At 35.4% G+C, this 130543-nt stretch overlaps 10 protein-coding genes and 1 long non-coding RNA gene across 15 annotated transcripts; 3 read left to right on the forward strand and 8 right to left on the reverse strand.

Annotated features, from left to right (window-relative positions):
• Positions 1-16397: 16397 nt before the first annotated feature.
• On the forward strand, positions 16398-16835 carry LOC132314220 (blue copper protein-like). Its single transcript, XM_059813111.1, has one exon. It carries the CDS (start codon positions 16398-16400, stop codon positions 16833-16835), a length of 438 nt encoding a protein of 145 aa, XP_059669094.1.
• Positions 16836-19736: 2901 nt separating this feature from the next.
• On the reverse strand, positions 19737-20118 carry LOC132314894 (dnaJ protein homolog). Its single transcript, XM_059813668.1, has one exon. The coding sequence runs from the start codon at positions 20104-20106 to the stop codon at positions 19807-19809; it is 300 nt and encodes a 99-aa protein (XP_059669651.1). The 5' UTR covers positions 20107-20118; the 3' UTR covers positions 19737-19806.
• Positions 20119-22657: 2539 nt separating this feature from the next.
• Positions 22658-26127, reverse strand: LOC132311781 (dnaJ protein homolog). The gene is made up of 7 exons (XM_059809882.1): positions 25990-26127; positions 25699-25869; positions 24885-25053; positions 24648-24789; positions 24177-24453; positions 23889-24087; positions 22658-23199 (listed from the first exon to the last, which is right to left on the reverse strand). Exons 2-7 carry the CDS (start codon positions 25846-25848, stop codon positions 22880-22882), a joined length of 1257 nt encoding a protein of 418 aa, XP_059665865.1. The 5' UTR covers positions 25849-25869; positions 25990-26127; the 3' UTR covers positions 22658-22879.
• A 2322-nt stretch (positions 26128-28449) lies between these two features.
• LOC132311782 (alcohol dehydrogenase 3-like) lies at positions 28450-34059 on the reverse strand. Its single transcript, XM_059809883.1, has 9 exons — positions 32642-34059; positions 31654-31790; positions 31488-31534; positions 30909-31234; positions 30716-30798; positions 30537-30612; positions 30323-30384; positions 30142-30237; positions 28450-29162 (listed from the first exon to the last, which is right to left on the reverse strand). Exons 1-9 carry the CDS (start codon positions 32676-32678, stop codon positions 29046-29048), a joined length of 981 nt encoding a protein of 326 aa, XP_059665866.1. The 5' UTR covers positions 32679-34059; the 3' UTR covers positions 28450-29045.
• Positions 34060-34068: 9 nt separating this feature from the next.
• LOC132311780 (pentatricopeptide repeat-containing protein At2g26790, mitochondrial-like) lies at positions 34069-40142 on the reverse strand. 4 transcript variants are annotated; one of them, XM_059809881.1, is made up of 5 exons: positions 39546-40142; positions 35613-38200; positions 35440-35504; positions 34357-34418; positions 34069-34251 (listed from the first exon to the last, which is right to left on the reverse strand). In XM_059809881.1, the coding sequence occupies exons 1-2, from the start codon at positions 39647-39649 to the stop codon at positions 35683-35685; spliced, it is 2622 nt and encodes an 873-aa protein (XP_059665864.1). In that variant the 5' UTR covers positions 39650-40142; the 3' UTR covers positions 34069-34251; positions 34357-34418; positions 35440-35504; positions 35613-35682. The 4 variants fall into 4 exon arrangements, with proteins under 4 accessions (XP_059665864.1, XP_059665863.1, XP_059665861.1 ...); XM_059809880.1 differs by having other exon boundaries at positions 35440-35510; XM_059809878.1 differs by having other exon boundaries at positions 35440-35532.
• A 5486-nt stretch (positions 40143-45628) lies between these two features.
• Positions 45629-48441, forward strand: LOC132311784 (glycosyltransferase BC10-like). The gene is made up of 2 exons (XM_059809885.1): positions 45629-47045; positions 48028-48441. The coding sequence occupies exon 1, from the start codon at positions 45976-45978 to the stop codon at positions 47032-47034; it is 1059 nt and encodes a 352-aa protein (XP_059665868.1). The 5' UTR covers positions 45629-45975; the 3' UTR covers positions 47035-47045; positions 48028-48441.
• A 1359-nt stretch (positions 48442-49800) lies between these two features.
• Positions 49801-67839, reverse strand: LOC132311783 (exocyst complex component EXO70A1-like). Its single transcript, XM_059809884.1, has 12 exons — positions 67537-67839; positions 66923-67018; positions 59261-59466; positions 57932-58180; positions 56632-56770; positions 56348-56560; positions 55153-55358; positions 52694-52894; positions 52508-52607; positions 50988-51100; positions 50731-50877; positions 49801-50363 (listed from the first exon to the last, which is right to left on the reverse strand). Exons 1-12 carry the CDS (start codon positions 67705-67707, stop codon positions 50246-50248), a joined length of 1959 nt encoding a protein of 652 aa, XP_059665867.1. The 5' UTR covers positions 67708-67839; the 3' UTR covers positions 49801-50245.
• A 4336-nt stretch (positions 67840-72175) lies between these two features.
• LOC132311785 (uncharacterized) lies at positions 72176-74375 on the reverse strand. The gene has a single exon (XM_059809888.1). It carries the CDS (start codon positions 74034-74036, stop codon positions 72537-72539), a length of 1500 nt encoding a protein of 499 aa, XP_059665871.1. The 5' UTR covers positions 74037-74375; the 3' UTR covers positions 72176-72536.
• Positions 74376-75450: 1075 nt separating this feature from the next.
• On the reverse strand, positions 75451-82477 carry LOC132311786 (uricase-2). The gene is made up of 8 exons (XM_059809889.1): positions 82161-82477; positions 81280-81372; positions 80550-80625; positions 79803-79912; positions 77324-77415; positions 76956-77129; positions 76710-76803; positions 75451-75713 (listed from the first exon to the last, which is right to left on the reverse strand). Exons 1-8 carry the CDS (start codon positions 82362-82364, stop codon positions 75630-75632), a joined length of 927 nt encoding a protein of 308 aa, XP_059665872.1. The 5' UTR covers positions 82365-82477; the 3' UTR covers positions 75451-75629.
• A 41463-nt stretch (positions 82478-123940) lies between these two features.
• LOC132314221 (F-box protein At2g26160-like) lies at positions 123941-124579 on the reverse strand. The gene has a single exon (XM_059813112.1). It carries the CDS (start codon positions 124577-124579, stop codon positions 123941-123943), a length of 639 nt encoding a protein of 212 aa, XP_059669095.1.
• Positions 124580-125349: 770 nt separating this feature from the next.
• LOC132311789 (uncharacterized) lies at positions 125350-129721 on the forward strand. 2 transcript variants are annotated; one of them, XR_009483106.1, is made up of 4 exons: positions 125350-125580; positions 126188-126227; positions 127220-127430; positions 129342-129721. It is a non-coding gene; the product is annotated as an uncharacterized LOC132311789 (long non-coding RNA). The 2 variants fall into 2 exon arrangements; XR_009483105.1 differs by having other exon boundaries at positions 125353-125580; positions 127308-127430.
• Positions 129722-130543: the final 822 nt, after the last annotated feature.

Genomic DNA, 130543 nt, shown 5'->3' on the forward strand with positions numbered 1-130543 from the left:
CGCAAATCAGCCCCAAGCTTAATAGCCCCCTCTCCAACGAAATACTCACCATTACCATCACCCCTAATCAATCTCGACTGCCCATCCACACTAGATAAAGCAACCACAACATTATTCGATTTATCCCCCAGATTAAACCCCCGACCAAGAGCATGTAAACCAACATAACACATGAATCAGATGCCCAGTCAGGTATCGGCGTACACCAGGAGAAGATTTAGTCCTCCCAGGTCCATATTCACCATCCATATCACCTTCTTCCACATACAACCAATTTTTGCCATTCCCATCCCCCAAAAAATCCCCCACATCTCGATCCGTGTTCCAAAGGTCTTTCCTTGGAAAGCCTTCCACCCCCAACTAACTCCCATACACCTTTAGATCCCTAAGTGCCAAAGAAGCCCCAGTCGAGTAGGATTTCCAATCATTGCCTGTAATACCACAAGCATAGCAGAAAGATCGAAGACAACTTCTCATACCGAACCTGAACCCAAGACTCTACTCCCGTCGGACTTTTTAAAAGAATATGTCTCCAAAAAGGCTTCATGATATCCAGCTCCACTCGAAGACGAAACACCCGACTATCGGTGACCACCGTTTCCTTTTTGTCACCCAAACCCTTATCTCACAACTCCACTTTTAGACACTGGCTGAAGGAATTGGCAATTTTTTGCCTGACTTTCTCAGACAGAAGGTTTGTGTGCAAAACTAAGAGTTGGATCCAAAAGGGAGAGACTTGAAATGGTGTATCAGAACTCTTTAATAACTACCAAATGTCCATCAAAGAGCCATGGACAACCAGTAATAATACGCTGACGAATATTGGCGTCAGGAATAATCAGTTGAAACAAATTACTCGCCACTTTAAACACTGGTAATCGCTTTGCAAGAGACTCCTGTTGTTTTTCTTTGGACCAAAGTTTGTTAAAAAGCTTACCAAAGATAAACTTAGCCCCCACCAAAGTCGTCGTTTTAGAGGCCCGCACCTTCTCATATAGACTAGATTGGTGCGACCAAGCGTGTGTACAAAATAATGCACAACACTTTAGGTTTAGAAATAATGTCAAGTGGGCACCATATTTTAAAATTTATAAAACCACTAAACACTTATACTATGGAGTATGAAGTGAGCAGGAATCGTCCCAAGAGATCTAAACAATTATAAGTTTTTTAGAATTGAATTCTACTTTAGTGCTTATGTGATTGCTAAAAAGGTTTGGTTTTGTGATTAGACTAATTTTAAACTTAATAATGCAAATAAAGAGTAGAGTATAAAAGATTGGAAAGAGACTTATGGTGTAGGATTCACCACTAAGCACATTCCCTAACTCACTCACTTTCAACTAATTAGGGAAATAATTAAATGTAATTCTAATGTAGCTAATACTTGCAAAGAAAAGTATGAAGCATCAATTTCAAGCTTAAATTGCATACCTAATGACAAATAAACTACGTGTAGTGCAATTCACCAATCCAAAGAATGGTCCATCAATTCAAGTTACAATTCTAGCTTACATTAATCTAGAAGATAATGCAATTGTGACAAAAAGTATAGAATTCAAACATAAGTATGGATGGTCTACTTATCTAATAATTGAATTGCAATTAAATTAATTAATCTTAAATTAAACTAATTAAACATGAATTTAAAACTAATTAGACAATAGATTAACCTAAACATGTAGTGCCATCCATCAAATAGAAGTAATTTTTCATCAATTTGAACACGATTACAACTAATTAACCACATGCATAGACATCACAAGAATCAATTTACAAGGAATTCAAGTGTATAGCTTGTTTATTCATCAATAACGCATAAGACAACATGAGATTAATACGAATAAATAATTGAAAGAATTAAATCATGTTATTCAAGCCTATACATCAATTACATAAATAAATCCCCAAAAAGTATGAAAATAGAGAGAGAATATGTTACATGCTTAGGGTTTATCCAACCCTAAGTAGGAGAATTAGCCACTCATGGTTGATGGAGTTGAAGACAGAACAATCTCCATCCTTGGATTCATCATCTCTGAGCTTTTTTTCAAAACCCTAGCCTGTTCTTGCTTTTTCTCCTCTTTCCCTTGTTTTTCCAGAGAGAAAAAAAAATACGATACAGAATATCAAACTTAATAATAATTAATAATATTCACCTAAATAAAATAAATACTAACCCTAATCTAATGGCTCACTGGGCATTAAATAACAACCCTATTAAAGCCCAATAGTTCACAAAATAAGCCCAAACAATAAAAAAAATCTGTAATGTTGCCAAGTCCTGGGGGATCGATCCCCCCAGAGTTGGAAATTTCCTTTAAGCCTTATTTAGCTCTATTTTGGCTCCGGGCTAATTGGTTTGCTTCTTCATCTTTGGGAACATCATCAAAGGCTCGAGATTGACCGCTTTCGAAGAATAAACACACTATACGAGCAATGGGCTACGACCTCTTTTTGTCATTTTTTGAACTTTTTCTGAATATCTTTGCTTGACTCCAAAAAGGCTTTAATGGACATAAACATAAATTAGGACTAAAATATAAAATTAAGATAGATGCAAAGACTGAAATACCCTAGCTTAGGTACTGAAATGTGCAACATTTAAGCACTTATCATAGATCAACCAAGCTGGTCACTCTGGGCTGTATCTTCCACTGACAACAAGATGGGCCCTTTCTCTATCGGGGTCAGTGTCATACCTTGGAATTGAGCCAGAATATTGTGATCCATCTCCATCAACAAATCAGGATCTCAACAAAAAAATAAGAATAACACAAGAACCCACCACTAATATCTCCCAGCCCAACAAAAAATAAAATAAAACATTTCACAAAAGGGTCTAAAAAAGAAGAAGCGGTAAGTTACTACAGGAAGAAACCGAGAACAGAAAACTATTGAACCACAAATATCAGCAACATGGAATATAAAAAGACAACCTAATACATCATAGGAAAAAACGTATCCAATACGCCTTACATCCTTAGCCACACATGTCATAAAGATAATTAATTGAATGAAGTGAATGACATATAGAAGCGTACCTCTAAAGATATGAATCTGCACTGCCTTACATAGACTCCCAGCATACTCAATGACCTAGCCCACCAGCAACCAAAATTCAACTTTGAAAGTATCGTTCCTAAACGTCAGCCATGACGTCAAGATTTCACCAATCGAATAACCAAAAGCCGATCGCCGAAACCGACCCAACGAGGAACCTCCGAACATAACACCGCAAGCACCATAGACGTCGGACTCCGACATAGTGCTCAGATACGTCAGATCCACCCCCCATCGCAAAGTGCTCCATAAATATAAGCTCCATAATGGATCGAGCATAGAGATCCATCCCCGACGACCTGTAAAATGACCAGGAATCACCTTACCTCGCCAACCGACCACAACAGAGGACCGATGCAAAATAAAAATAAACCAGAGCATATAAAACCCCATTTGAGCATAAATCCATCCCCGGATCCCACAAAAGCAGAAAAAGAGAGAATGGCCAACAACCCCAAAAACCGTGGACACAGCAGCAAAGCAAAAAATCAAAGGGAAATTACACCACCAAAATTTTCAAAAAATAATCCATTTCACCAACTCAAATCAGAACCGAGAATAACCCCCAACAACAGACATAATACGACGTTCCGAATTTTCCCAAACTCGGATGTGTCAATGCGACCCGAAAGTTGACCCAATAACGGATCAGGAATACGGAAGCGGAAACAAAAATAAAGTCTATGGGGATGTTTGGTATCTCTAAGACGCCATGGTGACTTTCCATGAAGTCACGGAAATGAAAGAAACATATACGGAAACGAAAAGGTAAAATTAGACCAAGTATACCCCAAGAGCACAATGGTTATTTCAGATGCAAACAAAATCTCAAGAGATGTACGTCATCCCTAACACACAAACATGGCTTCCCATGAAGCCACGGAGTTTAAAAGAAAACAAAATACAAAAGTGACATTTTTAAAACGGATAAGTTTAGCCCTAGGGGCAAAATGGTAATTTTTTAAAAGTTATGGGTGCTACCGAGTGCACCATTGGATAGACGGCGAAAAATTAACAAATTTAGACTCAAAAATCACCTGATTCGAAAACCGAACGAAGAAGAACTGGCGAAAACAAAACCGGCGTCAACGCGATCAAGAGGGGGCACCAGGGCACCCCCCATGCATGCGCCCTTGCGCTCCCCTGTGCGCACGGGCACCAAATGCTGACCCCTGGGCATTTTTCTGAAAAATTTGAAAACAGTAAGCAAAACGGACCTCGAAACGACCTTTTTTGGAAAAATACGAAGAAGAAACCCCTCTTAAAATAATTTTTCCAAGTTGACCATGTCGAAAGAAAATTTTTTTGACCTGAAATGCCCAAAATACCCCTGAGATTAGTTTTGACAAAAAAATGCTAAAATGCAAGTTTGTTTCAAATGACCAAATATGAAGTTGTATGCTAAAACGATTGTGCACGCAAGCGTAATAAGTGTTTTAAAATGTGCGGGAATGGTTTGTGACCCCCAAATATGCTCGATACAAAATCCGACCTATTAAACCTTAAGAATACCTTAAAATGAAAAGTTTGAAGCCAACCATCAATCATATCATGCAATCGTGATATTTTGTGCAAAATGAACATTCTCACAAACATAATATACATAATAAAATGCATTTCAATGGTCCATGACCTCAAAATACTCCCAATTCAAAATATGACATGTACAAACCACAAAAGCATGAAAAATAGCCTATTTAAGCAAATTATGAAGTCAACCATCATAGATGCATTTAAGGAACCGTTTGGCTATTGGTCACACGTCACATATAATAAAAGAGCACTAGAAAAAGTGATCAAACGCAATTCCCACCATCCAAACTAAACTTGACATGCTAAAGTTTCGTATTTTTCAATTTTTCACACATTTAAGCATATAGTCAAATAACATAAAAGTAAAACATAAGGTCTTTGACCCTTGGCCTGATCACATACATGTCAAATAGGTCTCAAAGGGTGCATTTAAGCACTTTTTACATATTCCAAATATAAACTTCAAGTTTTGACATATTTAACCAAAAATAAAGCAAAATTATGCTAGTAAGTGCATGAAAGGAAATACGTCAAACTCATCAAGCCACAAGAAAGTTCAAGGATGTTATGTATCCCTAAAACACGATTCTTTACCTGAAAAAAATGTCCCAACAACGAGGGTGAGTAAACAAGTTACTCGTAGGAAATGAACATGTATATAACCTAAAGTTTTGCAAATTTTTATAAGTTAATATAAATCAATCCATGTGATTCATGCCACGTAACATCTATGTCCAAGGTGAGACTAAGGGATTATCCTAAACTACATTAGAACATCATCATCATAAACCACAATAAATAAGCAATTAAATAATATGAAATATCAAATACCAAATAACAAAATATAAATTCACAAAGTAAACAACTTGGAATTGAAATGCGAAATCAAACAAGTGGAAAGACTAAAACATGCGGTTACAAGACCGAGTAAGTTGTTTTGGGTAATTACGACCCTGAAGGAACTACCTAGTAAGCACTTATGACTAAGGAAGACTCTTGTCCCCGTACTAGTGCACAGCCCTAGTCATCACATAAATTTATATCCTTACAAGCTTTCCAAAATCAACAAGTTGTACACAACAAGTATATACACATATACTAAATGCACTTAATCAAATACCACACACAATCAAGATGTGGAAACACACAAGACATACCTAAGTTCTCAACTATCATGGCATGTAAAACAAATAAGTTTTGAAAATATCAAAGATGCAAATAAATTATAAATTAATTAAATGGAAACTAATTAAATAAAAATTAATTAATTTCTCTAGATTGCAAAATATCACCAAATGACATGAAATTAACACATATTAAGCAACATACCATGAATATCTCAAATATCAAATCAAAAGTCTAATTAAGCCACTAAAACACTTAATTAATTTTTAGTTAACTTAATTAATTAAAAATCTCTAGATTTCAAAAGTCATCCAAAAATTCCAAAAATAATATATGATAAACAACAAGTCATGGGCTATTTGAATATCACATTTTTAATCTAATCTAACCATATTACAACCATGAAATTAAATTATCATTTAATTAAAAATAAAACCCATTTCTAGATCTAAACTATAAACATGTATACAAGCTATATAAACCTCAAAACTATGTAAAACACTAAGATTATAAATATGAAACACCCCTTACACTTTGAGATTAAAATCTCAAATCACAACAAAATTCAAACTTTATTGAATGCGATGAAACTTCGGGAGCAAGAAATTCTCTTGTGACAACACCCAAATCCAAGCTTAAACTCACACCCCAAAAATCAAAGTGCTGTAAATCGAAATTCGATCGGATAGAAATCACCGCGTCTTCGATGACATCAAAAAAGTTTTCATCGGGAAGAGGAAAATCATAGAGGAAAAAGATGAAATGAGGAGAGAGAGATGGTAGCCCTCAAGCTCTTCTAATGGTGGCTGGCTGCTGCTACTATAGGAAGGAAAAAGATGAAATGACTTTTTCTCTCATCCACTTACCCCTAATTATGTCAAAAAGGTGTCCTGAACAGTCAGAACAGGCCTCGTCCAGGTCCAAAAAGTGAAAACTATTAAGACACACTCAAATGAAGATGGTCCTTGAACAAAAAAGTTTTGAAATGGAATTCTAAGATCAACGGAAGAAACGGGGTCAAAAACCGAGTCCCAAGCGAGAAGATATGCCCCGGACAAGTTTGATGACTAATGGGGTTCGAAAATTCAAAATAAATGAAATAAAAATCTGAAAAATACTCTGGAAGTGCCACAGTCAATAAAAAATGAAAATAAACCCCTCATAAAATTTTGAATCCAAAACGAGAAACTTTTTCAAAAACTTTTCAAATTACGCAAAGACCCCTTCACTAAATAACTCAAAAATTGAATTTTCCAAAAAGCCCAAAATGAAGTGCTATTCAAAAGATACATTTAAAAAAACCCTAAATACAAAATATCATCAAAAGATAATTATGAAAAACATCCCAAGTAAATAAAATAATTTTCAAGAATTTTTGCATTTATACTCCTAAGGGCAAAAACAAACATCTAGCATGCTTTTCTACAAAAGTAAAATGCTTATCACATGTAAATCAAGTAAAATGAATGCATGCAAGGCCGAAATCAAATCTGAGCACGACCCGATAGGTTACGCAAAATGAAAAGATAATGAAAAAGTGATAGAAAAAGAAAACTAGGAAAAAGAAATCAACGAAAAAAAAAAAAAATATCCTTAAAATTTGAGAGAACGGAATGGAAAGAAAATGACTAGGTCATTACACATAACCTCCGAGAAATCAACAGCACGAACACCCACCCCGTAAGAAAACCACCTACTAAAGAAACACAAACTATCCCACCAGTGATCCCACACACCGATTGATCACCAAAGCAACTTTAAGAAAGAGATCCAAACACCAACTTCCAACCACTCACACCCAGGCAACAACCAGCCACTGAAATGGCACAGAACAGAAGATTGGGTTTCACAAACTCTTGATGGGACGAGAAAGACTCTGCCCACAGATACCCTCAATGGTGGCGAGGTTTAAAGTGTAGCCTTCTGCGTACTTACATTTGATTGGATAAATATTAGTATACATTACTGATAATACTTTCCTCCTACCTATAAGAAGGAACTCCCTTCTGATGGCTACGTGGACTAATTAAAATAAAAGATGTGCCTAAAAAATTACTAAAAACAATTATAATCGAATCAAATCCATCTTTTCGGATTTAACAAACGGGTAACTATATATATTCTCTCTCACCCATGTTTCCTTTTTCTCATCTGTATTTGCGCAATCTCTCTCTTCTACAACTATATCAATGTCTCTCTCATTTTTCTTTTCTCATATGCAGAAAATCTCACTTATTTATATTTTCTCTTTGCAACCAGATCGTGTTTCTCTCTCTCTTTCTCATATGCACCAAATCTCTGTCCAAAACCCTAATCTCCATTTAATTGTCGCTACTACCCACTCTTTGCCACCACCACCGCTGCTCTCCACTTCCCATATCTTCTTCTTATTTTATACTTTATGTTACACACACACACACACACACACACACTAGTGTAAGGATATCCTTTATATGGCATGTATATATTATTGTTGGTTGAAACAAACCCTGATTCACCAAATCTATTTGGGGCCAAAGTTGGAGAGAAAGATTCAGAGGGAGAGAAACAATTTCATTGTGACCATTCCGCTTAAGACCAACTAGGGATTCGGAGAGAGATTCAAAAGTCGGATTTGTGTTGTGATTTTAATTTGAGCTCGGTAACCCATTAAAAATGGGTTGATCCATTTTTTTTGGATTAATTTTTAATTATTTAACTTTGGTTAGTTGTCAAAATATTGTTGGTCCACATCAGCTATAAGAAGTAAGTTCCTTCTTATGGAGTAGGAGGCAAGTATTATTTGTGAATTACCACTTTCTACAGAAGAACTTGTACCTTTTTTCTTCTTCTTCTTCATCATCATCTTCTTCTTCTTCTTCTTTTTCTTTTTTCGTGGATAAAGTACAATGACACCCTCCTTAAGGTTTGGCATAAGGACAATCATTTACAAGTTGCCTATTTTTTTACAATGACACCCCCTTTTCAGAAATTGAATTCAAACAGCTCCTTAAAATGTAATACCCTTAATTTTAAAAGGATATTTCTGATATTTACTTGAGTATTTATTTAATTATTTTGTTACTTGAATTAATTGATTGGCTTAATTGTTTCATTTGATTTAATTAATTATTTGAATTCTTTGGATTACTTGAATTAATTGATTGGTTTAATTATTTTTATTGGATTTAATTAAATTAGTTGAATTCTTTGACTTATTTAAATTAAATTAATTGCTTATTATTAGGTAACTTGTTTTAATTACTTTAATTAGTTAATTGAGTCTTTTAGTTAATTCACGGTTTCGTTATTTTGTTTATCTTAGATTAAGGTTTTAGGATTTAACTTGGCCGACTTATAGTTAGGGTTGGAATAGTGTTTTGATTAATTGAAGCCTATAAATACATACGCTTACTGGGGTTTACGGTTTTAGAAAAAAAAACATAAGCTTAAGTTTGTAAAGCAAAGAAAAAAACAGAGAGTAAACGAGGGGGATTAGCAAGGCAGAGCAAGGGAAAACTCAGAGACTTGGAATTAACGTTTCAAATCTGAGACTCAAAGGCAAGTCTCTGTTCTTCTCTTTCCCATGAATCTGTGTTCTGTGCATGCTTAGGTAGACTCCAGGAATTAAACTAAGTTTTAATTACGTCGTTTATACATGTTAAATCAGTTTCTAGCATCATTGAATTAAGTCTGTTGCTCAGTTGTTACAAGGGCAGTGTATATATGGCTGTTGTTTGCTTTAAACATTGATGTGTAACTAAATTCTTAGTTGTATAATCCTGTCTTGTGATCAATCTGGGATGAAGATGGAACCTTAAAACATATAATAAAACTGAATTCAAAGACTGGAAACCACCGGAGTCGAAGAAGACAACAGAAGAATAGACGCTATCCTTGAAGTGGAAAAGGCTCTCCTTAAAGTGGAGAAGGCCCTCCTTGAAATGGAGAGGGCTCTTTTGTTTTCAGAGCTTTCTCTTTCTCCTTTAATACGTAAAACTGATAAATTGAGGTCTGTTTGGTTAAACTGGATTTTTCTAAGGCTGTCTATGTGCTACTGAATAATGTAATTCACTGCTTAAGACTTATAAAATTGTTGGGAAGCAAGCCTACATTTAGATATTGAGGATGTGATTAATATAAGCTTAAACAAAGAGTTCGTAGGTGAAGGATTGGAGAATTAACTTCTGTTGCATACTGTTTTTGAAACTTTGATTTCTCTGCAAAATCTTAAATTGAGAATCATGTTTTCAGCTGTGATTTAGGCATATAGTAATTTAATTATGTGTATGCTTAAATGGAGTTAACAAGTGTTTAAATCGGTTACATATAGCGCCAGTATGGTACTGTTTGGAGAAGTAGATTGTGTAATCTTATTTTACAAATATAAAGGACTGGGATTTGGATTCTAACTCTGTTAGTGGATGCATGATTTAGTTTTACACATGTGAAATTGTATTTGTGCTTATTTTGGAATGTAGTTGATAACTATTTATATTGTTTTTGGTCAACTATGGTAAATGGAGGATTTAAATACTATGACTCATATTAGCAATTTAAATGGTTGGAATGTGATGTTTAGGTTCTGTAATGAATGCCTAATGTCATGTTATATGTATTAAACTATATTTATGCATATCCTGGATAATGGTTGATAGATAACAATTATTGCCTTTACAATTATATTGTTTGGAGGATTGTGTGCACCGGTATGGGACGGTGGCATGCTAGAGATGAATTAGTAAAACACTAAATCCTATCTATTTTGAAATGAGTTGGATTAACTATAAAAAGTTAAGTCCTATTTATATGGATGTCTATGCACCGGTATGGGACGGTGGTATATTAGGGACGGCAAAACACTGAGACTTACCTATATTGGGGATGGATTAGTTCAAACACTAAGTCCTACCTATATTGAAATAAGATGGATTAACTACAAAAGTTAAGTCCTACTTATAACTAAGTATCAGGTCAATAAACCTTTTGAATGACACACTTGGAATGGACTTTATATATTTATGTTATGGTATTATGGTATGAGCTTGACTCTCATGACCATGATTAGGGTGCGTATATCGCCTAGGATGGATAGTTGGACAATAGTGTTGTTCCCTGGTAGGTCTAGGTACACATGACCATGTAATGTGCGATTTGTATGGTATCTCTACTCAGTCTGATACAAACCTATTGGACTAGTGAGCGTCCTATAGTGTGTATTATATACATATATGGACTACTCTAGATATTGTTGAGTCTATCTAGGATGTATCTGCATAACGGATTCTTGTTTGAATCGTAGTGGATAGGACTTGCATGTGGGCCTGACCCACTCTTTTATTTTTCAGGTGCTCGTCAGTTCCAGGGTTAGAGCTTGATCGTGCAGAGCAGATACAGACTTTTATTCCACCGACTACGTATGATTGCTTACTTATTAGCTTTGGATCTTATTTCAGTTATTTCATTTACAGTTGGAATTTTTATTAGGGGTCCACTAAATAAATTCCCGTTAATTAGAGGTTTTGGAGTTTGGATTTTTATAATATTATTTTGAGGATTTTTTATTAGAGTTCTTTTCAGCCATTTATTATTTATTTCTTATTATTTCAATTTGTATTATGTGTTTATTAAATATTAATTGTTTTTGGATCTGGGCCTGATCAACTCGTGTCTCGAATCCGAAGAGTATCACATAAAATGTCAAGATTGCCCTTTGATATTTTATTAATATAAATTATAAAATATCAAAATCCTTAAATATTTACTCTTTTACACTCATTACACCTATATATATATATATATATTTATATTTAAATGCATTATGTATATATCTATATGTATATGTATTACTGTAAACCCCAAACCATTATACACCTAGACCCATAACATCCACCTCAACACCTACTAACCACCACCACCGCCTGAGTTGGATCACTCGGCCATCACCACTTCCACCTTCCTATTGCACCCAAAATGAGCCACTACCACATTTGCCTTCTTATTACTCCCAAAACGAACCCATTCACTGATTCCACGCTACTATAGCTCCCATGTAGGAGGCGAATCGGATTACTATGCTCCGCCATCACCATCACGGTAGCAACCATAGTTAGAGGAGTACAACTACTCCGAGAATGAACAGAACGCGCAGCGGCAATCGTCTTCCTCATCCAGATTGTCTTCCCTACATGCGTTGCACGCGCCACCGTGGAGCTTTCTACAACAAGGCCAGAGAATATGAAGCAGTGAGGGGTAGGGATTGATTCGTGGAGCTCTCTACAATTGGCAATTTTAGGAACATGACCAGAGGAATCAGAAGCGACCGCCACCACCGTCGATCAGAAGCGACCACTACCACTACCGACAAGTAAAAGCGACGTCGATGTCAAGGCCAGATCCAAGGGTTCAAGAACAGCCCCTCACTTCCAAGACATAGATATTAAAATGACACTGTTAGCGGATCCATTCTGACCTCACGCCGGTTAATACTGTCATCATTCCTCTCCGACGCCAACGTTACCGTTGTAGAACGCTCCGATTGCCTACGCTTCATTGCCCAAATCAACAACGCATTCGGCGACAACGTGAGGGCCCACACCGTCGATCACAAAAAGGATCTCTTCGTCGTTCCGTCCGAGTCCCTCTGGTTTAAACTCAGAGCTTGCCGGCTTCTTTGGACGATGCAACACATAGCTCACACTTCTATTGTATGAAGTGTCGCCAGTGTGATCTTGGGCTTGAAGCTTCTCTCTCTCAATCTGTTTGGGCTTAAGCCTCTCTCTCAATCTGTATTTATATATATAGAGAGAGAGAGATAAAGGGTTCTGTCATTCCTTTCATGTAACTTTGTTAGGCTTGTTTGGGTTAGGGTTTGGAGGGGAAAGAGGAGAAGAGAATGAGGAGAGAGAAAATTGGGTTTCCTATATGGGTTGTACCCGGACCCAAAGGTATTTAAGTTAATAAAAAATGATTGTATTTGTCAATTTTATATAAAAAGGTAATAAAGTCAACTCACTTTGTTTATTAAATTTGAGGGATCCTTGCGCCGTCATTGTACTTTATTCTTTATTCTTTTTCTTCTTCTTTTTTTTTCTAGTTTTTGACATATACAACTCTTTCAAATTTCAGGTGCATACGAGGCTTTAAATATGCATTATAACCCTCAAGTAGGCACGTCCACCACTTAAATTTCACACATAGCATGAAACTCATACAATTTTTAGGCCATAAAAAAAAGAAAAAAAACTTAGTGCACACACCCTCAGATTTAAAAACATTCCTCATTTTTTCTAGCAACAAATACTACTGGAATGGAGATGTGGTGTAAAATTATACAAAAACTACCTTATTTAAATAAATAATTAATTAAAGTAACAAATATATCGTCCTACCAGACACCATCGTCTTACAACATACCAACACACCCTTAACTGAATTCTTAATTACCAATTAATATAATAAAATAAAACAAAATATGTTCAACAGTGATTTATATATAATATATTACGTGTTTAAAAAAAATATAAATAAAAATTCTAATAATCAAACGGTTGAGAAGATAGACAAAAACGATCAGTCTTTTGAACTGACTCTATCTAGACTAGCTTGATCTCTCCATACATTCTTTTGAACTAACTCTATCTTGATCTCTCCATACAATCTTCTCATAATCATACAGGAGGACAGCCAACTGAGAGATACGTATGAATGGCATAGGAATAGGTGGAATTGATTCAGATTGTCATTTTCCCATCAATTCTATTCATTTAATTTCCTCCAATACTTCCAAATTTAATAATAAATTAGTAATAAAGAAAAAAAATGTATTGAATAGCTAATTTTAAAAAAATAAATATACTTTATCCTTCATGAATTTATAGGCAAAGGCTGCAAAGTTATTGAGGGTTTCATGATAATATGTGGTTGATGTTCATTCAAATGGAATGTTATGTCAGGAGGTAAACAAATTGTGACCAACAATGTCATGCAAAAATTGCTCATTTAAACATGGTAAAATTCGCCAATTTTTTTTTTTTTATTTATAAATAAACTAAAAACTAATATACAATAGGCAAATATCCTTCAAAATTTTAAATACCTGCATTTTAAAATTGGGCAAATAAATACATTCATATTGTTTTACTGTGAAATGCCTAAATTGCCTTTACAAGTTATTTGGCCTTGTTTAATGTCACGTGAAATTGGATCTTATGGAAACAAATCACCTTAGAAATGTTTCTATTTCATTTTTTGACATCTCAACATCGAATGGTGCCCCAAAGGCATAATGGTATTTGGTATGGATCTGAAAGTAAATTCTTGAAATCTTACTTTCGAATGGCATTCTTAACTTGAAAAAAAAAAACATGAAATCTTACTTTCGAATGGCATTCTTAACTTGAAAAAAAAAAAACATCGAATGACAAATGAAAGTCAACATCTTTGTTTAATTTTACGCCACCGTTCCAAAATTTTTGTTTATCTCTTATTTTATAATGCCCCAAAGTGTGTCATATTTCAAAAATAGATGTACATGCATCATCCTTATTCTATAGTGTCATAACTACTATTTATACAACTTTAATTTTTTTTACCTTCTTTACTTCCTTTCCATTTTTTTTTTTTTCTTCTGTGCTATACTTTTTTTTTTTTTTTTGAAGGTCCTCTCAAAGAAGATAATTTATTCTACATAGAATTTTATTTTTGGCAATCAAAAGAGAGAATTTATTCAATAGTGACTTCTTTTTGGTACAATCGAAAATAATTTATAAAAAAAATTATTCAACATAATTTTTTTTTGGGTCCTATAAAAAAATTTATTTAGTTTTTTTTTTTTTTAGGGGTGACAATTCGTATTCGTTGGTCGTAATTGTGTCGTGTCGACCTAAAGATATTCTACTAAATATCTTAACCCGAACACGACCAGTTTAATGTCCGTGTCAGGGACCCTCAATAATAACTCGACCTGTTTATTAAACGGGTTACAAGTGTAATCCGTTTAATGACCTATTTAGTAAAACAAAAAATTATATTATTTAAATTATTGATAATATTCAATTAAAAAATAAATACTATAAAAATATAAGTTTCAATCCACAAATATTACTAAATACTCTTTAGTCTACAAAAGAATAAATTATATGATATAAGTTTAAATGATTATTTTGAAACCTAAATATAAATTTATTAATGACATGTATAGTTAAACGGGTTATACGGGTTGACCCACTTCAACCCAAATACGATATGATTAACTAAACGAGTTAATTGTGTCAAACTTTTTACGATCCGAACACGTTTAAGGTCAACTCAAACCCATTTAACTCGCATGTGTTCGAGTCGTGTCAAACTTTGCTATCCCTATTTTATTTATATTTTTGTCTTGTCAAAAGATATTCAAAATATTAAAGATTATAGATAAAGAAAGGAAATTTAAAAGAGTAATTGTGTCATCTAAAAAAAACATTTACTTATAAAGTTAGGGTATAATTGTCATTTCTGTTAAGATTAAAGTGCAAACGTAGAAAAGTGGAGTGTTTACAATTATAAAATGGGCAAAGTACAATAAACCCCCCTCGACTATGAGCATTTTCCATTAAAACCCCTTATATAATTTTTACCAAAGAACCCCGTCCAACTATTCAAGAGGGTAAAAGAGTAGATGTTTGGACCAAAATGCCCATATTGCTATTTTATTTAAATTCTAATTCATGCAAACTTCAAAAATTCATATCTTACAAACCATACTTCCAAAAATTACAAATAATATGTGCATGGAAAGCTTATGAAATAAGGATTCCATAAATATATGATTTGTTTAATAAGCTATCATAACCAAAAGAGAAATAGGCAATCTAAAAATCCGCTCCAACAATTTATTTTATTTTTTAAAAAATAAATACTCGGAATATTTGTAAGAAATTTTTTAAAATTATTCATTTACATATGGAGTATAACATATAAAAAAATTAGCCCCAATAGAGACTGATTTTATGAGATATCATATTGTGAATCAAAGTATTTTCATTTCACCATTTAAAAAATATATATATCAAAATAAATTATCGGTCTCTGTTGGGGCTAAATTTTTTATATGTTATACATCATACTTAAATAAATAATTCTATAAATTTTCTAATAAATATCCCAAGTATTTTATTTTCGCTAGAAGAGATTTTTAGATTGCCTATTTCTCTCAGCTCAGTCCATATGTAATAAATTTAAAAATAAAAAATAATTCTATAAATTTTCTAATAAATATCCCAAGTATTTTATTTTCGCTAGAGGAGATTTTTAGATTGCCTATTTCTCTCCTCCCAGTCCATATGTAATCAATTTAAAAATAAAAAATAAAAAATTAATACTACTATTCTTATCAGCTAAATATATGTAATCAATTTTTAATATTAATCTGTCTTCCTATGAGCCCAATTTAACCCAATTCATAGTACTACTCTTCTTCTTTCTATCAGCTAAATTCATATCGTTAGTTCCCTACTTTGCAATCCTGGCTCCGCCTTTGGGATTAGTCTAACTAACAAACAATGTTTCATTTTCCCTTCCCATTTTATCCTATACTTATACTTGAATCCACGTGTCAATGTGTCATACATAATACACACTGGTGTGTATATGTATTGTTGAAGAAACATTATTTTCTGAAAATCTCTAAATTCTACAAAATTTCTCTCTTTCCTATGGAGTTTTCGACTTTGAACCCTAACTTCACGAATGTAATGCAAGTGTCAGCACGAGAGTATGAGAGTTGTACTGCAGATTATGCCTTCAGGACCTTCACAAGTGGTCCGGCGACCGTTCCTTTGATTGAGAAAGGTGTCTTTTATTTTGTATGCAGTGTCTCAAACTACTGTACCCTTGGACAGAAGGTAGCCATTACTGTCAGTAAATGGTCCCCTGGTTCTGCACCAACATCGCCTCCTTCGGTACCCTTTTCGGGGTCTTTAGGGCCGGATGAGTCTCAACCTTCAGAGGATGATGTTGCTTATTCCTCTAAGGCCCCAAATAGTGCGGACTTGGCTATGTCAAAGGTTGGTCTATTTGATAATGGAGTCCTTTTAGGCTGGCCTTATGTTTTGTGGTTCGTATTGGTTTTGGTCTTTGAATGGTTCTTTTAGAGAAAGTGGACTTGTATGCAAAGGTTGTGCTAACATTATTCTAATGCAGTGGATTCTGACAACAACCGTAGACTATTTTTGTATCAAGTTTTAGGGTTGGACTGCTTGAGCTGTGTGTCAATGCATCTGGAGTCCACTTTCTTGTCATTTTAATATTTCCCTTCTTGGTTTCCTTTAATATTTGCTTTTCCAATAACAGAAAATGAAAAATCTTAATGAATCTAAAAATAAAACCCTTGTATTGAGTAGTTGGTTTAACATTAACAATTCAATGCCAAGCAAGGTTTAAGAAGTCCTCTCATGATATACATTGTTTGAAACATAATTTTCAGTTGGTATGTGTTATTTGCATTGCACTAGGGTCCCCCAAAAAATGAGCACGTTTTTATTTTATTTTTTTATTTATTTATTTTTTTTTTTGCAGTAAATAAAATGAGCGGAGTTTGATGAGCCAGAAAAATAGTTTTTCTGACACATCATGTGAAGGAAGCATAACAGTCACCATTCAAGGTAAAGATCGGAGTTAGGATCCTTTGCGGTATAACACGCGTGTTGTACTGTATCAGACGAATTTTAATACTTCCACGTGTGAGTTGGGATCTATCGAATTTTGTGTGTTGTACGCACAAATTCTCAACTTATACAACATGTCGCGTGTTATATTGTATCAGACGAATTTTAATAATTACACATGTAAGTGGGGATCTGTCGAATGTTATACAACACACATGTTGTACGCAAAGATTCCCAACTTATACAACATGCCTGTTGTATTGTGTCAAACGAATTTAACAACATGCCTGTTGTATTGTGTCAAACGAATTTAGCACTTGCGTGAATATTAAAACGATAATGTTTGAGTGTCCAGCAGAACAACAATGGATGCGTGAGTAACTTGTCAATTGAAAAAGAAAAAGAAAAAAAAGGGTATTGCATACTTGTGTTGAGGCTGGATGGCTTATATTTTAGTTGTTACTAGACCAACCATATGATTAAATTTCAAGTGAACGAGAGTCCTAAATGGGGGAGTTCATTATCACCATCACTTAAAATTCAACAAACAACAAATTTAAGGGAACCCACAAAATTCTATTTAATACCGGACCCAAGGATCTCTTCTCCATTGGTCCAAATTTCCCATAAATAAGGCACGGAATTTTTTTTATTTACATTTTTAGTACGTTATATTTTTTATTCAAAATTTAAAAATACACCCACTCAATATTACACTTAAACATTCTTGGCCCACTAATTTCTTTTGGATCCAAAAAATAATTGTCTCTCCTTTTCACTCTATACAGTCCCATATTTGTGATAATTAATTCTCTCTCACACTCTCACATTCCCTTTCATTTTTTGAAAATACCGAATAATATTCAAGCATCCATTGATATTTGTTGTTAAAAAAGAAAGTAAAGTAAATCGATTTTCTTGTTGAACGGGTCTAAAAGGTCAAAATAAAAAAAAATATGAGTCTCACACCAACACAAGTTGGACATGGCCCCACACATGCGGACAAGCCCAAAAAAAAAAAAAAAAAGAATTAAATTCTCATATTTGTTACAACAAATATCAATGGATACTAAATTTTATTATTCTTCAACCGCGCCCCCTCAAAAAAAAAAATCTGGATCCGCATCCGGACGCCAACACCTGGGGCACTCCTGCGTCCAGAAGCCAACACCTGGGCACTCTCGCGTCTGGACGCTATCTTCATCCGCCCCACCAGCTGCACGCATGAATCAACCCGCACGCCCCATCTATCATTTCGCATCCGAACGCCAGCCTACGGGGCTCAACTTTGATTTGGTCAAAGTTTGTTCCCTTTATCTAGGAAATTTGAATTTGAACGGGTTAGGGTTGTTTGGCAGCCTATTTTGAGATTAAGAGAGGGAAAGAGGCTAGGATGAGCCATCATTATGATATTTTGAAAAATATATTGGAGAGAGAATAGTTTTCTAGGGTTGGATGCTAAGTTTTGTAACAATGGGGCTGTAAAGAAAATCTTCTTCTTCTTCAATCCTTGAAGCTACTGCCATGTCCATGAGAAACTAACTCCTTTTCTAGGGAGTTGATATCACATAAACCAAGTAAACATGTTGTAATTGTCTTTTTTAATTTGGGGATTCATCTTGTATATATTTGATTTCATAAATTAGAAGTTGTTTATATTGAATCGATGTGTTTTTACATTGATTCAATGTATGTGATCTTCATTTGAATATATAATTATGTTGATATGTTTATCTTGTCTTAGAAATCATATTGACACAATTATGCACTTGATATTCCTACAGTGATAATGGAATGAATTTATGAAATGGTTATAGTGGCATGTTAATTGAAAATTTGTATAAATTGTACTTAAGGAAGATGGACCATACTACACTTTTAGGTTAATTTATGTTAGGTAGATGATCCATACCAACTGAAAATAATTTATGATAGAAAATCGAATTTCATGTGTTTCAACATACAATTGAAGAACTTTGATAGGCCAAGCTTAGGGAAGATGGTTCATACCACAACTTAGTTTAGGTGAATGAACCATACCAACCAAAGATGGGTTATGCTTAGTTCTGAAATGTATGAATTTCTAGAAGATGTTGTGGTTGTTTCATACTTCTACACATCATTTTATATACATAATTGTTTATCCCCAAGTTGAATGCAAGTTAGCATGTTTATGAAATTTTGGTGAAGTCAATTCCCTAACCTTCTCTTTAAATTCGCAAATCAATTGAATCATTTTACTTTCTATTTTAAGTTTTAATTTCATGTTAAGTAACAAACAAATCAAATCATCATATCTCTAATCAAGTTTGAAGTGATTTTACAATTTTGGTTGCCATAAACTAGCAATCGTTGTGAACCCTTATAATAACCCTATTCTACGTTGTTAAATGTGCTATTGCAAGTAGTAATTTTTAGTGGTAACAAATTATACCCATCAATTTGTCACTGAATATCATCATTGCTGAGCACATTGCATTCTCTGGGCACCACCATGCATGTCTTCGTCTTCATCATATGATTCTTGGGCCTGCTGATGCTTCCGCCGCATATCCTCCTCCATGTTCACATCATGCAGAGTAGTCTCCTCACATTCATCCAACTCCATATCCGACATCTGCATTGAAGGCTTTGGAGGCAGCACAACCTCGAGAGCCTTGCACTGTTCTGGAGTCATGGAGTCTGGGAATTCCACAGTGTAGTGAATGTACAATTTCCCTCTCAAGAAAGGTCGAGTACATAGGCATTCCCTCGTCATTTATCGCCTTAAATTGGTCTGTAAGAGAAATAAAAATCAACTATAACCAAGGGCGAATCCAGAAATTGTTAATGGGTTGTGGTAATATTTCTTTAGATGGATTAATAATAGTGATAATTGGGTAGGCTTGAGTCCACCCAAACCCACTCCTAGATCCGCCAGTGACCATAAACAATACAAATATCTAAAAATAATAATAACATCCACAAAGTGAGACATAAATAGAATTCAAGTATCTTCACAACAAGATATTAGGATGATACGGTTGCAGTTAAAGACCGAAGAGATCCACAAAAAGAAAAATCATGCTAAATATGAAAGAAATAATAAGTATAAAATAAAATGTGTTGGGGTGGTATGGAAATGTGCAAAGAAGAACTAGGGGGAAGAGGAGAAAGACCGAAGTTAATATGGATAGAGTTAGTAAGGAATGATATGATAGCATGTAGATTGAGTGAGACTATAGCATAAATAAAAGGAAAAAGAACACAGGATTCATGTAGCGGATCCAAGTAATTGGGAAAAGAGGCTTGATTGTTGTTGTTGGGGGAGGATTTATAAAAGAAAGAAAAATTACAGAAAAGTCCTACTTTAAAAAATAACAATGAACAAAGGTAGTAGTATTTTATTCATTGATGGGACTTATTTTCTGAATCTCTAACTTGTACAATATTTCCCTCTTTCCCTGCAGTATTCGACTTTGAATCCGAGCTTCACAATGTAATGCAAGTGTCAAGACAAGAGTATGAGAGTTGCACTGCAGATTATGCCTTCAGACCTTCACAACTGGTCCCGCGACCGTTCCTTTGATTGAGGAAGGTGTCTTTCATTTTTCATGCAGTGTCTCAAACTAATGTGCCCTTGGCCAGAAGATAGCCATTACTGTCAATAAAGGGCCCCCTGGTTCTGCACCAACATCGCCGCCTTTTGATACCCTTTAATTTCGGGGTCTTTAGGGCCAGATGAGTCTCAACCTTCAGAGGATGATGTTGCTTATTCCTCTGAGGCCCCAGATAGTGTGGACTTGTCTATGTCAGTGGCTCCTAAGAGAAGGGTTGGTGTATTTGATAATGGAGTCCTTTTTGGCGGGCCTAAAGTGTTGTGGTTTGTTTTGGTTTTTGGTCTTTGAATGGTTCTTTTAAAGAAAGTGGACTTGTATGCAAAGGTTGTGCTTGAATATCATTGGTTCGAGTTCGAGTCTCAAGAGTAGCCACCATGTAAAATGTCAAAGTTAAGTTTGTCTCCAGTCCTTCCTCTTTGACTTTGCTAAAGCGAGACCAAAATTGGATAATGTTTCTTAATTCCCATGTATCTACAGTCTACTGCACTTACACTTGAATTGACATTCTCAGACTTGTCATTACAGTTTGAAAATTAATTTTGTGATCAACTAAAATCATAATGAATTTTAAGGTTTAAGAAGTAGTATTGGAATTCGCTGTCATTTTGCTTTGGTTGTGGATATATTATTCAATAGCAATTCCCGTGATATGCATTGTTGGAAACATAATTTTCAGTTGGTATGTGTTATTTGCATTCCACTAGGGTCCATACAATGAGCACAGTTTGATGAGCCAGAAAAGTACTCCGCATGTATTTTGACACGTTGAAGCTTAAGGTCACCATGAGGTAAAGACACGAGTTGGGACCCACGTGGATTCCAACACTTGCATATGGGAAGGTTCAAACATGTATGAGCTATGATCCGTTGAATGTGTTTGTCGTACAGACAAATCTAATACTTGCACATAAATAAGTTGGATTCGTCCTGTCAATAGAGATTATTTGAATATGGTATATACTATAATATTTTAGTGAATGTGACAGTTCTCATATCGTTGGATAAATCCGATCAGTGGAGATTATTTGGATATGGTATTTATAATATTATAGTGAATGTTAGAAAGTAAAGACATATCCGCTAAAAGAAGCTAGTCTTGTCAAATTGAAATTCTTAAAAACAAAATATAGATAATAAAATAATTACTATAATTTAAATTGTGTACTTATGATGAGGCTGGATGGCTTGAAGACCAACCGCTGAGTTATGGACCGATCACCAACAACACTAGAAGAGTTGGTAGTGTTGGTGATGGGTCATATTGTGTGATGATTCAATTCAATATTTAATTTGGAATATATTAATAGAAGTCATGTTGCTTGTAATAATTGATTGAATAGAGGCCCGTTGAGAATCATATATTTATATATATATATATATATATATATATAACAGAATTGCATTAGCCTTGTGGACTTCCTAGTCAATAGCAGCCAAAGACTAGCGCATATGACAATAGTCCTTTTTGTCCGGCTTTCCCTGTTGTGCTGAATATCATTTTTAGTCTTTGACTACTTAACAAGTAGCAATCCACATATGACTCGATTTTGGTCTTTGACCACTCAACAAGTAGTAATCCATATATGACACTCAACTTCTTAATTGTCTTAATTGGAATTCTTATAACAAGCACAATAAGACAACTACAATTAAGCCCCTAAGAATACCAATCCATTGAAAGAAACACAATTTTCAGCAATCACAAAAATATCGAGATAAAAGCACAAGATATTATAATAGTGCAAGAAATTAACAGTCAATGTGATTAGCAAGAAATCAATAATGATTAAACCTTGCTTGGAAATCCCAAATCAAAAATCACCAATCTAATGCCTAGATAAATCATCATATAGAATATCGAAACAAATTTATGGGAACCTACAAATCCAAGGATCTCTCTTCTCCATTGGTCCAAATTTCCCATAAAGATCATCATTGCTGAGCACATTGCACTCTCTGGGCACCACCGTGCATATCTTCGTCCTCATCATATGCTTCTTGGGCCTGCTGATGCTTCCGCCGCATCTCCTCCTCCATGTTCACATCATGCAGAGTAGTCTCCTCACATTCATCCAACTCCATATCCGAAATCTGCATTGAAGGCTTTGGAGGCAGCACAGCCTCGAGAGCCTTGCATTGCTCTGGAGTCATGGAGTCTGGGAATTCCACGGTGAAGTGAATATACAGTTTCCCTCTCATGAAAGGTCTAGAGTACATGGGCATTCCCTCATCATTTATGGCCTTAAATTGGTCTGTAAGAGAGATAACAATCAACCATAAACAATATACATCTAAAAATAATAAGAACATCCACCAAGAGAAGACGCAAATAGAATTCAAGAATCATCACAACAAGATATCAAGAATCATCACAACAAGATATCACGATGGTACAGTTGCAGTTAGAGAACGAAGAGATCCACAATAAGAAAAATCATACTAAATACCAAACAAACAATAAGTATAAAATAAAATGTGTTCGGGGGTGGCATGGACACGTGCAAAGAAAAACTAGGGAAAGAGGAAGATCAAAGTTAACATGGATAGAGTTAGTAAGGATATGATAGTATGTGGATTGAGTGAGGCTACGGCATAAATAGAACGGAAACACAGGGTTCATGTAGCGGATCCACGTAGCTGAGAAAAGAGGCTTGATTATTGTTGTTGTTGGGGGTGGATTTCATAAAAGAAAGAAAAATTACTTATAAAAATACAAGGTAGCAGTATTTTATTCATTGATGGGACTTTGCTGGTTTTGTATTTTTAAAAGTTTGGACTTAATTGCATTTGCTGCAATTCCCTGCAGCAAATTTTAGTTCAATCACAAGAAGATAGGATGGCCCCCAATATGAACAATTTATTAATTTTCATCCAACAAAAGTAGCTCTTTAAGTTATAAATTTCAATTAGTTCTACCACACTAGAATTAATCTGTACTCACCAGGCTTGACAACTTCTCCAGGTTGGGATTTAATTAGAAGCTGCCTATTATCCAGATGGGTCAGTATAAATTGGAAGCCACATAGTGCCTCGGTGAGGGACAAGGTGTGTTCAACGAAGAGGTCGTCACCCTTCCGCTTAAACCTGGGGTGATCTTTCTGGTGTAGAACAAAGACTATGTCCCCTGTAACTGTGTCAGGCTGCAGGAAAAAAAAAAAAAAATGATTTAACAAAGCATAGCACTTCAGTCATTTATAGTTAACAAATATCCAAAGAAATCCTTTCTTACCGCCTCATCAGCCTCCCCAGGGAATGTAATTTTTTGTCCATTTTGCATTCCCTTCTCCACATGTACTTCTAGAACTTTCTTCTCCTGTAAAACCTTCTCCCCCTTGCACTGTGGGCATCGATCCTTGTCATTTATGGTTTCACCGGTACCCTTACACTCATTGCAAGGATGCTGCATCTGCTGGATCATTGATGGACCGAGATGTCTTATAGAGACTTTCATTCCAGACCCTTGACAGCCCATGCATTTCGTTGAAGCACCTGACTTGGATCCTTTACTGCAAATCATTGCATAGCCACTCAATATGGAGCAAAAATAGTACCAAAACTAATACTAACAATAATAATAATCAACAGGCATGGAACATAAATGATGACACAATCAGTAGCAAAAATAGTACTAATACTAATGCTAATACTAATAATAATCATCAGGAATGGAACATAAATGATGACACAGTCAGGTACTCACCCCTTGCACTTGGAGCAGAGTACATTGCGTGAGAGGGAAAGTTTCTTTGATGTTCCGTTGTAGATATCCTCCAGAGAAACCTTGAGGGGATGCACCACATCCTCTCCCCTCCTCTGCCTTCGGCCCCTGCTGCTTCCGCCACCTGTAAACAGATATATTTCAATACCAAACTTTCACGACTGTTTGAATTCACTCACATTGAAAACAGTTTCAACTCGAAAAGTTACAATTTCTTACCACCAAAAGGGCTACCACCAAAGAAGGATTGGAAGATGTCAAAAGGGTCATGCCCACCAGCTCCACCAGATCCCATTCCTTCCTTGAGAGCATCCTCACCATACTGATCATAAATTTCACGCTTCTCCGGGTCACTCAGAACTTCATAAGCTTGGGCTAGCTCTTTAAACTAAAAAATAAAACTTACAAAATTTAGAACATTGAGTACTCAAAAAAGTATTAGTAAACAAGTTGCAGCATATCATACTCTGTTATAAAACTAGATAAAAACTTCCAGAATCAAAGTAATTAACTTAGGCATTAGGAATAATTCAACATGCACAAAAATAATTTACACATTCAGTCTATTCCGAAAACAACAGGGAATTGTAAAAGAAAAATCATGATAAACTTGCAATTATGGATGGTTTGCTAGAATTCTTTTATTTAATATGAAGTGCCATATACTCATAAACATTAGAGAACATCCCTAAAAATCCAAGGTTTAGTTACTGCAGCCAAATCAATTCACAAATATACAAATTGGGTATGCATTTGTGCACAAAAATTAACATAAAGCCCAGTTCTTGACAAGCTGTTGTACCAACACCTGAGCTCCGCATAGACCAAAGAGGGGCAGGTGGTGATAAATCTAATCACATATATCGCGAATTTCAGGTGAAACTGAACAAATCAAGACTACCCTTTTCTATGAATACATCTGATTACATGAACAATAACAAGAACCACCAATCAACACACACTTACACATATAATCACACACACACACACATAAATATAGCTGATCTATAGAATTGAATGGATGAGGAATTACCTTCTCTGGATCGCCTCCTTTGTCCGGATGATTTTTGATCGCGGCCTTTCTATAAGCCTTCTTCAGATCATCCTGCGAAGCGTTCTTCGAAACCCCTAGGATTTCATAGTACTTCGTGTTGTCGCTTTTCTTAGGTGCTCTCCCAAACATCTTCGATTATCAATCAAAAATCTACAGATACTCACACACAATAAATCAATCAGACGTTGTGAATCAGTACCATGAAAGAAGATCGATCAATATATATATATAGAGAGAGACATAGTTTCTATATAGAGAGAGAGAACGAACCGACGGCAACCCTAGTTAGAGAGATCGAAGGATTGGGTTGCGCTTGACCTTTGTGGTGTTCAGATAGGAAACTACGAAGCACAATCCGAAAGGAAAGAGGCCTTGTGGTGTGAATCCAACTGTGCTTTATTGGAGAAGTATTGGACGGTCCGGATTAATTTATGTTGACAATTTTGATCAACGAAGACTTGCAAGATGTTCTAGAATCGTCTACAAAACTATTTTTTTTCTTATTTATTTTTTCATTGTTTAATTATGACCTCCTCCAAAATCATGTCATTACAGATTTATTTAAAACGAGATGCCCTATAATGCTCTACAAATTTATTTTCTTTCTTATTTTTTTTATAGTTAATTATGATTTTCAAAATAAATTCCTTTACTTATAAAATACTCATATTACCACACAGCATTACTATACAGTCAAACAAAACAACAATATAGTAGTATCGAAACTAAATAAATATTATTTAACATGTATAAACCCATGCTTGCAAATTCTTTTTTGATTCACATTATTTTCCTAAAAATATTTTTATAAAAATAAAAAACGATTCTAGCATGTTTTGTTTGCTTTAATTCTCTCAAATCAATTTTCAAAAACTCCGTAAATAATTTTAAACAACTGAAAATAATAATAATAATAATAATTTTTTTTTTTCTTTTTCATATCTCAAAATGAAATATCATTCTTGAACCAAATAGATTCATTGCAAACAGGTTTAAAACTTCAAAAACACAATATAGTTTTCAAAGAACTCTAAAAGTTAATCTTTTTCTGAATTTTATTTTTATATAAAATTATAAAACATTATACGCTAAATAAAATTTTAATCTTTTATTTTTTAGTCTCTAAAAAGTATGATTTGCCAACTCTATTGAACTGAATTCGAATCGACATCTGACAAGTCTAAATCAACGATATAAAAAGAAGACTCGAACTCGCTCGAAACTTAGGAGTGATTTGGGATGAAAAAACAAAGTACCAAAATCACTGGAGCCAAGTCTATATGAAAAGAATTAAGGACTCAATTATTTTTACATCATTTGGTGCTATTTGATTACTTAAATCAGTAATTATTTTAAACTATTATTTAATTAAGCACATTATAAAACGCAATATAAATATTATTGAAAATTGTAAATGCCACTTGCAATGGAGAACATGAAGAACTTCGAAAAAAAATATCAAAAAAATATATTTATTTTTTAACTATCACTTAAAAACTTTTAGTATTTAAAATTCAGCTTTTAAATTTTCAATATTTATCCATTATTTTGACGTAAAATATATTCTTCTTTCAGATAAATAATTTTATTTTTATTTTTATTTTTATTTTTCAATGTTTGGCAAATGTCAAGATTGAGCTCTAGTTTATCAAGTGAGATGTGTAAGATAACTTGCCAAAAATAAATAAGTAAATTATTTTTGTTAGGTTTTAATATTTTATGACAACCAAACACGATAAAATAAAAAAGAAATATTTTTTGGAACTAATTTTCAATTTTATCAAACAATACTCTCTCTCTCTCTCTCTCTCTAAGCTCACACACAAATTAGAAATTTTTTTCTTTTTTCTTTTCAGTCACACAATACAGGTTTGAGCCTCAAATATAAAAATTAACAAGATTTAGCCTTAAAACTTGAATTAAATACACCCCAAACAAATTTAATCAATGAGATTTTTTTTTTTTCATATTTCTTTTAGATTTCTTCACCTAAATGGCTAAATCTAATGAATCAAATTCTTTTACATGCTAGATCTACGCAAGATCTACAAGTATTCTTCAAATCTATCTGGTTTTTAAAGTTTATTTATTTATTTATTATTATTAATTATATTTTGTAATTTGCTGTTAACTTCTGAATGTTTATACATATCTATATAATTTTTAGTATTTTGTATTATTTTCAGGGTAAAAATGTCTGTGTCCAAGTGCAGGTGGTGGATTGCGTGAGCAATGTGATGGAATTTATTAACGGCTCATTTACTTGCATGTTAAAAGTCTATTATTGTCATTAATTTAATAAAAAAACTCTAGACCATTAAGTCTAGTGTCAGATTCTTGTCACTTGTATTAACTGATCGGTAAAAAAATTTAAAAAGAACATTAAAATTTATTAAAATCTCATATTTATTGAATTATGTAGTAACAAAATCTGTGACGGTGAACCACGCTAAAACATTATATATTCCCAAACACTATTTTAACTCCAAGTCATAAAACTTCCCCTTGAGAATTTTAAAATTCACCAAATCTAATAGGGATATATTTGTGATCCAATCCAACAATTCAACAAATTTTATGTTGTTGAATTCACACCTAATTTAGTAGTTTATCGAATATCACTAAAATCTTCACATTTGGTGAAGTACCTGTGTAATTACATGCATTCATCATGTAATATCACCGTTGCAGGGAAGTTTTTCTCGTGCCCAAGAGAGAATTATTATTTTTATATAAAAAACCAGATCTGGAGAGAGCAGCAGCATAAAACACTACAACTATAAGACAATGCTAAGCATAGGAAAATACCACTACAGCCAAAGAAATACAATGACACAATACACAAAGTCATGCTTATAGCAATTTCATAACTACGCAAATTCCAAGTCAAAACACCAGTGTGCCACCACCAAAACATTTAGGAAAAGAAAAGAACATGATAAGAATAAAGCAATCCCCAATTTACATTCATCATCAAATCCTTCTACTGAGTAACTGGTAGTGAAAGTCAATGGAGTTTTCCAATCATCCACGGAATGCTTAATGAAACGTGAGACAGGTTTGAATTTTCGGGATATAATGGCATGCATTTCATTACAGCATAAAAGGATGGTGGATACAACACCGATTTCATCTAACGAATTATGTCCTAGCTTTCTTCAATTTTATGTACAATGAAGAGAGAGATGCTATAAGAGAACTCGGTCAGAAGGGGAAGGTCCTCTGGAGTTCCTAGTTCCAACACTTCTTAAGTTTTATAACTTAGTTCATTCAATCACAACAAGGATAAAACCGATTGGGAACCGTAACTACAACGAAAATACCTCCTAATAACATTTACAAGTACCTATTAGCCAAAGAGAAATCCCAGCATTGTTGGCCATTTGAGCCACATATTTGCTCACAGTTCCAGCTTTCATTGAAGGTTTCCTACCTGCAGTATTCTGGAAATCGTAATGAGCCTCAATGTTAAGAGTGACGAGGTACAGCTCTTCTTAAATCTCAAAAAGGACAAGAAATAACATATCTTCAAAAAAAAACACGAATATGATGATGTTCAAGATGCTACTGCAGTCAAATAACCATTTTTGCATCTGTTTCCTATCTCACTTAAACTTGTACTGTAGTGCTTTAGGTAGCATTTTTCAAGTTTTAAATTCAACCATTTTTTATCCTCTTCTTCGTTTTTTTTTTTTTAGATGATGGATTCATGCCTATTTCATGGAACACCCCACAATTCTGTTCCCGAGAGTAAGGGAGGGAGTTGTCCTGTGCTGCCTTGAGTCCCAAAAATTTGCATCTATTATCTCCCAAAATATCAAGCAGAAAGAACAACAAACAGCGATTAAGAAGAGAGTTTGATCTGTGAAAGTATAACTAACGTTTACATTCTAGAGGTAGTTACCATCACTTGGAAGAAAAAGAAGTATAAGGAAACAAATGAGTCCAGAAAACAGACACATAATATCCCACCCACAGAGATGGTTGCTAAATGCAAGAAAATTATGTCTAAAAAGGTTTGACGTGGAAATGCAGCGCATCAGCAGAAGCAAATATAGGTAGGTTTGGGAAAGAAAATAATAATAATAAGGTAGCATTGATTGATATTTTAAGTAAAGGGGAATGCAGGTTGTTCATGTACTTTTCGACGACAGAGGGAAGGTCCAAACGGGGTTTATAATTTGCCATAGAATGTACCCTTTAGAGTCCTTTCATTCAGGAAATTCACCGGGTGGGTCTTGAAGACAGCGTCTTTGTGGGGAACACCCATTACATTGTTTTAGTATTAATCAACATTTGGAATGAAATGGATACAGATAATAGATTCTTGCATTAGGTGAAAGTTTTTAGGACAATCTCGTGTTACATTTGACTGGCTTAGACAAGGCTTAAATGGAAGTTAACGTATAGATAGATACGTACATTGTGGACACATTCGAATGCTGAAATCATGGCATCGGTGTAGCCAGTACATTCAATGCTTCTGTCCACTCCTCCACCAGTCATCTCAGCAAGCACCTAAAGAACAATCAACCGAAAAATTCAATCACTTATGTGAATTACAAAGAAAGGGCTAGGACTGCCAACAAGTTAAGAAAAGTACCTCTTGAACTGGTTTGTTATGGTCTTTTGGATTGATGAACTCTGTCACGCCAAACTTCTTTGCTGTTTACAAATAGAAGCAGATCTCATCAACTAAATTTCATTTTTTTTCGAGTAGAAAATAAATAAAAGAGGAGTATCAACTAGCATTGTCACTCTGTAGTATGTTCTGGCAATGCATATATAGTTCTATTTATAGTAAGCACATTGCTTACCTAGTTCAAATCTGTTAGCATTCAGATCAACACCAATAATTCTTGAAGCCCCAGAAATTCTGGCGCCTTCTGCAGCCTATTAACATAGATTTACCATAACATAAACAACTGCGGCCTAATAACATAGATTTACCATAACATAAACAATGCACTAAATATTTAAAAGAGAAGTAACTCACAGCAAGGCCTACAGCTCCCAAACCAAATACTGCAACAGTTGAGCCCTTTTTTGGTTTGGCAACATTCAAAGTGGCACCAAGGCCTGTAAAACAAACACCCGAAAATTTGTTTAATACATTAGTTAAAAGCTTTAGCGTAAACCTTATGAAAATTGGGACTAGAATTAGATGACGAGTGACGCCCGTCCTGTACCTGTGGAGATTCCACAGCTGAGAATGCAAACTTCGTCGAGAGGGGCAAGGGGGTTTATCTTGGCAACACAACCAACATGGATCACAGTGTACTCGCTAAAGGTGGATGTTCCGACAAAATGGTAAATAGGCTTGCCATTGATCGAGAACCTCGATTTTCCATAATGAATAATCACTCCCCTGTCGGTGTTAATCCTGAGGAGATCACACATGTTGCTCTCTTCTGATTTGCAATGAGCACAATCTTTGCACTTACTGGTGAAGACAGGAAGCACATGGTCACCTGGTGCAAGATCGGTCACGCCCTCTCCCACACTCTCCACAATCCTATATACCCACCAAAATTAAATAAAATGACATCAAAAAATAGAGGTTTTGGATTCAACATAATCATAAAACTCACATTATATTGTAAGAATCACAAAGGAACATTCAACAAAAATTAAATAAAAGGATAAAATAGTGATTTTGGATTCAATATAATCAGAAAACTCTTTATATTGTAAGCATAACAAATGAACAAGCAAACACTATTATATTGAAGTAGAGTAAGACCATTTCTGGACTACAATTAACATACCCTCCTGCCTCATGCCCGAGAATCCGAGGAAACACGGAGTTCTGTCCCTGCAATAATCGAAAAATTCATGGAAATTAATGTGCAGTACAAGCATAATGGATATATATAGTCATGAGTCTTAACTAAGCTAACAATGGTTGAAATAGAAAATGAAGGTTAATTTTACCTTGGCTTCCCAGAAGTAGACATCAGTGTGGCAGAGAGAGGTACAGAGGATCTTCAGACGGACCTCCATTTTCTGTGGAGGAGCCACCTCCACTTCTTCAATCACTAATGGCTTCCCTGCTTCCCATGCCACAGCAGCTGCAACATGAAACATAAAACACCCATCATTTCACAAATTCCAGATGATAAAAGTCATGAATCAAAATTCTCTCCCGTCACGATTTTTTTCCGTGTTCCCAGCTGTTGGTGCATTTCACCACTATCAATGGTGAATTTAGCTTATGGGTTAAATTTTACCATTATAATAACGAAATTCACCATTGATTGTGGTAAAATTCACCAACTGCAGGGAACTAAAATCGTGTAGAGGATTGGGGTCCTAAAATCATAAGCAGTAATCAGTCAATCTGAATGGACAACAGGTCCAATGAAAGTACAATTCAATATATACATAGGGAGTATATGAATTAAAAACATCACCTTTTGTCCATCTAGAGAAATATCAAAAATTAAATATGGAGTATTAACATCCCAAGAACCAGCTTTTAAAAAAAAAAAAAAACAAACAAACCACCATAATCAAACCCTCCCCTAAAATATAATTAATTGAAAATGATGGAGTAGAGTGATTAAAAAAACAAATTTAATTCAAACAATAATATAAAATCTGACACACACACATTCATAAGAAGGGTACACAATGAAATAGGAAGAAGAAAGAAGTAAGCTTTTTGTCCCTAATGTCACTATTACACAATTTTATATATACCCAAAGTTCATCAAATATACTAAAATCCCAAATTTACATAGCAAGAAAGAAGAAACCAACACTCAAAATGATTGACTGAACCAGGAAACAATTCTGCAAAGAACTACTATAGTACCAAACCCTTGAATAAAAAAAAATAAAAAATGTTTGAACCCAAGAAAGAAATCACAAGGGAGAGCTGAAATTAAGGTGGAATAGAGAAATATATAGAACATCACACCTCTGCAACATATGACTTGACCAGCTGTATTCGACATTTCTTCTTTTTCTTCTTCACTCGCAACCCAAAAAACATAAAAAACAGAGAAAATATGATATAAATGAGAGTATATTATATATAAAGCTTTTCAATCTCTGAAGTCGGTGGTTTGAGATGAGACTATTGTATTGGATGGGTATATATATACTATGAATGGGAAAAGAAACAATATGAGAAAAGTTTACAATTTTAGTGAATCAATTACTTTAATCAGTTAATGGGCAGTCTGAATAAGCAGAGTTGTTTTTGTTGGTATTATAATAAAGTGTAATGCAAATTCAGTAGGCTATGACAAAACCATCCCTGGTTTTCATTCTAGGGGCTTTTGGACACTGGTTTTACCATCCGTTGTTTTGTCGTTCTTGACCTTCATTATGAGGGATGTAAAAACATTAATGAAAAGCCAATATGATCGAGGTACCAAGAATATAATATTCACAGACAATGATGAGTTGTTATTTCTTGTTTTCGATGAGGTGTTGCTTCTACTTTTCAAACAGAGTCCTACGGCTTCTTGCTAATATTTTGTCAGTAATTTTATATATTTATTTTTAGGATAACCTCCACTTACTTCCCCCAATTTGCACTTGATCACCTTAACATTTGAAATTAGATCAGCATGACCAATAAAATGGAGTCAATGGCCAAGATAAGATGATGTCTCCTCTACCTTTTAAAGTAGATGGTAATGATTCAAGTCTTTAGAGGAGTAAAATGATGCGTGTCAAGCAATGTTCAAGGGGAATGCGGGTAATACCATAGTCAAAAAGATGACTATAATTGAAGACACATGATGCAGGCCTAATTCTACAGTTATGTTGTACACCTTGAACATTATTATAAAGCATTTAAATATAACAAAACATGGTTAAATAAGAAGACATCAGTTCTTTTTTCTGAGTTTACAAAAAATATATATATATTTAAAGAAGTGATCGACCTCTTTTGAGTCAGGTCAAGAGTTTCGATTATGAGAATATGACCAGATATCACACCTTGCCTACAGCCATTCAGGCCCAAACTTTTAACTTCAAAGAAAGGACTGATGCATGCATCAGCTGCAACTTATGTCCGTGGAACAATCGATGGTTGGGGGCCTGAGGGTACCTTGCCCAAAATTAAAGGGCCCAAAGTATTTCAATTTGGTTATTTCAAATTGGCTGATGTCTGTGTAGCCTACTTCATATCTGCTTGTGTGGAAATCAAAGTATTCATTTCTCCAACGAAAAAGCAGTAAATAACAATTCATAAGCAACATAAGTAAGAAGCATATGATATAATTATGCATAAGGAATGAGTTGATATCACCCATTGCTTTTTTCACCACCTAGCAACAAAGCTAAATGAGTTGTAAAAAATTGTGGACTGTATAAAGGCGGAGAGCTTACATGATTTTATGAAGATCTGTCTAAGATAACTACTGGCAGCTCCATCTTCAAGCATCAAAAGGAGCACAATGCAGACTGTGCTTGCCATAGGGATATCAGGGTAACTTCAACATAACCACGGATCAAGGGTCAGGAGGCCATTAACCGATGTTACTTCAAATTGTTGACTGCGTGATAAGTTGTCTGCCAAGCATTCAGACCTAGAGGTATTTAAATCAGGTTCTTCTAACTCTAGGTATGCAAGACAAAGTCCCAATATAAAGAAAAAGACAAAAGTAGCACTTTTACCATGCCTGAGAACTGAGAAAATCTGTAGGAAGCACTGCATAAAGCTCACGAAGGAAGTTTTCCTGCAGAATCAGGTGCCAATTACCAACACCACACTTAAATGCTTTATCACATGAGACATTTTAAAATAAGGTAATAATATATATATATAATCATTTTTCTTGCTTCAAATACCATTATAAAATTAAATCGACCACAAAGTAAGTTTACATCCATTGAAATGAGCTTGACCTTCTGAAAAGAAACCTCCTGATTTGTATTTCTCTGTTCTCTAAATACTAAACATGAACATGATTAACTCCTCACAATATCCAAAAATACAAAAATTATATAGTCTTTTATGCTATAGTTGCACTAGTATTTCAAATTTCCTCCTCTCCAATCTTTTCTAATTCAGAAATACATTTCAAATTGTGCAGACTTAATTTGAGGAAGTTCCACCACCACCAACAGAAACCAAGCTTGGGAAGTTTGTCTGTTCAATAATAAACCCTTGTTCAGAGCCTACCACTGGAAAAAAAAATGCCTACAGTGTCCATCACATGTCAATTCTATCTCAGCAAATTCCATCCTGTATCCAACACATAACCAAGCTATATATTTTTAGTTATCCTGCTAGTCCAGTATAAACAACTTTCATTTTCATTCAGATATTGTCAATTCTATAAGAGTGTTTCTACTATGATTCCGACATTGATTCAAACAAAGGGCTTGAGTTGGTTTTCCAAACATGTCAGTTTTAAAAGACAAATCATGATAGCTTTAGTCAATCATCAAGAAATAGACAATTAATGGACAAGGGAAAACAATATAGTTCATCATTGGATATTCAAATATTGGACAAATATAGGTGGAAGACATGCTAGATGCATTCATAACTAAATATCTATAGAACAATAATTCTTCTTCTCTTTCACCAACTAAAAGGAAAAACTACAAGTAATATATACAATTTACCGGGGTAAAAAATACAAGTAAGATATACAAAATGAAATATAAATTGAGAATACATATGTAAACTATTTGAGTCAAAACATTTAAGTGCATAGATAGCTTCTTTGAGGCTAAAGAGTTGTTCAGTACCTTCAAATAAACAACTTCCAAGTGTCTCACTGCATGGGCCACGACACTTTTCTATTTCTTCAGGCCTGCAGCTACATCAAAGGCCATTGTTCACTGCAATGAAAGATGTTCTCTAAGTATTCCCAAATGAAAAAAAACAACGTGAATCCGTAGAATATTTTATCACACTCTACCTGAAAATATGTTTGATGGCACTAATATGCAGATTTGGGTTCATCTACCCTGTGAGAATCACTACAATCCTTAATGCCGAAACCGCACTTTCTTGGCCTTTAAAATACCATCGTGCAATACTGTCATGGTACATGTATCCGGCTGTATACCCTTAGAAGACATCTCATCAACAAGGGTTACAGCTATATCCACGTCTCCTTGGCTGCAATAACCGCAAATGAGAGCTGTGTACGTCACTGTATCAGGTTCTAGACCTCTATCAATCATTTCGTCAAAGAGGCCAATAGCATCCTGAAGGTTATCTGATTTACAGAAACTGTCAATCAAAACTGTGTAACAAATAACATCAGATTTTAGTTCCGCATCCTTCATTTCATTCCGAAAAGTCAAAATGTCCTTTATTACTTCCTTTTTCCCTTCTGCATTTGGACGGGATCTAGCCCTTTTCAAATTTACTTTAAAATGGCCATCAAGCAAAACCGTGTAAGTGATAACATCAGGTTTAATACCCCTCTCCCTCATATCATTGAAAAGATCACGGGCTTCCCGCAAACAATTCTCTCTGCAATAACCATTTATCATCATTGTGTAGGTAATGACATCAGGAGTCAACCCTCTCCCAACCATAGTATCAAAGACCCGCTGAGCCTTTATCATATCTCTGGCCCGACAAAGAGAAGATATAAGCTTACTGTACATTATATTACAAGGGGCATCATCTGAAGACAACACTGCCTCAAATAGCAAAAGGGCTTTGTCATTTTCACCTTCCATACATAAATTTGTCAGAAGTTTTAAACAAGAACTCTTTTTCATTATGATTCCTTGCCTAGAAAGCCTCTTAAAAATTTCATAGGCCTCTCTTGTGTAGTCTGCTTCACAATATCCATTAACCATTGCAGCATAATTGTCAAAACATTTTTCTTCCAAACTATTGAAAAACATCTCAGCTTCCTTCACCTTGCCCCCTTTGCATAAGCCTTCAATGATGATGTTGTGTGTAACAGTGCTGGGTTTCAAGCCTTCTGCCTCCATATTTTTAAGAAGGTAAAGTGCTTCTCGTGCAAGGCCATTTCTAGCAAACCCACCAGCAAGAACATTGTAAGAAACAATATCAGGTTTTAAACCCATTTCTTTCATTTCCTCAAATAAATCCAACGCATCAGCAAGTTTTCCATGAAGACAGTATCCATTCATCAAAGTTGTGTAATGCACAATATCTGGAACCATGTTCCTACCCTTCATCTCAGCAAGCATCCTCAATGCTTCTTCCATTCTCCCCAATTTGCAGAAAGCATCGACCACAATATTGTAACAGACTTCATCAAGGAAAATCCCCAAGTCCTTAAAGTTATTGAATTGGTCTACTGCCTCTGCAGCCAAACCCATTTGACACAAACATTGAAGGATTGGGCTAATGATCACGTAGTTGGTTTTGATACCCTTTGACTCCATTTCATTATGGATAGCCAGAGCTTTAATTATATTCCCGATCTTACAGTATCCTCGAACTAATTCAGTGTAACAGTATGCATCTGGGACCAGCCCCTGTTTTTCCATATCAAATAAGACACTCTCCGCTTTTTCCAATTTCAACTCCTTGACAAACCCACGAATCACAGCAGTATAAGCATATACATCGATTGGCACATTTACCTCACTCCATGCTTGGAGCACTTGATACCCCAAGTCAGACCTCCGATGTGTACAAAGCCCTTCAATATAAGCCGCATAAGTAAAGATATTGGGGGTTACTCCAGCTTCCTCCATCTCCTGAAAGATGTCAACAGCTTCTTCTAGATCGCCTTTCCTACAAAGTGCCTTAATCACAATACCATAGGTGTAGACATTAGGACTCAAACCCAGCCTCTTCATTTGTTGATAAATGGCCACAGACATATCCACTTTACCACTCACAATCAACCTATTCATAAGAAAATTACATGTCATTATATGCGGTATGAATCCACGCCTTCTTGTTCTAAACAAAGTATCAATGGCCTCATCAAACATGCCAAGACTAACATAAGCCTTAACCAATGCATCGAATGCTCGAACCAACTTATTGGGCCCCTCGGCCTTAAGCCCCTCCACAACTGCTTCAAACAAAGCCAAAACGTTGAAACCCAAATCCTCTTCTTCCGAACCAATAACCTCCAACCAAATCGAATCCAACCTCATATCCAAACCCCAATAACATAGTATCCTAATAATCATCATGTAAGTTCCAACGGTATGCCGAAACCCATTTTCCTTCAATTCACGAAAAAATGAAAATGCAAGACTAGGTTCTCTTCTTAAATTGTTCAGAATATCAATAACCCTAGATGAATCTAATTCCGCTATGTGATAACCTAAAGAACTATGGTTTTGGGTGCATACAGTTTGTTCATCAGAAACTGAGTCTGACAAGTAAGGACTCAACTGGGCAAGCGCTGAATCTGATTTAAATCGAATAAATTGAGAAAATTTGATCAATTTGCTAGAACATACCAACCTGGTAGTAGAAACCCACATGGAAAATCCAGGGCCGGCCATGAGATTCCAAATATTTTGAGAGGCCATAAGAACTTTCAAATGTAAGGTCCTTGAGTTTCACACACGCAAAAAAGAATTATAAGAGTGCGAAATTTTAACACGATGTTTTCAAATTCTATAGCTAATATAATTGTGCCCTTGTGCATTGTGCATAAGACAACTAACTAATAATTATAAATTTATCACCACCAACAAATAATTGTGCACCTATACAGTGTGCATAAGACAACTAACTAATAAGTATAAATCTATCACCACCAATAAATAATTGTGCGTCTGTGCGGTGTGCTTAAGACAACTAATTAATAATAACTAAAATTTTTTACCACCACCAACAAATAATTGTGCGCATGTGCAGTGTGCATAAGACAGCTAACTAATGACAATAAATTTATCAATTAAAGAGTGCGAAATTTTCACAGGCACAAAATAAAAATGAAGAGAACAGAAAACTGCAGCTTCTTTTACATTCATTGTTTATATAGCTACTAAAATTTGATGATTACAGATGACAAACATATGTGAAGATGAGGTGACTATATATATATATATATAAGAGGCTGAACTTGTACTACTGAAGAAGTAGTGGGACTTTTAGGTTATATGTGGCATCCACTATCATATATAGTTTTGTCTTTCACTCTTTATATTAACTACACTACAGTTTGTGTGTGTTTTTTTTGGGAGCCAAATACCCACAGTGATTGATTGATCATTGCTACAGAAGACCTGTGCAAATTAATAGAATAAAACCATTAACTTTTGTTTTGTTAAAGCCTGCTCTTGATTTCCATGTGTTCGTACATTCTGATGGCAATTGCTTTGACAGTATTATTAACTGAAATTCTAGCTGAGCCAACTTCAAATAACATCAATAATGGTGGTATGTGTCTTCAAAATAAAACCCTTAATTTGGCACTTTTAAGTATGAGCATAATTTAGAGATCGAAAAAGTTAATTATTACCTCAACCCACTAGAAGGGATCCTTAATTTTCGTGGGATTGAATGTGAAAATGCAAAAAATTATGAGGAAAAGGGGTATGGTTGCTGCTGTTGTGAGATTGGAGTGGAATTAGGGAGAGGAAAAAAAAAAAAGTACCTACCATAGATTATGTACTCGATCGCCATGAAAGACACATGTAGAAAGGCACACATTTATTAAAATACTAAGAAAACCATAATATATTCATTCAGCTCTTGAAAGCCATCACACACAGTGACACACACAAAACCCTAGCTACTTTTCACTATTGGAACAAAGGTAAAGGCCCGAATCAAACGAACCAAAGTTAGAACAAATCAAATGATGAGATTAACGAAAGAAACAAACATATATAAAAGATCGATTCATGCAAAAGGAGAGAAGAGAGAGAGAGAGAGAGGATGAACATACCTTGTCACCTTAGGCGATGGCGGAGCTGCGCCTTGCGGAGTGTCGAGGTAGATTGTGTCGTCTGAAACTTGCCCTAACTTTTTTTTATTTTTTATTTTTTCCATCCCCTATGGGCCTCTCTAAAATCTAAGACCCAAGGCGACCGCCTTGTTCGACTTAGGCCAGGGCCGGGCCATGAGAAAATCGGTATACGTCGACAAAATATTCCGTCTTCAGATTAATTTACAGCTTCAAAGCATTTTTAGAGAAAGAGTATCTAATAAGAGCAACAACTTCCATGGATGCTTTGTTTGCTTTCTGGAGAGAGAAACTGAACAGGGTTGCTGGAAATATTTGAGAGAGTGAGAGAACTAACTCTGAATGGCAGCGGAAGTTGAACCTTGTGACAGTTCGCGGTTGACACATCCTTGGCCAAAACCCTATTTTCCAGATATCCCTAAACCCATAAAACCACGAACTCGAGCAACAGGTTATTTTCTTTGAGGGTAAAGTACACCAATACTCCTAAATTTGGCTTAAGTACATGTAGATCCTTTTAAGTTTGATAAAATTCACAAAGATACATTGATAATAGGAATTAATTTTATTATTTTTTAATTTAAAATTGACTTAAATATCCTTAAATTAAATAAATTTAAATAAATTATTGAGTAAAACCCATACGAGAAACTCAAAATCCTTAACGCACTTTTTCTTTTTTCCCTCTTTCAGACCCTAACCCAAAGAACTAATATATATATATATATTGTTCGTATGTACACACGCGCACACATATATCATCAGCATCACAATTCACGTACACGTATATCACCAAGCAAGGCCTATTTCCCTGAAATTAACATGATGGAGGTGCTCTACGCTTTGATGCAGAATTCCTTTATACTGAACTATGGATTGACAGGGCCAATTTTGTTGTATTTCATCCATATGTCGATGTAAAGTTGTTTTTTTTCTGTTAAACATTCATGTTCTTGCTTAATTTTTTTCAGTTGATTTCTTGTGCAGTTGCAAAACAAATCAGAGATGAAATAACTGCCGAGATATCCAGGATGAAAGATGTAATAGGTGTTGTTCCAGGATTAGCAGTTATACTAGTTGGGGATAGGAAGGATTCTGTAACATATGTACGCACAAGAAAAAAACCTTGTCAATATGTAGGGATTAATTCATATGAAGTGCATTTGCCTGAGGACTCCACAGAGCAAGAAGTGCTCAAATATATCTGACTTCAATGATGATACCTCAGTTCATGGCATCCTTGTTCAGCTACCTCTGTCTTCTGTATGTTAATTTCAACAAAATAGGCCTTGCTTGATGATATGGGTGTGTGCGTGATTTGTCAATTTTATATTAAAGGGTAATAAAGTTAATTCATCATTGTCAGGGTGTCTTTGTCCATTTTATCAAATTTGAGGGGGTATAATTGTCCAAAAATAAGATAACTTTCATCTGCCTATACTTATTCCAAACCTCAGGAGTGTTGGTGTACTTTACCCTTTTTTTTAAAATGTGAAAAAAATAATAATAATAAAAAATAAATAAATAAAAACTCAAAGCTACTTTTTTATTTCTTTATGTTTAAATGAAAAAACTAAAATTAAAAATTAGGTGATTACAATTCCATAATTAATTACTAAATAGTAATACGCCCCTTTGTCACTCACTGAAAATTTTCCAATGGTGGCCCTTATGGTAATTAGACTCACCTTATTTAAAATGAAGCACAATAAAATAGATTTCTCTTGTTCAAAAATTACACTAAACTATCTATCTCCACCTTCCATTAATGATTAAAAATTCGAATAATATTATTTGTACATGTCAGCAAAATTAAAATTTCAGAATGAAAAGTCTGATGGCTGAATTCAATTCCCCCGTTATACAAAAATAAATTTGATTTTAAATGATATATATTTGATTTGCGAATTATTGCATATATTCAAGATTTATCTATTAGTTGAAAGGATTTTTTGTCTTTAAACAAATAATAATAATAATAATAATAATTACAAAACTCTAAATTTTCTTTTTTCTTTTATTTATTTTTTTTCAATTTCCAACTATAATATTATAAGGACAGAAAAATAAAATCGTACTCTTCATAATAATGCTGTCCAACCAAAATGTTAGACAAATAAGTTGTGCAATTCTTGAAATAAGAGGAAAGGCTCATGTTATAATATCTTAGACAAAGTGGGAGTAATTTACCTCTGAAAAAAAAAATCAATGCCTTAACAAACATACAAGTCTATGGGGGGGTCTATAGATTTAACATACAAGTCTATAGATTTTTGAGAGAGAAAAAAAAAGGGGGGGGGGGGGGGGGGGGGGGGGGGTCTATAGATTTTCATTTCCTGAAAGTCCATTTAGCTTGGGGCCCAATAAGCATAAACGTGGGCCTCCTCAACAAGGTCAATATAGCCCGAGTCTATAAAACAATACACATAGATTGAAGCCCATTACTCAGGCCCGTACGAAAGCAAGCAAAAGAGCCTGACCCATTAAGGAGACATTTATTAATTTTTTGGTAGGCTAAGAAGAGACATGCCCACTCTTACATTTGATCCCGAATTATTCTGTGCCAACCCAATAACTTAAATCACTTACGCAATAATTTCACACGTTACTTATGCTACAACCATATTAAATTGCTTACACAACAATTTTACTTTGTTGATTGTAAGCAATGTATGATGTATTGTGTTGCTTAAGCAGTGCATAATGCAAACACATGATCTTAATACAAGAAGTGATCCTCATTCCTTGCATACACTATAATGATTCGCGTGGGACTCGAGTTGTTCACCTCTGTCTTTAAAACAAAAAACAAAAAAAATTACTGTTACCATTGGTGGAATGGCCTTAAGGAAGGTCTGTGCAATTATGACAAACTCCCCTATAATTAAAATACTGAATCAAAATTCATCAAAAGACACTTTATCAATTTTTTATTTTCTTATCATTTGATGAGATTTTGACAATATGGGGACGATTAACCAGAAAAGATATTTTAAACTTCTCTCTCCACAAACTGAATCAATCCCTTTCTTCTCCCTTTATCAATACTTTGTAAATGAGGTTCATCCACTAGTATTTCATTATTAAATATCAAAGCTCAACAGAAATTATAAAATGGTCTAGAGTCATGTAATTCCATCCAATCATAAATTATTTCGTAATTAAAAAATTAAATAAATGACAACTTATAATTGACCATAACCAAATGATCCCAAATCATCTGATTATACAATTCATAAATTGTTATGAAAGCCACAAGATATGAATGGACAAAGTAATAGTCAAAAGGGTTTGAGATATCTCATTTAAATTATGAGTAGAGAAGTCCCACAAGCTAGGTATAATGTCATGCAATCATGATGACATCCAATTTAAATTTTATTTGAAAAACCATGAGATTTGGGCACTTGTTATCAAAGTAGTTGGGCAAACTATATCCTTAACATTAAATAATTTAGTCACAAGAGATCATCCACTTTCATGATCCCAAACAATTTATAGTATTATTAGGTGACACTCATCTTTTGATGCTAATAGTATCATAATTTATTGTCCACATGTCTTGTTCTAGTGTTTGACAACTATTGTTTTCTTTCATAAAAACTAATATAGACATACAAGCCATGCACCTATCTTGCAAATGTGTTTAAGCTCATACATTAAATAGTTTTGCAATAATATTTTTCAATTATTTTAACTGATTTTCATAAATTAAAATAAAATTTGATAATAAACTTACACACATTTTTATGCAAACTTGAACATTCAGTCCAATCTTCTATTTTAAAAATAAAAATTATACTAAAATTTGACTTTAAAAGGTAGATTTTAAATAAGGGTGTCAAATTTGACATGACACGTTAACACAACACGAAATAAATGGGTTTGAGTTTGACTTAATCGTGTTCGTGTGTTGTAATCTTGTCTACCCGAATAGACACGGTGATTAAACATATCGTGTTTGTTTAGACTTGTCAACCTGTTTAACTAAACGTGTTAGATAAACGTGTCGTGTTCGTGTTAAAAAATACCTGTTTAGCTAAACGTATTGTGTTCGTATAATAAAATAACTTAAATGTGTCTTAACATATCGTGTCAAGTCTTAACTCATTTATTAAATAAATTATACGTGTATAATAATCGTATCGTGTTCGTATCAATTCATATAACAAAATACTCATGTTCTGACAAGACCTGTTTACCCGAATTATTAGCCAACAAGGAGTCGCATGAATAAATACACACGAATTTAGATAGTGGATTGCGGGGTTTGGTTTGTCGGTGTCGGGCTTTGGTTTAGGAATGTGAGACCAAAACAAGGAGTCGCATGAATAAATAACATGTAACACGAATTTAGATAGTGGATTGCGGGGTTTGGTTTGTTGGTGTCGGGCTTTGGTTGAGGAGTCAACTACTGCCCATACCATTGCATAATTCGCGACTTCCCAACACAAACACTAGTCACTTTGTTTGGACCACTCACTTTGTGTCCATTGTCTTTGTTAGGATATTGTTTTTATTCAAGTGATGGATATCTACAAGCGTTGCTTTAAAGTTGGAATTGACTTCCGTGGCTAAGCAAATGTAGGGTTCAAATGAACCATTCGGTTTGGACTTTGCTCGTCTAGGGTTTGATTCGGACTCATTTATTAAATAAATGAGTTGTTACGGTTCCGAAATAGATTTCTACTTTGTCATTTTACAAAGTAACTGTTCTAATATTTGAATTCACATTTAATAGTTGAACAACATTTTCATATTCAAAAAAATAGAATAATTCAAAAGGGTCCAACAAAAAAAATAAAATAAAAATTTTACATGGATAATGTTTTAATTTCTCTAGAAAATCAAAATCAGAAAAAATTTACACAATGGCTACCCGTTAACTAAGTCGTCCTAAATTTGATGACAATAAATGCAAATACATATGTTTTCAACACTTTCCATTTAATTTGGTTAATTTAGTTTAAAATTTTTCCAATTGACTTTGAATCTCCTTAGGTTTGATTTTAAAATAATAAAAAAATTTATGCCATCTCTATACGTGTGAGTAATTATAGTTGTCCTTCTTATAACAACGTGCTATAATAGAATGAGATTTTTACTCATTGACTGAAAATCTCTTAATTATAACCAAAATGTTTTTGAGTGGAACAAGAATTTTCTAAATTGAATTTGTTTACCTTCTACTTATAGTAAGTTTAATTTCATGACACATTACAAATCATCTGAAATTTAACATACGATAATGTGAGCAATAGATAACGCAAATGATCTTAATCCTTGTGGTGTAACCGATGCAAAAATAAAAAAAATTTAAAAAAATAAAAATAAACAAATATTTTAAAAAGGAGTTATCTTAGTGACTAGAAATCTGTGAATTAGATTTGTAAGAACGTTAATTCATAGCTCATTTATTGAGTCATCTGGCGTTAAAGAAAAAATGGTGCTAAATTATTTTCTTATGATGTTTGCGAAATGATTCTCAAAGCAGCATTGATGGATCGTAATCATGTGTAATTTTTCTCATCAATAAAATTTTCTTTCTTGCCTTAAAAAAAAAAAACATTCTCAATTGTGGAAACTCAATCCAACCCTATTCATGTTTGAAAACTCCTTTACTTTTTAACCCCACCGTTACAAATTTATCCACATGTTAGAACTTAGGATGAATTTTGGCTAATTCAATCCGAATTGGATAAGAATTACTTGTGATAAAATTATTAGTGATTCGATAGTTAATCTAACATATTATTTATAATTAAATTTATATTCGATTTTATAATTTATTGGATGTTCAATGCTACCAAGACCGATTTGGCTTGGGCTCCGAGCCACTCCTTAGTTCATTCTAAAATCTAAAATTTAGATTTATGATCTAAAACGCCTCCACATTAAAATATGAGTAAATGCATTAGAACCGATCTTTTATTTCAATTTGCTCATTATTTTAATTTTTTCACTTTTTGTTTTTTTTAAACCACATAATAATAAAAATAAAAATAAAGTACCAGTAACAGCCCCCGCCATCTCTACCCCCATTCCCCACCACACCATGATAATGCCTCCACCTCTTGTTATTCATTCCCATCCTTCTTCTGCTTGACCTTCATCACACCCCTTTTCTTCAGCCTCACTCCTCTCTCTCTCTCTCTAGTACCACTTTCATCAACCCTTTTCTACTCCTCATCAATTAAACCCTATTTTCCCTCTTTTTGTTATCCACGATTGCTCTTTTCTCCTTTTTCTTCAAGAACTCTCCACAAAGATACAAACACCATTAACATTTTCTCAAGAAAATCAAACACAAACCCCAATAATTTTCTTCCGCAATTTGTACATACACACAGTACACACACATATATCCCAGTCACTTATCCCCGTTTGTTTGATTTTCATTTTGTGTTTGATCATGATCTCCACACCCTTTGTTTTATCATTCACTATCTTCCTCTCTTTTCCCCTTATTTTCCTCTTCGCTCATCGTTTCCTCCCTCCCAAACACCTCCAAATCTCTCTTCCCGACGAGCTCGATGACCTCGCGCTCTTCCGACGAGCCACGCTCGCTTCCGTCCACCCTCCCGGTTCGATTTCCAGACTGGGTATCACAAACCCTAACCCTAAAATCGCCTTCCTCTTCCTCACGAACACCGATCTCCACTTCGCTCCCTTGTGGGAACGATTCTTCCAAGGAAATGAAAATCTATATAACATATACGTACACGCCGATCCGTCGGCGAAACTGACCCGTCCCGGCGGTGTATTCGCCGGCCGCTTCATCCCCGCCAAGAAAACAGGGCGCGGTTCTCCGACGCTCATCTCCGCCGCGCGCCGCCTCCTCGCCACCGCACTCCTCGACGACTCGTCGAACTTCTACTTTGCCCTAATCTCCCAAAACTGCATTCCCCTCCATTCGTTCCGATACATCCACAACTCTCTGTTCTCACCATCACAGTCCACTGAGTCAAATCGCAAGTTGACTCGGTTCCAGCACCAGAGCTTCATCGAGATACTCTCCGACGAGCCGCAATTGTGGGACCGGTACACGGCGAGAGGAGAGAACGTGATGTCGCCGGAAGTCCCGTTCGAGCGATTCCGAGTAGGCTCGCAGTTTTTCATACTGACTCGGTCTCACTCGTTGATGGTGATCAGAGACCGAAAGCTTTGGAGGAAGTTCAGATTGCCTTGTTTGAATCTGGACTCGTGTTACCCAGAAGAACACTATTTCCCAACCCTTTTGTCAATGGAGGATCCGAATGGGTGTAGTCAATACACTCTCACTCGGGTCAACTGGACCAATAGTACGGGAGGGCATCCGCACACGTATCGTCCCCAGGAGGTGTCATTGGAGGTAGTTAACGAGCTCCGTTCATCGAATTCGACGTATTCGTACTTATTTGCTCGGAAGTTCTCATCGGATTGCTTGAAACCGTTGATGGACATAGCCGACAATGTCATTTTCCGGGATTGAAGTGGATCCGGGTAAGCCACATTTACTCTCCATTAACCACTTCTAATTCTCGAATTCACTTTTTGGGTCGGATCGGCCGAGTTGACTCTGATAGAGTTCAGTGTTGAATGTCCGAGTGAACTCGCTACAGTTACTTAATTATGCAGTGTTCACGAAAAACTATGCATCAGATTGCCTTTCTTTAAAGGTCTCATCTAAACACAAACGTGTCCAACTGTGATTGGTTTAGAAATCAATAATTGTCGGCTCCACATGTTTATCAACTTTGTCACAGGTCACAACTTAGGCCGATTGAACCTAAGAATTAACTGTACTAGAAAAAAACATATTAAATCGGCCCATTTATATTACTTGAAATTATGCATTTCTAAAACTTGCATTTTGAATTTGTTTATTATTATTTTTTAAGATATGTTTATTTATTTTGTACGACAATTATTTATTTATTTTTTTGGTTCATCATTACATTTGTGTATATGTGAAACCGCGATAATTGGTGACCAATTTATACATATATTTAATAGGCAGATGACTAACCTACAAAAGTGTTTGTTTGGCAATTAATATGTATGTATACCCGATTTTGGGTTTTGGGAGGGCTGTAGATGTGTGGGTCCTACCACACTAATTTCAAGTAAATCCAGCTGCAGCACATTGCACGTGCTAGAGGTGTTTCACATTGGATTCATCGCGTATGCAGTACCTTTTGAATTAAAGGGTAAATGCATGCCCCATGTAATTTTGCAGATCATTACTCTTCTTGTGTTTAACACTTTAACTGTATAGATGTATAGATTTAAGTACTCATTGTATTGGGTAATGGGTAAGTGTACATGTTTTGACTGGTCATATGGTCACGTGGGCTCTGACCGTCAGATTACAACTATTGACTTTATTCTTTGATCTAGATCTGATCTGACTCAAAAAAATTTGTCATTGTCGTACTCACGTTATAGCTTTTAATTATTATTATTATTCTTTTTTCTGTTTCAGGATGATGAAATTGAATGGAATCTTGTGTTTTTTTCTAATTGCCATGCGAACGGAGGAAAATGTAATGTTGGATTTGGATAAGGCCCAAGCCCAGACCCAACATGGTGTGATCAGCGTCCAAGTAGGTGCTCTGTGTGTATAGAGAAGAGTGTCAACATGGTTGATTATGTACTTTTTTTTTTTTTTTTTACGGTTTGGAGGAATGTGTGTTGGATGGATGGTGTGGGCTTAGTGTGGAGTAAGAAAAAAGCAAAGTAGCAAAGGCTCTTTGATTTTTTTTTCTGATAAAAAAAAAAATGTAAAAGAATCTCCCATTTGCTCCTTCTTTCAATCCTTCCCTTTTTGTACTTATCAACCTCTTTCTTTTCTACGTTCACTTTTGTCTTTAAGGTTAATTTATCTACTTTCGGCAAAGGGAATAAGTGAACCTTAAGCAAGCACACCTTTTTTTATTATTATTTTTTTTATTCCGTCTTTTTTATTTCTCTAGGTAACAAGTGGATGTGATTGATTCATGAAAAATGATGTACAAATGGCCGATTTCTTGGAGGGGTGAAATTTGGGAATTTGCAATTTATACTTTATAAATTTTAGTTGGTCATAAAATAATAATTTTTTTTATGTATAATATGATGTTTAAATAGAAAACCATATATGTTATATTACTCGTAATGTTGTACATATTCTAACCGTTTTAATTTTTAAGAAAAATGATACATGAACCAAGTTCACCCTTTCAACAATCAAACCCTAAATTTTCTCTTCAAAGTTTTCACATTCTGCTTTTCTTTTTATTTTCTTTTTCTTACACTCCTATATGTGAACGCATTTATAGCCCAAGTGATAGGTTGCTCAGTTCCGATGTCTTTGAGAGCCCCACTTCGATCCTTCCACCCCCTATGGTGTAAAGAATCCTAACTTAGGGTCCGCTTTATTTATATAGGTAGCTCTCTTGAGCTGTTCTTTATAATATTTTAAGGAGAATAATACTATGATGAAGCATCTCACGCTCTATCCACCCAATCGGCTGTTTGACTTAAGGGATGAAATGTTAGAGCACTCTCGTCATGACATTTTTCTACTTTGAGCTTTGGAATTGTTATTTTGGGTGTACATAGTTTGAGAGATTGCATTACATGTTACGAGCACACTAGTATTTTACAACTAAATTAATTTCCCCCGACTCTTAAAAAACAACTTACCGATTGAAATTGCTCAAGGAAACGTCAACTCCATCGTGAAACTCTACGAGAAGCTCACCGAAGACGCTTTTGAAAATGACGTTTAATGTAGTTGTTGGTTCACCTGGCAATGAAAATTTTGATTCGTCTCCTTGCACTTCTTGAAAAATAAAATTTTGATGGTTGTCATGATTTCCTTTTTTTTTTTTTTTTTTCCAGAAAAATACAATATATATATATATATATATATATAAGTTTTACAGTGAAACAAGCGCAGCTGCCGCAATGACATTTTGTTTTTGACACATATAACGCCAGTTGTGTCATTTAAGTCCAATGCCTATTGACATTCATCTTAAAATGCCACTCAAATGTTCAAACAACTTCATTGTTCGATTCCTACTTCCCTTTCACAATCAATCCACATCTTATTTGGGTTTTCCCGGGTTAAAAATAATTGCAGATGGGAGAACTTCCCGGTCACCAATATTAGAAGAAAATGCAACACAACAGCTGCAAGAGTGTCACTTCTGCTTCTGAAGACATAGGTACCTCAGCAACACAAATATAATAACTATACAATTCTAAGGTCTTGCAATAAAATTCTCACTTTTCAGATAAAAACTAGGAAATGAGAAAGTACCATCTATACAGAGAACAAATGAGAAAAAAACAACAAATCCAGAAGTGCTAAACCACATCAAACAAGATAGATGCTAGTAAAATTACCTAAGGATGCAAAAGATGATAATCTTTTTATTCACAGTTTCTTTTTTCTGTTTTATTTTACGGTTTTACCCTTTTCCCCAGTAACCTCTAGAGAGAAATGCACACACCCCCATCTCATTACCGCCTAGCAAGGGTATCACCGCTGCACAGTGAAGAAAGCACGCAGAAGGGTAACCATCAACCTCCCTAAACTAAGGTAGTGACAGACAAATGCATCAACAGCATCACGGGTCAAGTTTTTTTTTTTTTTTTTTTCCTTTTATTCTCTCAAATTACCTTCCGTTTCTTCGTAAAAGAGGGCCACAATACTATCGCTTGGGTTCATTCAAGGTCTTCCCCTCAAAAAATTCACCAAGCATTCGGTCAAGATCCTCGGCGGTGTATCTGATGTACTTCTGGGGGTTCTTACCATTCTCAACCAGAGACCTGTGACACATCAAAACCCAATTCCAAAATCAGAATAAAGTAGCAAGTACAAAGGGAAGCTCTACTTGTCCAACTATAAAGAAACCGTTCTGTTCTTAATTTATATAAATATTCAGAGTGGTCTATTTTGTTTATTTTAGCAGAGCCACAAATAGTGTATTTATATAGAACTTTATAGAATTATCTAAGGATATGACATTTTTCAGACCACTTATTAACAATTTCGTGATAACCCCAACTTTTTCCAGTGAGGGTATTATTATTAATTTTTAGATCAAAAGCATAGCCATACAAATTTGTGTCTTCAGATGCTTAAAAGACAAAAACAAAAACAAAAAACAGTATAAAAAGATCGGAGAAAACACACCCAAATCGTTTAATGAAATTTCTGTATGCTGGCAACAAGACTTCAGCAACTGCAAGCCTAAGAGACTCTCGCAACTCACTGTCAGGAACAGTCCATTGAGATTGTCTTTGATGAAACTCCTCAAACTGCATATTGAAGGTCTTCAACCTGATAAAAACAATTCAGTACCTCTACTCAGCTAACATCCTTGGAAAATTGTATATATGAGGACAAAATGCAGAAAACAAATTTCAGAAAGGATGCAACTAAAAATTGACCTGTCCTTAATGAGAGCTCTTGAAACTCCACTGCTATTTCCTCCGTCAACACCAACTGAACTACCAGCACCCCCGGACGAGGTCAGACCCTGAACAGTGAGAACCTGCAGAATCTACAGAAAGAAAAGCACTCTAAATCATCTTTGAATGTGAACTAAAAACTTTTGGGACATCAAACATATTTGTAATTTTTACAGGGATGCTATTCAGGCTTCAAGCACATGATAGCACATTATTTTATTCCAGGGTGAAGAATATATTTTGGCAGTAATAAAAATATAACTAAAGAAACAAATGGAAGGCGTGAGAGCAGATATCTGATTGTATTAGGCTGAATTTCTACGTAAGTCGACAACAATGCATCATCCACCCGCACTATTTCCATGCTTTCAGGTTTTTAAGCAAGTGTAAAAATTTGAAATCCTACTATCACAGAAATTCCAAGTCCAGTCCAGGACACCAACACAAAATATTCATGGTGAGACCCTTGCTTCTTGTCCCAAATGCATATGAACAGAAAATCATACTTGGAGAACAAAATTCACATTATGATGGCTAGAAGTAAAGATGGAATACAATGCAACTAGAAGGAAAGATGACCAAACACACAGCATTTCCGTGCAAGTAAAAGTATGTGATAAGCAAATGCCTTGCAGTGACATCTGTACACTAACTCCAGGGGATGGAAAATCTGCATAACTTTATCATTGCAATTAAAAAGAAAGTTAAATTCTCATAAATAAATAAAAAATTGAACTAGAAAAGATATATTGTTATTCCGATATAGGACTAGATAGGAATAAAGACCTATTACTAATCTGCTTCTTAGTTCTATTCAAAAATATTCCAAAATAGAATTTGCTGGTGATGTTTGTGTTTCACTTTATTATATATTTAGAAATTGTTACTAAAGTGTGAAATATGCTAGACCAGTAACAGTAAAATCTTACCCACGTTAAGTGGCGAAGTGCCACTATTCCTCTAGCTAAAAAGCATAGATACTTTGAAGGATAGTCATGTGAATGTCAGACATGATCCTCCTCAAAACATGTTTCTAAGCCATCAATGTGTTCAAAGCAATAAAACAAAAATTTTAATGTACAGCTATAGCTATCATGTCAAATGCAGGATGGACATGACTGTTTAGTTTTACTATAGATAAAGAACATTATCACCGGATAAAGCCTACGTGGTTTCAGTTTTGTACATAAATTTGTACAGAATTTAGGATATGATATCTATAAAGCATGTGGATGCATGTGTGTGTTGGTACTAGTTTGCCTGTGCTTAATTGGACAAAATTCCCAAGTGTCACATCTTAGGAATTTCTTGTTCATAAATTCATAGAGAATCAGGATTTGAAAATTAAATGACCATGCAGCCTAAATATAGAGCCATGGCATCTAGAGTAATGAAAATAAACCCAAGCTTCTTGATACAATTTCAAGCACCATCAGTGAAAGCTACAAGTCAAGAATCAGATCTGGTTTAGTAATACATATGGGGTTACAGAACAAAACCTTGTGCCAAGCAATCCTCTTATACTGATTTGCATGTTGCTGCACAATTCTGCGGTGTCTCTGCACCCAATCATCCCCTAACAAGTCCTTGGCTTCGGACCTTAAAACAACATAAACAGTGTCATGCATACAAGACAGGCTTGTAATGCTTTCAACAAGCCAAATAGAACAACACGAGTAACAAACCTGCGTACAGATCTGACCATATAGTGAATATTGTTCATAAGAAACAAGTGGGTAAGAGCAGGATCTCTATACTGCTTGGATTTCCCATCCAAATTGGTTTGAAGAGCCTGCATTATACGCATTGTCACGGAGGCCAACTGAGAATTTGTTTCTTCCCCATTTTCAAATTCTTGGAAAAGTTGCTTCAAGGTTGATTGATAACTGAACAAGTTTGATTCATCATCATCAGGTCAATATGTCAACACAATCAATGTTAAACTAGGAGCAAAGCGTGTAGCAGCAGCAAGAATAATAACAAGCAGCATAGCCTCATAGTTTAGACCATCACATTATCACTTCAAAATTAAGATATAGGCTTGAGGGAAAACTAGCTCTTGCGTAAATTCAAGACATATTGCATTACAGTCAAATACTACAATTAAATAATTGAATAAACCCGTAAGCATGAAATACTAGATTGGAAGCAGAGCAGGTGGTGGGTTGGAATGAACAGCCTTTAGGTTACCCATAATTGGCTTGAGTTTGAAGTACCATAAAACAAGCTCGATATGAACCACTAAAACTCTGTAAATACTGCATCAGCTAACAGATTTTCACTGAAAAGATCAACAGAGAACACAGGTCCTGATGGGTTGGAATTTACTCTCTGTTAAAAGGGTGTTAGAGTAATGAGATACTGAGGACAAACATGAAAATCAGACAAATGAGGAACCAATATAATATTCTCCATGGAATCAAGCAACGAGGAAGCTTCTATGACTTCAGCACATTTGAGGTTATGAGAAAGTTCAAGTTTTATTCGTAGCCATGGAAGAGTGATCCGAAAAAAAACAGCCAGCGGAGAAAGTCTAATTGTTCAATTGATTACTTCCCACTCTTTCTGTATGATCATATCTGCTTTAAAGGATTAAGTTTCACAAGGAGCTTTCTCCTAGGGAATCTCCACAGCTATTTTCAAACTAGCTTTGGTCCTAGTAGTGGATCATATAAATGCTAACATGAATTGCAATGATGTATGTTCGATACCAGATGATAGTTGTACTACTTGGTCTAGTGTATTGTCGTAGGGAATCTCCACAGCTATTTTCAAACTAGCTTTGGTCCTAGTAGCGGATCATATAAATGCTAACATGAATTGCAATGATGTATGTTCGATACCAGATGATAGTTGTACTACTTGGTCTAGTGTATTGTCGTATCAACTCTATATATGTTCGATACCGAAAATTTTCCTTCCTTTTTTTTCAGTTCATATTTCATAATGTAAGAAGATGAGGGTGGGTCTTGGCGCAATGGGAAGTTTGCTTCATTGTGATCTGGAGGCCACGGGTTAAAAACTAGAAACAGCTCTCAATGCGGAGGTAAGACTGCATACATCTGATCCTATCCAGACCCCGCAATGACAGGAGCCCCTGCACTAGCCTAGGCCTTTTATAATGTAAGAAGATATTCTCATTATATGAATTGGAACTTAAACTGAATGATCTCATTTTATTAACATTTCCTATAAGGCATGCAACATGTCAAACAAACATTCCAAATTAAAAGGCATTATGTATATATTTTTATAAGTAAATTAAAAAGGTACTATATCCCATGAAGTTTACAACACTTAGGATCAATTGTACAAAAAGATAGAGAGATTGATGAGAATGTAAGTAGTGGAGGAACGCTGGTGGGGTTTTATGTGATAAACAAATGCCAAATAAGTTAACAAATAAAAAGGAATGTATATAGAACTGTCATTAGACCGGCTATATTATATGGAGCTGAATATTGGGCATTAAGAAAGAAACATGAACAATGCATCCATGTGGCAGAAATGCGGATGTTAAGATGGATGTTAGCAAAAACTAGGAAAATAAGTTTAATAATCAAAGGATTAGGGAGAACTTAGGTGTTGCGCCTATTAGCGAGAAAATAAGAGAAAGTGGACTTAGGTGGTATGGGCATATCAAACGCCGACCTATAGATGCACCCGTAAGGAGAGGAAGATTGATTTGCATAGAAGGTAGGAGATAAAGATGTCGACTGAAAATATCATGGAATGAAGTGGTACGAAATGATTTTAAAAAATTAAATCTAGTAGGAGATATGGCTTATGATAGAAAAGAGTGGAAAAAGAGAATTTATGTGGCCGACCCCATTTGTACGGGATAAAGGCAAGGACGACAATGACGAAGATGATATCCCATGCAATTTACACTTTACAGCCTTGATAACTATAAATACAATGGATTGTTGAATCTTCTAAGCAAAAAAGATTGATGGATACTTATGTGTATGTGTGTGTGTGTGTGTGTGTGTGTGTGTAACTAAGTAACTAAAGACAAGATAAAAATATTAAAATATGACCTTAATTAGTTTGCCGATATATACAAGAGTGTGTACAGCAAAACAATAATCTTATGCAACAGACAAGTATTGGATAGACAAGCAGAAAAGTAAAACTGACTTACTCAAACAGAAACTTCACATAGTTAATCACATAGCTTGTCAATGGATGGACAGTTCCATCCAACACAGCAGTTTTTGTTGCATCTTTTTCAACTGCTTCTTCAAAATCACCAAAGGTCTCTTGGGCTGTCTGGGCGAGCCGCTTTGTCAAACCAAATGCAGATTCTCTAATTTCATTGCAAGCTTTACCCTTGAAAAGTATTTCAATCTGCCAAGAGCTCAGCTTCAAGTTAATAAAATAATCTATACAGCCATTCCAAGTTGTATGGATACCAACATTTAGCATTCTAACATGCAAAATAGTGCAAGTCAGCATCAAAGAATATACACTTTGAATAGACCTGCCAATTCTTAATAAAATTCTTTGGTGGAACACTTGATGATTCAAGAAAAATAGCAGTTCGATAAATGATATTTCTCTAAGTATGACCCATATGATAAACCAATGATGACAAAAATTAATATCAAGATAGGAAGAAAAAGAGATCTCAGAAACAGAAAAAATCACTATCATAGACGCGAACTGCTATAAGCATCAAATTTAATTAATGTTTCACAATTTACAAAAAATAAAAGTACATTAAAATAATGTTGCACAATTTACAAAATATATATATACACACACACACACACACACACACACAAATACTAAAGTAAAAACACTAGTGCAATATCGGGCATAAATTAGACTAGCCCAGTAAATGATTACAAAGAGGGTTTATGAGAGCTACTCCAACAGCCAAGATTAATCCAGCACATCCATTAGATAGCTTAGTTATTAAATATAACCAACAAAACTCTCCACGAGATTATGACATTGCATGCATGTACATCATCCAATATTGAATACATTTTATGTAATATATTGGATAGGTTTCGCCCTTGGGTGTAAATTCAATCCCAATAATTTAATTTTTAGGCAAACAATGTCATATAAATGATTGAAGTCCAGTAACTGAATCAGCTTGAAATTTTCCAGGATCTTAAAGTTCCTGCTCTTTTTCAGGTCTTTAACAATTTGACAACATATCATTTCACTGCATATTATCATCACCTATTATATTTCTTGGAGACTTGAGCATAATATAAAATATTTAATTTTATAATATTCGAAAAAGTTTTTCAGTTTTGCCTATCATCCCTGATCCAATAATTAACAAACCAGATCCTTGCTTGGCTGAGTAACATTAAACATACCTCTGAGTGAAGCTCACGCATAATCTCATACATGTCTAAAAGCACAAACAACTTTTCAGGTGATCTCTTGCTTTTGGCAATCGCATCTCCAAAACTAAGTAGCACTGCAACACTACTAGCAGTCACTTCAGCAAAACATTGATCACCGAGAGAATCAACGCCTTCAAACATTTGATCACAGACTTTTCGCTCTCCAGCAAACAGCAGTTTGACCTGTTCAAGCAATATTAGATAGTTGAAGGAACATTTATCCACAAATTTGTTAGAGTCCAAATAGAACTTACTGCAATCCGCATGAAATGGATCCAATTCCCAATCTTAGCCTCCAAAACCTCCCACTGCATCTTCTGAACATCATCTTTACTAAGTTTTTCAACCCCCAATTTGCGAAGGCTTTCTTCCAGAACTGAAGAACGGGTATCCCTAATGAAAAAAAAAAAAAAAAAAAAAAGAAAAAAGAAAAATGAAGGTATGAGTATAACACACTTATTAGTTAATTTCATTATAATAAAAGATAAATTTTTTTTTTGACAAGTAATAATTCATTAAAAAAGCGTTCAAAAGGGGAACGTGTCCCTCAAAAACAACACGAGGCCAAATAGGGCCTTTAAATCCTCAACAAATCCAAAAACTCTACAAGCGCATCCAAGGATTTACAATTTCTTCCTAGAACCCAACAAAAAAGGGTGCTAAAAATGGAGAATTTCAACGACCCAACATGATTTTCCTTTCCCTCAAGGGATCTCCTATTTCTTTCAAGCCATAGACACCACCAAACGAAATAAATCATAGCGAGTAAAATTGCAGACAGATCAGACTTTGAATTCTTCATATGTATGTGTTGCTTCTCTCATAACATCTATGAATTTGAAGACCATTGCAAAATTAGAATGGGAAATTACTGCTAATTTTAAAGTTGATGCTATAGTTAGAATACCTTTAGAAGAACAGAAAATTGGTATCGAGGTTGCAGTCTTCAGTCACTCTATTGGCACAATTTCATGTCTCTGTATTCCCATTTTTTCTAAACAATTTTATGTTCCCCATCACAATTAGCTGGAACTAACTTTGACTGCAGAGAAGCTTGCAACTAGATTCTTATGGCAGATCACATGGTATTAAAAACACTTTATTTCCTAAATCAAATCCCAAAGAAGCTGACTGCATTTTCTCAATTTCAATGCCCAAATCAGATTCCAAAGCAGCAGACAGCAGTTCTAAATTGCAATTTTTTTTTTTTTTTTTTTGTGCACTTAAACAATCACATGAATCATATGAATAAGTATAGGTTGAGAAAATTGGTTCCAGAATAGATTAAGGGAGGGTGTAATGCTTCCATTATCTTGACAAGAACAGATGGCATAACCCTCGTTTATTTATTTATATTTATATATTTATTTGTTTATTTATTTATTTGAGGTTGGACAGAGTAGGACAATAATTTAGAGCGGGAAATAATTTTGGATGATATGCTGACAGACCATTATCATGTCCGGTCTGGATCTCAGACAGATTCTGAATTGTTTCTTTATGCAGAACATAACCAGCTTGAACATAACATGAAGTGAAAACAGAAGTTGTTACCTGTATATTTTCAGTAACTGCTGTTGGTGACTAGCTTGAACCATCTGTTGTGCTAAATCATGCAGCAATGGCAAAATTCTTGGTGGTATGAGAGTTGGAGGTGTATAAACAGCATTTTCCAAGCTACTATTGTGGTGCTCAGAATGATTACTCTTGATTCCAGAGTCACCCTGGTTCAGTGGCGATCCTGATGACGGTCGTAGTGCATTTGGGAGACACTCAAAAAGACGATCAGGTTCCACGGGTTTGCTGAACAACAGGAATATAAAAATAAATAAATGCAGCCTACTTGAGAGGCTAGGAAAACTTCCCCTAATTCATGTATTATTAGTTTAGTCTTGAAGATGCATCATGTATAGTTGAATGTATAAAACACAAAAGAAGTAACAAATTATGAACTCTGAAAAGAATCAATAATGTCTTTGATCAAAACACATTTCTACAATCTGTTTATGCAGATTAGGCAAGGAAAGGTATTTATAAGATATAAAGCAGTTTCAATTAAAGAAATGATAGCACAGAAGTGAAACATTGGTCAATTATCTTGATTTTTGGTTAATATCTTGAAAGAAACACCAGAAATATGATATGTTATTACATGCACATGATTGGCAACCAATACCCAGAAACATCATAAAATGTCTTAAGAAAAAATGCCCCTTAGCAACTAGAAGAGACTCGGGAAAAGCAACGTATCCAGAAGCTCAAATCCTTTTAACCTTAAAGAATTAATAATAATAATAATAATAATAATAATAATAATAATAATAATAATAATAATAATAAAAGAAAGAAAGAAAACTGACACAGTAAAGACACAGGAAAAAGATTACGAAAATATTTTATTTTACTTGTCCAGATAGAATCATAGAAACATTAGCTATAGGAGTAAAAGGAATCACAATAATAGCCATGCTATACAGGAAAAAATGCCAAACAGCATTGATCCAGGATGTTCATAAGATGAGCTTGGCTGAAATCAAAATTCCGAAACTAATTTGTGGTGACGAAAGAAAGGATAAATTAGAGTAAAACATTCATGGGATAGAGGAAGTAGCATGAATTTAAGATAAAAAAGAGAAAAACTGACTAAGATGCTTGGCCACCTGCAAAAGAGATGCACCAGTGTGGAAGAGAGAAATGGTCTGTGTTGAGGGGAAATGCCACGGAATGTGAGCAGAGGTAGAAAGACACGTAGTAGTGTATCACTTAACTAAAATTATGATGCTTTCTCATAGTAAGATGAGGGGTGGCAGTTAAAGGAACAATAGCAGCTAAAGATATCAGATACAAATCACAGAAGGCATCATTAAGAATGCTATAACAAACCTGTAAGATGCCAAGAGTTGCTTGAACTCCTCTTCCAACTTTGAAATAGCCTTAGCAAGTAAACTATTGGCATTGTTGACCACCCCATCACTACTCCTAAAGCTTTTGTTGCTGCTAAAAAATCGAATGTTGCTTCTTAACTGCTCAATTGCTTCAAGATAACTTTCCAGGTCTTCATGTGGCCCTTTAAGTATTTTAGCCTCTGCCTGCAGATTGGCATAATAAAAGTATCAGCAACTGTTAAAAATAAGTATACATTTTCACAGATATCATTTTATGAAAAATAGATGATATACCATGGAGGAAAAGAACCGCAAATGAAAATTTTAAAAGCATGAAGAAATTGTAACTCCAGAAAAATATTTTCCTGTCCATGACTCTGAATTGGAACTTTGTGGGTGTCTGCCATCTGTAATGGGAACCCTCTATTTGAAAAGACAAATATAATTTTCCTTAATTAATCGTGATGGCATAAAAGCAGACATATCATTAACGTTGACCAGATACACCAAAAAATATGGGTGGGTCCCAGTGGAACAGCGAATCTATCAACCGGCCAACTTGTTCAGATGACAGGTTTGGTTTGAAATTTCAGACAAACCAAATACTTGTGGGCTTGGTTTAGACTCCCTAGTCAGCCCGTACAAATCCAACAAATTTATGAACTAAAATTAGTTGCCAAGTGTAGATGATTATGGCATGTCACACTCCATGTGACACTATTTATTACTAAAAATACACCTGGTCAGTGCTGATTGGGCCATGTCAGGACCTGCCTGGCATTTCTCCGGAAAACCAGTAGTCTCGAGCTACTAGGTCTGAAATCGCAATGCTGAACTCGCAAGAGGAAGGGGCTGCCACCCTTACCTCTCCCGTGGAGGTACCCCGCTCCAGTCGGATGGGTCTCACCATCTTCTCTGAAGCTTTCCTCTGCAGAGGAAGCTTCAAACTTAACTGTTCATCTAGAGCTCCCCCTGCATAGGAGCTCAAGGCTTAAAGGAAGGGTGGAAGCTCGAGACCAAAGAAGGAAAGTCCCAAGCAATTTCCCTATCTCCTCCTACTTCGCGGGAATCTGAGTATCAGTGGTTAGGCAGTTGAGTTCTAAGGATTCGCCTCACCTCAAGGTCTACACAAGGGGAAGAGAATGCTTAATTTAATACCCAATAGCTGAGCTCGAGTAGTAGAGACCACATAATACATTAAATATATGTTGATTGATTGATAAGAACCACATTTAATACAGGCCATCGCCACCACCTCAGAAAGGGGCAGCAGCGTACCTCAGGCTGCCTACTAGATGACCAACCTATCAGTTATTAGGTAGAATGACCATTGGAAAGAAGGAGCTACCCTCATAACCAAGGGTCCTTACCTAGGTAAAGCGACCATTGGATAAAGAGAGAGTTGGCTCTCATGACCAAGTCCTTACCCAAATGAAAGTAGTATAAATAGGACTAAACTCTCATCATTTAGGGAGGGGAAAATACATATACACCACCACAAGCATAACCATAAATAATGGTCTTCTAGGACTCGAGCCACCATAGGGTGTTAAGCAAATCTGCCTTCTCTCTCTCAATCTCCTCTATGGAGAATCCCCTGTGCTAGCTTGGAGCTCCACTCAGCCTCTGATTTCAGTATTCTCAACAAACATGGAACAATCTCCTCAACTTATCAAGAACAGGTATCAACACCAATAGGTTCATGGGCGGAACCAAAGGGGGCTACATGCCCCCAAATACCCCCGCCCTGCACGGGGTAAAAGAAATATCAATTTTTTGTTTAGGGGTACTTATCAATTGATATTAATGGTGAGCTTGAAACAAAAAATTACATGTGGCCCCTCCAAAGTAACCTTTTAAGTTTCTATATATCAATACTCCTTTCAGATGTGTGTCTATATATCTATATAATAGCTATCATCTATATGAATTCAAGAGAAAAGGATGCTCAGCATTCGACAGAATGTCAATCTCATTTGATGGTTCATCATGTTTTGTTCTCTCTATTTCTCTACTTGCATCAACCTTCCCTTATCTATTTATTTAAGTTTTATTATCCTATTCTTTTAGGTTATATCATGGTATGTTCCTCATGTTTTTAGGTTATATCAAGAAAATGAAAAGTTTGTGATGAAGGTGGCTCTTGCTAAACTCGCCCCCTTATAACCATTGGATCGCAAGGCTCAGTGTAAAGATCTAACAATTACAAGGACAAAACTGAATGACAGTGTCTTCATGACAGACATGCTTTTAAGAATATTTATATACATAAACTAATATTGAAAGGAAAAGCCCTAGAAAAAAATATATCGAAAGGAAAAAATTCATTACAATTATTTTATAGGAGACTGTTAGTTGCTTGGGGATCTTCATTTTGGTGTGAATTTTAATGATGGATAATCTGAAGAGGAGACATATTTTGTGAACTGGTGTTGCATGTGCAAAAGGGATGAGGAGTCGGTGAATCATCATCAACTGCAATGTTCAATGGTCCATGATAGTTTTGTCATGCCACGTTTCGCGAGGAGCATGATCGAGGCTTAGAGGTTTTATAGTGGGTACCCAAGCCCGAGATGCTTGGGAGTGTGGCGCCTTTGTGTGTATGGTGGGGCTTGCAGAGAGAACGAAGTAGGAGATCCTTTGATGGAGAAGAGACTCCTATTGAGGTGCTTAAGATCTCTATTACTAGTTCTTTATTTTGTAGGACTTTTGGGAGAAATCGTAAATCTATGGGGGAGAGTGGATTTTCTGGGACATGCTGAGCGATTAGGGGCCCTATTTGGCCCTTGTGTAGTTGTTTTGTGGGATGCAGTCCTTGGTTGAGTGCATGTTTCTATAAGACTTATAAATAAAAAAGTAATCACATAATACTAGTTGGGTCCTGCAACTGAATGTTTCTGGTTCCATCCCTATATTGGATTTTTGTTTGTAAACTACTTCTATATAAAAAGGTTTGCACGTTAATTTGGGTTTGAACTTATAGCTTGGACCTAAGTAGCATGGAAATTGAAATGGACATCCGACACATCAAATTTTAGAGAAGTAGGACATGAATACAGCATGGACACAAGTAAATATCAAAATAAAGTTTTATTTATATTAATAAAGTTTTATTTATATACCTATATCAAGTAAGACAATTGTAGAACTTTAATTAATTTTTTATTTCTATACAAAGAGTTAAATAATTTAGAAAATGAAGCTATGCGAAGATCATAAAAAAATTAAAAATTTATCCTACTAGCCTCCTCCTTTTTCATAACAACTATATTTTATCGTATATAGAGTTGTTCGACATGGACACGGCACTTCGTTGAAGTGTCTGTGCTTCTTAGGTAAAGCATGTGTTACTATTAAATGGGAGGGGAAGATTGAAGATACAGGAGGCTTCTTTGGGAGACAGGTTCAAGGTTGGCTTTCTCACCCAAAGAAAAAAGTTTTGACGTTAGCTCTTAATATTATATTGTTGAGTAGGTGAGAGTCCTCTTTTCCTTGGAAAGCTTTTGGCGGTACAAGGTGTGAACTTGATATACATTGTCATGCCCATTCCTTACTAAGACTTTTGGGGCAGTTGATGTTCAAACTGGTATCACATCCTTGGTTTTAGGAGGTTTGAATTCAGGTCTACACAATTTGCATTTAATTTTCTGTTTGGGCTCTATGGGGTCACACATAAGAGGGGGTGTGAGAGCTTGATATACATTGCTGGACTCATTCCTTAACAGCTTAAACTTTGGGACAAGTGGTAGTCCAGGTCTTGGGTTTGAATTTCATCTGCATTTGTTCCTCATTCTGAAAGCTTGCACTTTGTAATATCTGGTCAGACATAAGAGTTGAGATTATATACATTCTTTGACCAATTCTTGTGCAACTTAACCTTTTGGGCAACGCAACCTTTTGGGACAATTGAAGTCTAAAATTAAATAAATACTGATAATTTAAGATGATGCGGTAAAATTATTCTTGATGTTGTTCCATGTGCAAATAGAAATAATCAGACCATGAATCATATGTCGATCCACTGTTGAGAAGAAAGGGAACCTTGGTCTACTCTTTTTCAATCTTTTGAGCTTTGCTTAAATGAAGTGTTGGAGGGCAAGAGATGACATGAATGAGATTGTGATGTTGACTGTCACACTAAAAATTTGAAATACAGGAAAAAAAAAAAAGAGGAGATATTGAATATTGATATTGTAATGGAAGAATGATGGAAACTAATAATAAAACTTCACAAGTTCTAATGAAATTTTGGTAAATATAATACTAGACTACAAGGAACAATTAGAATTACAATATTATAATTGAAGATGCAATGATACGAAGTGGACCATGTATACCATCCAAAGAATGCAGACTTAAGTAAACCATTTCAATTATATACTCATCCATACCCAAGAAACTGTTTATTAAAATATCAGTTAATCAACTTAACCTACTACCATAATTGATCTAATACAATAGTGCGTGAATATCATTGAAAGGAAAATTTTAGTCACCACAACAAGCTTAAGTAAATATCTTCTTTTCTATTTGAGCTAGCTTAACTAAATATCAATTTATTTAAAAAGTAAAACGGACCTTATTTTAATTTATTTGGGGAGGATTTTGGTGGATGGTGTTCTCTTGAGGTGAGAATCTCAGATGGTGTTGGGGTTTGGAAATTCATCCCAAAGGGTTGGGATGCATTTTCTAAACACATCAGGTTTCGAGTTAGGGATGGCAGCAGAATTCGTTTTTGGGAGATCAAATACTTTAGAGAGCATTATTGAGAGATTATATCATTTAGAGAGCATATTTTCATTTTCATCATCTAGCATGTTGCATTAGATGGTGAGTTATATAATTAAAAGTACTAATTATTATCTTGTGGAGCTTACATCGTATTCAACACCGAATCGTTTCTACACAACAAAGACAACCTAGAAGGCTAGTGGCTTAGACCAATTCACTTGTGGAGAAGCACATTTGTGAGGAGCGAAATCTATTGACGATCGGAGAGGCAACTTGAAGACTCTAGGGGGAAAGTTTGTGTCATCTGTGTCAGAAAGGTAACTAGGGGTTTCTAAGGTTTGGGAAACTATTAACCTAGGTTATAAACTTCCTTTCTCATAGTAGATTTGGTTTGCCAGGACTAAACCCTGTATTTTTTCTCCATTGGGGTTTTTCCACATAAAAATCTTCTGTTTTGTGTGGCAGCATGGTTTATTTATTTTTGCTCTCAATATTTAACTGATTCATAATTGTTGGCCAATGGTCCCATAATATTATCATAGAAGGTTTTTTTTTTTTTTTTTTTTAAATATATATACATAGAAAATATATACAGTTAATTATTAACAGGGATAAGATCCGAATCATGTTGTACATGAGTAGGCTCCGTAAGATCCAGTAGAATAAGTGAAATAGATAAATCATAATATTGACTTACTTAAGTTCTAGCTAAAAAAGAAAAAAGTTAAAAGTATTGTAGACACTGTATATTTAGTATTATATGATTTTGCTATACAATATATACAGGGTAAATTACCAAAAAAAGGACGCTATAACTACACTTTCTGCAAAAACCTCACTGACCTACGCTTTTTACAGATAACCCCCTAAACTATTTAAAATTGTTGCAAATAAGCCCCCACTATTTATATTCCATTAATAAAATAACAAAATTTAGTCCTGTGCGAATAGTTTTGCTATTATGCCCCAGTTTTACTTGTGTTGATCCAATATCATAACACCCGACCAGTTATCCTTTTTTGAATCAAAAGTAGAAAAATCATATTTAGCCCTTATTAATGAAATTAAAGAGTATATTCTACCCTCATTTAAATCATCTATTTCCTTTCCTTGACTTTCTCTTCCCCCTGCTCTTTCTATATTCTTTCTTTCTCTAGTTGAACTCAACACAAAAGTGACTTCAATTCACCATCAAACCACCATAGCTAGGCTCCAATTGCATAGCATCACTAAATCAATCCCATCGTTGCCACTATATATCAAAATCAAATTTAGTAACAAAACTAGAATTCTTTTTACGTTGTCTCGCTATTGGAACCAAGAAGAAAGTAATCTCTCTCTCCAACTTTCCTTAATTTCTTTTCCAAATTTTACAGAAGTCCCCCTCCCTCCCTATCCAACTTTCCCTAATTTCTTTTCCAATTTTTACAGAAGTCATTTGGGGTTGGGGGGCATGAAGAGGCCTAATATTAATTGTCTTCCTGTTAATCTCCCTCCTGTCATTCGCTTTAAAGATTTTGCATAGTAAGTTGTCCTATATACAACTTGATTGCCATCATCAGATCATCTTACTCGAATGCTTTTACTTCGAGCTAGTCTGATTTTTGATAAACTTATTTTAGCGCATATACATGAGTTCATGTTGCAATCAAGGTGTTTTAAAATCCTCAGATTGTTTCTGCATAATAGAGAGACGAATTGCAATCAAGATGTGTTAGAATCCTCAATTTTGATTTCTGAATCACAAAAAAGTCTTTGTGAAGTGGTTTTCATTTTTCTAGCATGCTCTGGCTTTCTTTGAATTCTGACACAGAACACGTCTAAAAAGGACAACTCATTTGGATTCAACAAATCACTCGGTCCTATTCTGTCAATATATCAAATGTGTTTTCTTCATCTGCTCAATCTTCTTCGACAATAACCTGGTACTCATGCTCAATTCCACAAAATATTTTCTTTCAGCGACATCATTCCTCACCGCAATCTGAGTTTTTGGTCAATAAATGATTGGCTTCCCCAATGATCTCTAAATCACAGGCATCAACCCGTTCACTGTCAATATGCTAGGAGAATACATGCTCCAAAGCTCCCAACTGAAGTTGCTCAAACAGAAGGTGAAATATCCCAATGGCTAACATGCTGGCCTATTTGGGTTGTCATCTCCAATCACTGATACGATGAGGTGGCAATGGAACAGATTTTGAGGTGGTGTCAGAGATGATTGGGGGCTCTGATACGTATAAGTCTATGTGTAAAGCTCATGATTAGAAAATCAATTACACTTTGAGAGAGAAAAAAACAACTCTTCTAGAGAAATCCATAACAATTTGGGCAGTAAATAGAGAAGGAAAAATCTAAAGTAAAAATAATTTAAAGTAACATCCTACTATAAATATATATTAAAAAATAATAATAAAAAAAAAGAAAAGAAAAAAAAGTGTGCGCGAAGAAAAATATTATATGAGTTTGTATGTATTGTGTACGATCAGCTGCTGCATGTCCACTGAAGTAACCTCCTTATAAATATAATTTTATAAAATTGTATTGTTTTATCTAGTGACTCTCCAAATATCACTTTTTGTAAATACATTTAATGTTTCATGTGGTGCATACACCTATTATATGAAATTCTTGCTTCTAATTGTCTCTTGTATAAAAATTTACTACTCTACTTACTCCATTCTGAAAACTATCCTTGCCACACAAAACTATCCTTACCTAACCTCACTAAATTTTATTTAGCTGTTTGTGGACAAGGTATGTCGATTTTTCTCCTTTTTCAACATGTCCATAAGTTCAATGCTGACAATTGTAAATCAAATTAGATAGCAATCATAAACACACATTGACAGAAATTTCAGAGATCTATATAATAATCAAAATGGGAAATAAATTACAAATGACTAATAAAGCAATTTGGATCACCAACCTGACGAGACAGATCGAATTGGGCCAATATAACTTCTGCAGCCTTTAAAGTCCTATCAATGTTCTCGTGAGATATCCGAATAGAATGTGTTCTAATCTGAAAAATTCAGATCAAATAGCAAAGTTAAGCCCACAACCCCAACAATATCACCATATTAAAGAGCCATATCTCAGCCTACTACATTACAAGACAAAACACCCTTACAAATCTCTGTTTGGCCACTAAGAAAATGCATAAGAAAACGAAAAGAAGTTAGATCTTAAATCATTTATTATTGAAGAACTCATTTAGCAAAAAGGTGATTGAGATCAGGATTATATTTTGTTCTTTTTTTCAAAAAAAAAAGATCGATTACTGAGCATCTAAGCAAAGGGTAAGTTGATCTAATCAAACCCAGAAATTCTTTCTTTTTTTCCTTTTTTTTGGCAACTGACCCAGAAAAAATTGGTTGCTAAGCAATTATAATTGAAGAAGCAAACCAATATATTAAAATGGGTTTTGTGAAACAAAATAAATATCCCATTTTCTTCTGTTTTCTTTGGTTTTCTCGGGAACCAACCAAAGGGGTATGGTATATAAGCAGATGAAACAAAACCCAGAAGTGGGAGTGTGACCTGAGTGGGACGCATGGCGGTTTCGAGGGCGGAGAGGCGGTGGTCAAAGGAGCCAAGGATGGAGACCATGTTGTCTGTGATGCACTGACTCTTGTGCAGTGACTCTCTCATCAAGGCCGCCCTTTCGCTCAGCATATCCACACCCACTGGAGCTGCCGCTAGAAAACCCATCTTCTCTCTCTACCTCCTCAACTTTCTCTCTCTAGCCTACTGGTCTGGAGAGCTTTTTTTGGTTTGTAAACGAAAAACACAGGGCAACGAAATAATGAAGTGTGCGCGTTCGTTGACGATTATTTAGACAGACAGAACATAGATATCCATGGATTTATATGTGCTACTATATTTTCTCCTTTGACAGGGTGGATCTTGGTGGGCTGTAAAAAATCATGGTGTCTTCAATGAGTCGAGCCCAAGTAAGGTAGATTTTGTTAAATTTTACAATAACATATAAATAATATATATATATATACACACACACACACACACACACACAATGTATTGAAATCAATTATTAAATGTATTGAAATCAATTATTAGAAATAAAAAATAAGTGTTTTTACATAAATTATAAATCTAAAAAGGTATTAATCAAGTTAGTGCTACTAATATGAACAGTTTTTCATTAATTGATTTAAGAAAACAAATAAATAACAGTCTATAAATAAAATAAAAATGTATATACAAAAAATATTAAAAAATAATAATAGACGTTTATCCAGTAGTATAGATTTGAGTGTAATTAGATTATATCTGCCGAGTTAGTTGGGTCAATCCAAATCCAACATGACACAATATCTTAAAAACTACTCCCCATTTGAAAGTCATTCAAAGGGTATTTAAGGCAAAGACAAAATCCGGTCAAGTTAATCCGAGGTTAAAATATTTTATTTATTATCTTAATGATATAATTATCTTTTAGAAAAACCTCTTTGCTATTATAATATTTTATTTAGAAAAATTCTAAATATCACAAATTATTAAATCACGAAAATAACTTGAATTACATAAGATTATGGCAACTTTGTGGCGGATGATATGACAACTTAACCTTGTGTATTATGAAAAAAAAATGATTTTGTCTAGAAAATATGTGGTATGATTGAAAGAAAAATTAGGAAAAAATTATTTATGATAAAATCTGAACTCCAATAGAACTTTTGATAGGGTTAATCCTTTCTCTTCAGTAAGAACCCTAATTTTCTAGATCAATTTTTACGTGTGAATAATTAGACAAATACATAATTCACTTAAAACTTTTTAAAGTTATATTTTGAGTCATCTTTATCTTAAATAAGATCCCTAATTTCCTTTATTTGATATTTGAGCTTGAATTTGATGTGGCAATAACTAAAAAGACATTAATATTCTTTATTTTAGTACATATTACACTATATTCTTTTATACATTTGTGTTTCCTATTAGAAAAATGAAAGAACAAACTATTACACTAGGTTTCTCTGTCTATCTCTAATTTTGTTTTCTCTACTAATATTTTTATTTATTAAATGTGTATATATATATATATATATATATATATATATATATTCTATTCTGCCCTCTATATATTTTTCAATTACTCTATACATATTGGGTATATCTTTCAATTTAACACACAACAAATCAAAATACAATTATAAAAAGCTTAAGTGAAGGGGGGCAATATTCGCACTCCACTTTTCTCCTACTCCATTTACGTTCTTCAAATGATTAAAAAAAGTATTATTTTTTGGGAGGTCATCTCAAAGAAAATAATTTATTCAATACTAATAATTATATTTTTGGCAGTCAAAAGAGGTAATTTATTCCATGGTGATTTTTTTTTTTAGGTACAATCACAAGATATATTTATTCAACAAAGTTAACTTCTTTTTTTTTTTTTGATAGTTTTTTATGGGCCTGTCAAAATAAATAACTTATTCGATAAAAATAATATATATATATATATATATATATATATATATATATATATATATGTTTTGGTCTTACCAAAAGAGATAATTTATTCAATAAAGATATATATTTTTTTAATTCTTTTTTTTGTAGTGTTTTTTTTTTTTTTTTTTTTTTCTTTTGGGATCTTGACAAAAGCGATAATTTTTTTTTTTAAGGAAAATGATATTTTTGGCAACTTTAATGCCCTGACTTAAAATCGACATAGATAAAAATATGACTGGTTATCTAAAATTTCAACTTAAATAAGTATCATTATTACTCTTGTTTATTTCCATAAAACACGTCCATTTTCTTTTCCTTATATTATCAGTTTTCCATATCCCCTTTCCTTATTTTTTTAGTTTTCCATATATAGTTGTATCATTTTTTTTTTTCTTTTTTCGTTTTCACAGGAAGTTTTATAGTACTCAAATATAGTAATTTGATTTGTACAAAATTTAGAACAAAAACTACAATGTTTTTGCTTTGCAAATTTTTTATTTTCCTCTCATTGTTTTTGTTTTTTAGAGTCATATATATCATTAGTTTTGATCATTATAGCAGCTAACAAATGCGTATCAAAGTAGTAGATAGATATTAATGATCAAATACATAATCTTTTATATATAACGAGGGATACATAATCTAATTTTATATAGAACATGCAATCTGAAATATCTCAAGAATAGTTACAGAGATGGAATGTGATGTATAATTTGATATATATGATGATTGAAACTTTAATCATCAACAATGATACTTGATTAAGATGAAACCTAAAAACGGACGACGACATTTCAAATAGTTAATTACTTTATATTTTAAAATGGGCCTCATTATTGTGACTCTTTTTTTAATGGTTACTTTTTACAACATAAATATTTATTTATTTATTTATTTTTGTCCAGGAAAAAAAAAATTAAAAAAACATATATATTTTTGTCTTGTTAAAAGATACCTAAAATATTGAAAATTAGAAATAAGGAGATGAAATTAAAAGGACAGTTATGTTATTTAAAAAGTAATAATTATTTATTTATAAAGTTATGGTTAAAATTGCTATTTCATTTAAGATTGTAGTACAAGTTAAAAAGTGGGGTGTGGATATTGTCTTCCTAAATTATGTAAATTAGGGTTCTTATTGATGAGAAAAAGGTCATTCTTGCAGCTTTTAGGTTTAATTATCTAACGATTTGATAGAAGGGGTTCTTATTCACGAGAAAGAGATCACTCATTCATGGTTGAAAAATTGTAGTTTTTAATTTTAATCATCCGAAGATTGAATGGAAAAGGTCTCCCAAATGTATATAATGGCGAATTAAATTGAAGTTATTAAGTTATATGAGGGTTTAGATGCTATAATAGTAAGTTTTGGTATTTTTTCTCTCTCTTTTCTATATTAATATATTTTTTATATTAAAAAAATTACTTTTAAAACCAAATAAGGTGAAAATGAGCACCCACCTAATTCAAGATAAAATCACAATTTCACAAATAAAAATTCGTGCAGTACCTATGGAATATTTTCATCTACTACTAGATTAATGTGGTTGGTCAATCATCCTATGGTTCGTTATAGATTTATGTGGTTGGTCAATCAGCCTATGGTTCGTTATAGTGTCTTGTCACTATTGGAGAAAAATTTTCCCTCCGCATTTATGAAAATTTTCCTACTTTTTGTTATTTTCAATATTATTGTTCAATATGTCCAACTTCTGAAAAAAAAAAAAATTTGTTCACTATATAATTATAAAAAAATTATTTTACATAAAAAATATCCATATATGGACTATATATAACCCTCAAGTGGATTCTTCAATTGAATTTGAAACCCAAATTTGATTGGTGTTGACATCCCATTTTATATCAGTTGTAAAGACTTCCTATCTTTGATCAGTCTTTGATGGTTGAAACAGAACAACTTTGATTCAGTCTGATGAGAGTCTGTAGATTTCTTTGAGTTTAATCAAATTCTTTGGAGCTTAACAAGTCAGTAGTAGAACTTAATTTGATCTTGATATGCACCTTATAACAAGTCTGCATTTGGATTGGCATCCTTATGTTTTCATGTCAATTCTTTTTTAAAATTTCCCAATTTGGATATGCATTAAGGGACTTGCATTTGACATACGTATAACCTTGAAAAGAAGTGGAGGAGTATGAGCCCGGTGTGGGCCAAAAAAGATGTGTGTTTGCTTTATTATTCAAAAAATAAAAATAAAATAAAAAATAGTAAAATACATCATTGGTGCAAAATAATAACCAACGTTAGATTTGAATCTAATTTCTCCCTACCATCATCCACGTGGCAGAATCCAAGTAACATAAAGCAGGAGGTGAAAGAGTGAGAGCAAGAGCAAAAACACTTGGAGGGTCAGTGTGCGGCACTGTTGAGAAGAATTGTGTGACTTGGGGCAAAACAAATACGTAATAAAGCTCTATAAGAGACAAATTACAAGATCTGGCCTCAATCATTTGATAAGAAACCGCAGTAGGTTCCCAAATTGCAAACTTTTCAACCTTCGAAGAAAACCCTCATAATCAAGACAATCCTCTTCAAGGTCACATGCTAGGTTATGTAGATAAAACAGAAGATTTCTTGAAGGAAAAAAACATGTCTTAATCTGATAAAACTTCTTGTCAACAAAAGGCTTTGATGGCTTCATGTTGACACAGATTATAATCAGTAATATTGTTGGAGAAAAACTCAAAACATCAACTTGTATCACTCGTCAAAATAATGAATCTTCTTTACATTTCTAAAAATCTTGAGGCACATACTCAAGACACTTCGAATCAAATTAAAGTCTTTTCATATGATCCACATACATATATTTCATGACAACCCCCCCTCACCTAGAACAATGAGTCCATAAATGCAATGCCTTGTAACCAATTCAATGACAGATGAACTAATCTTCAACAGCTTGTTAACAGGTCCTCAACCAACTCTTTCAGCATCTCGAAGAAGCCATGTTCGACCTTGAGGGTCAACTTAAATTGCTAAACGAGCTAAGCTCAAGAAACACAAGCTATTTTTGGTATGACATCGCTAACAAGTAACAATCTCACACCAACTTGTCAAAAATTTGTTGCATTTGATCAGTGACAAGCCCTGCAACTATCTCAGGAGAGAACCTACTGATCATGTCATTTCTTGCCTGCATTCCTTTGGACTTAGCTTCCTCGGGATTGCTCATCACACGCCTCATTAGAACTTGAAGCTTGTTAACAGAAGGTTCAGCCCAAAGGTGCCCTTTGAATGGCCCTTCCATTACTTCACTCATTCCATCCACTGGCAAAGGATAGCCATTCTCCTCTGTCAAATACTCAGTCGGTCCAGACCAGTTTGTTGCGATCACTGGCAATGACATTGCCATGGCCTCCACAAGAGGCCGGCCCCAACCTTCCCCTCTTGACGGAAGAACAAATGCATCAGCTGCCTTGTATAGTCTTGGCAGATCAACCTGAGCTATGTGGGTATCAATCACATAGATCGGAGCCCAACCATCAACCGGTTTTTCTACATCAGAATCCTCCACAAACTCCACAATCTTGTTACCAAAGTCTCTATCGGAATGGTATGGATTTGTTAACAAAATCAAAGCAACCCCATCAGCCCTAGAGAATTCCTTTAAGTAGGATTTCAACAACACATCCCAACCCTTCCTGTATTCCCACTTAAAAATACTCAAGAAAACAAACTGCTTTCCGAAATTCAAATCCCTTGGAATTGAGCCTAAAACCATAGTCCCTCTAGAGGCAAGATCTAATGGCCTATACTTGAATGGATCAAAGAACTTGACATCGACCGGTTGAACAATTTTCACAACCTTCGACAAATCCACTCCACTTTTAACAAATGTAGATACATGGAATTCAGTAGGAACCCAAACCGAATCCATTTTATTACTCCGTCTCACGTGTTCAGGATTCACCCTATCGGTCTCGAACATGGTCCGACCAATCACAAACCTAAATTTCCCATAACCAGTTGGTGGGCATGGGAGTGTCTGAAACAAAGGAGGGTACCAAGCACCAGGCTCACTATGACAAACCACAATGGTCTCATTCAATCTACACTTAGTGTGGTAAAGCTCAGAAGCCAAATTTCTCATGTTTTCTGGCAAACCCTCCCAAAACTCCACACTATCTTGATCACCATGTTGGTCAATTCTCAATCTGAATCTAGGGTTTTTCATGTTTTCATGTAGGGCTAAGATATAAGACCAGGCTTCTGAGCTATACCCACCACCAGAAAGAAAAGGCGCCATCCACAGGACACATTGAGAGGGTTTGGAACTGGGTTTTTGTTTTGGAGTCAGTTTTGGTTTCTGGGTTGGGTGAAGAAACCTTAGGAGTCTGTGAAAAGGGTTTGGGTGTGAAGAGAGGGTTGATTTCAAATGTTGAATTTTGTAGTAGTTTGTGTTGGTGAAACTGAAGGAAAAAGCCAGAAATACAACTAGGATTGACAAAAACAAATGGAGGGGTTTCAATTTGAAGATCAAAGTGTGTGTTTGGGAGGGTTTTGGTGAGTTATGAGGCTCTTGGGTCTCATTGGAATCCATTTTAATGGGATTGTAGAAAATTGAAAGAAATACAAGAGAAAATTGCAACTCCTGAGCATCCAATAAGTGAAGTATACAACAATGTTTTTGAGAGAGAGAAATCACTTCTTAAGCATCCAATAAATGGATTCGGAAAGATGGCAAAGGTTACAGAATGGTAGAGAGAGAGAGAGAGAGAGAGAGAGAGAGATTACCAGAACTGGGGAATTTGGGTGGAGGCAAGGAAGGAACAGAAGCGCCTGTAGTGATCCCCACAAAGAGGCTCCAGTTAATGGCTTTGGATCCGTGATTACAACAATTCACGAACTTTTTTTCTTCAGTCCATTTAAGTCAATGCGTACAACTCCAATTCTTAAAATAATTAAATAAAGAAATTGGAAAAAATCTTCGCTTTCATTTTATAAGCATCCAACACTCTTATTCCAAACATGTCCCACAGGATTTGTATTTATTTATTTTTATTATAAAAAAAACTCTCTAGAGATAACACTCTTGATGACTTTAAATAGATTAATCTGTTTCTTGCATTAAGAAAAAAAAAGCTTGATGACTTTAAATAGGTGAATCTGTTTCTTGCATTAAGAAAAAAAAAAAAATCATTTACGCATAAGAACCCATAAATAAATCTCAAACCTATTTACTCATAAATAAATTTGGACCGTAATAACTTTAAATAATTAATGTAATAATTTTAAATCGCATGAGTGATACATTTTTTATATAAATATGTTGTAAAGTATTACACCATTCTTGCACGAGTGTTTCACATATAATTTAGGGTGTTAAATTATAATGTTACGTTATATTAAATTTTCAACTACATGCATTTCTAGACATTGCGAAGATTTATATTGACCAGTAACAACGGATAGAGATAGATAGAAACTTGTTTGTATTTTCCTCTCTTTTCCTTTCTCATATTGGGAAGACATACCAATTCATCCAATCAGATACCAATTCATCATACTCCTAGAATATCCAAAAATAAATAAATAAATCCCCCAAATTTCAGCCCTCACTCACAATATTGACCCTAACAAATTTCAAACACAACCCTTTGAAGAGAAATCATACAATCTGGACCATTGGTATGGTAAAATATCCAGTAATTTCTACTCTATTTCCTCTTGCGTACCCATAACGCTAAAGAAGAAATATTGCAAGAAAACAATCTCTTCAGAACTAAAATGGCCCTCTAATTGAGTTGTATAGCTTGTTAAAAAGGGTAAAATGCCAAATTAGGTATCAGAGACGCCATTCACATAAAAAAAACACCAGCATCAACCATCTTCTGGCATATTAATACTGTTGCCATTTGCAGCATTTGGGAAGTAGTTTTCGTCGATACCATATTTTGGTGCACTGGGCTACCACAAAACACAAGGTTATGAAAGTATTGCTATGAGCTAGAAGGTTGTCGATGATAAAAGTATATATATAAATATATAAAATAAACACATTTCATCATAGGATGAAGCAGAGTTGAAGAAAATCCACAAGCCATACTTTTAACAGCAAACTATTTCTCTTTATTCTTTTATTTTTATTTTTTATTTTTCGATAGATAAACAGAAACCACTTCTTTAGCAGCATCTACATCTTTGACCGGATGCGGCTCAAGCTTGCTTCAATTGTTCCATGCGGTTCACTGGTTGGTAGATATACATCGTCTTCAAACTGCAAAAATCACGAACAGCATTGTACATCAGGTAATCCTTTCACTCACACACACCAAGATAAATATCAACAAATTATGCAAAGTGGAATCTAAGTAATTTGAAAAAAGAAAAAGAAAAGGAGGAAAATTTAGCCAGTTTGCACTGGTGACAATATGATCAACAAATCAGACCGCTCTAGGACAGACAAACACAACTGGTCCACCATTACACATCTCTATAAAAAGCTAAAGTCAAACAGTAATTTACATTGCGCTATGCTTGCCGTTCCTGAATTATTTCAGCTCGTGAATATGTATGAGCCCACACAAATATACGCAGACAAGAACATGCTCCTTAAGAACATGGATGGTTTTATACACACAAATTTTTTAACATCGCAAAATCTGACAGCTGGATTCATGACAACAAATAAACAAAATTTGTGCACCATTATTATCCATCATTGTAGATGTTTATGAAACAAGAAGGATCATCCATTCTATGTTCTTTCCACCTTTTGATAAAAAGGATCAAAAACTTAAAAAAAAATTGGTAGCGTTTAAGAAAAAGAAAGGAAAAAAAAATTGGTAGCGTTTAAGAAAAAGAAAGGAGAATCACTTGGACAAAAGCTGTGAAATAACCGTCAGTCTCAGGAAAGCCAGCCCAACCCAAACCCTCCCACAAACATGTGAAACCCATCTAAAAGATACGAATAATTCGGTCTGATAGCCTCAACCCTAGAGCCGCTTAGCACAAAACAAATGTTCTTCTCTCCTTCATGGAAGTTCATCTTGTTAACTGTGAAATTTTTATCCCCTAGCCAATCCTCCCCATCCCCCTAACCAAAAAGTACAAAAATCTGGAGCTAATCCAATGCAGCATGTTCATTATGTCCTTCCCTTCAAATTTTCATCTTTTCATGGTTAATTTGTAATGAGATTGGTGGTACATTATTTCTCAGAATTTTTTTTTTTTTTTTGGAACCTCAAGTCAACAAATGAAATGAATAACCTACCTTAACAATAGCTGGCTTATCTTTGGTTGATAAATTAACTGGCAGGAAATGGATATTTGGCATTTCCAAATGGACCGACGATATATCAGGGAACCTGAAAACGTTACAATCAAGGGTCAGACCTCCTGCAAAATCCATACATTCATCCATATATATTATCAAAACAAGTTGATCTGACTAAGCGTCTCTTTGGTGTCTGATTTTTTGTGTGCGCACGCGCGCGCGTGTAGAGAGAGAGAGAGAGACCTGTCAAGAACAGCCTTTGCCATGTGATAAAGAGTGCTCTGAACAGATGGGCTGTAAACTCCAACTTGTGGTGGACCAAAAAAAGTCTCAACCAAAACTTTTTTCACATCCTGGTATCTCTCAGTGAAGTAAAGTGGCTTCAAAGGAATGCTTGATAGAGATTCAAAAGTGTATCTGCATCAGTAATATTACATCACACAACATGCCCTTGAATTTTTCATACTTTGAGAAACGTAACTACCAATGCAAAAAACTAAAACGAGAAAAAAAGAAACCAACAGAATGTACAGCACTTCTGTATGATTTATATTCATTTTCAGATATCAGCATAAGTTCTCATCATTCAGAACTACATAAATTAAACATACCTCCATGATGCAGTGACTTCTGTTGCCAGCAATCTCTCTCGTGTTTCAGGCAATATTGTGTATTTGTCCCTTATGAATCCTTCAAATCCTGACTGTTCGATATAAACGTCATAATAAGCAACTAATGAGCAAACCCAATTACATCACATGTATCTGCTAACTCTGCAACCACCACTTTAATATTATAGTCGTCATAGTAGCTTTGCATTGTCCATGGCATATTAACTTCTATAGGAACAACTGAACCGTACCAATACAAAGAGACTCCTAGAATATGTGCGCATAAAAAAGCTAACTTAAGCAAGTAAATTTTATTTTTTATCTTTTATTTTTTTGGTGCAAAATTATTTACAGAGTGAAAAACTCAACCGACTAATCAAAAGAATAGAAGGAAACCAATTGTCATTAAAGAGATATATCATGTGATTCATGTGGACCAAACATGAAGATACTTATTGGTCATCTACTAGTAGCATTGTTTAGTCCGCCTAAACTATCGGCTTCTTTAGCATTGCTTTTTTCCTTTTTTTCCTTATATCTGGTGTTGGACCTTGGAAGTTCAATGAGAACTAACTATAGTATTATTTTAAAATTCTACAAAATTTACAGTGTGATCCACCTTATGGCAACACAGTGTTTTAATACTATTCCCCCAACCCGCACAAAATGAACCATCCACATCTCCAAGTGTTCAGTTCATGCCTTGGCTTGATGCTGGTTCCCCTTTTACGAAAACAAATCTTCTTAGTTTCAGTTCTAGACGGAGGGGCCTTTTACCAAAACTACCCCAAAAACAAATTCCCCATAAAATTTCTATTTGGGTGGTGCACCCCCTTCCCCATCACATAACCATCTTTTGGAGTAATTAAGAGCTAAAGACTTCATACAGAAAGAAAAGTGATTGTTTCTGTCCAATGTGTAATAACTAGAATATCATGTGGAAGAGTTCCTTGCTTTTTTATTTTTGATAAGTAGTGTAAGAGTTCCTTGCTAAGTTCCCACATAGGCTTGGAGAAAAAGACATTTACTACTAAAACACCCCTTCCCCTAATTTACATGGACTTACCCCTTCTGACTTATTATGTACAGGATTTCTAACAGTGTGCCTGGATGAGTTGGTTGGTCTGGCATTGCAAAATATTTAGTTTATATTGCGCACATAGAGACTTTTCATTTTTTCTTCCCCTTTTTTTTTTATTTTTTATTTTTATTTTTTATTTTTTATCAAGTATAGAGACCTTTCATTTGTCATTTGTTTTAGTTCAATTCTTTTTAATCATTTCAGTTCTGGATTGTATTATTTAGACCAACGGTATCCAATTGGCCATTTTCCCCAACCTACATCATGTGCACCCTTAAGTTCTGCATGCCTTAAAAAAACAGTAACAGTGTGCCTGTGCATTTGCCAGATAAGAGCATCCAAAACCTTAAAGCAACAGAAATTTCTTATTTAAGGCATTGCTCATAGTGCACTTGGGTTGGGTTAGTTTACAACAAATCCCATTCCCTAACCAATCTCCTCATTTTTACAACCCACGTCCGGGCCAAAGCATGAAAGAACCAAATAACTGAGTTTTGTTCAAACCAATTATTATCCTCCAAGCAGGACACAAAATCTGACCTTTTTTTTTACTTTCTGGTTCTAATATCAAACCTATTGTACAATAAATCATGCCTTAATTGTCATATAGAACACTAAATAACAATTATAAAAAGAATTTTTAGATACTAAATTACTAGGTTGGCAAGTCCACCGAAGCCCAATAGCCCACTAGTGCAGGTCCATTCTGCTAAAAAGCTGAGGTAATGCTTATACAAAAAAGGAAGGCCCGAAAGTTCATTCTCTTATCTGCATGAAAAGGAATCACAGTAGTTTGCTATACATATATAACTCACATCCCCTCCCTTTAGATAAAATGCTAGACTTCACTACAGCAGTACAAGTTGTGCAATGGCATTGACAACAAAGTTCTGCTCTATAAAAGGCTGTCTCTCTCACATATACTGTAGGTTACAAATATTCAGGAAGGAGCAAGGTTATTAGATATTTTTAATGGGCAACTGGTTCTTATGTTGGTTCATGTAAAAACCAATTCCCAACCTAGACCTGAACTCGGTTTTAAGAAAATTAGAACATGCAAAATGCTACTTAAAATCAAACCAAACCAACCTACTAATGTTGGGTTGGCTTGGTTTTCAAGTTTGCCAATCCAGATGTGCAATCCTAACACAAAATATTATAAATCAATCACATTCACAAAGTATAGTGCTTCAATTATATCTGACTGTCAAGCTCCCCAAGCGGAAGAAAAGATTCATAGTTCTCATGAAAAAATACAGATTAAATGGCAATTAACGAGTTTGAGGTGGTTTCAAGCAATTTTCCAAACAACTTAAAAATGGAGGTAATGAAAAATACATGTGATATCAACTTAAATTTTAAATACCTAATAGAGAATTTCAAAGCAATTTAGCTCACCTTGGTTGTCTTCAGCACTGCCAGTCCTTCAATACCAGAAGTCACCTGCAAGTTGCCAGATTTCTCTACGATAACTTCTGTTATATGCTTCTCAGATCCAAGTTTAAAACCTTGTAGAGAAGACAATGACAAAGCTTAATACAGTTTCGTGGCAATACCTTATTTTGCAAAATGTAAGAAAGAAAGTTCTAGATAAATATGAGCTGGAACAACCTATAGGATTATAACTATGTCAATAACCCATAATAACCATTTTGAAGCCTTGGGGTGTATTTCACATTTTCCTTATCCTAACATGTGAATCAAACACATCTTTTAGCACCTTGGACTCGCATACGGTACAAGAGTTGGTAAATTGCTGACCAAGATCCGATCTTGGGACGTATTAGTGTTTCATAGTATGAGAATAATACAGGAATACCATTGACATGGTGATTAGATAATTAGTACCCACAATGCTAGTCCATTTTAGGTGCTTATGTGAAGGGCAACAAGTAGCAACAATGAAAAAGCATTATGCCTTGGATCATTTAGCATAGAAAAGTTGTCTCTCTTCAGAAAAAGTAATATAAAAAATAAATAAACAATGAAGAAAGGTAGTTAAGAAAGAATATTTAAATACGAACACTACTTTCTGAGACAAAGGTAAAAAGCATAATCCACATGGAAATCAATAATTAACTTAATACAGATCTTTCAGAATGAAAAGAAAAACATTCTTGTCTTTGAATGTTTAAAATGACTAACCATGATCATGTGGTTGACCATCTATGCATATACGCTCCCATGGTTTTTCCACTATCTTAATGATGGCAGTGGTAACCTACATAAAAAGAATGTAAAATATTCCACAAATTATATAAATACCAAGGGGTAAAGTATAGAGGGAGCTATATACTACAATGACCTAAGGTACCCATCATGTTTCTTAGAGTATGCCAAATTTTTTTTGTCAAATATCTGAATTACATGGATTCTTTCCTTTGTTTTCTTGCCCTGGCTGGTGATTGGGAGAGGGAGGGGATAGTTGTTACAGCATCAATGTTTCAAATTAATGCACCGCATTTATTTGTCTACATTTTTTCAAAAACTTTTTAATGAAATTGAGCAGTAAATTTCATCTCAAGTTGTCTATAAACCTCAACCCTAAGGGCAATATTGCCCATAAAAATGAGGACAAGTGTCAATGGGGCATTTTGTCCTTCATTGATCCTATAACTGTATTTCTAAAGAAACAAGAGGGATATTCAAAGCTTTTACATGCTTTACACAATTCTATAAGTATTTAACACATAACATCGATAATATTTTCTTAGTTATATGGTAAAAATAAATTGATTATACTTAGAAGTCTTAGCTGATTCTATGCAAAATAAAAAATAAAAAACTATAAAACATGATCAAACATAAACAAAACTACCATCTAACTACCAGCTCTTTTTAATATGACAAAATCAACCTAATTAATAGCAGATACCGGTTGATAAAAGGATGTGAAGTGCTTGCCAAGTCCAATTGCAAAGTCCTCCACTGCAATTTGTTTTGTATGTTCCTTTGCTTTCACGTATACCTATATTAAAACCCAGAAGTCAAGTTGATTTAAATGAAAAAGACCTCAGCAAGGACGAAATGAAGGTGAGGTGAAAACATGTGTAACGTGGTGTTTCCAGAAATTTCTACTAGAAAAAGTTCACATTTTCAAGTTTACAATTTATGGGGTTAATGTAAAACATAAAACAATCCAAATGTGTGGTGTTTTCGTATTTCTCACTACTTTTTCCATTATTAGAACTTCAGCAGATCTCCACGGAAGACTTTTATCTTCTTTGTTTTAGTTATCTATGTTTAATTTTATCGAGATTTTTGTCCTTGTACTAGAAATGGGCTCCATTTCCTTTTTTGTCAAAGGGGTATACCTCATTTTATCTCCTGTAATCTATTTTCTAATGATAGCCCAACAACGAGAATTTTTTTTTTTTTTGAAAGATCAAAGTTCATCAAATATTGCCAATCACGCCCTTTGTCTTTTTTAACTCCAGCTTTATCTTTTAGCCAAGCAAGTTACAAAAGGAAAATTTTCTATCAGACATTTCTCTTTCATGCATTTTCTCATCAACAGATCTTATAAGTTAGAATAAAATTTCTCAATTTCCTATTGCTAAATAAACATGTGCTGTAGAATATAAACAACAAAACAAATTGAATCCTTTATCGCTTTTTAGCAGTTCGAAAAGAAATCTTAAAGAGAAATTACTACAAACATCAAGATCTAAACAGAGGAAAAGCAGAGTGACGAGCCAAGCAAACATTGAACTTTCATGAGAAAGATGAGTGTATGTGTGATGAGAGAGAATTTACAGTGTTCTTCATGGTATCGGTGGCGACGATACTGGAATTGTCGCCGCGATCATAGGCGGGAAGGCAATCGGAGAGGAGGCTGACGTTGACGCTCCATTCGACGAAGAAATGGCGGCCATCTTCGTTCTTCCAAACCCTAGCGACTCTCACCCTGGCCTTGCCGTGCTTCTGCTCGAATTTCAAGCCATTAATTCCGTTGGCCATGTCTGTTATTCACTGTAACTATACTCTGTATCTGTACGAGAGTCGTACTTTCAGATTTTGATCCGCGTATATAGAGAATGAGAGATGAGAGGTGGAGTGAATTATGGCAGGCTTGACAGCACTGGCTTTTATGATACGTGTGTGGAGAGAGAGAGGGGACTAGCTCCACTCCCTATTAAAGCGCGTGGATGATACGAAGCTCCGGACCAATGCTTTTTTAAAATTTTAATACCCCATCCCTCTCAAATTAAAGATTCCTTTTCGAAATCTAAAAGGATCTGCCTAACTACTAATTCTGAAACCAATTATTAGAAATTCAGAAAATAGTGGTATGCTTGCTCTGTAATTTTTAGAATAATTTTTTATTTTTAAAAGTATTAAATTTTTTAACAACTCAGTTATAAAAAAGTTTATTTTTAGATAATTGTCTTTTATCATTTTCTAAAAACTGTTATATATTTTCTAAATTATTGAGAACTGTTTTTTCAGAATTACAAATTTTAAAAAATAGTTTTTAAAAAATTATAAAAGATTGTTTTCTAAAAACATGTTTTTTATAACTGAGTTTTACTAAAACAATTTTAAAAAAACTGAACCAAACAGAATTTTTTGTACTCTCAGAAAACTGTTCTCATAATTATAAACCAAAGAGACACTAACTTTAAGATGATAGTTTTAATAGTATTTTTTATATTGATAGTGAATGAATTATAAAATATGTCCATAGTGGGTCTATAAAATGTGATTGTTTAATTTTTACAAGTTTAGTAAGAAGGTTAAATATGAAAAAAAAAAAAAAAAAAAAAAAAGTTAAATTGGTAATACTATAAAAAAAATAGTATTTTGACTTTTCAAATGAGAAATTTTTATACAAAAAATAAAAATAAAAATATTTTATTTGAGACGAAACTATGTTTTTAACTATATGGAAATGTTTTTAATTATATGGAATTATATGTATTCAGCGGTGGATTATAAAATGCTTTAAGAAATTGACACCACTTTGGTATATAAAAAATAATAATAATAAATAAATAAATAAAAATTAGTAATAAAAAAATAAGAAAAAAACCAATAATGCTAACTGTACATCAGCAAGGCATCTTATCTGGTTAGAATATCAATTTCATAATGAGAGTAGGCTAGTGCTTCACGTGTTTAAAGACCTTTGACCAGTTAAGAAATACTTTATAAATCAAACCGTAACAAAAATTATAATATAATATTTTTAACCATGTGAGACCTTTATAACCGATGAAAGCAACATGCGTTGATAGACTTTTCTTGTCATGCAAAGCTCTCAATCAAAAGTCAAATATAAAGGCAAAAGGAAGAGATAAAACTCGAATACAAAATATTATAAATTCCTAACTTTTCCTTTCAAATCTAAACCGTCCATTTGCGGACCAAAATAACAGAACGCAAAGTTTTAGGAAAAATGAACAATTGCAACAAGTAGGTAACTACGTATGTGATAATGACTTTTGATCAGTGCTCATAAAGGTTATGCTTTTCTTGTCTTCTATTGGGCTTGTGTTGTGTGACCCATATGGGGAATGTCTGGCCGAAGGCCCACCCTTTGTAATTATTTCCTCCTTATTATAGTTACTTAAAAAAAAAAAAAAAAAAAAAAAAGGTGAGCCCCGATAAGTGCTTCTGAAAGTGTACATTTTTTTTTTGGGTTTAATGTCTGAAAGTGTACTTTGCTTATGCTCTTCTTTTTTTTTTTTTTTTTAACGCCAAACAATCAGCTAACATTCAAATAACCGGAATTACATAATATGAGAGAAAAGCATTTAACAATCATGAAGACCATATATTCCACTCTAAATCGCCACATTCGACTTTAAAGGCATGTTTGCTTAACAAATGACCCACCAAATTACCGCCTCGAGGAACCCACGCTAAGGATGAGCCGTGACATTCTTGGAGCAAAGAGAAAATATCCTTAAATAGAACATGAAGAGCATCCTCCGACGCAATCAAATGCATGACTGGTTGGCAATCACCTTCCACAATCACCTTGGAATAACCCCAACATTTGAGCAGCACGAGAGCCTCCCGAAGCATCAGACCCTCGGCCAACAAGGGGCTGCAAACATTAGGGAAGAAAAAGGTAGCAACCTTAATAGGATGGCCGTGATGGTCTCGAAGAATCACTCCTCCACCACACAAACGACGGGAAGAGCAAACGAGGCATCAAAATTTAGCTTATAACAATGAATAGCCGGCGCAGACCAGCACACAACAGAAGGAGAAACAGACAACAAAGGCTGAAAAGACAACCTGCTGGACTTACGGGCCTGATTTTGAAATTCCAGAAAAGCATGATAAGTCAGCAAACTGACTTCATAAGGATCACGATGCCGTCGATGAAAAACCAGATCATTGCAACTTTTCCAGAAGGACCAGCAGACAAAAGCCGCCAAGCCGATACATTCATCCGAGACTAGAGAATCAGCCCACATCTCACAAAGAGAAACCCTAGTCCTCGGCCAAAATGACGACTGCAACTTAGTAAAATCGACTCGCAAAGGACATAATTGCCAAACCAAGCAAGCAAATGGGCAAGAACAAAGAAGGTGAGCAATTGACTCAACAGCAAACCACATACCGAACACAACGGGAAATCAACAACTCCACGACGCCAAAGTAAATCATTCACTAGAACACGGTCATGAAGAGATTGCCAAATGAAAAATTGGATCTTACGATGGGCATGAAGCAACCCCACTTGACGCCACATTGAACCGCGGTTGGCATCAAAGCTACTCCCGACCGGAGAGAGAGAGAAGGAACACTGGGACGAAGAATGGAATCGGCAACATAGTAAGCACTTTTGACCGAAAATCAGCCATTACCGGAAGCGCCCTAAATTTTACAGTCCAAACCACCTGACAAACTTAGAGGGATTTGCAATATAAGATCACGATCACGATGGTTAAAAAACTGACCAATCAAATCAGAGTTCCATTTGTGAGCCGTGGGGAGGATCAAATCTGCAACCAAGGAGATGGCAGTCCCTTGAGGCCGAGAGATCATGGAGAAATTAACCGGATCTGGGAGCCAATTATCATGCCAACAATGAACTTTAGAACCATCTCCAATGCGCTAGCTGTGATACCCCTCGGATCCGAGACACGGGTTGATCAGGCCCAAGCTCAAACCCGAGGGAAATATCCAACAATTAATATGTAATACGAACACAGATGACAAAATGAATTTGATAAATAAAGTTTATGCTGGAAGAAAACTAAATATAAAAACCTTTAATATTAAATAGACTTAAATCCCAATAATCCAAAACCTCCATAAGTTAACAACTCGGGAATCTATCTCCAGTGGACCCCAAAAAACCCAACTGAATGACAGTAAACTGAAGATAAAATCCAAATCAAATATCTGGAAATAAGTCCTACATCGTCGGTAGAATGGAAGATCTTCTCTGCCCAGCACGAACAAGCTCAAGCCTGGAACTGACATACACCTGGAAAAATAGGAGTGGGTCAGGCCCACGAACAAGTTCTAACCTACTACAATCCAAGCAGAGACTCGATACGCATATACACTCTAACCAACTCAACAATAACTATATAACTCGTGTGTATATATATATATATCCCTATTAAGGGACATTCACTGGACTACAGTAGGGGTCTCAACCTGAATAGAAGGCAACATGCGAAAACGCACCCAAAGGTGGGCATGAGTACCTAGACCTAACAGGGTACACCTCAATCTACTATAGCCAGTTACGCATCCACTGCATATACGCACCCTAACCAACGAGTCTGAGACTCAAGCTCCTCTCTTGGTACCATAAACATATATTTAAAATCCGTTTATAACAATCCGTAATAAATCTAGTAAGTCGTTCAGCTTATTCAACTGCACAGACTTAACATGGATAACCAGTACTCCAGCTAGTCATTCAGCTTTTGCAACTTCTTTGACTTAGCCTAAATATAAGTAGGATTTATTTTTAATCCATTCCCTTATTCCGTATAGGTAGGATATAGCAATTTTGAGCCAAATCCAAACCTAGTATGTCACCGTCCCATACCGATGCATACAATCCAATCCATCCGGCAGTTAATAGAATAAATAAAAATATAACTATCAACCAATCCATACATTCCACAATTGACAATAAAACACTAAGTACAAATATCAATTGTTCCATATTAAGCATGATAAAATAATTGTCAATTAACAAGCTTAATCTATACTACCCTATAAGGTCCACTAATTGATATTACAGTTTATACATGTAAACCAATTAATTCTAATCAACCATAATAGAATATAAATGTTCACAGGTTTATTTTTAGTAATTCTGGAACATGACTAACTGCAAATCATCACTAAGAATTTTAATGCCAAAGCTTAAACATCTTGCAGTTCCTCCCATCCAAACTGTAAACCAACTTAGGCCCAAATAAGCATACTAAACCATTTAGATCCACAAGCTTATTTTATAACATTGAGATAGGTTTAATTGAGAATTTTATTGCTAAGAATTGCTATTCTAAGTGTTAAACAATTCTGCATCCTTTCATAACAAAAACCCAGTAAACTGATTAATTAAGCATTGTCCACTGTCGCATTAAAACAAAGTTGTTTTATTTTGCATAAATCTTCTCTTAAGGATTTTAATCAAGTTTAGACCACCTCTAAACACCTCAGTATAGCTTCCAACAGAAACTGAAAATCCCAAAATCCAAGTTCTGTAGCCCACACAGTCGCAGAAAGATTAAAAACGCACACCCGAGGGAAGAGCCTGCTCCACCAAAAGAAGAGCCTGCTCTTCCCATCTTGGAGCCAGCTCTACTTAAAAGTAGAGCCTGCTCCAAGACCCCTAGAGCCGGCTCTACTTAAAAGTAGAGCCTGCTCTTCGTCCGGAAGAGCCTGCTCTTTAAAACAGTAAGCCGTCTCTCTTTCTGTTCTTCATCGTTTTGAATTCCGGTGAGTTTCTGATGAACTGACCTTCATACCTAGGGTTCCTAAGTGTTTAAATTAGGTTCCAACTTATACCAGAATCCACTAAATTCATTGTTCAGTTACTAAAATTAATTAAAACATGAATTTTGCATCAAAAGTTTAATACGAGCAGTTTAAGCATTCCGGAGCATCGACTGCTATAGCAAATCAAACTTGAAACCTAAATTAATTCTAGTGCTTCCCAACATGTTATAGAACTAATTAAAATCATTACTCATCAGTTTACACGAATTAAACAGAGGTTACACAAGGAAGAAATTAAAACAAACAATACACACGTTTTAACTACAAACAGTTTTAAAACAACAGAGGTACAAGAAATCCAGTTTAATTTTAACCCTTAACAGTTCCCTGGAGTTGTGTTAGACATGCAAAGAACACGAGGCAACGGGAAGGAGTGAGGATTAGAACTTGCCTTTAGGTCTCAGTTTGAAACCTTGCACCGTTGCTTCCTAAATTCTCCGGCGAACTCCGACTACTGTAAGCCTTCCTCTGTTCTCTCTCTCTGCCTCCACCGACGTGTTTAAGTTCTAAAACCCTAGGTAAACCTTAATGTATATATTTATAGGATTAAGGTTACCCTAATTCTAGTCCTAATACTAGGCAGGCAACTAAGTCGGCTAAAGAAAAATAAAACAAAACCCTAAGTTCAATTAACGAAAAATAGAAAAAAATAAAATACAATTTAATAACTAATTAATTAATTCACAAACCACCACTAAATAAATAAAAACTAATTAATTAATTCCCAAACCACCACGAAATAAATAAAAACAAATAAAGTCACACGTAATCAACAAATTCACAACTAAATAAATAAAAACACAATTTAAATAATTAAATAAATTCCAGAACTATCCTTGTTAAATTAGGGGTATTACACCAGCGCATGTCTTTCTTAATAACATCTTTGGAGGACAAAATACTTTTCCAAATCCAAGAAGCAGATGGACGATTAGGCGCATTAACAAAATTACACAACTTAAAATACTTTTGCTTAAAAGATCGGTACAAAAGAGAATCATCGCCAATTTCCATCCGCCAGGCAAGTTTAGCAAGAGAGCAAGGTTAAAAGCCTCAAGATTTTTAAAGCCCAGACCGCCACCTTGCTTAGGCTTACACAAAGTATCCCAACTGATCCACTTTATCTTATGAGGTTTTGCCATTCCACTCCACCAAAAATTGGAAAATGTACTCGACAACTGGTCACAATTTTTTTTCGACAATTTGAAACAGTGCATAGAGTATGTGGGAAGAGCCGAAAGGACCGTTTTCACCATAATCTCCTTCCCTGCCTTGGATAACAAGGAGCCTTTAATGGATGCAATCTTTTTAGAGACATGATCGTGAATGAAGCTTAAGGCACCCACTTTAGACCGTCCCAAAAGAGATGGAAGCCCCAAATATTGATTATCCCAATCCACATTCTGAAGACCCAGAGCCTGGCGACAAAAATCTTTCTGAGAGGGATAAGTACAGCGAAACTGCTTTGGCTCAAAAAATATAAAATAAATAATACCTGGGGAACATCTTTTTGGCCGGACTTGAAGGCTTCTGTTAAAGGAATAAGGGTAAAGTACAATCACACTTCTTGAGATTTGATAAAAAAAAATACTCAAATGAAACTTACATATTTTTTTGGACGAAGACACCTCCTGAATGTTCAAAAATAGACAGAGACACCTTTTTACATGAAAAATTGACCAAATTACCCTTTGACTGTTTAGGAGACTTTTTTAACTTTACAATTTAATAAATTTGACCAATTTACCCTCATGAACAATTTATGCATAAAAAAAACAACAACTTTATATTGTTTACTTTTTTTTTTTTTGTTATTTATTTTATAAATGTTCCAACTTCTTAAAAATGTAGACATCTAAAATGATTTTTTGATCCAATACATATATTTCAAATAAATTATATTTTGTTATTACTTCTTTTCTTTTTCTTTTTTATTTTTAAATTAAGATGATTAATTCTTTCATCTTAAAAAAATTAAACCTATCTCTTTTCCTTAAAAATAAAAAAAAATATGGTACTAGTATAACTTTATACATCTTAAATTATATATCAAATATTATGCATTTCTGAACATAAAAGGGAAAAAAATAATAATAAAACAAAGGGAGAAAAAAAAAAAAAAAAAAAAAACAAAGGCATGCATAAAGTTATACTGGTACCTATTTTCTTTTATGTTGGGAAATGTATAATATTTGATATATAATTTAAGATGCATAAAGTTATAATGGTACGATATTTTTAAGGAAAAGAGATTGATTTAATTTTTTTAGATGAAAAAATTAAGCATCTTAATTTAAAAATAAAAAATAAAAAGAAAAGAAGTAATAACAAAATATAATTTATTTGAAATATATGTATTGAATCAAAAAATCATTTTAGACGTCTATATTTTTAATAAGTTGAGACATTTATAAAGTAAATAAAAAAAAAAATGAAAAAGAAAAAAAGTGAACAATATAAAGTTTTTTTTTTAATTTTTTTTATGCATAAATTATTCATGAGGGTAGATTGGTCCAATTTATTAAAATTGTAAAGTTAAAAAAGTCTCCTAAACGGTCAAAGGGTAATTTGGTCAATTTTTTATGTAAATGGATGTTTTTGTCCATTTTTGAACATTCAGGGGGTGTTTTTGTCTAAAAAATAGGTAAGTTTCATCTGAATATCCTTTTACCAAATCTCAAAGGGTGTGGCTGAAATATAACAAATATAAATGAAATACCTATACATAGGCATATAAAAATAAGCAAATTAAGGCTACTAATTATGTTTTGGCTAGTGAATGCAAACGCTAAAGTGCAAGGAAAAGATTTTCTCTATGTATAGATACATATATTTTAATTTAGTCTCATAAGACCGTCATTAATCTTGATATATATGTATTAAGAAGTAGAGTGATTTACCTTTCACTGACCTTTTGATTAAACAAACAACAATGTTTATTCATAACCAAATCAGGCCCAACAAGGATTTCCTCAGCATATCGTAACTCACATTAGATCTTCATCTATGTCCGAATTGTTATGACAGTGATTCTGGTAAGTGTGAGTCCAAGACGGTAGGAAAATTTAATGTCAAAGATTCATAAATTTATAATGTGAAAACACAAACAACCTATCTTATACATACACATGTATTGCAAAGCTATATTTAGACATATGCATGATAGTGTATAACATATTAATAAAGGGAACCAGTATTTGCAAATGTAAATATAATGTTGTTACACATAGCTATTAGGGGTATGTTTGGAGAGGCCAATGTTGCACATGGCTAACACCATACCAGAGATTAGCTTCCGCGGTATCAGACTAGGGTTCTGGCAGTCATCTTTGTTTTTCCATAACACTATGTCAACCTTTGATTCTCTCCCACACCCTCAACAATTATCCAACAATCTTACAATAATCAACCGTTGTTGATACCACAAATTCATCCCCAAAGTCGAACCCTAGTGTCTTGTAATGGGGTTAATTAGATCAGGGTACATTTGTCATTTAATTTTGGTAGCAGTTTTTAAATTGATATACTAAAAAGGGCTAATTTCATAAAACACCCACTGCTTTCAAATATTGATCATAAACCCCCCAATTTGTTTCAGAAAATCCCCTACACTTTAAAAATTGATCACATTATCTTAGTATTCGTATCCGACCCATTAATCGGGTTGTGAAATGACAAGTTTGACATTATAATTTAATGTTAAATTTAAAAGTTAAAATTATTTTTTAAAAATTACAAAAATACCATTTTGTTTTCTTTATCACCCCACTCTCTCTAAAATTCTCACTTCTCTTTCTCTAAAACAGAGAGAATCTTTTCAAATACACAAGACCATAGTTGATCGCATGATATCAAAAATACAATTTTGAGCACTATTGATTTTTGAATTGATGATTGATCAAACCAATAGGTGAGGTTGATGGAGAGAAGTTGAAGAAATTGATGAGAACAAGTATGAGGTACGCCATTGAAGACCCACATAAAAGCTTTATCACTATGTTCATCTTAGAATTACTCGTTGTCAGCGATGTAACTAAGTAAATGGTTTGTTGGGTGAGCCGATTAGGACCGACCCATGACGCGACCATGCGGGTCCGAGTTGGGGCAAGACTCGGTACTGCCTTCAAGGGGTTATCAGGGACGAATGATTTGTTGCAATTGGGGGAGTCTGCCCAAAGATAGACGAGTCCAAGAGAGGAAGCGAAGGGTGAAGACGAAGGGAAGGGAAGAAAATAAAGGGGGAATCTGATCCATTAATTCTGGTCGGAGTCGAAGACGTGGAGGGTGGGATTTGGGGACGCGTGGTGGTGACGGTGGTGGTGATAAGGATGGCGTAGAGCGAGGAGGTGGAGGTTTGGTCAGGCGGAGATGAGGGGGTATGAAGGAGGGTAAGGTAAAGATGTGATCATGTGCTTGAAGAATTTAAAAACTGATCAACAGATGAAGTCGGTGACCTGGCCATCCGTGAAGAAGTCAGTGACTTTTATGATCAATGCCAAATCGGTGATGGGTCATATAGGCCCACGCTTCTTCTCCACTGCAATTGTTCGTACAGCAACGAACGACTCAATCGTCAGCCTTATCACTATTAGTAATGGTAGAATTTCTGCAAGTGTCCGTATATGATGATACCTGCAATATAGTGTGTGTATATATTGTTTTGAATTTGTGAACACTAGTTTATATATTGTTTTGAATTTGTGAACATTAGTTTGTATATATATATCTTATATCAATAAGCGATCTTTTGGATGGTGGTTGTGGTTTTGGTTTAGAAAGAGATAGGTGTAAAAGTTTCAGAGTGGGGGTGAAGAGTAGGAAGAAGATGGGGTGAGATGGGGGTATTTCTGTAATTGTAAAAATAATAATTATATTTTTTTAATTTAATATAAAATAGTAAGGTTAAACTTGACATTTCACAGCTCGGTTAACGAGTCGGATATAGATATTGGAGCAATGTGATTATTTTTTAAAGTGTTAGGGGTTTTTTGAAATAGGTTGAGGGTTTATGATTAAAATTTAAAAGTAGTGGAGGTTTTTTTTGAAATTAGCTCTATTAAAAATGGGAGAATTTGGGTAATTATATATAAGATTTGAATATTTTCAGACTGTAAAACTATTAAGTACTGAAAATTTTAAGAAATAAATTTTAAGTGTTAAAGTTTTTAAGTGGTAATTAAAAAATAAATATTTTTTGAAATATTTTTGAATTTTTAACTTTCAACATTTGACGACGGCCGTTCCAATACGCCAAACTGAATGTAGTGAATGTGTGGTTCAAGAAAAGCCTTTTATGTCAAATTTAAATTTATAAAAACCACTACCAACACTACTACTAACGTAGCAAGAGTGAGTAGGGATCGTCCCAAGGGATTATACGTGTTGGAATTTCAACTTCGACTCTAGCGTACCAAAGATTGCAAAAGAGAATTGGTTTGGTTGATTACATCTAGAAAAGAATTAATTAAAATGCAATAAGATAAAGAGTAAGTAAGAAGGAAAGGTCTTGGGGTGTAGAGATCACCACCAAACAATACTATTCCAAACCATAATCAAGTGACTAATGAGGGAAATGAATGTGTTGCAACAATGTTGTGTGTGTAAAAGACATTCAATTGGTAAGGGTGACTCAACAAGTGCAAATTGTCTCAATCAACATGTGTGAGGCCACAATACATCTATTGGTAGAGGAATATATTGTCTAGACATCATGTGAAGAGAACAAAATATAAAATCAAGTCATTAAATCTTTCATTAAGCTCATAGTCCAAGCAATCCATAAGGATGACTTAGTTAAACATGCATTATCTAAACATCATGTGAGAGGTACAAAATATTTATTGGGAGAGGAATAAATTGTCTAAACACATGTGAAAGATACAACATATCATAACTAGTCATTAATCCTTCATTAAGCTCACAATCTACATACAACACAATATTAGAGGAATATGCCATTTGGACTCACAAGCATGGAACATCAAACATCAAGAGTAGATTGTCCTCCCATCTAACATTACACTACCACTACACTAAATCTACACTACTAGCATGAAAATAAACTAAGGGAGAGGCACAAACCATCAAGAATAGGCATAAACCATCAAATGAACCAAAATAGCATTCATTAAACATATCATCTTGATAATCTCTAGATTTATAGCATCAATACACATAGACATGCATCAAAAACACTAAATCTAGAGATAAGCACATGAATATCCTACTCTAGCATACATAGACATATGGGTAGAATAGAATAGTCAATTGGAAGCATTAAACCATACAAACCATGAAATAATCAAGATTTATATATACATGAATATCAAGATGTATCATACAACACTAATCCCTCAATAATACACAAGATTAGAGTATAAAAAGCATGCTTGGAGCTAACTCTAGCCCCAAGAGGATGTCTAGACACTCATGGTAGTGATGATCCAACCCTCAAGGGCTAACTCCATGGCTGCTCCTTGTTGGTGAAGATTTCCTCCAATGGTGCTCTAGCTTCCCTCCTTCCTCCTCTCCAAGAATAGCCTCCAAGATGATTTTCAATGTGTGACAAGAGACTCTAGACAGCTTTCTAAAAAGTGTATCATATTCCTTCTATAGGTAGGTCAAATACACCCTATGATGAACTGTGGTCGTGCAGGGCATATTCTCCAATGATTGGATGAAGGACGGAATAAATGAGCTGGACTTTAACTTTTTCTCGCTGGAGGAAGTTCGATCGATCGAACCTTAACTTGGATCGATCGAAGATGGGTTCGATCGATCGAACTGCATCTTGGATCGATCGAAGTGGTCTGACTCCTCCGGATAAGGACAAGGCTGAGATATTTCGAAGATATTTATGGGGAAAAGGACAAAAGTGGTTGGTAGGCGTACAGCTGTGGATAAGATCAATCATTTGAATAGGACAAAATAGGGTTCGATCGATCGAAGGTGATGTTGGATCGATCGAACTTGGAATTTCAGCAAAGGCCAAGGTTGGATCTATCGAGAAGTACTGTGATCGATCATAGATGTTCGATCGATCGAACTTTTTAGCTGCACAACTTTGATTCCTTTTTGCTCTTTTCTTTCTCCACTTTGCTCCCTCCTTTGGTTTATCTCAGGATTGCTTCAATTAAGCTCTTATTTGGCTGAGTTAGCTCAATTTTGGGATTAGTGCCTAAAAATATAAATAACACGTAATAAGTCTAAAACGGCAAAGTAAGATAGATAAAGGTAGTAGAATGCTTAAACTTAACGGGTTTAAATGCGCACTTTTCAGTGCTCATCACACCCCCAAACTTAAATATTGCTAGTCCCTAGCAATGAACTAAGAAGTAAAGGAATGAAATGAACAACTAAACAAGTATAAACTGGAAAGCAAGTAAAATGATAACACCATTTTCGTAGGGAACACGATTGCATTTAGCATATGCAACAAGACTTTTAAACCCCTAGGTTACCCCTAGTGGACGAGTAAAGTCTCGTGAGGGTTTCCAGAAATGATACCCACAAACATTAAGCTCATTCTTTCAAAAGAGGCACCAATATTGCAAACAAGCATTGGGAGAAAACTACCTCAAGTATGCAATTTTTCAACCGTTTCCAAGCAATCTCCCAAAATCTCAACATCAAACAAGCAAGCATGGTCCTCCACACATCAAGAAAATGATCATGAAAATCGAAACAAGTCTAGAATCCATGTGAGAGGTCCGGCATCAAGTGTGTTGCTATCTTAGCCAACTAGAGAAGTAATCACATCCTTACCCTCAAACTAGCACACAAATCTAGTACCGATCATCAAGATAAGAGAGTGGACCTTTAATAAAGCTTTATTGTTCTAGGTGCGCTTATTCTTTTCACTCTATTTTTTTTTTTTTTTTTTTTTTTTATTGAGGATGAAAGATGGAAGTATTGTGCAATGTGTTGATCTCTTAAGCTTTCTAGAAGATTCATGTAGCGAGCTTTAGGTCAATGACTGTAATACCCCGTATTTTATTAAAGAGTTTAGTTTATTTAAATTCAATTATGTGTGGATTCCTTTACCTATTATTGTGCATGCTACATTGTTATATTAAGTTCATTTAATGGTGCATGTAAATTAATTGTGTATGTTAAAATAGTAAATTTATTCATTTAATTGTGCATGTATTATTATAATTAATTTTATTTGTTGATTATGTTTAATTAAGCAATATTAGTTAATTAAAGTATTATATTTATGTTATAAAGTATTATGATGATATAATGTATTCTTATGTAATAATAATAATAATAATTATAATAGTTTATTAATAATAATAATAATATTAATTATAATAGTTTATTAATAATAATAATAATAATAGTTATAATAATAATAATAGTATTAAATCAATGTAATGATGAAAAATTAAATATTAGGATAGAATTTCATTTACTATGGTAGAATGGTGGATCAAATAACTTGACTATGATTTGCATTGCCTTAAAGCCATATAGGTGGGAATGTTGAAAGTTAATGAAAATTTAGATATTTGTATTATATATATTATATAAGTTGTATATATATATTAGTTAGCCATCTTACCCTTAAGGCAACTCACTTAAGTTAGAAAGCTTAAAAATTTCAGAGAGCTATTTTATAAGAGTGAAAGGAAAAGAGAGAGAGAAAGAAGCTTGGACCGGTGTAGGTGATTTTACCCGACTACGCACAACCGGCGGATTTATTTTAAATCCATAAGGCAAGTTATTATCTATTTTTCCCCTTTGAATCCATAAATTATTCAATTAATTTATTCGGCTATTGAAGAGGTTAGAAGCATGCTAGGAATTTTAAATAAATAAATTTTTAGTTTATTAAAGAAATGAAATTTTAATTATTAAAGGTGTTAGATATTTATTTATTAGCGTATGTAATTAAAATATAGCTAAAAATAATTATTTAAGGATTTGGGAAATTTTCTAGAATTTTCTGGAATTTTTCGGGATTTTTCTGTAATTTCCGGCGAGATTCCGGTCACCGGCAGTGGGGAAGACAACCGGAGTAATCCGGTGTGAGGCAGCGCACAAGGGTTCCCATGCACTTACATCAGCAGCCGTTGGATTAGCTTTTGACCACTAGATTGATTCTATATAGCATAGTATACAATAAATAGGATACGCGCAATTCAAGGACCATTGGATTAAAGGATGATCATTGAGATCAATCCAGTGTAGCGCGCCCACATAGAAACGGTACAATCGACCAACCAGCACACGCCACGTCAGTAGGAACCATTAATGCGGGCGTGCGCGCGCGTGACTGATTCCAGACGTGCGTGGGGGCGCGTGCAAACGCGTGCGCGTGTGGGAATAGTGGAGGCGCGTGTGGGAAGCTCTGGGAGGTGCGTGGGGGCGCGTGAGGGACCCCTACAGCTACTGGAAAAGTCCATAATACCCCTAGGGACTGTTTTGTAATTTCCAGAACCTTAAACTTGCACTTTTGGGCCTATGGTTGGTACTTACGGGTTTAACGGGACATTAAATTATTATTTTATTAATCGTTAGTTATTATTATGTCCGATTAATATTTTTAAATATTAATTGTATTGTTTTCAATACAGATCACCATTAAACGGATGTAGTTAATTTAATGACATTGTTAATCATTAATTGTGTTATTATTTTATTAAACAGTATTAAATCATTAATGTTAAAATTAAATGATTACATGGTTTTAATTCAAATAAATTGTCCGTTATACATTGCAGGATTATTTATGTTGTTAATGATATACAAATCATTATTATTATATGCTGTGTGCATTTCCGGAAAATAAATGGACTGATTAAATTATGTCGCATTTATATTATATGGATGTGTTGCCATATAGAACCATGTGAGCTGGCTAATAAGTTTAGACTCATTTATACCTTATGCATTCGTTGCTATAGACAGATGTGTGGCTATCGGGGTATGTGGTTTAATATTATTGGCATGTGTTGCCTAATTGACATGCTCAGTATGTTTAGTAATATTATTGGCATGTGTTGCCTAATTTATATGCTCAGTATATTCATCAGTACTTTGAGAGGTGTTATCATTGTGTAGTTCGTTATAGTCTGCGTTGTCAGTACCGTGCACCATGTATAATAGCTGATTTCCCGGGTAGGGAAAGGCGACACTTAACCACCTAGTGTGAGTCTAAGTGATCACCGTCTATTCTGGTTGAGGTCATGTTATACATTGGATAGTTCCCTTAGGATGTATACAGATATAGTACTCATCCGATTCATAATGATTAATTTATTTGATTCTCTGATTTGGGTCATAGTAGAGAGGACTTGCTTGTGGGGTTGACCCACCATTGTTGTTATTTCAGGATACGGTCAGTACCCGTTCCAAGGTTGAGGTTAGCAGTGTGGGACCACCATCCGAACTCATCTACTCTTACGATCCAGTTCAGGGTAGAAGTTTTATGTATTACTTCAGTTTCAGTTTTTATTTACTTTTGACGTTGAACTCTTAGGTTTATATTTAGGGATCCTTGATATAGGATTTTCAAGTTGTAATGGAGTACTGTATTTAAATAAAGGATGGATGGATGTTGTATTATTTAGTGTTCTTTTCCTGTCTAAATTCTTTTATTATCATCATTTTGTATTCCATGCTTGTATATTGCCAATTGTTTTTGATATCCCTCGTTTTTCATGTATAAGCCTGATCAACTTATGGGTGAAAAATGTTGGGGGTGTCACAATGACTCCCAAACCAGATGACTTTAGGGCATTAGGTGTTAAGACACCCCTACGGACTTACAAACTCAAATCAACTAGGCTACAAATCAAGACAACAACCATCTAATCATTTCCTACTTCTCACCTTTTGGGAGAAGTCCTCACTTTTATTGCTTTTTGCAACTTCTCTTTTTTTTTTCTTTTTTTTTTTTTTTTTGAAATAATCAATTATTAACCTAGAGTTTGGGCCCTCCACCTTTCGGCGCGAGAAGTTCACTGCTTAATGAGGCAAGAATCTCGGCTACTCAATGAAAAGGGGTTGTTATCCACCTTTATCAAGAATGAAAGCTTTCAATGCACTACTAGCCCAATTGGGATATAACCAATTCAATAATCAACAAAGCATGTACCCCACAAATGAATGCTAGTGTGCACCGGTGCTAGTGTAGAATCCTAGAATGAATCTCAAAACAATCACAAATTCAGGATGATGTGGACCACAAATGCAAGCAAGATATCAATCTTTTGAAAAATTTACTCCTAAATGGCATCCTCAAGGCATACAAGGAGTATTGGACTCTCAAGTCAAGCAATTTTTAAATTTTAAGCAATATAGTCCTCAAAAGATCAAAATCATAGCTAGAAATGGACCAAGTATAGAAATATCCCTCAAATACACAAGACATGCTCAAAATTTGAATTTTAAAGTATTTTAAAGTAACACTGAAACATACACCAATACCCCCAAACTTAAACTGCACATTGTCCTCAATGTGTGAAGAGAATAAAGGAAAGAGTATACCAGTGCTTTAGACATGAATGATCGGGATAGAAGAATCCAAAGTGGGTGGCATGGCCCCCCCAAACTTGGGAAAAACTGTGGTCCTGAAAAGTTTGCACTCGGATAAACTCATTAGATAACAAGATAGGATAATCAGTGCACAGTGGACATGCAAGTGTAAAATGGGATAAATCGAGAATAGAGAGAGAGGTGTAAGAGTGGTCCTGAAAAATTGGGTAGCACTCTCTCACTGAAGTCACCGTGGTGTACCTGATGGAGTCAAACATACAAATATGAGATACTAAGAGACATCCATAATTAAAAAGCAATATATAGAGAATATAAAGTGCAGGTACATCAATAAAATAATAAAGCCGACAGACCGGCCGCAAAGTATAATACAGTAACAGTGACAGTATAATACAGATCCAGAATAAAAGAAATGAAAGCATAGAACAACTGGAAGTGGAGTCTCAGGAGGCCTGATCGTGAAGATCTGCAGTGGCTGGAGGTGCAGGTGCGGGTGCAGGTGCAGGGAGTCGGCTGGAAAGATCGGCAAAGCAAGCCATGACATCCGCCCTGAAAGAGGTGAACTCAGCTCGGTGGGCAGTGATGTCGACTCGCATGGCTGCTACGTCCTCCTCCAGTGTCTGCAAGCGTGCTCCGAATCCGGGAGTGGGAACTGGAGACTCAGGCAGAGATGCCTTTGAAGAAGACTCCCGAACTCGCTCCTGAGCAGCGGCTCGATCACTGGTATCATCGGCATCAGCATCATCTGCAGCATCGGCATACTCCTCCGCAGATCGCTCCAGGTCAATGTCCATGCGATCGGTAGCCGGACCGACTGGTGCGTCGTCCGCTGCGATATCTGCTGCTGCTCCTATAGAAGCTGGACCGTGCAAGGGGCTCCTTATCTGGGGGCACTCTGTAGCGCTGGTCAAGAAGGATCTGCGTGATGAGGTGTCCGAAGGGCAGGACCTTGGACCGCTCAGGGTCCTTCCTGGAAATGAAAGAATCATATAGCAACCTCATCACGCTCCAGATGAGGACTGGGATAGATACCCAGCAGCCCGTGTAAAAAGCGTAAAGAGCTGTCAAGTAGTCATGACGCCTCTGGATCTTGTGGCCCGCCATGTAAATGTTCTGGAAGAGAACTGTGTCGATGAACCAGAGGTCGTTAGGCAAGAAGGTCCTGGTGGCGAATGTCTGACCACCGGCATGATGGCCTGTCAAGGAGACAGTCATGTCAGAAAATGAAGGCCTATGCAGCCTCGGGTATGTCTCTGCAAGCTCAGGTGGACACCGGTGTGGGCACTGGTAAGCACGGGCCAGAGTGTCAACTGTGATATCAATCTCGTGGCCGTCCAGTGTAGTGATCATCTCTGCGGTAGATCGTGGCGAGGGCCGGAGATGCTGAAAGAATAGCCGCACCAGTCGCGGGTATACAAGGCCGGTGACTGGGGCAAGGATGGCTGAGAGGCCCCGCTGCATGATATCCTGATAGCCAGACCGGGTCAGGATAGACTCGGAGAAGTACTCAGTATCGAAGTACGACTCCTGAGCCACGGTCATGGCTGTATATCTCGGCAGCAACTGGTCACGGCGCTGAGCCGGTAGAGGTGGCTGCGGTGATGGCATGGCGGCTGCATCTGCCTGATGGCGCGTAGGAGAAGGTGATAGTGTGAAGGCTGGAGGAGTCTGGGATGTAGATGGCATGTGGTCAGCTCCCTCCTCAGCCTCATGGGATGGGGACTGAGGGGGAGTAGCCTGTGCGGGCTCCTCCTGAGCATGAGATGGCTTTGCAACCATCTCTATCCTGGGCCGTATATGTCTGCGGGGTCGCTGTGGCCCCGAAGATCTCCTGGCTGTACTCTTGTACCGCAGAGGCATGATCTGTAAAAAGACAAGAAAATTTCAATATATAAGTCAGTGCCAGATATATAAGAATTTAAGTGCATAATAGAAACATGAATGTTAAATAAGATAGACAAAATATAGATGACATGAATCTATGATAATAATGAAATGTGAGTCATGCTAAGCAGTGTAGGTATGAAATGCATCCAATGTGGAATATCACAGGCATTGTGCATATAAAGATAGCATGAAGACGACACAAGATGAATAGAGTGTGTATGTATGATCTTTGAAAGTTCGATCGATTGAACTTTAAGTTCGATCGATCACCGAAAAGTTTCGATCGATCGAAATGAAAAATGTTCAAAAGTTGGATCGATCGAAGTGAATTGGATCAATCCAACACTTGGATCGATCAAAGCATGAAAGTGCACAAGATTGGATCGATCGAAGATAGTGAAATGAAGTTCACTACTTCGATCGATCGAAGCACAAGTTCGATCGATCGAACTGTGCGAATGCCGAATCTAAAAAGTCGCAGATCTGTGAGATCTAGAGCACGGGGCCACACAAACGTGTTTGTGGGCCCATCTACACACCAAACATCCCATCCTCAACACCCAAACACTCCCCAAACTCCACAAATCATATCACAATCCCCAATTTGGTTCGGCCGAATGGATATGTATATGTATATCATGTAACAGGAAATTCAAGCTTCAATAATGGACGATTTACACATTTATAACATGATTCGACATAGAAAATCAATAACATGCATCAATTTAAGCTTGGAATCAAGAAAATTGCATTCGGTTTACCTCTAAACCGAGAGAGATGAGATGAGAGAAAGGTGTGAAGCCGCGGGGAAAATGAGACTTGAGTTGGCCGAAATTTGCTTGCCGGAGATGGGGAAGATGATTGGGAATTGGGTCTTTGCCGGATTAGGATGAGATTGAAAGAAGAGGGAGACTAGGGTTTGGTTTCATTTTGAAGTTGGATCGATCCAACTCAATTATATTTTAAAAACACGATATACAGAGTTCGATCGATCGAAGATGGAGTTCGATTGATCGAACTTAGGTCTCCACTCTTAATGGCATTTTTTTTTTAAATTTTGGATTTTTTTTTTTTTACAAAAAATCAAAGGAAATTAAATTAATGAGATGCAAATTTCGATCGATCGAAGAGGATAAAGAACGTACAAGTTTATGGGTTCAAGAGTTGACACGTGTTGGAACCTTGGATCGATCGAACTTGGAATTCGATCGATCGAACATGAAATTTTTTGAAAAGTCCCGAGAGCATGCATTTTGGAATTTGGATGCAGGTCCAAAATTTTTCTAAGTGTTGGGACTCATGATCGATTGAACCACATGTTGGATCGATCGAAAGGTAGTTCGATCGATTGAAATGGTTTACGATCGATCGAACTTTTGAGAATTTGGAGATCCCGAGAGCATGCATTTTGGAATTTGGATGCAGGTCCAAAATTTTTCTAAGTGTTGGGTGCAAAATGAGAGCTGGATCGATCGAGTCCATAGTTGGATCGATCGAAATTATGCGTAATGCTCAAAATGACTTGAATGCTCATGCAATCCCTTACTCAGTTCCTTCAAATGTATATGAACCACAAAAACAGTATCTAGACTTCGCAAGAATCAAAATGCAAGATAGAAATGAGGGAGGAATAGGGTTTTGACATCCTACGAATTTCGGTGCTAGTCTTTAACGTCTCTAGCAAGACCTAGGGTTTTTTTAACCCGGATCAAAGATCTTGCAATGCATCCCCTCCTTTTTGGGATGAGAGATGTTTTGAGTTCCACCCAACAAATGGTTCTTGGAAGAACTTGTTGGATTTAACTCAAAAGATGTTTTTAAATTCTTATCAAAATCTTCATCAATATGTTCATACACCGGGTCAATAAGATTTGCAGCCTCTAAATGTCTTTGAAAGACTTGACCCTCTATGTATGGTTTCAATCTTTGCCCATTCACCTTGAAGATGTTCCCCTTCTTCAAGTCTTGTATCTCTACCGTTCCATGCAGTGCAACCGAGATAATTTCATAGGGACCTTCCCACTTGGTTCTCAATTTGCCGGGAAAGAGTTTTAACCTAGAGTTGAAAAGCCAAGCTTTTTGACCGGGTTCTAAGGACTTCTTCACAATATGCTTATCATGGAAGGCTTTGGTTCTTTCTTTGTAGAGCTTGGCATTATCATAAGCATTGTGCCTTAGCTCTTCCAATTCACTCAATTGAAGTAGCCTATTCTCTCCGGCTTTGGCTAGGTCAAAATTGAGCTTTTTAACTGCCCAAAAGGCTTTGTGTTCTAGCTTAACCGGAAGATGGCAAGGCTTCCCATAAACAATTCTATAAGGGGACATGCCAATGGGAGTCTTATATGCCGTCCGGTAAGCCCACAAAGCATCATTTAGCTTTCTTGACCAATCTTTCCAGGTGGTGTTAACCGTTTTCTCAAGGATATGCTTAATTTCCCGGTTAGACACTTCAACTTGTCCACTTATTTGAGAATGGTAGGGAGTGGCTACTTTGTGAGTGACGGAGTACTTAAGAAATAATTGCCTTAAGAAATGATTGCAAAAATACTTTCCTCTATCACTTATCATAGCCCTTGGCATACCAAAACGAGCAAAGATATTGGATTTAATGAATTAAATGACCACGGAGTGATCATTCGTTTTGGTAGCACAAGCCTCAACCCACTTAGAAACATAATCAACGGCAAGAAGAATGTATTGATAACCATATGACATAGGAAATGGACCCATGAAATCAATGCCCCAAATATCAAAAATTTCAACAACCAATATATTGGTTAATGGCATCATATCTCTTTTAGACATTGTTCCCATCTTTTGACACCTCTCACACAACTTGCAAAAGTTGTAGGCATCTCTATGAATAGTGGGCCAAAAGAGCCCACTTTGAAGAACCTTTAGGGCGGTCTTCTTTGCACTAAAATGCCCACCACATGCAAATGTGTGGCAAAACCCTAGGACACTTGGGATTTCACTCTCCGGAATGCATCTTCTCACAATTTGATCGGGACAATAGCGGTATAAAACAGGGTCTTCCCAATAGTAATTCCGGATGTTGGCAAAGAAACGATTTTTGTCGTTCTTTGACCAAGAGGTTGGAAGCTTGCCTATTGCCAAATAATTCACAATATCAGCGAACTAATGCATTATTCCATTTGAGACTTGAAAAAGTTGTTCATCCGGGAAGGAATCATGAATTGAAGGACTAGAGAAATGCTCTATTTGTAATTTGGAAAGATGATCAGCAACCACATTTTCGGTGCCCTTTTTGTCCTTGATTTCAAAATCGAATTCCTGGAGGAGTAAAATCCATCTAATCAATCTAGGTTTTATCTCCCTCTTTGTTAAAAGATGTCTCAATGCAGCATGATCAGAGTAAACAACAACCTTAGATCCTAGCAAATAAGAGCGGAACTTATCAAGAGCATATACTAGAGCAAGTAATTCCTTCTCGGTAGTGGAGTAATTCAATTGAGCTCCTGAGAAGGTTTTGCTTGCATAGTATATGGCACAAGGGAGCTTACCTACTCGTTGGCCCAAAACTGCCCCCATGGCATAATCAGAAGCATCACACATAATTTCAAAGGGCAAAGACCAATTAGGAGGTTGCATGATAGGAGCAGATGACAATGAAGTGCGCAATTTATGAAAGGCGTCTAGGCATGCTTGATCGAAGACGAAAGGAGTATCCTTGGCAAGAAGATTGCACAAAGGTCTAGCGATTTTGCTAAAGTCCTTGATGAAGCGGCGATAGAAGCCGGCATGACCTAGAAAGAGCGAACTTCCCTCACCGTTGAAGGTGGGGGGTAGTTCAGAGATGAGTTCAACTTTCTCCTTTTCTACCTCATTTCCTCTTCTAGATATGACGTGACCCAAAACAATTCCCTCTTGAACCATGAAATGGCTCTTTTCCCAACTAAGAACAAGGTTTGTTTCACGGCATCTTTTAAGCACTAAGTCCAAATTTTTGAGGCAAGCATCAAAGGAAAACCCAAAAACAGAAAAATCATCCATGAAGACCTCAAGATACTCTTCCACCATATCCGAAAAGATAGACATCATACATCTTTGGAATGTAGCAGGAGCATTGCACAAACCAAAAGGCATCCGTCTATAAGCAAATGTGCCAAATGGACATGTAAAAGTGGTTTTCTCTTGGTCTAATGGGTTAAGGGCCACTTGGTTGTAACCGGAATATCCATCTAGGAAGCAATAGTATTGTTGCCTCGCCAATCTCTCTAAGATTTGATCAATGAAGGGTAAAGGGAAATGATCCTTTCTAGTGGCGGCATTCAATTTTCGGTAATCAATGCACACACGCCATGAGTTGGCGGTGCGCTTAGAGATTTCCTCACCTTTCGCATTTTCAACCATAGTAATTCCCGACTTTTTGGGAACTACTTGTGTAGAACTCACCCATTTGCTATCAGAGATTGGGTAGATGATTCCGGCATCCAAAAGTTTCACTACTTTCTTAACTACCTCTTTCATGTTAGGATTCAATCTCCTTTGGGCATCCCTAAAGGGTTTTGTATCCTCTTCCATGAGTATACGATGCATACAAATGGAAGGATCAATTCCCTTATGGTCCGCCACACTCCACCCTATAGCTTCTTTGTTTTCTTTAAGTACATTAAGTAGAACATTTTCTTGGTCCTCATCTAGGCTTGAAGAGATGATAACCGGAAGAGTGTCGTGAGAACCTAGAAATGCATACTTAAGATTAGAAGGCAAAGTTTTTAGCTCAAGAGTTGGTGGAGATACCAAAGATGGAACCGGAGGAGTACTAGAAAGTGAAGGAAGAGGTTCAATTGGAGTTTTCCATGGTGGACAATTCAAACTTGCTACGGATTCCATTATATTGCTTACTTCATTGATTGAATTTTCATTATTAAACCCACAACTCTCATACATTTCAAAAAGACATGAGGCAAGAGGATCATCGGATAAAAGAGATGAGAGATCATCCTCAAGCGGTTGTTTCATGATTATTGTGGGAATTGATTCCTCAACAACCTCATCTAACACATCAATAACATAACACTCATCTTCATCTATGGGATGTCGACTTGCATTGAAAACATTGAGTTTGACCATCATGTTGCCAAAAGAAAGATCCATGATTCTGGACCTACAATTGATAGTGGCATTGGCGGTGGCAAGGAATGGTCTTCCCAAGATGATTGGGATTTGGGTAGTGAAATTAGCAACCGGTTCAGTGTCTAACACTACAAAATTAACCGAAAAGTAGAATTTATCTACTTTGACAAGGATGTCCTCAACCATACCCCTAGGTGTTTTGACGGATCTATCGGCCATTTAAAGCACCACCGAGGTTGGCTTTAACTCATTTAACCCCAATTGGACATACACAGAATAAGGAATCAGGTTAACACTTGAACCTAAGTCAAGAAGAGCTCTACGGATCTCGTGATTTCCAATTACACATGAAATGGTTGGAGCACCGGGGTCTTTGCATTTGAGTGGAGTATTTTGTTGAAGAATGGAGCTCACTTGCTCCATGATGAACACTTTCTTAGGACCTTGTCCTTTGTTCCTCCTCTTTTGTGTGCAAAGATCTTTCAAGAATTTGGCATAAGGCGGAATTTGCTTAATTGCATCTAAGAGGGGAAGATTTGTGTTCACTTGCTTGAAAACATCCATCATGTCAAGTATTTTCCCATCTTGTCTCTCTTGAATGCAAGGGAAGTGGGTAAGTTACCTAGTCAACCCGAGAGGAACCCAAAAGCTCAATTTTGTGTGGAGGCAAACTCTACATCGGAGAATGCCTCACAAGTTCAAACACAAGCAATCACTACTTTGAGAAGTGGTAAGCAAGTTGACAATAAGGTTGAGTTGCCAAAGGAGGATAGTGAATCGGTGCAACCAAATGTTGTCACTCATCAAAATTCCAATTCCATACCTATCTCTTTGGATGAGAATGTTCCAAATCCGAATACTCAATTTTCATCATCTTCTCAAGTGCCAAAATGTCATGAGCCAAAAGCTCCTTTCCCTTATGCTTTGAGAGAAACCTCACCTCAAGAGAGGCAAGATGGGAAAATACTTGACATGATGGATGTTTTCAAGCAAGTGAACATAAATCTTCCCCTCTTAGATGCAATTAGGCAAATGCCGCCTTATGCCAAATTCTTGAAAGATCTTTGCACACAAAAGAGGAAGAACAAAGGACAAGGTCCTAAGAAAGTGTTCATCACGGAGCAAGTGAGCTCCATTCTTCAACAAAATACTCCACTCAAATGCAAAGACCCCGGTGCTCCAACCATTTCATGTGTAATTGGAAATCACGAGATCCGTAGAGCTCTTCTTGACTTAGGTTCAAGTGTTAACCTGATTCCTTATTCTGTGTATGTCCAATTGGGGTTAAATGAGTTAAAGCCAACGTCGGTGGTGCTTCAAATAGCCGATAGATCCGTCAAAACACCTAGGGGTATGGTTGAGGACATCCTTGTCAAAGTAGATAAATTCTACTTTCCGATTGATTTTGTAGTGTTAGACACCGAACCGGTTGCTAATTCCACTACCCAAATCCCAATCATCTTGGGAAGACCATTCCTTACCACCGCCAATGCCACTATCAATTGTAGGTCCGGAACCATGGATCTTTCTTTTGGCAACATGTTGGTCAAACTCAATGTTTTCAATTCAAGTCGACATCCCATAGATGAAGATGAGTGTTATGTTATTGATGTGTTAGATGAGGTTGTTGAGGAATCAATTCCCACAATGATCATGAAACAACCGCTTGAGGATGATATCTCATCTCTTTTATCCGATGATCCTCTTGCCTCATGTCTTCTTGAAATGTATGAGAGTTGTGGGTTTGATAATGAAAATTCAATCAATAAAATAAGCAATATAATGGAATCCGTAGCAAGTTTGAATTGTCCACCATGGAAAACTCCAATTGAGCCTCTTCCTGCACTTTCTAGTACTCCTCCGGTTCCATCTTTGGTATCTCCACCAACTCTTGAGCTAAAAACTTTGCCTTCTAATCTTAAGTATGCATTTCTAGGTCCTCACGACACTCTTCCGGTTATCATCTCTTCAAGCCTAGATGAGGACCAAGAAAATGCTCTACTTAATGTACTTAAAGAAAACAAAGAAGCTATAGGGTGGAGTGTGGCGGACCTTAAGGGAATTGATCCTTCTATTTGTATGCATCGTATACTCATGGAAAAGGATACAAAACCCTTTAGAGATGCCTAAAAGAGATTGAATCCTAACATGAAAGAGGTAGTTAAGAAAGAAGTAGTGAAACTTTTGGATGCCGGAATCATCTACCTAATCTCCGATAGCAAATGGGTGAGTCCTACACAAGTAGTTCCCAAAAAGTCAGGAATTACCGTAGTTGAAAATGCTAAAGGTGAGGAAATCTCTAAGCGCACCGCCAACTCATGGCGTGTGTTCATTGATTACCGAAAATTGAATGCCGCCACTAGAAAGGATCATTTCCCTTTACCCTTCATTGATCAAATCTTAGAGAGATTGGCGGGGCAATAATACTATTGCTTCCTAGATGGATATTCTGGTTACAACCAAGTGGCCCTTGACCCATTAGACCAAGAGAAAACCACTTTTACATGTCCATTTGGCACATTTGCTTATAGACGGATGCCTTTTGGTTTGTGCAACGCTCCTGCTACATTCCAAAGGTGTATGATGTATATCTTTTCGGATATGGTGGAAGAGTATCTTGAGGTCTTCATGGATGATTTTTCTATTTTTGGGTCTTCCTTTGATGCTTGACTCAAAAATTTGGACTTAGTGCTTAAAAGATGCCGTGAAACAAACCTTGTTCTTAGTTGAGAAAAGAGCCATTTCATGGTTCAAGAGGGAATTGTTTTGGGTCACATCATATCTAGAAGAGGAATTGCGGTAGATAAGGCGAAAGTTGAACTCATCTCTGAACTACCCCCGCCTTCAACGGTGAGGGAAGTTCGCTCTTTTTCTAGGTCATGTTGGCTTCTATCGCCACTTCATCAAGGACTTTAGCAAAATTGCTAGACCTTTGTACAATCTTCTTGCCAAGGATACTCCTTTCGTCTTTGATCAAGCATGCATAGATGCCTTTCATAAATTGCGCACTTCATTGTCATCTGCTCCTATCATGCAACCTCCTAATTGGTCTTTGCCCTTTGAAATTATGTGTGATGCTTCTGACTATGCCATGGGCGCAGTTTTTGGCCAACGAGTAGGTAAGCTCCCTTGTGCCATATACTATGCAAGCAAAACCTTCTCAAGAGCTCAATTGAATTACTCCACTACCGAGAAGGAATTACTTGCTGTAGTATATGCTCTTGATAAGTTCCGCTCTTATTTGCTAGGATCTAAGGTTGTTGTTTACTCTGATCATGCTGCATTGAGACTTCTTTTAACAAAGAGGGAGACAAAACCTAGATTGATTAGATGGATTTTACTCCTCCAGGAATTCGATTTTGAAATCAAGGACAAAAAGGGCACCGAAAATGTGGTTGCTGATCATCTTTCCAGATTACAAATAGAGCCTTTCCCTAGTCCTCCAATTCATGATTCCTTCCTGGATGAACAACTTTTTCAAGTCTGAAATGGAATAATGCCTTGGTTCGCTGATATTGTGAATTATTTGGCAATAGGCAAGCTTCCAACCTCTTGGTCAAAGAACGACAAAAATCGTTTCTTTGCCAACATCCGGAATTACTATTGGGAAGACCCTGTTTAATACCGCTATTGTCCCGATCAAATTATGAGAAGATGCATTCCGGAGAGTGAAATCCCAAGTGTCCTAGCGTTTTGCCACACACTTGCATGTGGTGGGCATTTTAGTGCAAAGAAGACCGCCCTAAAGGTTCTTCAAAGTGGGCTCTTTTGGCCCACTATTCATAGAGATGCCTACAACTTTTGCAAGTCGTGTGAGAGGTGTCAAAAGATGGGAACAATGTCTAAAAGAGATATGATGCCATTAACCAATATATTGGTTGTTGAAATTTTTGATATTTGGGGCATTGATTTCATGGGTCCATTTCCTATGTCATATGGTTATCAATACATTCTTCTTGCCGTTGATTATGTTTCTAAGTGGGTTGAGGCTTGTGCTACCAAAACGAATGATCACTCCGTGGTCATTCAATTCATTAAATCCAATATCTTTGCTCGTTTTGGTATGCCAAGGGCTATGATAAGTGATGGAGGAAAGTATTTTTGCAATCAATTCTTGAGGCAATTATTTCTTAAGTACTCCGTCACTCACAAAGTAGCCACTCCCTACCATCCTCAAACAAGTGGACAAGTTGAAGTGTCTAACCGGGAAATTAAGCATATCCTTGAGAAAACGGTTAACACCACCCGGAAAGATTGGTCAAGAAAGCTAAATAATGCTTTGTGGGCTTACCGGACGGCATATAAGACTCCCATTGGCATGTCCCCTTATAGAATTGTTTATGGGAAACCTTGCCATCTTTCGGTTGAGCTAGAACACAAAGCCTTTTGGGCAGTTAAAAAGCTCAATTTTGACCTAGCCAAAGCCGGAGAGAATAGGCTACTTCAATTGAGTGAATTGGAAGAGCTAAGGCACAATGCTTATGATAATGCCAAGCTCTACAAAGAAAGAACCAAAGCCTTCCATGATAAGCATATTGTGAAGAAGTCCTTAGAACCCGGTCAAAAAGCTTGGCTTTTCAACTCTAGGTTAAAACTCTTTCCCGGCAAATTGAGAACCAAGTGGGAAGGTCCCTATGAAATTATCTCGGTTGCACCGCATGGAGCGGTAGAGATACAAGACTTGAAGAAGGGGAACATCTTCAAGGTGAATGGGCAAAGATTGAAACCATACATAGAGGGTCAAGTCTTTCAAAGACATTTAGAGGCTGCAAATCTTATTGACCCGGTGTATGAACATATTGATGAAGATTTTGATAAGAACTTAAAAACATCTTTTGAGTTAAATCCAACAAGTTCTTCCAAGAACCATTTGTTGGGTGGAACTCAAAACATTTCTCACCCCAAAAAGGAGGGGATGCATTGCAAGATCTTTAATCCGGGTTAAAAGAACCCTAGGGTCTTGCTAGAGACGTTAAAGACTAGCACCGAAATTCGTAGGATGTCAAAACCCTATTCCTCCCTCATTTTTATCTTGCATTTTGATTCTTGCGAAGTCTAGATACTGTTTTTGTGGTTCATATACATTGGAAGGAACTAAGAGTGAGGGATTGCATGAGCATTCAAGTCATTTTGAGCATTTAGGCATAATTTCGATCGATCCAAGTTTTGGTTCGATCGATCAAACAATGGACTCGATCGATCCAGCTCTCATTTTGCACCCAACACTTAGAAAAATTTTGGACCTGCATCCAAATTCCAAAATGAATGCTCTCGGGATCTCCAAATTTTCAAAAGTTCGATCGATCGTAAACCATTTCGATCGATTGAACTACCTTTCGATCGATCCAACATGTGGTTCGATCGATCATGAGTCCCAACACTTAGAAAAATTTTGGACCTGCATCCAAATTCCAAAATGCATGCTCTCGGGACTTTTCAAAATTTTTCATGTTCGATCGATCGAATTCCAAGTTCGATCGATCCAAGGTTCCAACACGTGTCAACTCTTGAACCCTTAAACTTGTACATTCTTTATCCTCTTCGATAGATCGAAATCTTTCTTCGATCGATCGAAATTTGCATCTCATTAATTTAATTTCCTTTGATTTTTCAAAATTCATTCAAAAAAAAAAATAGTTGGGAGAGCTAATAGTTCGATCGATCCAAGTTCGGATTCGATCGATCGAACTATTTAAGGATTTTAAAATGCCGTAGCAGCCATGCGAGCCGACATCACTGCCCACCGAGCTGAGTTCACCTCTTTCAAGGCGGATGTCATGGCTTGCTTTGCCAATCCCTCCAGCCACTGCAGATCTTCACGATCAGGCCTCCTGAGACTCCACTTCCAGTTGTTCTATGCTTTCATTTCTTTTATTCTGGATCTGTATTATACTGTCACTGTTACTGTATTATACTTTGCGGCCGGTCTGTCGGCTTTATTATTTTATTGATGTACCTGCACTTTATATTCTCTATATATTGCTTTTTGATTATGGATGTCTCTTAGTATCTCATATTTGTATGTTTAACTCCATCAGGTACACCACAATGACTTCAGTGAGAGAGTGCTGCCCAATTTTTCAGGACCACTCTTACACCTCTCTCTCTATTCTCTATTTATCCCATTTTACACTTGCATGTCCACTATGCACTGATTATCCTATCTTGTTATCTAATGAGTTTATCCGAGTGCAAACTTTTCAGGACCACAGTTTATCCCAAGTTTGGAGGGGCCATGCCACCCACTTTGGATACTTCTATCCCGATCATTCATGTCTAAAGCACTGGTATACTCTTTCCTTTGTTCTCTTCACACATTGAGGACAATGTGCAGTTTAAGTTTGGGGGTATTGGTGTATGTTTCAGTGTTACTTTAAAATACTTTAAAATTCAAATTTTGAGCATGTCTTGTGTATTTGAGGGATATTTCTATACTTGGTCCATTTCTAGCTATGATTTTGATCTTTTGAGGACTATATTGCTTAAAATTTAAAAATTGCTTGACTTGAGAGTCCAATACTCCTTGTATGCCTTGAGGATACCATTTAGGAGTAAATTTTTCAAAAGATTGATATCTTGCTTGCATTTGTGGTCCACATCATCCTGAATTTGTGATTGTTTTGAGATTCATTCTAGGATTCTACACTAGCACCGGTGCACACTAGCATTCATTTGTGGGGTACATGCTTTGTTGATTATTGAATTGGTTATATCCCAATTGGGCTAGTAGTGCATTGAAAGCTTTCATTATTGATAAAGGTGGATAACAACCCCTTTTCATTGAGTAGCCGAGATTCTTGCCTCATTAAGCAGTGAACTTCTCGTGCCGAAAGGTGGAGGGCCCAAACTCTAGGTTAATAATTGATTATTATAAAAAATAAAAAAATAAAAAAATAATAAAAAAAAGAAGTTGCAAAAGTAATAAAAGTGAAGACTTCTCCCAAAAGGTGAGAAGTAGGAAATGATTAGATGGTTATTGTCTTGATTTGTAGCCTAGTTGATTTGAGTTTGTAAGTCCGTAGGGGTGTCTTAACACCTAATGCCCTAAAGCCATCTGGTTTGGGAGTCATTGACCTAAAGCTCGCTACATGAATCTTCTAGAAAGCTTAAGAGATCAACACATTACACAATATTTCCATCTTTAATCCTCAATAAAAAAAATAAAAAAAAGAAAAAAAAAATAGAGTGAAAAGAATAAGCGCACCTAGAACAATAAAGTTTTAATAAAAGGTTCACTTCTTGTCTTGAGGGTAAGGATGTGATTACTTCTCTAGTTGGCTAAGATAGCAACACATTTGATGTCGGACCTCTCACATAGATTCTAGACTTGTTTCAATTTTCATGATCATTTTCTTGATGTGTGGAGGACCATGCTTGCTTGTTTGATGTTTTGCTTGAGGTAGTTTTCTCCCAATGCTTGTTTGCAATATTGGTGCCTCTTTTGAAAGAATGAGCTTAATGTTTGTGGGTATCATTTCTGGAAACCCTCACGAGACTTCACTCGTCCACTAGGGGTAACCTAGGGGTTTAAAAGGCTTGTTGCATATGCTAAATGCAATCGTGTTCCTTACGAAAATGGTGTTATCATTTTACTTGCTTTCCAGTTTATACTTATTTAGTTGTTCATTTCATTCCTTTACTTCTTAGTTCATTGTTAGGGACTAGCAATATTTAAGTTTGGGGGTGTGATGAGCACCAAAAAGTGCGCATTTAAACCCGTTAAGCTTAAGCATTCTAGTACCTTTATCTATCTTACTTTGCCGTTTTAGACTTATTACGTGTTATTTATATTTTCGGGCACTAATCCCAAAATTGAGCTAACTGAGCCAAATAAGAGCTTAATTGAAGCAATCCTGAGATAAACCAAAGGAGGGAGCAAAGTGGAGAAAGAAAGGAGCAAAAAGGAATTAAGTTATGCAGCTGAAAAGTTCGATCGATCGAACATCTATGATCGATCACAGTACTTCTCGATAGATCCAAACTTGGCCTTTGCTGAAATTCCAAGTTCAATCGATCCAACATCACCTTCGATCGATCGAACCCTATTTTGTCCTATTCAAATGATTGATCTTATCCACAGCTGTATGCCTACCAACCACTTTTGTACTTTTCCCCATAAATATCTTCGAAATATCTCAGCCTTGTCCTTATCCGGAGGAGTCAGACCACTTCGATCGATCCAAGATGCAGTTCGATCGATCGAACCCATCTTCGATCGATCCAAGTTAAGGTTCGATCGGTCGAACTTCCTCTAGCGAGAAAAAGTTAAAGTCCAGCTCATTTATTCCGTCCTTTATCCAATCATTGGAGAATATGCCTTGCACGACCACAGCTCATCATAGGGTGTATTTGACCTACCTATATAAGGAATATGATACACTTTTTGGAGGAGGTCTCTAGAGTCTCTTGTCACACATTGAAAATCATCTTGGAGGCTATTCTTGGAGAGAAAGAAGGGAGGAAGCTAGAGCAACCTTTGGAGGAGACCTTCATCATCAAGGAGCAGATTTTTACCATGGATTTAGCCCTTGAGGGTTGGAGCTTTATCATCATGAGTGGCTAGACATCCTCTTGGGGCTAGAGTTAGCCCCAAACATGCTTTCTTTACCTAATCTTGTGTAATTTTGAGGGATTTGTGTTATAATGCATATTTTGATTCTTGAACTTATGAAGATCTTGATTATTCATTGAGTTCTATGGATTAATGCTTCTAATTGATCATTTTCTCTATCTATATGTCTATGTATGCTAGAGTAGATGTTCACCTCTAGATTTAATGTTATTGATGCATGTCTATGTGTATTAATGCCTTTAATCTTGAGATTGCCAAAATGTGAAGTTCTTAATGTAATGCTCTTGTTATGTCTCTAGATGGTTCATACTTATTCCTTGATGGATTGTGCTTCTCTTTTAAGTAGTGTAGTGTTAGTTGGGGAAACAATTCATACTTGTTCTTTGATATTCCATGCTTTTGAATGCAAGAAGCATATGCTCTAATATTGTGGTGTAATGGAATTTTGAGCTTAATGAAGGATTAATGATTAGTTATGATATGTTGTATCTTTCACATGTGTTTAGACAATTTATTCCTCTCCCAATAGATATTTTGTACCTCACATGATGTTTAGATAATGCATGTTTAACTAAGTAATCCTTATGGATTGCTTGGACTATGAGTTTAATGAAAGGTTCAATGACTTGAATTGTTATTTTGTTATCTTCACATGATGTTTAGACAATATATTCCTCTACCAATAGATGTATTGTGGCCTCACACATGTTGATTGAGACAATTTGCACTTGTTGAGTCACCCTTACCAATTGAATGTCTTTTACACACACAACATTGTTGCAACACATTCATTTCCCTCATTAGTCACTTGATTATGGTTTGGAATAGTATTATTTGGTGGTGATCTCTATACCCCAAGACCTTTCCTTCTTACTTACTCTTTATCTTATTGCATTGCTTTATTATAGTTTAGCTCATTTAGTATAATCAACCAATCAATCAACAATTGTGTGATCATTCAACCTACTAACCCTAATTACCATAGTTTCACAATTCGATACACCATCAAATCCTTTGGGACAATCCCTACTCGCCCTATCTATATTTTATATAGAGAAAGGTAGTAGTGGCTTTCTATAAATGTAAAACTTGGCCACCTCCTAAATTCACACACAACTTTCAAGCTTTGTTGGTTGTGGCGACTCCATCAAGGAAACCAACAACAGGGATCTTTTGAATTGATTTCAGTTTTCCATTGCCCTTTTCCTCCCCTTGCAAACAAGATACATATATTATCTCACACACAAACACAATTGCAATATTTTTTGACGGCAAGCAAAACCTCAGTAGGAATATTATCAAGCGAAAAAACATTTATACCCTTCCAACACCTTCTACCATGTTTCTTTTCTCTTCCCACAAATTGAAAACTAGGAGTCAAGGAAGATTATGTAAATGTTTTTCTTCCTAAACTATAAGCTTAATCTCAACCTGGACCTCTCATTTTGCCAAAAACCGCTTCGATCAATCCCACAGCATTCCCTTCAACTCCTGAACCCACCTGACGAAATCCAAGCATTCATAGCATGGTAGAAAGTAAATTAAACTCTAAAATAAACTAACAATAAACTTCTAATATATATTTTGTTTCTTTCTTTTGCTCATAAATACTGAATGATAGACATTGACAATTCAGAATATTTCAATGGAACATCATTCAACCCTCACAAGTTTATTGAATTATTGGTGACATTTTCTCTAAAAATTGAACTTAGGGTAAATTGTGCTGACCTCCCTCCATTTTAACAAACCTACACATGGTAATACTTAGCTTTCAAAAATTACTCTAACTTTCCTTGTCGAAGTTTGTCGTTTGACTCCATTTAACAGATTTTACAAAATCACCGGGGCAGGCTTAATCTAATTTGAGGCTGTTATAAACTTACCGGGGCTGATTTAATCTAATTTGAGGCCCAATTAAAAAACTTTATAGTATCCTTTTGATATTTACTTTATTGATATAAAATCATATCAATAATTCTTGTTAAAAATCTTTTTGTTTTGACCTTTTAGATTTAAAATATCTAATAAAATTTTGACTTATCAAAAAAAAAATTATCTAATAAAATTTTGAATTTGAAAAGTTTCTAATAGTATCTATTAAGTTCAATTTTTTTAATATTTAAATTCACATTTTTGTTTTACATACCCTTGTAACCCTAAGTGAACAGGGTGGCAACTGAGGTTGTTTTTCTCATCCAAAGACTATCTAAAATGGTTAGAAGTGACCTTTAGGACTTCATTTAGACTTCTAATATCTCGTACAGGTCATATAGACCATATTACGCTTGGATGCTTGCGGGTCAGGTCGGGACTTGGTTAGTGATCCGGACCTCCAGGTTTGGGTCGTTACAGCAACGGTTAAATACCTCCGCGCTTGATCTTCCAAATTTTGGTGGCATGTTAAATATCCATCTTTTATGCCTTCATTGTTTAACTCAATTCTGAAACAGTTTTGATTTCTCTTTAGCCTTCGTATTCTTATTAAAGAAAACTGTTTTATCAAAGTTGACCACTTGACGAGATGCTGCCCTGTAGTCCCTCAGGATTTCTTCAAATTATCAACCTCATCGACAACAATTTTGCTAAAAAGAGTAAATAATCTCTGAAAAGTTAATGGGTGATTGATGCATTGTCACAGGGTATCTTGTGTATTTGTTGTTCGATTTAATCTTTGTTACTGTCTGGGGGTTGCTGAGCATATTCCATCATTTATTTCATGATGGTATACTGCTCATTTAGATTCCTTGTCTTTAATTTAGCAGATGATATGGTGTAGATAGATCTGGACTTTCATCAACTCTGATATTTAATGTTTCAGTTCACTCTCTTTCAAAAAGCTTTATTTCCTTTCTTCTTCCTCCCCCCCTTTTTTTTTCCTGATCTAACTTTTATTAAACAAGTCAAAACAGCAGCCAAGGAGGAAAACCTCCCAAGAAAATTGGTCGGCAGGAACAAAAACAAGAAAATACCTGCAAAAGTAAACACGATAGCCAACCTAACTATCCCTTCTTTCTTCTTTTGCAAAATAAGGAAACTTTCAAAATATGGAAAGTTTCTTGAAAACACAAATTCTTTGAAATTCTGCGTGTTGAAAAAAAACTAGCCCTCGAGTTTGTAGCAATTTTTCACGATCAATCAAAAATCCGAGCATAGCTTTCCATCCCTTCTTTCTTTTTTTCCGAACTCAAATCAAATACATTAATCTTCTTAGATTAACAAATAATACACTCGCATAATAAACATGGATTTTTCTAGAGGTCCTTTGAAATTGGGTAGGTTTGCAAAACTCGCAGGTGGGCAAGAGCCAGATAACTTATAGTGGAACATATAGCTTGAAGTACAAGTGTAATCAACTTTAATTTTTCTTCCAACAATTGCCTAGCAGATGTATTGTGCTCCAAGAATCCATTCCAAACCATATCATAAAAGAAAAATCCATTGTTTTTCATCTCCATGAATCCAAAATCTTCATGATCAATTGCGCATACTTCATCTTGAGATCCTTCTTTTGTAACTTCCTTATCATCCTCATGTTTCGGAATCAATAGTGGCTTTTGCATAACCAAGAATTCACCTATATCCTCTTCCTCCGGGTAATCATCATAAAGGAAAGTTTTTAAAAATCAGAAAATTATAGAAATCATAAAATCTTCCAAAATCAGAGTACGGAAAAAATCAGAATATGGGAAGTTTCCAAAAATTCAGAAAGCTGCCAGCAGAAAATTAGGGATTTCATTTTGCCACTGCATCAGTCCCTCCAAGTTGAAAATAACTCGACCTCGAGTTTGGCTCACGTGGCTCATCGTATATTAGTATGAACAAGATTTCATACCAATGAAGACTGATCTTAATGCTACAAAATCTTGCTCCAATGTTTTCACTTCACGGTGAACTTTCATACTGAGATGATTATGAGCTCCGCGCTCCCTCATATTTCCAAACCTCAAGATACCTGATATCATCCTCAAAACAGTTAGTTAGAGAAGCAAGAAGCATTGCACCAAATTCAATCTTAGCCAAACAAGTTCTGTTTGCCACAAAATCATTCCGTACATTGCCTAGAAAACCTTCACAATATGATACCAAAGTATCTTCACTAGCACTTTCTTGAGTAATAACTTCTCCATCAACAATCGATTCACATAATGATTATTCACAAACTTGATGCCTAAACTTCTCCATTCCATCTTGGACATGGAATTTGAAATTTTTTTCGTCTCGCTCATCAGCTAATCCATCATGTTCATTCTTTATAGCAAACATCTTGTTAGCATCCTCTTCTTTTGCCGTACCGAACTCCTTAACTTCATCTTCTCCCATTCTACAATCTTTGGCTTACCTCTATGCTTTCGGGTAATCAGTATTTTTTCAATTTTGATATTCGCCTCCCAATGATGGTCGATCCAATCGTCGGATGACTCGGATGATCTATAGCGACGCAAAGTATAAACAACAGATGTTTCGCGAAAGTTCTAATGCTGGACGGTTCATCTTCCATCGGAAAGTTGTCATCAACCGGCGGGTTGATAACATGTTGAGCCAATTGCTAGTTCAACATGTCAACTTGTCTCTGCAGATTCTTGACTTCGTTTTTGACTTGCTGGGGTTAAGGGTTTTGGCTACCTGACCGGTAATCATGCTTCCACGACAACAACCGAGATGGAGAATTGCAAAGTTGCAAAACAAACTTTATTTGCTGTAAAAGTAATAATATATTCACTAAATTATAAACCGTAGCAATTACATTTCTTCCTCCCCAATCCGAACCTTATATTAAGCTCAATTTCTTGGGTTCGTCCCTGCTTCACATGCACGACTCAAGGACAGGTAAAAAAAAAAAAATTGTATATATATAACACACACGACACCCAGTTATCTCACTTAAAACATACTAAACAATTTGTATATAAATTTTGTTGAGTAATACAAATTTGCATATTATGTGATGCAGACAGATCCTTTTGGACAAGGGCGGGTATTCAGAAAGTGTTGCATGAAGCTTACTTGAGGTGCTGTTCAGTATGAATCGGTTGATTGATCCTCTTGGGGATGCGTTTGCATTTTCTTTCACGACTTGTGCTCTTTTGTATGATGTAGGTTGTTTTTTTTTTTTTTTTAGGGGCTTTGGATTGTGGCAAGGTGTCATTAAGTGTTGGTCCACTTTTTTCTTTCTAGAGTTACTAATATGGGTTGTTTAATTTATCTGGTATTTGCCATAGCACTCTTTTCCTTCAAAGAGTTAGTTGGCAGTCAACTCCCTTGGAGTATTCGTATTCTTGGTGTCTTAATTTTAACTGGAGTCTCTGTCTCACACTTCTTCTTTTCTTTTTTTTTTTGTTTTTTTTGTTTTTTTTTTTTCTTCCGGGAGATATTAATATGGGTTGTTTAATTTTTGATAAATTATACTAACCTTATTTTGTTGCCCCGTGCTCCGGCAGTATGCTTCATTATAAAGCGTAGCCAAGCACTCCATTACCTTTAGATTGTTTTAGTAATTAAAATTTTAAATATTTATGCAGCAAAATGTGTTGTCAAAATTAAAGTTTAAGAATAAAACCTTAAGTTTAAGGGATTACAATTATTTATATAATATATATATATGTATATAATTATAGAATGAAATATATAATATTAAAATAAATAGGTCAGTGACCTACCGGTATCAAACCCTCAAGCCTCGATAGAGTCGTGTGTTGCATTTTACACTCTTATTTTTTTTGTTTAACCTTTTTTACATTTATACCCATAAAATTTTAAAGGACGATATACATACCATAACTGAGACTCAAGCTCATACCATGACACTATATCATAAATATATAAAGTTCGTATACAATGAACTTTCATGAGATTTGGGCTAATTGCAACTAAACCGGAACTTTGCCATTTTTTGCAATGACCCTCCTTTGTCAGATTTTGTTGTGAATTTCCTTATCTACCCTCATTATTATATTATAAAAATAATCAAAATAACTAAATATATCAAATGTCAATTTTACCCCATACTTACAACCCCACATTTGTAACAGATCAATCTCCACCGATCCCCACCTCCATCAATCTCCACCGTCTCTCTGTCTCTCTTTCAATCTCTGGGTGCAACAATAGCCGCGTCACCACCATCGCAATCCCCACCTCGTCAACCACCACCGCCGCCGCCTCCGCCACCGCCGCCATGGATTCCGCACCATTGCACCTCCACAAACACCGCCACATCCCCACAACGACCACCATCTTCACCCCCCAAACCACCACCACCAAATCTGGTCTCAAAAAGTATTCCCCCAAAATTTTTGACTTTGAATCTTTCTTCATCCATATCGTCGGCTCAGGCCGGTATAGAGGAAGGTTCGGGGAAAATGGTTGTGGACTATGCAATATGTATATATATATAATATTGAAAGAAAATGGTATGCAATATGGTTCAGGTGGACTTTGAATCTTTTTCTGTATGATATATGTATATATATATAATATTGAAAGAAAATGGTGATGGACTATGCAAGTGTGGAATTTAATGGTAGTGGCGGTGGTTGTCTGGTGGTGGCGAAAATGGAACAGTGGTTGGGTTTGAGAGTAAAGAAAAACAAGAGTGGTGAAAGAGGGTGGGGATTGGCGGTGGCGGTGAAGGGAGTGGAGTGGTGTTGCGTTTGGGTTTTTTATTGTGCTTTCTTTTCTTTTCTTTAACAATCCTAAATTTAAATAAATTAATGTAAATAATAATTATTAAATTATCTATTTGTTTTTAAGTTGTAAATAATATTATTTTAAACTATAGATTTGATTTGAATATCTAATTAAAATGTAATTAATATAAAAATTAAATATAAATTACATATCTATAAATATTTAACATATGAATTTAAAATTTTAATTAAATATTGATTTTCAAGATAATTAAGTTTTGTAAAATCTTAAAAAATAAATTCATAAGTGATTTATAAAATTTGATCGAATGTGTTTGGTAAATAAAATTTGAGGGAGGGAGTGGGTCATTTTTGTCCATTAAAACTTTTCATTTGATAATACTATAATGCTACGTTTGGTGTGCAGGAATGGAATGAAATGCAAGTGGGAATGGAATAAGAATGAGAATGGATCTCGTTCTATTGTTTGGTTGTAAATATGAAACGTGTAGGAATGGAATGATAATAACCATTCTAGTGTTTGGTTGGACCAATTTAAAATTTAGAATGGAATAAATTTCTAATTGAATTCTCCAAAATATCATTCTTAGTAACAAATAAATTAAATTAACGATAGTGCAGGTGGTGGAAGGCGGCGACGGTAGTACTAGTGGTAGCGGTGGCGGTGGTGGAAGGCGGTGGTGGTGATGAAAGGTGGTGGCAGTGGCAGTGGCAGTGGTGGAAGGTGGTGGCGATAGAAGGTGATGGCAGTGGTGGAAGGCAATGGCGACGGTGTTGGTGGTTGTGGAAGGCGGCGGCGGTGGCGGTGGTGGTGAAAGGTGGCGACGGTTGTGGTGGTGGTGTAAGGCTGTGGCAGTGACGGTGGTGGAAGGTGGTGGTGGAAGTGAAAGGTGATAGCAGTGGTGGTGGTGGAAGTGAAAGGTGATAGCAGTGGTGGTGGTAATGAAAGGTGGTAACAGTGTTGGTGGTGGAAGGTGGTGGCTGTGGTGAAAGGCGATGGCGGCTGTGGTGGTGGAAGGTGGTGAAAGGCAATGGCAGTGGTGGTGGTGGCAGTAGCGCTGGTGAAAGGCGACGGCAATGGTGGTTGTAGAAAACGGTGACGGTAGCGGTGGTGAAAGGCGGTGGCGGTGGCGGCGGCGGCGGTGGTGGTGGAAAGTGGTGGGCGATGGTGAAAGTCGGTGGTGGTGGAAGGCAGTGGTAGTGGTGGTGGTGGTGAAATGCAGTGGTAGTGGTGGTAGAAGGTAATGGTGGTTTCTGGACTTGAAATATGAGGGTGTTTTGGAAAGTCGATTTTTTAAATAAATTACTTGGGAATGGAATGGCCATTCCATAGGTTTAGTTGTGGAATGGATTTTCATTCCAATGGAATGGCCATTCTCACTTTAAGTTACATACCAAACAAAGAAATGGTTAGAATAGACATTCCATTCCATTCCATTCTTGCACACCAAACGTCTTTTTTTACTTGATTGGTGTATTTTGGTTACTTTAACCATTTTTTTTTAATTATTTTTTGTACGAAGGGGAGGTGTTTGCAAAATTGGGTAAAAATCAGGGGGACACCCCAATTTTAAAATTGGGCCAACTGAAATTATGAAAAAACTTCTGAGTATGATTTTATAGATCCGTCTCTAGTACCAACTATGAATATATATATTAAAAAACTTATAGAAAAGAAAATATATAATATTACAAAACTTATTTGTTTTTAATAATAATAACATAGTAGTAATTGAAAAGGAAATCTAATTAAAAAGTACTAAAGGAATTTTTTAAAAGAAGTACGAAATTTTTATTTTGTTAATATAAGTAATCAACATTATACATAGTGATTTTGCGAGCTAAAGTGAATAGCCAAAAAGCTTCATATGCAAATTAGTTATGGTGAAAAATAGAAAGTATACAGAGATGCAACCGGAGTTGTAGTTGAGTGGTATCAAAATAAGATAAGGTGTTCTTTTTGAACAATACTTGGGTCCAATATAGCTCAATAAAATTGGGACAAGTATTAAAATTAAATATAAAATAAAATTAGGCAGTGCCTAACTTTTGCCTTCGGACATGTGTTTTAAATTCTAACTTTTACTTTTGAACACTTGTTTTAGATTTATTGGGCCTTTAAAAAATAAATGTTGGCATAACATATTTAAAAACACACACACCAAAAAAATAATAATAAAAAATAACATGTATGGATGACTATTCAAAAAATAAGTAATGATACCAAAGTTGAAATAGAACATATTTTTTCGGTAAACAAATATTTTTCAACCATCACTGCCAAACAAATCCATTAAAATAAATTAAGGTGTTATTTCAAAAATAAATAGTGGCATAAAATAACTAAACACAAAAATATATAACAAAAAAATCAATCAAAGTGTATTGAAAACAGTCATCCAAAAGCCTACTTACAGAAAAAATTAGTGCAATTCAAAGAATAAGTAATAATACCAAAGCTGAAATTGAATATAATGTACCTATAATAAAGCAAATATTTTTGAACAATCTTTGCCAAATAAATTCATCAAAATAAATTAAGGCGTTCTTTCAAAAATAAATAGTGGCATAACATAATTAAATACAAAAATATATAACCACCAAAAAAAAAAATCAACATGTATCGAAAATAGTAATCCAAAAACCAAACTAAAGAAAAAATTACTGCAATTAAAAGAATAAGTAGTAATACCAAAGTTGAAATAAAACATAATGCAGCTAAAATGAAAATCAAAATATATTAATGTGTTCTTTGAAAAATAAATGGTGGCAAAACATAATTAATCCCAATGTGCTTTTAAATTTGACTTCATAGATTCTATATATACAGTCGATGATCAGAGAGGCACAATCCAAGAAGGAGTCGGTTGAACCTTGTTCTTCTTCTTCTTCAAGCGGCCCCACCTACGTATGATTCTATCATCCAAATTGAAAAAACCCAAATCATTACCTTTAGAAATGCGGGAAATGCCGCGGTCGGTGGTGAAGTAAATGGAATTGGGGATCAACAAGCCAGGAGGGAAATCATTGGCTGAGAGAGACTCAGAGTGGTTGGCACCAACAAACAATACCTGATCACCCAAGTCACGCTTACCAACCCATTCCTTCCTCACAAAGTCAAACTTATACACCTCAAAAAAAACCGTGGGAGCATCCTTTGGTAAAGGCGGCCACTTAGCCGATAACGTAAACGGATAATCAGTAGAAAAATATCTCTTTACCAATAGGAGATCCCCCGAGGACACGACTAGACGGCAATGCATGAAAGTGATTCCCGGAATAGTGGATTTTGTTACTACACTACACTTTGGAGAGACAGGATTGCGAAGATCCCAAGCTTCTAAACCAAAAGAACCCAAAGCATAGAAAAGTTGGTGCTCGCTAAAGTAAACCAGGTCAATGTAGGGATAACTTGTTCCGTCCAAGGCAGTCCATGAAGTGTCCCCAATCTTGCAGAAAGCAAGACCGTGACACATGGGAGAGGCCGCGTGGCCTTGGATGGCTTGGATGGTCATCACCGTGCAGTCGTCCGAAGAATTCGAGGGTAGTCGTCCAAATTGGGAATGTGGAGGGGGGTGAGGAAAGGGCCATCTTTTTAAAGAAATTTTCACTAACTTTTTCTGATGGTACAGCTGAGATGTAGCCTGGAATATTGTATTCCGTAGTAATAGCAGTAGTATTAGATTTTTTGCTGTGTTTTTCTAGGCGTATCGATGGGAGGGAGGGGGATGTAAGGGAAAGAGTTGTTGATCAATGGGTTGTAGAGATAGATGCAACAGTTGCGACGGTGAATATTTGCCAACCAACCATGAGAGGACCCAAAGCAAATGGCATCGTCTGCTGAGAGGATCTCCTTTTGCCATGGAAGCCAAAAAGTCTTCTTCTTCTTCATCTTCTTCTTCAATACTAATTTCTTCCCTTCAACGCTCAACAAGTCATAGTAATCTTCATCATTACTAGTACTCGGCAACGTTTGCTTTGGCCATTTTTTTTCTGTCTTTTATAATTGAAACGTCACCGTTTTACAATGACCTAGATTTCTTTTTTTAATTGACGTGGCCAAATCCTGGCCGTTGGATAAGAGGAACGGGGTCATTGATTCTTTTATAATTGAAACGTCAGCGTTTTACAATGACCTAGATTTCTTTTTTTTTTTTTTAATTGACGTGGCCAAATCCTGGCCGTTGGATAAGAGAACCGGATCCTTGACTCAGATGGCAAGTCTTTAAAAGCCTGACAGAGTACGACGATACACGTGTATTCGAGAGAACACTTTTTTTGTTCTGAATGAAACCCTATCTATATATCTAATCTAGTTTGGGCGGCTGCTTCCCCGAGTTCCCAAGAGAAGAAATAGAGAGACTCAAGAGAAGAGATGAGGCCTCACAAAGAAAGCGAAAGAGATTCAAGAGAAGAGAAGAGGCCTCACAAGAGAACAGCCTGATTATAGGTTGAAGGTTATAGGTGGAAGGCAAAGGTGAGATATTCGATATTCCATATATTTCAACTTTGCTTCTTCCTTTTTATTTATTTATTTATTATTTTTTCCCTTGTCAAATCAGATTTCTGTCATCTGTGAATTAGATTTTTTTTTTTTTTCTTTTCTTCCTTCAAAGGCCATCAGATCTGTTTTCCAATTCCTAAAACAGACCCAAAGATCTATTCTTTTTTAGCTGCTAAATCAAATCTGTTTTCCAATTCCTAAATTCCTAAAACAGATCTCTTTTCCAGCCCTAACCCTAATTGACTCTCTCAATGTCCATCTCCCCACCTCTGCTGAGCCCTTCTTTGGCTCATTCGCAGTCGTTTCCTCGCTTGTCGTGGCAGAGAGAGATTTCGTAGGGATGATGGGCTTGAACATCCATCATTTCAAGGATAAGCAATTCATAATGATTTGTCTATTATTTTATTATTTTCAGAGATAGGTCCAAAATTAACGAATTTAAGGCTGCATGGATACAAAATTAAAGAAACGGTTTTTTTTTTTTTGGTCTTCGTCGTTGTGTGTTTTCATTATCTTCTCACCTATCAAACTATGATCACAATGCATGTATAATTCATGTCCCTCAATCTTTTTGACTCAGGTTTACATTTTGGTATGGGAGGAATTGGAAAAAAGAAAAGGTAAGCTTATGAGATCTGTTGTTCTATTAGTGCTAACTTTTTCATTGTTTTTCTATCTATTTTTTTATTTATTTATTTATTCACATTTCATGTTGTTATACTTTCTATATACTTTACAGTAAATAGATCATAAGATCACCACTTGCGTGAACTTTATCCTTTTGCATTAAAATACACATTTATTATAATATTATTTTTATTATCATTTCTCTTATCTAAATATTAATTATACTATTTACCTTAATTTTATTATTAATATAAATTTATCATAAAAATGAAAAAAGGATTAATAGATTTCTAACTAACATTTTGGATAGATTCTGGGGCCGATAGAGTGTGAGACTAGTTGTTAAAAATCACGATACTGACGATTCCGATCTGAGGAAGAAGTAGGTACCCTACCGATTCTATTAGCGAATTTATTTGGGCCTACCATTAATTTTGGACTAATAAATTTAATCATTAATTTTAAATATAAAGTCCAACTCTTTAGCCTAATTACATAAAAAAATAAAAAACAAAGAAATGAACTTCAAATGTAGATACAATTAAGTCTGAATTTTAAAATTTCAAAAATTTCCTTTAGTTTAATTTATTTTTCTTAATTTCTCTTTTTTTCTTTTTTCTCTTTTCAGTACAAGGAACATAAAGAATTCTATTTTTTCACCTATTCTTTGTAATTCTGAAACAAAAATCAAGAAATACTTCATTATTATTATTGTGTTGTGATTTGTTTCGAATCATAAACATATTAATAACTACTTGGTCCATACTCCATAGTCCATAAGTGAGACTGACTACTTGGTGATGTGAGTCTGTGACTACTTGGTGATGATGATTTTGAGGAATTTGTTTAATTTTGAGGATTTTTGTTTGTGTTCTTTTTGGTTCCGTTCTTTTTTTTTTTTTTTGTGTTTTGGCCTTATTCTTGCACCCAAAAATTGGGAGGTTCTCAAACATTGAAATTTATTTTTTAATTATTACATATCCAGTTTCTCCCGTGTCCTTCGGGGGTTTGCATCTTTTTTCTCGACAAGAATAGCCTCCAGTCTCATGTCATGTCAGAGACTATCATTGCAGGGGTCGTCACAATCATCCTTTGCTCCCTGAAGAATTTGGGTCTCACAACATAGACGGTCCCTTATGTCATAACCCCCGTCCTTATGTCATAACATCATTTACCGAAATGTTCTCATTATTCAGGTAATTTTTTTTGCTTTTGTGATGATTTGGTTTGGTGTGTTCTTTCTCTCACTCAAAATTTTAGAACATTACTGTAATGTCACTGTATTATTTTTCATTTAGTGTACCTTCTGGGTCATCATCATGACATTGAGATCTGGAATATCATGTGATCTAAATGGGATTTATAGTGGAATCCAGTGGCATTCACAAGTTGAAATAGTGTTCATCTGTTCATATAGAATTGGGTGAGAATGATGCTAGCACTATATGACCATGCCAAAATTGTTATACCCTAAAAAGCCGTTTCAAGTATGGCCTTATCTGAATTATGTTGTGCATAGAGTACTTACCGCTAATGAACAACGTTCCACTAGCCTGCAGATCAACACAGAGTATCTGAATCATGTTGTGCATAGAGTAGAGTAGCTCGTGTTGGGTTTAATTAAAATTAAATTTAATTACAAGGTAAAATTGTTCAAATATTGTGGGCCCCGGGATACAATGCAAAGAGATAAAGATATTTGATTCTATCCGCTCACTACATTTTTGACATAAATTATTAACATCTTAGAGTAAAATGATATCTCTGTTGTTCTGCACCACCTAAGCATTGTCATGCCAGGAATGGACTTTCACTTGGTCATTTTCTTGAAAGCCTTTGAGGTCCAATTTTTCATGGATACATGCAGAATTGGGGACTATGCATCTTACATAGATCATTCATGAACCAATACATTTTTTATTATGTGCTTAGCAAGTTTGAATTTTTTTTTTTTTTTTTTTTTTTTTTCTCTCTCTAATTTTATGAGGATTTTAATGACCTTTTGTGAAAAATAGATCACTCTTTATCAAAACCCAATCGTGTAGGTGGTGAAGCACCATCCAAGGATGGAATTTTTAGTGTCACTTTCTTATTACTCAATTGCGATGAATGTAGAGTGGGATGGTAGAGTTTGGATGTACCTCAGGGTCTAGACGGCCTCCAAATTATTTTCTGCAGTGGGTTAGGTGCTTTTAACATCTCTTTAATATATATATATATATATATATATAAGTTTCAAGTAGCTCAGGATTGGTGGCAAAGAGTCTCTTTGCTAAAAATTGTGATCACAGTCAGGAAGGATGAAGCCAGTATAAGAAGCAAGAAAGTGGTTGGGGGATTGGGTTTTCACGAGTATATTTTATTTTAGACAAAGTTCCAACAAGAACTTCTTTTGCATGTGGGATTGGCTAAAATCTTTCTCCCATTATATCTAATCGCATGGATTCACTTTCAAATCTCAAATCCACTGATTCGTTGCACTATTTACGTCGCTAAGTTTTACCTCACCAATTTTTTTTTTTTTCAAAGTTAAGCTGTATTCACAGGATGCCACAAATACGACACTTGACTCTTAGTTTGTTGTTGTTTTAGGCAGTAAGTGTTAAACACGTTGACAAGAGAACATAATTTCAAATTTGTTTTAATGTGCACGCGTTCTTGTGAAGTAATTAGAGTGTATCCATTGGTGGTGGTGTTGTTTTAGTTGTGTTTTTGGGGAGAGGGGAGCTTCTGGCTCGTATTTTCTAAATTCAATTCATTTTCATTGATTCCTCCTAAATTGCATGGATGGTCAATGGTTTTTTCTTTTGTTGTTTGCACCTTGGACCTGTTTTTATAGGGCATATTGTATTGAGTATTTAATTTAAGGAAAAACTAGGAAATTCTCTCTTTTTCTAACAGATAAAAATAAATAGAAAAATATTCAAAGTGTCTTTCTTGCTTCGACCCCGGAAAGATAGACCCGGGGTTTTAGATTCATCTGAAGGAAAAGAAAATATAACAAAGAAGCCGGTGAAATAAATTAAGCAGTTATGATTAAATCATTCTAGATATTGAAATTTTAGTGTTAAATAATTAATTTTTCAGATTTTCATTTTTTTTTGTAGGTGACTTCTCCATTTTTTTTGACCCGAAAGCTGAGGTTAATGTGGAAATATTGAGAACTTTTTTCTCCAACTATGATGTCGAAGTATTGTTGACCTTTCTTGACCTTTGGGAGTTCTCAAACATAAAATTTAGTTTTTAATAGTTACATATCCGGCAGATTGTCGAACACACCTCAGGAGAAGAAGTGATTGTCTGGAAGTAGTGTCATGGTCGTGTGAGAAACTTATTATTATTATTTTTTTTTTTTTTGGTTTCAATGACTTTTTTTGTTCATGTAAATGGAAGGTAGTAAATACTTAGAAGAACTTCTATTTTGGTTTCGATGGTTTTTTGGTCAGGTAAAATGGTAGAAAGTTGAAATCGAAATCGTATTTGGTTATCCCTTGATGTGTGTGCTTGGTCATATTATCTAATTTATCTCTATGTATTCAACACAAATCTCAAATCTCTATTACTTAATTTTTGAAACTAATGGTCCTTGATGTTAGGAGGAAAGGAAATAAAGAGAAATGGATGTGTGCCCTTATCCCAATTCCTAGATGGTAAGAAAAGAGTAAAAATTGCGAGATGTCACTTGTATAATGTGTTTTCTACATATTTTTTTAATTAAGTTAAACGTATTTTTCTACATGTTTATAAATAGTATTAGAGAAAAATGTAAATAATAAAAAAGTATTGGCATGTAATAATTGAAATTATTAGTCTCAAACAAATTCTTTCGTCTCCTTTGATTTTATAACAATTCACTTAATTAGGTGTCTCTGTGGATTATAATAGGCTACTAATATGTTGGAACATGAATTACAATAATGACTAACACTTTATTTTACTATATTTCACTCTTTAAAAGAAAAAATAAAAAGGTTAATTGAATTTTTGGCCACAAGTAATTTCCTTCCAAATCACCTTTAGTAACTATAAATAGGTAACCATAAATACAATTTTTAAAAAAAATTTAAGAGTCCCAATTTTTTTTATACAAAGTCACCATAAATAGCCTCAGTTCGATAATTAATATATTATATTTTACAACATTCTTAATTTAACTTTTTGCACTAGACTTATAAAAATAATTAATTAAAATAAATAAATAAATACTATAAACCCACCATGGATAGATTTGGTAATTCATTTACTTTTTCAATTTAGTAAAAAATATTAAAACTCACATTTAAAAAAAAAACTCAGATTTTTTAAAAGT

The sequence above is a fragment of the Cornus florida genome, unplaced genomic scaffold (assembly GCF_030987335.1).
Source record: "Cornus florida cultivar Cherokee Brave unplaced genomic scaffold, ASM3098733v1 CherokeeBrave_3.0.0_Hap2_Chr06, whole genome shotgun sequence".
Taxonomy (NCBI): Eukaryota; Viridiplantae; Streptophyta; class Magnoliopsida; order Cornales; family Cornaceae; genus Cornus; species Cornus florida.

Excerpts from the sequence above, each read along its gene's own strand:
- LOC132314221 (XM_059813112.1), bottom strand. The coding sequence starts at position 124,579 with ATGTGTCACGGTCTTGCTTTCTGCAAGATTGGGGACACTTCATGGACT.
- LOC132311781 (XM_059809882.1), bottom strand. The coding sequence starts at position 25,848 with ATGTTTGGGAGAGCACCTAAGAAAAGCGACAACACGAAGTACTATGAA. Across the intron at positions 25,054-25,698 it reads AAGGAGGCGATCCAGAGAAG|TTTAAAGAGCTAGCCCAAGC; the intron begins GTAATTCCTCAT and ends TTTATTTTTTAG. Across the intron at positions 24,454-24,647 it reads CTCTGCTCCAAGTGCAAGGG|TAAAGGATCCAAGTCAGGTG; the intron begins GTGAGTACCTGA and ends AATGATTTGCAG.
- LOC132311784 (XM_059809885.1), top strand. The coding sequence starts at position 45,976 with ATGATCTCCACACCCTTTGTTTTATCATTCACTATCTTCCTCTCTTTT.
- LOC132311783 (XM_059809884.1), bottom strand. The coding sequence starts at position 67,707 with ATGGGTTTTCTAGCGGCAGCTCCAGTGGGTGTGGATATGCTGAGCGAA. Across the intron at positions 59,467-66,922 it reads AATTCGATCTGTCTCGTCAG|GCAGAGGCTAAAATACTTAA; the intron begins GTTGGTGATCCA and ends GCCAATCTGCAG. Across the intron at positions 50,878-50,987 it reads AGAGCTCTCATTAAGGACAG|GTTGAAGACCTTCAATATGC; the intron begins GTCAATTTTTAG and ends TGTTTTTATCAG.
- LOC132311780 (XM_059809881.1), bottom strand. The coding sequence starts at position 39,649 with ATGGAAAAAATAAAAAATAAAAAAAAGTTAGGGCAAGTTTCAGACGAC. Across the intron at positions 38,201-39,545 it reads CCATCGCCTAAGGTGACAAG|GACCTTACATTTGAAAGTTC; the intron begins GTATGTTCATCC and ends GTGAAACTCAAG.
- LOC132311782 (XM_059809883.1), bottom strand. The coding sequence starts at position 32,678 with ATGTCGAATACAGCTGGTCAAGTCATATGTTGCAGAG. Across the intron at positions 31,791-32,641 it reads TCAAGTCATATGTTGCAGAG|CTGCTGTGGCATGGGAAGCA; the intron begins GTGTGATGTTCT and ends TTCATGTTGCAG. Across the intron at positions 31,235-31,487 it reads CTCGGGCATGAGGCAGGAGG|GATTGTGGAGAGTGTGGGAG; the intron begins GTATGTTAATTG and ends GTGGGTATATAG.
- LOC132311785 (XM_059809888.1), bottom strand. The coding sequence starts at position 74,036 with ATGGATTCCAATGAGACCCAAGAGCCTCATAACTCACCAAAACCCTCC.
- LOC132314894 (XM_059813668.1), bottom strand. The coding sequence starts at position 20,106 with ATGACGAGGGAATGCCTATGTACTCGACCTTTCTTGAGAGGGAAATTG.
- LOC132311786 (XM_059809889.1), bottom strand. The coding sequence starts at position 82,364 with ATGGCCAACGGAATTAATGGCTTGAAATTCGAGCAGAAGCACGGCAAG. Across the intron at positions 80,626-81,279 it reads TCACATCCTTTTATCAACCG|GTTACCACTGCCATCATTAA; the intron begins GTATCTGCTATT and ends CTTTTTATGTAG. Across the intron at positions 77,130-77,323 it reads GAAGTCACTGCATCATGGAG|ATACACTTTTGAATCTCTAT; the intron begins GTATGTTTAATT and ends TTACTGATGCAG.
- LOC132314220 (XM_059813111.1), top strand. The coding sequence starts at position 16,398 with ATGGAGTTTTCGACTTTGAACCCTAACTTCACGAATGTAATGCAAGTG.